A 119,719-nucleotide genomic window follows, 5' to 3' on the forward strand; every position below is an offset into this window, starting at 1 on the left:
TTGGCAGTGTGCGCATGCAGCAAGTCCTGTCCAAAAATGAATTCAGCTTCCCCATAAGCCTATAAAATTTTGTGCTATAGACAGCTGCACTGATTTTGGACTTAAAAAAAACCGGTGGACCAACATCTGCTCAACATGGCACTTCAAATCATCACTAAATCTGGACTACTGTGCAAAACACTGTCTATTTCAATAGTTGAAGACTGTCCATGCTGTGTGATGACTCCTGAAATAGCCAAATCTTCTGAATCTACCTTTTCAAATTAGCTTTGGTTTACAACTGTTTGAATGCCGTTCTGATTTTTTTTTTTTGAGTAAAATGTTTAAAAACAAGTTCTTCTCATGTATGACAGTGATAGCTGACAGTCTCTGTCAAATCAGCCGTTTTCATCATGATTGTTGAATGGTTTAAACAGTAGTTCTTTATTAGAAATCATTTTATTGGCTCTATGTGATATTTTACTTCCCAGAGAAACAGAATTTTTAATGGATTTCAAAAAAGCCTTCTAATTTACTTCTTGACATATGTTGACTACTAAACATTTTAACATGCATGCTAAAGGCAACTTCTCCCTGCAGAGTTTGCACCATGTTTCACGGTGAGACAGAGCCAGTTCAAGATGTTTAAGGTCCACAGGCAAAATTTTGTAAATGTGTTCACTTCTGTTTAAGTCTGTTGTCCACCTGCCACCACTGCCCCTCTAGCATCGCTTTCGCATTATCCACGCTTGATCGTTTTTGCATTTTCTTTTCACAACAGCTCATTTTAAAGATAACTGATAAGCCAGAAATTAATTCCAAAAGAGATTAAAATTAAAATTAGGTTCTGTTAAAAGGTCATTAGCAGTAGTTATCTTATCTGCAGTTTATTACTTGATTTTATTTTGTATCGACGGATTTGCTTTTTCTTGGAGGCTGAGGCTGGCTGCGAATTATAGCTGAGTAAAATGGACTTCTACCAACAAATGTGGTCTCAAACAATGTGTTGCATTTTCACAACCAACACATTTTCTAACATATCTAATAAAATTTCAAGTACTGCTTGGTCCCACTGGCAATTTGAGGCCCCAAATATCCTCACTTACTGCACTTGTCCTGTTTGAATATTTTCTAAAGCCTTCTATGCACTCACAGAAAATCCATTTTCTTTTGTGCTGAAGTATACGAGAATAAAGAAAGATTGTTTAATACTGTCCATTTGACATTTTAGGTCAGATCATCTTCTGTTTAGCCTGACAAATTCAGATGGAGTCGACTACAATTGACTGCAAGTTTTATGAAGTGAAGCAAAAGTGTAAGAAAGAAATGTTCTCAAGGTGATTAACACTCAACACACATAATGTCTTTATGGTTTAACAATGCATTCATAAAAAACAAGCACAATAAATTTCTAGCATCATAATCCTGTTGTGGGAGACAAAAGAAGCATCAGTGGTTTCCAAAGCTGTTTTGCCTATTAATATAGGCATTAAACATTGATTGGAAGCTATCTTTTTTTTTGTGAGTAATTCTCATTGATACCAAGCAATCTAATTAATTGTTTTCTAAAGTGTGTTTCTCACATTCTTTTCCGGTTGAGGATTCACTATACATCTTCCATATTGGATTTTAAAACTAACTGGTCTAAATTGGGATTTTAAAGGTTTTTTTAATGTTTTCTCCCATTGCTTGCATTTAACACACCCTTTTTTTTGGCACACTTGACCTTGTGGATTTCACCCATCAAAGGGAGACAAAGATTGATGTTTTCTATTTTCTGTAAACTTAAACAATCTGACCTTGTGCAGCTTCCATATCAAGGTTCCACACTTTGGTTTCAGAATGGTCCCTGTGGTACAACAGTGAGATAATTGTACAAGCAGTGTGTCCTTTTTTCAACACTTGCTGTCCACAGAAGCATCATTTGTTCATTTTCTTGTTTATGTTAGTTCATAGTGGACAGTGATAGTAGTATTACAGCAGTTTTCACTACATGGCAAGCATGAAGCTGTACCAGGTGCAGAATGGGGGATGTAGTTGCTTTAAAGACCTGGCTGGATGGATATTCATAGTTGGAAGGTGTCAAAGGTTGGGCGGAGAAGGACTCCCGCTGCATCTTAATTGGAGTTAGTTCAATGGAGCAGTAGTCACTGAGGAGTAGGTACAGAAGGTGAAGAGTGAAGGAATACATGGGAGCAGGTAGGAGACATAAAAGTCATAACTACATAAAAGCCAGGCTTGAAGACACTTAAAAATGGTAAATATAGGAACATATATTTGCTCAAGTTATTCATGAGACTGTTCAAAGTTTATCCTGGTAGCCTTCTTATATACAGCCTACTGTATATGCCATGATACAACATGTCATTCCACTAGTTCACTGACACAAATTTCCATGTAAATTTTCATGCTGGCCAAAACATGACTAAATTCACCCATCACAATTGATGCGCTTCAAATTAAACAATTTCAGCTGCTGTCTTGTTGCATTATGATCTGCATCCTGCTGCTTTCATTTGTCCCCATGGAGGATTTCATGTGCTGAACACAGGTCTCACAAGTGAGAGCCACAGCTTCCTGAATCATTTTTGAAAGGCCAACTGTGGTCATCCTCAGACCTAATGTTGCATTAAAATGACCTCTCTGTGTGCAATTGTTACATTGTTATACAGTATGTGAAGATTTCCAGGATAGCAGGGGCACAAAGGTTCCTGGTGCAATATTGAAAAGTGTGAGTGTGTTTGTGTTCATCCTTTGTCTAGAGAGACTCCAGGAGGTGATTCATGATTTTGAAAAAGAATATGAAAAACAAGAAATCCTTTCACACTAAGAAGTTTTGGAAGTGTGTCAGTGTGTGAAAACAAACACAGACCCACATACTTTCTTAGAGAGCCCAGGTTGGATGAGAACAGAGAAAACACAGTTGCTGTTTTGTTTTTTACTTTATACTACATTTTTATTTCTAAGCTTTTAATTGGTATTATAAGTCAAAAATAATGTGGTACCTGATAATGTATTACTCTGTTAAGGGAATTACAAATCGACAAATTCCATCCATCCATCCATATACTATTTAGTTTTTGTTAGACTTCATTAATAATAGATTTTCTGCTTTGTTTCCTGTTATGTTTTTTCCAGTGTTATTTCATTTCCTACTTCAACAGAAAGCCGTCTTAAATTTGCAGTTCAGATATTTTTAAGTGTGGTACTGTGGAGTTGTAACAACAACTCCACAGATGCTTTAAAAAAAATTGTTAAAAACATACAAGTTGGGAAGGCAGACTGGTTAGCTACTAGCTTCACAAGTCTGGTCTGGTCAGTTTCCTTGAATTAAGCTCTTCCCTCTCTTATACGCTGTGCAGTTACAGCAAAGTTTGTGACTGACAGCCTTAATTTATCACTGACAATCTTGTTCTCTTTCAGACTGTCCATGTTTGGTGTTCAAGAAAAAGCCTCCTCCTGCTGCTCACCACTAACTTTGGAGACCTTTATCTCTCAATGTCGCTCGACGTTGGGTATCACCTATTATTTTAGAAAATGTATTCATTGGCATGGACCACTATCTCTGGAATAAAGGTAAATATTGATAATAATGTATGACATGAATCAACACAGAACTGTTAACTGCTTGCAAAAAGAATAAGAAAAGAAATGTAACTATATATATTTCTTTTCAATGCTCTATTGGATTGTGAATTTCTCAGCAGCTTGTGAATTAAGATGGAGGAAACTCCAGATATAACACAAGGAGAGGCACATGTTTTGCATGTGTGAACAGTGTGAGAATAATGCTTCCTGCTTCACATGAATGAATTTTTGAAAGTTTAATTATACCTGATTAAAAGACATCCCCTACTCATTACTGACTTGTTTGCTTATTTTGTTTTTCTTTATTTTGTTTTTCTTTCTTGTCCTTTGCAAGTCTTGTTCCAAACACATGCAACTACTTGAAGGCTCATTAACGCTCTTTGTCAATCTTTGTCTCTTTTAACAGATAACAGTTTGCTCCAGAGCATCCTGTGTTTCTCAGACTCTTATTAATATTTTCTCATTATCATTCCCAGTGGTGGCTAGCAATATCACAATGGCTTGTCTAGGCTTGATGATTAAGAAATAACTAATTTATTGTTGAGAGGCTTTGTGGTGATGTGTGTTAACAGACTTAATTTATGTGTTCCAGTGAAAGCAAAACTGAACTCAGAGGCAAAAAACTAAGAAAACAAAACAATCCATTGATGATAGAAAACTATCATCAATGGATGATAGGATTTTTTGACCAAATGTGATTGTTACGATATGCAAGCTAAAAATTAAAGTCATATCTTTGAATTTCCTTTAGCAAATTTCCAAGACTGCATTTAACAGCTAAATCATTAGACAAGAAAAAACACCAAACTGTGGAGTGATGGAGGAGGACCGGAGGGGAAGAATGTGTTTCCTGATTCAACTTCCTTTTAACCTATTAAAGACCTTCTTTCACATAACTTTACCTCTATCTAATTAAAGTCAGCAATTTAATTAAATCTGTCCTGTGACAACCAGCTTTTTTTCTTCAGTTTTTTGTTCAAGAATCTCACATAAAAATTCTTAATAACGGTATCCAGATGCACGTTTTAAACGTTTTATATAAAAACTGTGTTGCAAGCCAATAAAAAATAAAAAAAAGGAAAATATCATCACTTGGGCTTTTGACATCTTTGATTTTAATATCTTGTCTTAAAAGCTGTTCACTTTTAAGGCCTTAATTCAACCCCAGATAAACAGAAGAGGATGGATAGATGGATGGATGGATGGATGGATGGATGGACGGACGGACGGACAGATGGATTGATGGATGGATGGATGGATGGATGGATGGATGGATGGATGGATGGATGGATGGATGGATGGATGGATGGATGGATGGATGGATGGATGGATGGATGGAAATAAAGATCCCTAAGAGAAATTAACAGTAAACAAACAATATATGATGCCAGAAATATTAAAGAACATTGTGAAAAACATAATAAATATACATTTACCAAACTGTCAGTCCAAGAGGGTCATCTAGCATTAAGTATGAAAAGGTTGTATTTCAAAGAATATTTGTACTTTTCAAATCTCAGCTGCTACCATTTACTGTAACCAAAAAAAGTCAGATTACCAAGAATAAGTCTTAGTTTTGTTAAAAAGTAAGATACTTTGGATTACTTTACATGATACATAGATTTAAAAAAATGGCATGAATGTTCTATTAAAATATGTTTTTCTTGGTTTAAAGTAACTTCCCCCACGTGGTCAAATATTTCTTTGCTAATTTAAACACATTGAAAAAAGAGATCAGGTGGCACAACTGGGAAAAAACAGAGTTAATAAGTAACAAGTAATCAAAATATGTTTATCCAAGTAAATATGAGGTTTATGAATGTTAATCAAATATAAATAAATGAAGTTTGATTAACTTCATTTGATTACATGTAACTAATTAACTCAGTCTTTAAGTTGGAGCTCCATTCTCTTTTTATCAGTGCAGAAAATAAGTCCACCTTCTTCACTGTGTCAGCCACACACAGCTGAATGAATCGTCTTCAGTGCCAAATGGGAACATATGCATAACGTTGTACTGAATGATAATCTTATTAGGTCATTTCTCTGACACCGCCACAAGAAATCCAGACAAATACGCAACAGTATTACAGAAGTATGTCATCTGTTGAGGTACTGAAACACCCTAGTGCAACATTGTTGCTTTGATTACACCGCTTTGAATTTCATCACATTATTAGAGTAACTCACAATACAGGTGAGAGGCAGGGACTGAAGAAAGAAAGAAAGAAAGAAAGAAACACAGATCTACCGGGCGCGCTCTAAAAATTATTCTTACATTTAGTGTGTGCTTCAGACTGCAGAGAAGATTTACTGGAATAATTATAGCAAGACAGGACGGTTTCCTGTCAGAGGCAGAGGACAACAACTGTCACTGTGCACAGAGTGAGGAATAATCACTCAGACTTGCAACTGACCAGATTGGTTTCATAAAACTCTGTCAAGCTTCTAACATCGGTGGACACAGAGCCAAGCCGTCTGCCATAACTTTTGGGACGAGCTGAGCAAAAATTTCATGTAGATGGAAGGAGGATGTTTTCTAACTGTTTGTCTCTCCTGTCCTGTTGTTATGTAATAAAATAATATTTGCACATTTATTAACAACTACCTGAAACGAACAAAAAAGTTATCTTTTATACGTATGACTATAGCATTATATGTTGCAGCTGCTGTCAGTGGCCTGTGTCAGTTTGTCACTCATAAGCCGGTGTAATAATAAAACAAGCCCAAAGTTTCAGGCTTTCACGTCAGCGATCTCGACTTCACCTCTGGTCCAGCCACCTTCCCGACGCTCCTGACCTTTGGCTGATGTCTATGTGATCCGAAACAAACAAACTCTGACATGCAGCCAACGTTTTCCCCCTCAGATTGCAGGATTGTTTACCAGACGAGGTATCGCAGCTGACTGGCCTCACGACTCGAGCGCTCCGAGTGTGTTTCCAAGGCAACCGCGTATAGTATGGAGAAGAGGTGCAAAGAGTGTGAGAGGGGCGAGAGACAATGAAGCTTTAGCTCTGTAATGTCTTGTTATTTAGCTCCGTGCTCCCATTATCTGCTCTACAGGTAGCTGCAGCTTAACTATTACATTAAAGTAACAGAAGCCTGTTTTTTGGAATAGACTTTAAAAGTTGTCTTGGTGTTAATACTACCACTATGGCTACATTCTCAGTTCATTAAAATAATCACCTTTTACAAACTCAGCTTGACAAAAGTGTCTACATTACTTACATTGCTCTCCTGCTGAAAGGTTACCTGCTGCCTCAGTTTCAAGTCTTTTAAAGCCTCAGATAAATTGTCTTCAGTGATAGCCCTGATTTAGCAACAGTCATTTCACTATTAACACTGACCAGTGTTAAGACCTGGCTCAATGACCGTGACAAAACCACCCCACTGCGACGTTGATGATTTATTTGGTATACTGAGTCCTTCACATTGCACCAGCACAAAATCTACTTGTACTTTATGTTTATGTCTATCACAGGGTTGACCACTGAGAGGTGGAAGAGGACCTCATTTTTCTTTATATAAATCAATGATTATTTTCTATTTTTTAAGTCTTTTTAAGTTTTTTTTTTTCTCACATCAGAAACAATGGGAGATGGGTCAGTTGTTTTAATGAAAACTCCTGCTCTATTGAACCAAATTTAAAGAGTAGATGCACTCAAATCTACCACTGAGTTTGGATATTTGTTCTCCTATTTAGGTTAAATTAACATGAATGCAAAACAGTGGTTCATACGAGACAAATAGTTTTGTCTCTGTGACACATTTTTTCCTTATGAAAAAAAATAGTTTGTCAATCTTCATTAACAATCTGTGCTGGTATGCAAGACTTGCACATGCTTGGAAGACTACTCTTTTTATACCCCTAGCAAATCCTCCTAACATAATACAATTAAGTCAAGTTGCTCCATAAAAACCAATATAGAGTTCAAAGAGTACGAATAATTTGTAAGGCACTGTATACGTCTGCAAACTGAAGCTTTGTTCTTCAACTTTTCCTTTTTAAACTACAGGAATCTTTGCAAATAAAAAAAATAAAACATTTCTGAGTTCAGGATGCTTTTGGAAATGCATCACAAATAAACCAGTTTGACTCAGCGCTTGAGAGACAAACATGATTATGGAAGAAGGTAGCAAGTGAGAATTTGAGTGGACAACATGAGACCACTGTTTGCTCAGTGTCATTAAATTCAGTTCTGATGCAGTCGGCACCCAGGCAGCTGGAACACTGAGTTCTCATCAGTCCTCGAAGCTGCACGGCATTAAACATGAATTAGAAACAGCAAATCAAATGCATTAGCTTTTTGTCACACACTCACATTTGCATGCATAAGTAACATTGACTAGATGTTTTTAATTAATAACAGGCAACCTAGATTAAAATCTGCTTCTCTAAATACAGACTACCATTTAAATAAATGTGCAAATACATAATCTCATGTGTACATTTTATTCAGATTGCTTACATGATAAATACACATGAGCATGTAAAAAAAACCCAATGAACTATGAGAAATAAAAAAAAGATTAATTTGTCAATAAACTCCATAAGCTCACATAAATTGCAACAAAATCGGTGATGTGACTTTATTTACTGTGTAAGACGTACTACATGGTGACCATTTGCACTGTATACTGGTTCTTTTTGGCAATAAATTAGCTTGAAACCAGCAAGTACATATGTGCATCATGGCCAATTTTTTTTTTTCTAAAGCTTAATTGCCATTCTGAGCAAGACTGCAATTATACTACGCGGTCTTTGGACTGTCAGCAACATCTTGTGGCAGATAAGGGAAACTACAAAACATCAAGAGGCACTTTTTATGATAACATCGATGGATAATAATGGAAATACTGCCCTTCTGCAAAGATTAAATTATGTTTAAAAGAATTTTAATTATTCAATCTGAAGTTCAGATGTCTCAAAGTTCAGCTATGAGATCTGTGTGACAAATATCAGTAATTCTGGTGTTTTTTTTTTGTTTGTTTTTTTATAAATGCTTAGTTTTCTTTTGCCTTAAAAATTCTATACAAGTCGTGACAATTTTAAAAGTATTCATGCCATATAAAATTCTTTAGATTTTGTCACAATAACAACATAGTCTTCAATAAATGTTATTAGCGTTTACATCAACACTTTAATTGTGAAATGAAAGGAAGTTATTACGTCTTAAACAAATTATCATGAAATGTTTGTGCATTTGTTCTGACCCCCTCTGAGTCAATACTTTGCAGAATTAAAATTTTCTGCAATTACAGCTGCAGTTTTTGGGGAGCTTGTAGTCACTCTGAGTCTAAACCTTAAAATTTGCCATGTTCTTGGATTTAGGTCTGGACTATAACAGGGCCATTGTAACATGCGGGAATGCTATAATCAGAACCATCCCATCCTCGGGTGCGCACCCGCTGCACCAACAGATTTTCACCCTGGTTAAGAGAGGACGTTTTAGAAGCGATAAATTTGGTGAAGTTAATCTTCAGTTTATTGAGCAAATTGGTAAAAAGATTCCTGTCAATATAATTCCTGACATTTTCGTCGAATGACTGATTTAAAAGCACAAAATATTATTATATTATTATATAATATTAAATATTGACTTTTGGTTAACTTTGCAGCACTTACTGTCGACGCCGTGACGGGGTTTTACTTCGGAACCATTTGTGGCTAGTTGTTTCTAGTCGTCCTCATAAACGGAACACAATACACCTAGTTGATCGGCACAGTGTTGTACCACTTATCAACATGTTCAATTTAATGTCCTAAAGCTCTGTGTAACTCGAGTTATCTTTTGTTACAGGTATAGGTGAGTGAGTTGGAACCAAACTGATACTAATTACGGCAAAGTTAAGGGCAGTACGCAGCAAATAGCATCACAGTTTTGGTTAACCAGCAAGTGCTAATTGTGTTAGCATCTGTTGCTAACGGTGAAGCCTTTTTATTTTTTGCAGGGTCAGGGCTTATAGTATTTCATACTATTATTCATTTCTGCTGTATTGTTAAGTTTGATTTAATGTGGATTATAAAATTTGATAACATGCTAGTCATATAATAATTTTGCTTCTTTCGTAGCTTTAGAAACATTAAGCTTCAATTGGTATTTTTATACCAAATCATTTGGGTCAAGAAAAAGTTAGAGTAGTATTGAGACTCTTGTCTTATTTTCGTCTAGAAGTAACTATTCCATGCTCATATCACTGTTTTAAATTTTGCTTTTGTTATTTAGTGTATTGCATTGGACTGGATCAGCTCTTCATAAACCCAGCAGGAGATCACTGGCCATGACGTCACTGGTAAGTAGTGACTTTTCTTAGAAAACGCAAATTTACATTTCTTTTTCTTTGTAGGCACTTTGACATATGCAGTTCATTCTAAGAACATGTCACAACTCTTAAAGTCTAAATGAAAAACACTTGAACATATTTCGGCTTGCACAGCTCCTGAGTTACAGTATGGGCAATGACATGGTTTTAGATACATCCCTCCGTTTATTTTACAGGGTGGAAGCAGTTCCTCAACCACAGAGTACACTGTGAGAGTCCCCAAGTAAGTAACAAACACATGTAGTGAAAGCATGTATCTGTATAACTTGAGTTATCTTTTGGGGATAACTCGAGTAAGATTTACCTTAATCTAATAATGATTTTCTCTGACCCAGAGAAAAATGGAACTGACTATTGTTTTGTTTTCATCTCTATTTTTCCTATAGAAACACCACCAAAAAGTACAATATAATGGCTTTTAACGCAGGGGATAGAGTCAACTGCTCAAGCTGGACACAGGTGAGCTTTCATATCTCTGTAATTGAGTCATTTAAAAAAAAATCAAGAAACCAGAATATTAGAATGATGAGAAATTACAATATACCTCCAATGTGAGTTTGTAATGTTATGCTTCCCTTTCTGTTTCTTCCCAGGCACGTATGGAAAGAGACATGAGTGCTCGGCGAATATATGGGGAGGAGGAGACACCGGAGAGTGGCGCAGGTAGCGAGTTTGGCAAAAAACAGCGAGAGGAAGCTCGGCGAAAAAAGTTTGGAATTGTTACCCGAGAGTTCAAAGTGGAGGATCAGCCATGGATCTTGAAGGTCAATGGCAAAGCTGGCAAGAGGTTAGAAAACAGGTTACTCTTCTTTAAGATTTAAGAAGTTAAAATGCTTAGCAATTTTTTAAAGCGTCTTTTTTGTTCATCTTGATCTTGTCACAATGTATTTTTTCTAAAACATGTGAGATGCATTTCTGAACCAATTATGTATCCCTAGTGGAATTTTTCTAACATTTTATAGTTTTCAACCTGTTTTTTGTTTTACTTTTGTTTTTTAATTTTTTTTTTTTCAGGTTTAAGGGTATAAAGAAAGGTGGAGTTACAGAAAATGCATCCTACTACATTTTTACCCAGTGTCCAGATGGAGCTTTTGAAGCCTTTCCTGTTCATGGGTGGTATAACTTTACGCAGCAGGCAAAGCATCGAACGTTAACCGCTGAAGAAGCCGAAGAAGAGTGGGGCAGGTACGTGAATGAATGAATTGAAATCAAAAGTTAAAAGCATTTTTAAAAAGTACATAAATAAATGTATACTTGCATGAAAAACCATGTAAGTTGCATGTTTCTCTCCTTTTACAGGCGGAACAAGGTCGTAAACCACTTCAGCATTATGCTTCAGAGACGGCTTCGGGAGCAGGAGCGTGGTGATGACGATGAAGACGAGACAGAAAAGGGTGGGAAGAAGAAAAAGAAGGGGGGCCGTAAGGGTGGCGACCTTCTCATACACGACCTAGATGATGACCTTGAGATGAGCAGTGATGACAGTGACAGCAGCATGGGAGAAGGTAAGGAACACATTGTAAACCTTGATATTTATCCATATTCTGTTTGTTTAATCAGATTGTTGAACATGTTTTCTATTTTTTGGGCCCTCTCATGTAACAGATGGAGAAAGCAAGGCAAAGACGAAAAAAGCTACAGGGAAAGGGAAATCGAAGAAGAAGAAGCAAAAGAGCAACGATAAGGAAGCCCTTGAAGACAGCGATGATGGAGATTATGAGGGTCTGGAAGTGGATTATATGTCAGAGGAAAGCAGGTCAGATCACTAAGATTCCCTTTATTTACCATCCCAGCAGCAGTAGTCACAAACAAGACTCTCATGTCAGATGACACATTTCTGAGATCGCCTCCTGGTGGCTGAAAAAAGCACCAAGCCACTTTTAAATGTTTATTTGGCAAGATGACACATGGCACAACTACAGAACAGACAAGAAACCACCATTCTAGACTTCATGATAGCAAAATCTAAATAAAACTAGAAAATGTATACACAATACATCACGGATCTATTCTTATAGCAAAATCACAGCGATATACAATATGCATATCACAAAACACTGTCTAAACTCAAATTAATGTTAGTTATTGAATGAAGTGCCATGCATTTAGACTATTTATATCTCTAATATATTTGATGATAATGTAACAGAAAAAAATAGAAGGTAAGGGAAGTTATTCAGCAGCTGAAAAGCAGCTTTGTCAATATATTGTTGAGTTAGAAATTCCCAGTAGCTGGATGGACTAATTATTATCTGTGGTCTGTTTGCTTTAAATCTAAAGCAAAAAGAAGTTAATATTTTTTTTATTTGATTATTTCATGTCCTATATTACTTTCCAACTGGGATACTTGCATTTGCTTTCACTGCATCTTTGACTGTCTGTAAACTTACTGAGAGGAATCAGTCTCAAAATAAAAACTGCTCCCTAGTATTTTTTATTGAAAACACAGACAGGTTGGTCTCTTATTTTTAATTTAATTTCTGTTAGGTTTTTTTAATGTCCAAACAGAAATATAATTGCTCCCAGTTTATTTACGTTGCCATCACTAATTTTACATCAGCATATTAATACTGATAGGAGCCTTTTCCTTATTCTGAAGCACCACTGTCACAACCATCATTGGCTGTTGGGATGAAGTATTTTGAGTTTATTTTTTTAATAATTGTGTTAATGTGTTCTTTTTTCACCCCATCAGCTCAGACGAAGAGCCAACAAATGAAAAGCCAACCAAAGCAGAAGAGCACCCTAAAGGTAACAACTAATGATGGCGACAAAGTCACAAAAAGCCTCAGATAATGGATACAATTAATGCATTTGATAATTAAAACTGTGAATGGGAATTACATTTTTTTTTTTTACTAAAATAATTAAACATGTAGGAATCGATGAGGCATCTGAGAGTGAGGAAGATAGTGAAGAAGAGAAACAAAATGAAGAAGAGGCTAAAGAGGAGGAAGAAGAAGAGGAAGGGAAGAAAACCCCGGTCCAGATGGAAAAGAAGAAGAAAAAAGGTGAAATCCTGCAAGGATTTTTCTTCAAGGTTTTTGTAAGAGACGTAATGTTGAGTGACATTGTGTTGTTTGTGTTATAGACAGCAGTGGCGAATCAGACAGCTCTGACGACAGCGACATTGAAGGAGAGACCGCTTCTGCTTTGTTCATGGTAGCTAAAGTGTGTGTGGCAGAAAAACTGGTTATTAGTTTCCAAATCATTATCTACTGTTTGACTCATATACTTATATTGAATATTGACAGTAGTTCATTGACAGTGTGTAAGTGTTGCTGGAAGTATTTGGAGCTATTTTAAGTTTACAGATGTGAATGTGTGAATTGTTTTATATTTATACTATTGTTGCATGTTTACTTTTATTCTTATGAAATGTCTCTGTAACCTTTCTCCTCGCAGAAGAAGCGCACGCCTCCCAAGCGGCCTGGTGGACGCGGCTCTGCAGGCAGCTCCAGGACGGGTAGTCGTCCTGGGACCCCATCCATAGATTCCGCCTCCACCTCCAGTACACTGCGTGCTGCTGCCAGCAAACTAGAGCAAGGTGTGCACTTGTAAATCAGCAAAAATGTCCAATGTCCAAACAATATCTGCATTGAAATGAGACATATGACAGATATATGGATGTCTGTGTTAGTTTGCCAATGATGAATACTGATTGATTTGTCATCAGGGAAGAGACAAATTCAGACTGGAAGTACTGACTCACCAGCAGCCAAAAGGCTCAAGATGGAGCCCAGCAGTCAGAGCCCTGTCCCCTCTGGGAAGAGCACACCTCAACCCCCATCTGGCAAATCCACTCCAAGCTCAAGGTATGACCTACTTTTAACACACACAAAAAATTTATTTTTATGCCTGAAACAATGTCTAAAAATCACTGACCTAATGCTAAATATTAGGTACTAATGAATGAACTATTAATATTTAATCTTGGATACATTGAAACCGATCACAATTTACAAAAATTCTCCTCACAGTGACGTGCAGCTGACGGAGGAAGCTGTGCGCCGCTACCTGATCCGTAAGCCGATGACCACCAAAGACTTGCTGAAGAAGTTCCAGACAAAGCGCACAGGTCTGAGCAGCGAGCAGACGGTCAACGTGCTCGCTCAGATCCTGAAGCGTCTCAATCCAGAGCGCAAGATGGTCAATGACAAAATGCACTTCTACCTCACAGAGTAAGCAGCCAAACAGCGATAGGAATAACAAGAAAACAATAGTATAGAAGTGTTTTTTCCTGATCCCTGGGCAGAACGTGTAACAAATCTTGTTCTCGCTTACACATGCTGCACCAGCTCTTATCATCAGCTGTGTGAGGAGTAGATTTGCTAAAATATTTTTGTTGAACTTTGTTCATGTAGATGAGCCTGACCTCACAGTAATGTTTTAGTAAAAACGTTTTCAATTGCAAGAATTTGAAATTAGTCTATCCTTTTCTTTTTCTAAGTCAAGACTTTTATAATAAAATGTAAACTTGACTGGTTTGTCACTGTGATTTGTCCATACACGTTTTCATTTGATTGTGTTATATAACGTCAAATATTTCTACAATACTATATAAAAGAATTAAATGGATAGGAATGTATAAAATTAACAGTGATAAAAGTCTACAGCTAGCATTTAAGCATATCAGATGAATGTGGTGTTTTTACAGCTGCAAAATATCAGGAATGTTTGTAATTAAATGAGTATTTCTGGAAATTGTGATATTAGTTGTGTAAAATTTTATACAACTATGCTACAATAAAGATGGTTAGATGTACATAACAGAGCCTAAAACATCCCACGTAAATTCCTGAAGATGTTCACAGCAGTCCTGCGTGTTTTAGTTCACTTAAAGAGTCCACATATTGCAGGACAATAAAAACACAATTTGCATTTAATATACAAAATAAGGAAATTATGAGTGGCAACATGCTTTAATATTGTTCCTATTTGTAGAGGTCAAGTGTCTCTGCTCTGTACTGTGGTTACATTTTAACTTTAAATATTAGATTACAGTTTGTGTTATAGTAAAATTATTATAACATTTGATGTTATAGTAATTTTATTTTTGAAATATTGTCAAGCACTGGTGGCATTGTTCAGTTCTCAGCTTATAGTGCCCATATCATTCATATATATATATATATATATATATGTATATATATATTAGCTTCATATATATATGAAGCTAATTTATTCACCGTTCAACCAAGTTATTTAAAAAAATAATACACCTGGATTGAGGTCTTTCAACATTTATTGTTTTAAAACAATTAAATTTTGGAAGTCAATACTGAAACATTTTTAAACATTACTTTTAGATGGAGATTTGTTTCAATACTTCCAAAAGAGTGTCTGTATTATACAGAAAGAGAAAAACGCATCAGAATGATGGCATTATATAAATACAATCCAAAACCTTTCCATCAGTTTCATATCAACTTAATCAAAGCAGGTTCTTTTGGTTTTGATATCCCAATATAATCTGGTAAGAAGATTTTCTTTAAGCACTCTACATTATGCTCTTATTCTAACAGAGAGCGCGTTAGCCTGGAAGGTTACGACAGATAACGGAGATCCGGCGCTGCCGCGGCACCCTATGTCCGTTGAACACCGAGTCTTCATCTTTAAGGATCTCATGAGTGAAGTCATATCTGGCCTGTTCTCTGTGCAAATAGGACAAAAATAAATGAAAAACTGTCCTTTAAACTTGGTATGTTGATACACAGGCAATTTCTAATACAAAAGCCCATTGGACCTCAGTATGTAGAGGGAGCGACGAGTCAGCAGCAGATCCAGCCATTCATTTGGCTCATTCTCCTTTACTAAACGCATGATGCTGTCAGATAAAAGACTCAAACCAGCAATGGTGCTGCCACAAAACTGAAGACAAGAAGAGAAATAACTATTAAGATACCAGCTCATAACAAAACATCACAACAATGTGATCATAGAGGTACCTTGACGCTGTCGACGTGGGGTTTGATGTAGCCAGCTTTGTCCAAATCCAGAACGTGCACGGGCCCCAGAAGAGGAGCACCCTGAGGAAACGCTACAGACCGGACACGGTTCAGGATCTCTTCACACGGCGGAGCCCACCTCAGACGCTCCGTCTCTCTGTAGCCATGAATTGCCTGAACGTGTACAAGGTAGCACAGTGCAAATGAATTTACAGTAAGTATCGAATAAATACTTGCTCTTAAGTCATTTTAATACTTGATGCTATCCAACTGTATTGTTATATATTTCACTAGCAAATGGGCAGCAACAATAACAGCTGAGTAAAAATATATGGAGGATGCATGCAAGATTTCACAGAATATATTTTGAAAAAGTTGGGATATATATATACATATATATATGATTTTGCATAATATATTTTGAAAAAAGCACTGGAAAAATAGCTGACTCAGAACTGTATAAGCTTCTTCTAATGTAATGGATTGATGACATTAGAAGAAGCACTTATTTAGCCTATCAATTTCAACATTAATTTTGACCCACCAAAGACTTGTCTGCTTGCCACTTGGTTTTTGAGGGGATCAATTCAGTCTACTTGAATAAATAACTAAAAACATTTGATCAGCAACTTTAGAAAGTTCTAACCGCTGTATGAAGTTTTAAATTATGGAGTAATCAAATACAACCTCTGTATAAACTAAATGCCCACCCTGCAAACTAATTTAATTACATCCTGTACTATGGAAGAATCCTCCAGACTCACCAAGTTGCACAGTAAAATCCTGCATTAAAAAAATGCATGTGACTTGGTGATGGAGTGCCACTGAAGGGGCTAGTAAATAGGGGCGGCCATAGGTTTTGTTTCGCAATCCTTGCAAAGCTGTGTTACTCTCATCTGTGTTACTTGTGGAAGACCCTTTTCCTTCCACTCAATTTTTCAATAATATTGTCACTCTATGAACATTCAGCTTCTTTGACGATGAGCTTTTATGGCCAACCCTCAACGAAGTCTGCTTTTCAGTATCTGTAAGCCATAACTAAAATAAATGATTGAAACTCTGTGATTGATAAATCCATATATGTTTTGTTGTTTGTAGTAAATTACTGTCATGTCCCTGCAATCCCTGTAAGCACGTCTTACGTCGTCCCAGTGGTCGAACTCGTAGCGTTTCTTCCTGAGACCTGGCTCCAGCTCTTGCAGCAGGACAGCCTCCTCCTCCTCTGTGATGAAGCCCGGCCTCACCTCCACCTGAGAGCCCACAGTCCGCACCAGCTCCAGGCTTGACCCCACCATCACCTCATCTTGGAGAGATGACAGTCCACCGCTGCTTCTGGGGCTCGAACAGCACCGTCGGCAGAGGTAAACCGCTGGGTTTCGTGTGCGTTTCAGTGTCGTCAGCAACAATTTCATCCTCCCGCACTTGCTAAGTTAGCTAGTTTACCGCGAAGAACAGAACTGTTTACCTTCAGCTTAGTGTCGCTTGTCAGGCGGTCATGTGGGGCGCCATGATGGAGTCGCAATGTATTGTGGGGGATGTGGTCTTGCAGTAGAAAACCTACAATAACTGAAGGGCTGCTACATTTTGCCAAATAGAGGAAGCTGCTTCGAGGTTTTCAACGTGGATTTTATGCTCAAAATAAAAAAGGGGGGATGTGTAGTCAGCGCTATTTTTCAGCAGACAAATAGCTCTGCAATTCTGCGAGTTTGTATTTTATCGCCATGTTTTTTGATTTTAGGTGAGTATGCTCTGCTAAACCACACTCAAAACTTTTCAGTATTTGCTTCTCTTGTTTTGAGGCGTTCAAGAAATTGTACCAAATGTGAAAAGTGAACAGCGTTATAAAACCATTACGTCTTCCCCCACTTATGCTGTAGTTCTTCTCTATGAACACTGGAGGGCGACGAATACCGGTGACTAATTCATTTGGTTCTGTTTGAAAATAATGATTAGCTTCTTCAATAGAACTGAAAAAGCAGCAAGTCTACTTTGGAGGAAAATGTAAATTGACTACGAAAAAAGCCTGAATAATATGGTTACGTAAATGTGCTCATATTTTAATGTGGTTTCAAGATTCAGTCTTCAAGAGTTCACTTTTGTCATAATGTAATGAATCTGGAAACCTTAAAATAGTTTACCTATTTTTGTATAGTTTTCCTGAGATTTGCTCATAAATGTAACTATTGCAACAGTTTGTAGAGAGTTTACAAAGGATCAAAGTAATAATAATAAATAGTGTCCCAGTATTCACTTTCTTGGATGCTTAAAGCTTTTTCTTGCTTTCACAAATCAATCATAATCAATCAAATTAAGCTTATTGGCAAGACAATTTACAAAAAACAAAAAAGAGCCAAAACCAGCGTTAATGTTATATTGAAAACTGATTTGTACTAATTAATATTTAAATAATAATTTAAAAAATAAATTAAAAAAATTAAATTAAACACCAATGAGAGAGGTCACCAGGTCAGGATGACTACGCTGAAGAAGTTACAAGCTTCAGCAGCTGAGATGGGAGAGACATTGCATACAACTGTTGCCTGGGTTTTTCATCAGACAACAATTGAAGAAAACTAATATCAAGGCATGTGGGAGACTCCAAACTCCAGTGAAGAAAAAGCTATCTGTTCTGACAAGACTAAAATTAAGCTTTTGGGCCGTGAAACTAGCAGACATCAAACATTGCACATCCCACAAACACACCATGCCACTAGCAGCTTCACAGCATGATGCTGCTGGTGGTAGCAGTGTCATGCTGTGGGGGATGCTTTTTGGCAGCAGGCCCTGGAAGGCATGTGTAGATTACATACTTTTAATTAGTCGTCATAATTTTGTGTAATTATGTTTTTAGTAATTTTTTTGTCAAAAAAATTGGTGATCATGACTGATTTGTAACAGCAATAAAAGGTTAAAATCTCCAAGAGGTTAAATACTTTTTATATTGTATTTCATATGAGTGGAACAAGAATGCAAGCATTAAAAAGGAGACTGTTTTGACTAGACATATTAACATACTTAACACAAATAATGAACACAAATGACATAATACTACTCTATCCCTAATCTTCAAATTTTTGGTTTGAAGACAGTGATCTATCCCATAAATCTTATTAAGCGATAATTTTTTATTTTTTTTTCTCTTAAAAGCAGTATGGATGATGATAGTCGAAACAGATAATGGATCTCATTATGGAGGTCCAGTTGCCTTACTTACTCACCATAATAAAATACAATAACATATTTAGAATACATATATTGCTCTTTCATAATTGGACCAGATCTTGAAATATCCAAATGCTCCACAGCTTACAAGGATCATTAGTTACCCAACTGATCTTCTAGATTTCCACCAGTTGGCAAACCCTTCTCTTCCAACACAAACAGCCCCTTCCCAAGTAAAGGTAAAAGGTAAAGGTAATTTTACTTATATAGCACATTTTCAGCAACAAGACAATACAAAGTGCTCTACGGGATTTAAAAGGAAATACAAACAAAATAAAAAACCAAAGGAAAGAGCAAAAGAAGAAAAAGCTAATAATGTTGATCCAAAGTAAATAAATTAAATACTCCTATTCGGGGTTGGTAGATAAGTATAAGTAAATATCCTCTGGTCTAATTCCTTTTCTGGGTTGGAAGAATAGGAGTCTAAAAAGTAGTTGCCAAGGTAGTTTTTCTGGGTTCCAAGTTCTAATCCCTGTTCTGTGTTGCTAAATCAGTGTGAGTAAGTAAGTAAGTATCTTCTGGACTTCTGGGATGTTAGATGAGTATAAGTATTCTCTGGACTTTCTAAGTGTGCTCTATATTTGTAAAAGTAATGAGCACTCCACAGTTTCTAAGTAATAAAAACTAAATGTTCCTGTTCTGGAGGAATTTTTTCTGGAGACTAACTTTGTGCTAATTCCTTTTCCGGGTTGCAATAATATGAGTCTCCCTGCATCTAAATAGTGAGTACTCATCAGTTTCTAAAATATAATCTAAAAAGTGACTAATAAACTAGAGTCTCTTTATTCCAAATTTGTTCTAATTCCTTTTCTGGGTTAAAGAAGTATTACTTTTATTCAGCCGTGATGAATAATTTGGGTTCATGTGCCCAGTCTGTATTTAGAGCTGCTGTCCTACAGCTTCTCATCCAACACACCTCAATCAAATGACTGTCTCATCACCAGGCCTCTACAGAGCTGAATGTCTTGTCGATGAAAGAATTCAGTCATTTGGTTCAGGTGTGTTGGAGCGATATTTAGAAAAGCACTTTTGGCCCGCGCAGTAGCCATGGCGTTAATTTGCCTGTCCATCTGTTGTTTATGTGGTGTGGACCAAGCTTGCAGAGGTTTGCTTGGAAACCTGCCACTGGGTTGTGGAAGAGCGGGTTCAGCAGGGGCGGAGTGCTCTACATACATACAGCCATTGAATTATTCAGCTTTATGAATCATTGAGTCATGCCACTCCTTTCTAGGCCCTCGACTCAGAGCTGCAGCCTCTCATCCTCAGATTAGGTGAACGTCTGACAGGCAAAAAACAACAACAGAGAATTATGCAGATGGGTTTTACTTCCAGACTCAATGAATGGGTTGAAACCATTATATTCAGTGACATGACATTTTATGTTCTCAAATAAAGCCATTGAAAGTTGGTTCTCCTTTTTTTTTTAAAGAAAGTTATTAAAGGTTAATTAGGTTTTACATCAGGCCGAGCAGAAATGGCCCATTACTTTTTAACATTTGAATGCAGTCTGCTTCTTCTCAGTTTCAAGATTTCAAAGAGGAGTTAAAACATCACCTGAAGCTATCCCTACATCATTTTGGAAATATGCCATCAGTAGATACATTGTATTACTGAAAGGACTGGGTGCATTGTAATAAAGTAATTTACAATGCCATTATATAAGGATGAGGGCACTACCAGGAAAAGTGGAGTGAAGTGCAGTGTAGAGAAATGAAACCCATTTATTCCAGAGCCATAAAGAGGTATGGATACTGAGACAATAAACATCTCATCCACCCTACCTTTTTTCTGTATTCCAGTACGCACTGCCCAGGTATTAGTAAAATGCTTATCTTTTTTCTAAACAGCAACAGGGATTTTGGTGACAGTCTGCATTCTTTTTACACTCCAGTTATAACCCTTCATGTCACATTCGTTTTTCTCATCTACAAACACCTTAAATGAAACACACCCAGTTTACTATCAGCTATATTTTATTCCCTGTAACCTCGGATGCTCGTCAAAGGTTCTATAGCCTTAAAGTGAAAAAAAAAACACATCAGCATTGTGCGGCAAAACCTCACATCTCAATTTTTTGTTTAATTTATGTGAAAATCATTACTATTGATCACCCATCACATGTTTTGCTAACACATTTCTAATGGAAAGTTATCAAAAAAATGACGTTAAATTGTCCAAACAGTAAGAATTTACATTTAGAAACAATTTGCTGGTGCAACTTTTGAGATGCACGGTTTCTGTGTTAACAGTTATGATTTTTATGTATATAGAGGTATTAAAATCACATTTAAAAAGTTAAAATAAATTTTAAAAGATGAGATTATTGACCTCTTTAAATGATACATAAAGAATGCAGTACGTCTCTGTTAAACTAGCTTCTTTTATTCTTGTATTTTATTTGCGTTTTGTTCAAGGTACATGGATAGAATTTGAGTTTTACTGACCACTCAAAGCGCTTCACACTAGACATTCACCCATTCACTCTCACAAACACGCTCACATTTATACACCAGTACAGAGATCGGTATGCAACTTAGGCAAAATCCCTTGCTGAGGGGCACATGACAATTACGGATTGACTGTTAAATTGTTGAGGCATATATTTTTGTGTTTTGATATTGTTTGTGTGTTTTATACGGCGCCCGTCTGGTAACATGGGAGGAAAAAAGAAACTTGTGGCCACAATTTGTTATAATTAAGTCATTCCAATGAAATAAATAAGTTGTGCCCATAAAATATTAAGTCGTGCCCACAAATTGAACAAGTTGTTCCCACAAGTTATTAAGTCGTGGCTATAATTTTTGTCTCCCATATCACCAGACAGGCTCCATAGTTTTAAGGTCTTATTTGTAAAGACATCACAAATTATGTAGAAACTCATGGGGACTTATTATAAACAAATAACCAAATAGACGTGTGACAAGAAGAGGCTGGAATTGCACCTTCAACCTGAAAAACAACTACCATTGAGCGGCTGTGGCTTTATGGTTGTTGATACTTTTTTCATAATGTCACAATTTGTTTTTGTTGTTTTTTTTAATCTGTCCTCAGTTCATTACAGCTTTTTGCCTTTGACTTCAGTCAATAGGATCTATTCATCCATTATCTATACCCTCTTATCCTTGCAGGGTCACATGGGGGCTGGTGCCTGTCTCATTGGGTAAGAGGCAATGTACATCCTGGACAAGTCCCCAATCCATCGCAGGTCAGTTTCTGGTTATTCCTTTCATCCATTTCAGCATCCTTTGCATTGGTCATTTGTTATTTTAACCGTTTTTGGAGGTTGAAAACATAAACAATTATGCTTGGTCAAACTCAAAACCCAAAAAATTGATGTACTAAAACATCACAGAGCTGGATCAGTCTATTTAATTGGGTTGGCAAAGTAACCCAAATTTATAGTTATTTGTTTGACGGTTATGATGTTGCAGAGTCCAGACACTTAACTCCAACATGTCCACGAGTCTGTATCTGCATTTATATTCCATATTGCTGGATGCATATGTGACAGCAGTGGGATGAAGGATTGTGGGTTAAATTGGTTTGAGTGGTTGGCTTTGACTAGAGCACTTTCATTTATCATTCAGATAGGACAAAACACCAGAGGATAACAGAGGATTGATGATAACAAGAACATACCAGGAGGAACTGACAACAAAGTGGAAAAGCTGGTAGAGGTATCAGCATATAGGAGTGTAATTACTGGTATGGAAAACGGGTGATTCTAATTAACTAACAGGTTGCTGCTGTGGGAGAACTTAGAGGGTGGCACCAGAGGAGGGAGACAGAGAAAATGGCAGAATAACCACAAAAGGAAAACACTGGGATTTGGGAAAGTAAAGTAATAAAATGAACCTAGTAAATAGAAAACTCAAAACCAAAGACTACAAATCACAAGAGAAATGTTGGATTACGATTAAAGGACTGAACTGAACAAAACGACAAAACAAAACACTAGCATCTACGAGAATACAAAACAAATAAAAAATCACATGGAACTCAAAACTTTCTTATTGTCACAAATATTGAATGTTTTGTACCCAGAGGTTTTAAGAAGCTAGAGTGGTTTTGCAGTGATCCATTTCTGAAATGGAGGAATTTGCATATAAAGTGATGAACATTGTGTGCCTTATGGTAGGACTGGTGTTTAATTTGAATGGTTTTGAAAGTCATGCCATCAACTTTACATTACACTTGTACTTACATAACTAGGTCAAAGCTAGACTGATTTTGAAATGTATTTTCAGAAAAAGAGTTTCATACTTTTTATTTAGTTTCACTTCAACCACATAAAATAAACCAGTCTAGTTAGTACTGACTTTTTGCTGCTGTCCTTGGTGCTGAAATATATTGATTGGGTCTGAGTTGTTCTATCTATCTGTCTGTCTGTCTGTCTGTCTGTCTGTCTGTCTGTCTGTCTGTCTGTCTGTCTGTCTGTCTGTCTGTCTGTCTGTCTGTCTATCTATCTATCTATCTATCTATCTATCTATCTTGTCTTTTTCTGTCCTTGCGGTGGGGTCAGCCTCCCCTCACAATCAAAAGCCTCTCTAAGTGGACACGAGGCAAAACGATCCTTTTCCTGACATATCGAATGGCCGTTTAAGGTCGCGCTATTATCGATTGGTACTCGCGCTTGCAAGCTATTCCCTCCCCCAGGTGAATCTGTCCAATAGGTGAGAAGAGCTGATTCTCCGGGTCACCCTTAAATCTGGATATGCAACATCACTTCCCATTCACACAGGCAACCATGCGCGCGCGCAAACACACACGCGGCTATTTGTGGAGTCAATCAATTAGGTCTCGTAATACATTTTTGCCCTGTAATGAAGAAGAAGAAAAAGAAGAAGGATTATGATGATGATGATGATGATGATGATGATGATGATGATGTGAGGTCCAGCCTTTCTCTCCGCTGACGCTTCACGTAACGTGGCAACAGCCCTTTAAAGAAGGTGTACAATGAGACAAGTGACATCACTCTTTATATCCAATTCTTTATCCAGAAGATTGATGCCAAAAAGAAAAAAAGTCAGCTTTAACAAAAAGTTAGATTTTTTAAAAAGATGTTAGTGTTATTATCCATTTCACGCTCCCCTGAGTTACATCTGAAAACATTTGCAGAGTACTGCGGCTTTAGCGCAGAGCATGTGCTTGCTGGTCACACCTTGGAACGAGCACCAATGTTTTGGTGGTGGGATGAAAAAAAGTAGCCTCGAGCAGAGGAGAGAGTGAGGGAAGAAGATCCTCGATTCACTTTCAGGGAGGGAGGGGAGAGAAGTGAGCTCTCTTCGTCCATTAATTTCTAAACGTCTGTTGCTAAGAATAGCCTCTCCCCTCCACCTTCCCTAACAAACACATGCAGACTTGCGCGCTCGCACTGTGACGCGCAGCTTTTTTTCCCCTTCTTCTTCTTCGTCTTCTTTCTGTTAGACGCTCCCGTGTGCGCGCAGTCATTGTCAGCTCGGGTTGCAGCTGTGTCTTTTGCAGGAACTGCATGATGCCAACGTCAGTCACACACACACACACACACACACACACACACACACACACACACACACACACACACACACACACACACACACACACACACACACACACACACACACACACACACACACACATCCCTACACGCGCATCTGGCTTATAATAAACGCTTACCCTAATATGGACATTATGAAATGTACAACACCTCATTTCTTTCTTTCTTTTTTTCCCCCCTTCTTCAAATCAATTGAATATTTTACGCATAACTGGGGTGACTCAAGTGGAATGGGCGCGTCTATACTGCAGCCAGAAGCACCTGGGGAGAAACAGGCTATGAACGAAGAACGAAGCGTCCACCCGTGGCATACGTGTGCAAGTTGGCGTGCGTCATGCGCCGTACCCGCAGAACACAGTTTAGACAAACTGGTTTTGCTGGCGGTTTCATTTAATCGACTTGATATTTACAGAGGAGGAAAAAAAACACACGATTCCCTCCCCTTTCTGTTTCCTTTCTGTCCATACACCAATCGATCTGTCTCAATATCCATCCATACGTTTGTCCGTTTGTCCATCTCCCTCTCCCTCTCCCCTTGAGGGCTGCTGGATAAGGAGGCCCTCTCCAGTGAAAGAGAGAATGAGAGAGAGAGAGCGAGTGAGAAAAAGCTAGAGACAAAGCGAGAGAGAGAGAGAGAGAGAGAGATCTCTTCCAGGACATTTGGGCTCATCGGTGCGGATCCAAGACTGTTCGGGGTGGGGATGGTGAGGGATATTTTTCTCGGCACCTCCTCGATCGGCCGAACCTAGATCATGAGAGGTTGTGAGGCGGCGAAGAACAGCCTTGTCTTTGACGACGCCGTCCCTTTCCCTCCGCTTCTGGATGGATGCTCGCTGCAGGTGAGGGATTGAAGAAGAGGACAGTGTGGTTGCAACGAAGAGGATAGGGGGATGCTTCTGAATTCGTTTGATGAAGAAGAAAATACTTTTATGTACAACAATGACAGCGAGGCTCCAAAGGAAAACGGTATTTTTTCCTACATCTTATCTCTGAATGGGATTATGCGATCAGATTTGAGATTGACAAATGCCACATTTTTTCCTGGTGTCAAGGCTAGTCGGAGCGCACTTGTAAAGCAGCTGTAGGGCGACGGGAGCCACGTTAGTGCCACACGCTGTATCAAACATTGCGGATGTTCCAAAAATAAATAAATAAATAATCCTGGCTCTCCCTCCTTTTTTTTTTTGCCAATGCCTTTTTTATTATTTGGAACACATTGAGAGAACGTCCGTAAATATATTTTAAAAATCTCTTTGTAAATTCTGGCCTATTTTTACGGGTTTTTATCACAAATTCTAACATGAAGAGTGAAGAAATGAAGCGTCCAGAAAGGTGCGGGAACATCTGGTGCGCTTTGATCCAAGCATGAACCATACAGAAGAACATGAAACATTCATGTTTAACTCGATAGTCTCCTCATGAGCTCATGTTTGGAGGAAAATCTTACTTTTTATGGACATAAAATCGGTCTAAGACTGAGACGCCCAACAGCACTACCCTACAGTGCAACCAGTCAGCCAACCGACCACACATTTAATTTCCTCACACCCACAGTTGGCCGTTGGCAGAGGCACACAGAGGAAGGAGACGCCGTAGGCTTACATGGGCGTCCTCGTCTGCTGAAGCCGGGAGGTACAGGTGTTGATCGGCAAGCTCGCAAGGCAACCCCCGTTGTGCATATGAGACGTTCGGATCCAGATGAGATGTAATGTGGTGTGGCCACACAGCTGTGCATTGGTCTCCTTTTCCGCTGTTTCGTGAAGATTGGCGTCCAAGATCGGTGTCCGCTGAATGGCGCGGTTCGGAGACGAGATGCCGGGCAGGTATGGAGGGGGCCCCGGTGGTGGAGGGGGCCCCGGGGGCCGCGGCGGCAGCAGGCAAGGCGGACCACACGGACATGGCCACGGTCATGGGCACGGCCACGGCCATGGACCACCAGGAGGACCGGGGGCCCAGAGAATGTATAAGCAGTCTATGGCGCAGAGAGCCCGCACAATGGCCCTCTATAACCCTATCCCGGTACGCCAGAACTGCTTCACTGTCAATCGCTCGCTGTTTATTTTCAGCGAGGATAACTTCGTGAGAAAATACGCCAAAAAGATCACCGAATGGCCATATCCTTTTTCAGGCGTTGTGCAGTGAGTAAAGATTCATGATACAAGTCTTGCCAGTAGGTAAGTTTTTAAATATAGTAAGCTAGTAAGTAAGCTGTAATATATATATATATATATATATATATATATATGTGTGTGTGTAACAAGCCGGACTATATGTGAGGTGGCAGAGGAAATGCTGACTATGCAATTTTCAGGTAATTAAGTGGAGGGGTGGGTGGGGGTGGGAGGGGGCTGTTGATCCCCATCAGTCACTTTTTCCTTTTAATTTCATGTCAAAGTATCACAGGATTTGCTTGATATACCTGTCCGTGAGAGGTGTGTGTAGTGTGAGCGTGTGATAAGGGTGGGAGGTTTGGGGGGTGTCTAGGGGACGCCGCTGGTTGCTGATGTCAGCATGTACAGCAGGCCCGATGCCTAGTACAGAGAAAGTGGCAAAAGGAAGTGGAGTTGGGGGGAGGCGAGGGGGAGACCAAAAAAGCACAATATTGGTGTGAACGCGTGTTGGGGTGAGTGTGTCCTTGCTGTACACACACTCCTATCAGCGTGATGCAGGTGTCTTTATAGATAGGATGTGCAGGAGACATAGCAGGTAGCAGTATGTATGGTATATTAACCCGAGCATTAAATCGTGACTGGAATTTTAACCCCCCCCCCACACATTTTGAGGATTTCTGCTCTTAATCGGGAAAGATGCAGGCATCACTGAAGTAATGCCATCATTTCTAAACTGCCTGCATGACTCTGTTTTGCAAGTGGTGGGGAATTCTTTCCATCAATTTCCTACATTTGAGTTTTCATACATAATTCATGGTAAAGGCAGCAAGTAAAGTGAAGGTTTTAATGTTGATATTATCAGTGTGCACCTTTTGAGTTTTTTCCCCACATTGGTTAATGGCAAGAAAGGAAATTGTAGTAATGATTGTGCTGATGCCTAAGCCATGGCATAACCATACGTAGTAATTGGTCTCTTCTGGTGAAATGCAGAACTTAAAGAGCCTTCGAACCAACATTGAGTGACAGAAGATGTTATTCAAAAAACTCCAGCATAAAATGGTCATTGTACAGTTCACTTATTCACTTGGGCAGATTAAACATAGTCTCTGTTGATTTCATACAACGTATGATGCTCTATCTTCAAACAGTGTAATCTAACAAAACATTTTAAACTCTGTCACCAGAGTTTTGAAAGCTTTTATCAGTTTTAACTTTGTTGTACCTAGACCAAAAGGATACAAAAGTAGATAAGTTTGTGTTCACTTTAAACAATAATCTCTGTTGGATTTCGTGTGATTGTTGGACACACAAGCAATGAAATGTCAGGTACTGCATTTATTTGTTGTAATTTTGATTATCTTTATAATTATATTTATTTTATGGGGTAAATTTTGGGGGGATAAGTATGGCTTCTTATTCTTTTTCCCTCCAGTATTTTCAGTGATTGTGTGTATTGTGTTCTTAATATTCAATACACAAGAGTGGCTTCAGAAAAATGAGACTGTAAAACAATGAGTTTTGTAGAACTCTATGTTTTCCCTTTTAATGTGTTTCAAAGAATATCTCAATCTAGGTTCGATTGGTCTCCAGTGGCTTTTGTGCTTGTTGCAATGGGAAGTTGCTTTGATGGCATAAAAAGCATTTAAATGTAGAGTTAAGCTTTGCTGAATCTTCAACTGAGTTTAGCAGATCATTATTTCAATTATTTAGATTAGATTTGACAAGTATTGGTGTTTTAGATTTTGAAGTAGAGATGACAATTTTTTTTCTCTGTCTTTATTAACTAGCTGGGCATAGCCATATTTTCTTACAATGTTTACACTTTAAATACGACTGGGGGATGTCAACTCTCTATAGGCTGGAATTGACAACAACCAATAGAAAACGTGGTCAGGTCACAAAAAAAAAAAAAAAAATATATATATATATATATATTGTTTTCATGTGCTTGCAACGTCCCCTTACACAGAGATGCCCTGGGCAAAAGGCCATTTAACTGGTATCTAAAAAATCCTGTGTCATCCATTGTAGTTTTTTATTTGTTTTGATTTAATTTTTGAACTTTTTAAATGAGAAATGCTTGATCTTGTCAGCTTCAAGGTTCTGTCTCAAATTGATTGTGTGGCTTTCACATTTAGGTGTTTGTATGATCTGTTTTGCAAAATATGTCAGCAGTACACCAATAGATGACCTAATCATGTAAAACATGAGCAAAACTTCAGATTGTTAAAGACATATTCTTGATTTAAAGGTGTTTAAAAAATATGTCTACTAAAATATTTTCCGTGAAACAGTGGATAATGGAGTTCGCTATTTTAATTCCTATTTGATAATCTCCCAAATACACAAATGGTTTGTTTCTTTAAATTCAAAATCTCCAGTTTAATGATGTGCTGTACAAGTTTGTAATAGTAGTAGTCACAGTCTGGTGATCAACATGACTGAATAAGTGCCCCCATTAAAATAGCTAAAAGAACCCTTTGAATATGGGGAAACAATCATGGTGAAATTTGACGAAAAATATAGATTTTACTATTGCAAGCCATTTTAGATATTTTGTAATGCATCTTGGTCAATTTCATCTCCTCGTTAGTACAGTGGTGAGTATCCCCACCTGTCACGCGGGAGACCGGGGTTCGATTCCCCGACGGGGAGTGAAGTTTGTTTCAGGTCCCTCTTGAAAATGAGATCTAGATCTCAATGGGGTTTACCTGATTAAATAAAGGAATATTAAATTATTAATACCATAAAGACAAGTTTTATTGCAGCTTCAAAGAATCTTTACAGTAGAGTTCACATTATGTTAAATCAACCAATTATCCAATAAGATAAAGCCAAATGCAACTCTACTGTATAAGTTTTCTATACCACAAGATTTGCAAGTGCTTAATTCGATGATGTTATAATCCCCCAGCCCCCAAGACAACGGCACTGGGTGTAACATAAAAACAGTAATTACTAAGCAGTTGATGTCAGTAGCAAAAACGAATTTTACAACTTAGGAAAATCTCAATCACAAGAGAAGAAAGACTCACGGAAGATTTAAGCTTCAGGGTCTCCAAGGCCAAAACAACAAACAAAACACCCCCTTATAAGTAAAAAAACTAAAACACTTACTCGAGGTGCACTGAAAAAAGGTACAAATTCTGAACTCCCTGGCTACCCACAAAAGAAGGAGAAAAACATTTTACAACAAAAATGTCAGAGAACTCCTACCAGCTTCCACTGTGAATATAAATGCACTGTTTTAGTTAGACACTTAATTCCTCACAATATTGCTCACAGCAGCATCACATAAGTCCCCACAGACAGCAGTCAGCAGACAGACAAGAACACTGCAGATTAAGGCCCAGGGGGAAAAAAAGGGGCCTGACATATTTGGCATGGAGCTCTTTATGGAGTAGCTGACGAACTCCAACCCATTTCACCTGTGGCAGCCAGGTAGAACTGAAACACAAAGAGAGAGAGAGAGCATGAAGAGAGCCCCTAGAGGTCAGTGACTGTAACAAATGATGACCATTTCTAAGCTAATCCAACCAAAAATGAATTGGGAAGTACAGTATGGTCACATGGTCACTATTCATGTTTTAGAGCTGTCAATTGGCAATATTGCAGAGAAAACGTTAGCATACATTTATCAATACAATACAGCACTTATCTTGTAGATTTCAAGATTTTCTCATTAAAATGTCTTTCTCATTGCATGATGCAACAAAACCGTCTAGAAAAAGTAAATTGGAACATTTCTCTCTAACTGGGTTAAGATTAGGACTGTGAGAATTTAAACCTCTGCTTTTTTAATGCCGCAATAAAATCTTTTCTTCCCAGTTTGTCTCTATCATACCATTTTTCAGACCATTTATTTATTTATTATTTGGTAAAAAGGTTTACTCAAGTACTGAGGAACTGATCAAATGCCTATAATTTAATATTTAAAAATTACATAATCAGATGGACCAAAATATAAAGTTAAGTGGAAATGTTAGTGTTATAAGGACCAAAATGACAATATTTCATATGAATAACAAAAGACAAAATCAGCCAAAAGACAACTTTCCAAATCAGTTTCTTACAATATAAAACTTATAAAACATTAACAAAAACTGCAGGTGTGTCTTTGTCTGGTGAATTGTTGATTAAAACATGTTTGTTTTTCACTGAGTGGGAAGAGAATCCAAAAATGTTACTCAAAAATTGTGATACTTCACAATAAAATTACTCAAGTAAAAGTAAAAAGTACAGCGTATTAAAAGTAAATTTTACTCAAGTAAATGTAATTGAGTATATGTAACTAGTTACTGCCCAACTCTGTTGGCAACGACCAAAGCTGAGCAACTCTGTCACAAAATACACTGACGCTACAAAAGGTGAATATTTCATTATTTAAAATCAAAATTTTGAATTCAGATGCATTATTCTGCAATCTTAAGATGCTAAAATAAGTAATGCCATATTACTTTGGAGTCTGAAACGTGACATTTTGTCTGTTACATCTTGTAAAAAATATTTGAAAATAGCAATCTGTGTAGAGTGTAGGTAATTTAACAACATTTTGCATTGAAATGGCTTAACTTAAATCTGTTCATTTTAAATATTCATTGTTTCTAATTTACATTTTTGCAATAGAAACAAAATTATACACGTGACAGACATTTTCTTAATTTTTACTTACTTTTTTTATTGCATCACACCACTGTTCTGTGATGCACAGTTCCTGAATAGTCACCAAACATAATCAGAGTCAAATATGTTGTTGACTGCTGTATTGATACACAAATCTACTGTACAATGAAATGCTCATCTGCTCAAGAATCATGCCACACTATGAAGATTTGAAGTTAAAACCAAATAGTCTGATGTGTAATATAAAATATTGGATATTTTGCTCATTGGTGCTGAGGGGGGGAAAAAAAGCTTTTTTCTCACTGTAAATAACTATTAAGTTTCCCAAAAGTTCAAAATTGGTATTTAGTTACACCTGGTGTCATATGCACGTTAGCATGCGGTCACACTGCATTCTGACCATATGGTGTCTGCGTCATCCGCATGCTCTTAAGTGCTTTTTCCTCCTGATGCTGTAAATGGAGAGGAAGTCAATATATGTTCTATCTATAGCAACAATGAGTTCCGCTTGAAATACAGTACTGAGCAAAATGTCTTGAACTAACCTCACATCTTTATATTACTGTCTTAATACTTCAAATTATCTTTGCAAGTGATCTTGAGTAATATTTTACAGGCTTTTGAAGGTCTGTCAGAGGTTTTCTTTAGATTACAGATCCATTCAATAAATTTGAATATTACTGAAAAAGTCAATTTATTTCAGGAACCTTATCACTAATTGAAACACATTATATAGATTAATTACTTGCAGATTGATGTTTGAAAGCCTTTTTTTCTGTTAGTTATGATGATTTTCTGCTTACCTTTAATGACAACGTGACATTTAATTTTTGAAAATTATATCTGGTGTATAAAAAACTATTTCACTACTGAAATGTAGCCTTAATAAAAAAAAAATGTTTGAAACCTTCTTGAAGGTTGTCAATTTTCAAAATGTTCTTTTACTTTTTAATATTTATTAAAAATATTTAATAAATTAAATATTTTTAATTTATTGAGTATGACTGGATACATATTTTCAGCTGAGTATGTTTATCTCATCATATTCAAAACTATTTGTTTTCATTGCTTTTGTCTTTCTGCTGCTTATCTCTGACCTGACCTACGACTCATTCAGAAAATCAAAGGTCACAGCATCATGCAGTAAACTAGTGTTGCACATTTACAAAACAAACAAATCTGAAACAAAAAGATACAAAAATATTGCATCCTTCTTCTTTTTTCCATGTTAGTTTTTTTTAATAATACCAAATATAAGTCTAATGCAATACAATTGTCTTGTACCAATATACTTATTTCCAAAGAAGGATCAAGCAGAGCCAGTGAACTTAACATATTTATTCAACTTGAATTTTATCACATTTTGTCATGTAAGAACCACAAAGTTAACGTACTAACAGGTTATGTTTGAGATAGATGTGGTAGATAAAATATGATGGATTTGTATTCAGCCTCATTTCTCCTTAAATAAAATCCAGTGTTACTAAACCTATTTTAGGAGTCACACAATTACTAAATAAAAGTAGCAAGAAAAAGTCATGGGTAAAAGTAAGCTATCAGAATTTCTAATTACAATTTGCCAAAAGCAAAGTAGGAGACACAACGGGAATGTGTAAGAAGATCCTCTATAAATGAGACCACAGTTGAGCTTTTTGGCCCATGTGCCATATGCAATGTTTGGGGACGAAAACTAACAAGACCTACTGCACATCACAGTAATCACACCACACACTCAGTGAAGCAAGGTGGTGGCAGTATCTTGCAGTGAGATGCTTTTTTTCAGCATGAACAGAAAAGCAGGTCATGGTTAATGGAAAGATGAAAAGAGCTAAATTCTCACAATAACTGGAAGAAAGTTTCTTGGAGATTGGAGCAGACTTGAGACTAGGCCATAAATTCAATGGAATTGTTTGGATTTAAGATATTTTTTTATGTGAGTCAAATTTCAGACCTAATCCAACTCACAACGCAAGACTTGAAAATAAGAGTTCACAGATTCACTCCATCCAATTTGACTGAGCTTGATCAATGTTCAAAAGAGAAAGGACAATGTTTCAAGGCCCCAGAGGTGGGAAACTGCTGGTAGAGACAACCTGAAATACTTGTAGCTGTGTGGGTGTGTGTGTGCGTGTGTGTTTCTTTCTGTAGCCTGATTGCCTTCCTCCAGGCAGCGTTTTGGTTACTTGCATAAAAATTATGAAAGGTATGTTGCTTATCTGCTTACTAGCTTTTAATTTGTATCGACATTCTCATTAGGCCAACAACGTAATATAAAACAAACATATATATTGTTAATGAGCAATCTCTGTTTTCTAATCTCTCGTTAGCAATATGAACAATTGGACAATACTTGCTAAAGAGCATAGTTAGGCTATTATAATTCTACGTCTGTCATTAGGAATACATATTCTATTTTTATAAAACTCATAACTTACTCTGGCCAATGTTAGAAGAAGGTAATATTCTGAAATATTGGCATTGCCCTTTTATCAGCCACAGACATTGTGTCAGTCATAATTTAATTAAAGTCATAAGGACAAGCCGAGTGACAAAAGGGGAAAGAGAGATGCACAAATGAGTCAAGAAGCAGGATAAGAGAAAGGGACCAGGGTAGTTTTAGGTGGTGATCTACATTCACTGCAGGATCTAAATTATTAATTTGCTGTTCTCTAACTTGCTTTTGTCAGCTGATAATGTAGGATACTTGACTTCTGTTTGTAGAAGTTGTCTTGTATTCATCTGTGTTCTTTCATGCAGTCTTTTCTTGTCTTTTTCCTTGCTCGTTTTTCGCCGGACAGCTCACATGATGTTTTCTCGTCAGTCTAAATATGTCCAAGTGCTGCTGCTTGTCTTTGGACCGGCGTGAAAGTAACAAGTGTGGCTTGAAACAAGTTCTGTTGACAGAGAAAAAAAGTGACATCTTCACCTTCTCATTCCAATTCTTTTACATTTTTCAGTGTAAACAAGTGTTTGAGAGCAGCATTTCACAGGATACTGGTGTTTAGACAAGAGCTGAAGAAAAAAGTTATAACATGTAATAGCTTTTAATGAAAAGAAAAAAAAATCAACAATTATTACTACGGCAGATGAAATAACAAAACATTGATTAAATTAAAATTGCTTTATCAATCTTGTTTACTTGGCAACTTGATTTTAATATTAAGCCATGACTTTAAAAGGTCAATAAAAAACCCAAATATTACGTTATGAAAGCACTCATGGAATAAGACCTTAATTTTTGGAAACATGTCTTGTTGTTTGATTAAACTAAAGTTGAAGTGTTTGGCCATTTTGGCAACAATTATTCATGTCTGTTTGCAACTTTAAAATCAGATTTTTTCCAAACCTTGGTAAGTGGTCCACGCCTAGTTGTTTGTTTTATGTATTTTATTTTTCGTGGCAGAAATTCAATAGTGATTGGAGAAGAAAAATGGCAGAGAGAAGGGGAAGAAATGCAGTAAATGGACCAGGGCTGGGAATCGAACTGGTGACCACTCTGGTGAGGACTTTAGCCTCATCTTGTGGTGTGCTTGCTCTACCACTGAGCCAAGTGGTGGCCCCTCACTGTTTTTCAATAATTAAAACAATTTAAATTACATTTCAGCTTAGTTTTCATGCCTTACTATGATCCCATCATAAGTGAACAGTGATACAAGTGTGCAAAAGTCTAATGTAGCTTAGACTTTAGTTGTAGAATACTTAAACATGTTAAAATTACACTATACAGTTTTATTTTATTTTTTATTGTTTTATAAAGTTTGTAATCAACAAATCTGACTAAACCAGAATAGAAACCATCAAATCAATTGGTTAAAAGTTACATAAAATGTCAAAGTGTTAGGGTTTCAAATAACAGCCGGCAAACATGAATGTAACCTTAATATGTGGTTCATATTTAAGCAGTGATGTGCTGAGATTTGATCATTGAGATAGTATTTATTGGTAGTCTGGGTCATGTATGGGCAAATAGTTCTAGTGCCAAGCCCAACTAGATCCTGGCTGCACAAAAGAACAGGTAACTCAATTGACATCCATCCTTCTGATGGAAAACACCAAAACGTTTTGGCACAGTCCGAGACTGCATTGGCTAGCAGCAGCTATTCTTAGTCTTCTGTTTTGCATGAGGCTCTTGGCCAAATGTTGTAAAATAAAAGTTTGGCATTTGAATGAGTCAGTCTCACATGAAGGTGAAGGATTTGAATTGGGTGCAACAAGGTGACTACTGCCTTTGGAAACTTTGGTCCATAAAGCAAGGGGCCATTTCAGAACAGAAACAGACAAGAACAGTTTGGAAGACAAACATTATTGAGAGGGCAGAAAATTAGCATTGACCATTTGTGTATAAATTAAACTAAGTTGTGAAAGTTGTACTTAGGATGTTATTTTATTATTATTTTTTTACTTAAGAGGACATTCTGGGATGTTTAACCTGCATTGCATTACCACAAATTAAATCCTGACCTTTAATGGAATATGTGTTGATTTTTTTCCCAAAATTTCCATTAGCTCAGACTAATATAAATGATATACAATCAAACTGTAAAGGCTAACTTTAGAAAACTTCCACCCTTTTGTTTGCCTTTCTTTTCTCTCTTTTGCTGACATTGTTTTTGATGGATATGAACTGAGGTTTTGTCATTTCTCATGTTTCACAGCCACATCTTTTTTTTCCCCCTTTCACTCAAATATGACTTATCCTTCTCTTCCAGCTCTCCAAGATGACACTTCTGTTACTATATAGAATTGAGTCTATTTGACTTCTATGATGTTAATTTAAAACATTAGTCTCGATGTTTTGGGGAATATTTTGCAGAACAGTCTGACAGTTGCAAGTGTAGTTTAGCATTTTTTAATTGGTTTTCAGAAAAGTTGCTAGGTGCATGAGTCTGTTGGCACACATGCAACACCTCTTGTTCTCTATGTGTGTGTGTGTGTGCGCGCGTGTCTGTGTATCCTTTGGGCACAATCTGCCTACATTGTAACTTTGGCTGTCTGGTAATAAATGTGTGAGTTGATCCATATCCTTAGCCCCTAGGCACACTCTCAGTTGCACACAAAAACAATAAATTCTAATCTTTCAGAATACTCATTTCTTTGTTACATAATATTTGTAAAAGCTTTCATCCTCAGTATCTTAAAACATATTTTGAAAATTATTAGATTATGGGGGTTTAAACAAAAACCTCATTCCTATTACATGCTTGTATATACAGCGCCTTGCAAAGGCAATCACACCTCTGGAACATTTCCACATATTATTGCATTACAACCACAAGTCAACACAAAGTAGCTCATAATTGCAAAGTGAAAGAAAAACAATCAAACTATTTTACAAAAAAAAGAAAAGAAAAGCAAGATGTGCATTTGTATTCAGTGTAGAATATCCAAGAGCTTTTTTCACAATATGTCTCTACCAGGTGTGGAGAGGTAGAGACAAAAATTTGAAGCTCTGTCAAATTAGGTGGAGAGAGGTTGTAGAAATTAATGTTCAAGTATTCCCAAAGATTGTCAGTACAATACCAGTCTGTACTTTAACTACTCCATTCCAGCCCCCAAATTTGCTATTACCTAAACCATACAATGGTTTCCCTGGTTGTATGTTAAGGCTTTGTGAAAAGGTTCTACTTCACTTTAAGTCTGCGGAAGATTGTAGCTGTTTTTTTTCCCTAGTAATACTTTGTATTTTGCCCTATCCACCTTCCCAACCAGCATCCCTGTTTCTAATAAACAAAGCATTCCCACTGCATATTACATAGATGATGGTGTGTTCAGGGTTATGTGTGTCTTACCACACAATGTTTTGCATAGCTGTAAAAGCTTGATGTAGGTGTTATGGGAAACAGCCAGGTTCTTCCACATATTCACTGAGTCCCCTACATGAGTTGAAGCAAACTGAAAAGAGGACGTCTCTCTGCTTTTATTTTAACACCCGGTGTCTTCGTGCCACTCTTCTACAATTAATACTTGTCTCATCAACAGATCCTCCCACTTGAGGGGTGGCTCGCTACAGCTTCTCCATAGTTACTGTGGGCCTCTTGGCAGCATCTTGTGATTTATGCTCTGCTTGCCCGGTCTATCTGTTTTGGTGCATGGCCAAGTCTTGTTGAGGTTGCAGTAAGAACATATTGTTTCCATTTCCCCGATATTGGACTGGGCACTGCTGCTCAAGATTGTCCAAAGCTTGGGATATTGGTTTATTACCTGCCCTCCCTGCTGGGTGTGTACCTTGGTAATCACGATGCTGTTTATTTACTCAGAAGCCTTTAAGGTCTTCTCAGGTCTGCTGAGATAAAATGACACTCAACTGGACACAATGGGTTGCTCTTCATTGTATTTAGGGTTTTCTGTGCAAAGGGGTCTGAATACATAAAGCCATACCTTTCAAACTTGTCATTTTCTATTCTCTGGATAATCTCTTGCTACCTTGTGTTGTTCTTTCATATTAAAATACTGTAAAATACTTTGAAGCTTGTGGTTGTAATCAGACATAATGCAAAATACTTTTCCAGTGCACAGAGGAGCTGTTCATAAGAAGCAAAGCTCTACAGTTTTTGAGCATCAGTAGAGCATCTAATTTGCTTTTTTACTTAGCCAATCAGATGAGATTTTACTGCCTTCAATGGTCATAACTTATTTAGATAATAGTTTCTGAGGGAGAGCTGAAGGCATTGTGGTAACATAAGTGTTTCTTAAAATCTCATTTAGTTTAGTTTCAGAGGTTTTTAAATATTAGATTGCTATTCTGCTTATCAGGATGGTTGCAATTGGTGACAGTAAATGTTCCTCATGATAGTTACTGTAAACTTTACGTTCGTGGTTTAGGAAATTCATCCAGTATGTTTTTCATTGTGGCTTTGACACATCACCGTGCACATGATTCGCACCACCTGGCCGTTCATGTGAACAAATTTGACCACAGCAAACGTATAAACATGACCAGCTGTGTCACCGGTCATGGCTGCTCAAGCTGAAAACCGTCGCAAATCTGGTCACGGTCTTAGCATTTGCTGCATGCAAATCTAAAATGTGATGATTACAGTGTGAGCCTTTCTCCTTTCTAGAATCATTGTGGATGAGTGTTTGTGTTAGACATAATATGTGAAAAAAAAAAAAATCAGTAAGGCAAATATTAAATTGGAGTTAAAATTAGGTATGCATCGTGATAGCATTCTTGGTGTCAGTTCCTATCCGCTGCGGTCAGATCTCATGTGTGCAGATGTTTTACACAACATTTAGTTTATTTGATCCACTTGATTTGATCAGTCTCTGTATCGATGCATCATTTCAGGCATATATTTGAAATGCTGCACTGAGAGGAAATACCAAATGCGGTCAGCGAAATTAGAAACTTTTACCTGTAGAGTATATACTGTATATACTACTATCTTTGTTCTAGTCATTCATTTTCATTTTAAACTAAACACTTTATTGTAAATGTTTATTTTTTCCAAGTCCAGATCTTCTTCCTTTCATGATTCTTCTCTGTCTCTTTTCTCTGAGCTCTGTGCTCTAACTCTGCTCAATTATTCAGTTCCAGTCGAGTTCGGACCAATGTGTGTGTGTCTGCGAATGTGCGCGCTTCTGTGTGAGAGAGGGGCGCAGTGACGCTCAAGAGATCTATTTTTGGGATTCGGATACGTGGAGAGGGAGAAAATAGAGGGAGAGCGTCTGTGATGGATTGATTTTTTTTCTTTTATTTATGCTCATGTTTTTTGTTTTTTTTTTCCCCTCTTGGTCACGTGTTGCAGCTGTTAGTAGACATACCCTGTTGGAGGCCTCCACTCTACCTGCAGGGTGTGCTGGCATGCTCTCAAATTCAACTCTGCTCACTCAACATACAAATACACGTTGGCAGTGAAAAGAAAGGGAGTAAGCGGCGTTTAAATAAGCCTGTACTGTCAAGTATACAAGCACAGTTCACATTAACGCAGCGCCTACGTTTCCTGAACATACAGCTTATGTGAAAAAATGTCACGTGCTGTCCGGGCACACACACTCCCTCCTGCACACGCCACTGTCAGCATCTTGTAGAAAGTGACAGCTCGGCTATATGTGGGTGATGAGGGAGGGCTGGTGGCAGGGTGACGGAGAGACAATAGCCTTTGTGTAGGAAGTAGAGAGAGCCACCATGATAGTTTATGAGCTACCATTTTGAAATCATAATTTTGTCAGCATAAGGGTTTTTTAAAGGGCAAAAGTGACTGTTCAGTCTATAAGTTTGAAAGCTTATTGGACCAAATTAGCCCTGCTTGTGGCCTTGCAGAAAGTATTTGTACACTTTTTACATTTTCTCTTGTTGTTATATGTGATATGCAAATGCAAGATAGTGTATAATTGGATAGCATGAAGGAAAAGTCTACTTGTTATGTATATATATGATAGGTATTTTCCTTTCGAACCTAAATAAAAGAAAGAACCACAGACAACGTATATGAATTTTACGTGGAGCTTTATATATATATATATATATATATATATATATATATATATATATATATATATATATATATATATATATATATATATATATATATATATCCCAGTTAGTGGTTTTTATCTTATAGAACAGATTTTATCTTTGGCTTTAAGCAAGACCCAAATCGGTGCAGAACACAATATTTTTAAGAAAACATAAACAGAGGAAAGATCCAATATGCTACAAAGGCAATCAGGGAGAATAACAGAGGATTAACAGGGAGATAATAAGGGTAACAGTAGCTGGTGATTTCATGGAAGGTGTCAGTGGAAAACAACGAAGAAAGGGAGCTATATATATATATATATATACACAGAGGAAGGACTGGAGCGTGACATAGGAACCAGAGGGACTAATCAGGAAGCAATAGTGTGCAGCTGAGAGAGAATGCAGGCAAAAGGAAGTGAGGAGATGAACAACAGCTGTGCAGGGAGTCGGGCTGAGGGAAGGAAAAAGCTAGAAAAGGGAGAAAGGAGATGAAGAAATATAAAAGGCCTGAAAGTAACGTAAATGAATGGAAAGAGAACACTAATCGAAGGAAGTATGTCTAAAGCACAAATGATAAGAATAAATGAACACACATTGAAGTAAATATTGAATAAATGAAAACCAAGGTTGTAACACCTTACTTGAAGTCTTTTGGGTTATGTCTCTACCAATTTAGAGATTGACATTATTCTAAGCTTTTCTACTGAAGCTCTAACTGCATGTTTAGGGTCTTTGTCGTACAAGAAGGTGAAGTTTTTTGCTGCCTCAAGCAACTGTCCATCCTCCCGTCAATACTTCCCAATTTCCTTGTGTCTGGTGAAAAAAAGTTTTCTACTCAACTTGATTCTGCCACTTATACATTTCTAGGCTGTGATTGTACTGTATGTTTGTGTATATTGTTAGTTTTCTTCTACCCAAAGCCTTTTGTGTGAAGCCCAGCCCAAATAGGTCAAATTTGGTTCTTTCTGACCATCAGTGAATTATTCCACATATTTAATGTGTCCCTACTAAGACTTTTGACAATCTGCAAACAAGGCCTTTTTATCATGTCCTTTCAACAATGGCTCTGTTCTTTATAGCCAAGAAATACCAGATTTGTAGAGTACATGACTAATAGTAGTCCTTTCAACCGATTCTCCCACCTGAACCATTGATATATGCAGCTTCTCCAGAGTTATCATGGTCCTCTTGTTTGCTAATTTATAATGCATATAATATATATATATATATATATATATATATATATATATATATATATAGTGATTTTAGAAAATCGTGTATTTTTTGCATCTCTCTGTGTTGGTCTCCTACCAAATTAATCACTTTTACTTGCAGACAAAAATGTTCCATGAGAAAAGCACAACCTTTTTTAATATCTATTGCAACCAGATGTTTAAAAAACATTTAAAAAAAACCCAGCACCTAACAACCATGAACAGTGCTGCACTACAGGGTAATCGGAAATCTGAAACCAGGCTTTGAGTGAAGCCATGAAAATCTATTCAAACTTTGTCTTACAAGAGCAAAACGAAGCACTTCCACCACTTCGCCTCTTATCTCTGCAGCTTCAGATTATCAAAATAATTAGCTGGGTTTCAGCCACACTGCTTAATCCCATTCATCTGATCAAATCTGAGCTTCTTAGGCAGAAGTGACAAGAACGTAGAGTAATTATTTGAGCTGTTCTGCTACTGCTCCATAATGTAACAGGGCACAGAGGAGGGAGTGGGAAGAACGGAGAGGAAAGGAATTAGAGATTTAAATTAAGTCTTGTAAATGAAAGAAGGGAGGGGGCGTACATTTATAAGATCTGCATTTTTTCTACCTCTGTGTCCTGAAAACATCACAAAACCTTTGAAGATGAGTATTTTTTTCTAGGATTTTTCTAGTTTTTTATTGTTTTTATTTTCATGGATCCTTTAATTTAAAGCAGTTTTGGTAAAAAATGTTTTTCTTAATTTAATGGATGTCTATTCAGCCTTAAGAAATGGTGTCACGATTTATTTCAGAGGGGACCTATGAAATGTTCAAAATTATGTTTGATGCTGGAGCATCTTTGTTTGTTTACAATTTATTGCTAACTATCATGAACAAAGCATGTAGTCAGATTTCATAAGATAAGATAAGATAAGATAAATCTTTATTGTCATTGTCACAAGAACAACAAAATTCAAAAGGTGCCATCAGTCAGTGCACATGCCCAAAAACAAAAAATAACTGTCTCACAATTCACACACATTCAAGAATCAATAAACAACTGGCAAAAAAAACAACAAAAAAAAACAAGTGAGTGAAAAAATGATTTTGGAAATGAAGACTGGAATGAACTCAGATGGACACATTTTTAGTTGAGGTGAATTTGTGTCTTCCCAGCAGACTGTTTTGAATTTTGAATTTTTTATTCTTTGAGTTTCTTCACAAGGCTTACACATTATGCAAATATGGCAAAATCCAGTTAATAGATTTTGCTATGTTCATTTCAAGTGGATCACAATTTCATAAATAGTTATGTGAAATGAATACCTTTAAACCACTCTGCTTCTCCAAACCCCATGTTTAGATTTGACTCCACCTTCAGTATATAAATTTACACAGTGTGTGTATGTGTGTGCATAACCTACTTATGGCAGAGTATACACACGGCTCAGCAGAAGAAAATACTGCAATCTTATCACACCCCTGTGTAATTCTCTTGCTTTATTCCTCATTCAGCTCTAGTGTGCTCTTCATCTCTTCCCTTCTCTAGGTCCGCCCTTCTTTCTCTCTCTTTTATTCCTCATCACTCATTCTTTTCAACCATGTCTGTGCCCACAGGACAATTTCTTTATCCTTCTCCTTTTTTTCCTCCTTCTTCTTCTTCTTTTTCACTCTCTCTCTCATTTTTTACCATCCGTTTTCCTCTCCTCTTCCAGTTTTTTTTCCCCCTTACTCCTCATATGGTTGTGGTGTTTGTGTTCTTGTGCATTTGCTGACGCGGCACCATTCCATTTTCCTTTCTCTGTCTCATTCGATATTAAACAGAGATGGCGAAATGATTGATGGGCGGGTTGGATGAAAGAAAGTAGGGAGATGATGGAGAAATGCACAAATGTAAGAGAGAGTCGGGCGGGGGGGAGAGGGAGAGGTGGAAGAAAGAAATGAAGGAGACTGTAGAAAATAAGCAGAGGTGTGGCAGTAAGTGGTGGAGGTTTAGGAGGGTAGATAGTGGGAGAAATATATCAGAGGAAGGCACTGGCTGCAAAGAAGTGAACATTAGAGATTCCACGTAGAGTACTGAGGGACCAGGTTAATAAAAGCCATTAGAAGTGTGTCTTGATGTATGTCAGATGCTTTCATCTGCGTGCTTTTTCCTTTGCAAGTACATCGTTCTGCAACCGAACATCGTGCTCATTTTCAAGTATATGCATGCATGGATTGAAAACAGTGATAATTCAAGGCACATAATATCTAAAACAAGAGAGAGAGAGACAATATGAAATGGGTTTTGGAGAACATAGTGTTGTCATCTCTTTAACTCTCAGTTTTGTGCTTGATTGTGTGTGGCTTTTTAAGAAGGGAGGAAAGATTCATTATTGACGGTTTATAGCAGGCTATGCGTCATCATCAAAACTCTTCTGAGTTTTGCATGCGTCTGTCTGCTAATGCATTAGCACTTGTCCCAGTAAATATTTTAAACCTCAAAGTCTGAAATTCAAGAATTTGTTCACCGCATGTGAGTAAAAGATGAAGCAATCAGAAATAAAGCAACAACAACAAAAAATATTAAATATGCATTCATTTTTAAGGCCTTGTCAGTGTCTGTTGAAATCATATTTTTTTAGCTTAGGCTTGGTTTGTCCTTTAGAAATTAATCTGGTCAAAATACCACCAGCCAATGCAGCAATATTCTTCTTAAAATATGAATTCTTCTGCTTTTTTACGCCCATGTTTTTTGCATTTTGCATTCAGCCTTAGCCCTTTTAAAACAAATAGTACGAACTGCAATAAGTTAAAATACTCTGCTGGATTTTAATATTAGAACATCTGTCCAACCAGGCTGCACATTATATTTAACATTATACGTAACCTAATTTTTCTGGTGCCAAACTGTTAAAAAATAACAGGCCTTGAAAATAAAAAAGACTAAACCTGCAAAATAATTTTCATCTGACAAAAAAAAGACAAAGATGTCATAGCTAAACAACATTTACAACAGCTGTTTTTCTCACTAATAATAAGGACATGATCCAGTAATTTAATATGTCATCTGAAATCATTTTGTTGCTGTTCTCTTTTACCTTCAAACAGAGTAATTATTTTTTAACAGCAATTTTTCTCCTCAACACCTAAAAAGGTGCCCTAAAATCAGCTCCTTATGATCAGATGATCAAAAGAAACAGACCTTTTTGTCACAAAACTGTTTAAAAAGCCTTGACAGCACTTTAAGTATCAACATTGAACTACATTGTGAAGTGGAAACTAAATATTTTAGCTCATTGACTCCTTTGTCCTAGATAGACAGTCCACAAACAGACAGGACATGCAAGATTGAAGGTATAAAGTTAAAAAAAAATGAATAAATGAATCAACAAAGGTTCGGATGTGGTGTGTGGCTGCTAGCACTTTTACCTAAGAGAAAAAAAGAGGTGGACTCTAATCCCATCTTTGACCTTTAGGCACGTAATTTCCTCCCAAACATGCTACGACTAAATTAGCCTTAGCATGTGAAAAATAAAAAAGTGAAGTGTTTGATGAAATTTTTAGCCTTTCTCTTAACTATATTAAATCAACCACCCAGTTTCTTTTGCTCTTTATATATTTCACACACTTATATGATCATATGTGCTGCTGGGTTAACAGCTATTCCTCACATGGTTCATGCACAGCTTATATATTTGTCCTTTTGTCCTCTTGTTACTATATCAGTCTCTCTCCTTCTCTATTGTCCTTTTCTCCATTGTTCCTCTCCTTTTCAGTCTGATACACCCTACCCCATGCCATCTCTTCGAGTACATGAACATGAAGAGGCTTTTATAAACACATATAGCTGAAAGAATGTTGGGAGGCGGGACTCAGATTTGCAGTTGCGTACACAGTTTTTGGTTCAGACTTATGATTGAATAAATCGGAAATAGACAAGGTGATAATGTGGACCAGCACCTAGCTAAGCTCTTATTCTTGTTAGCAGCCGTTTTACGCATCCAAATGTTGAATGTGCTTCGCTATAGATTGCTTCCTCTTGCTTTTTACTCCTTAACATTCAGTTGCCAACTCCTGTTACTAAGGAAATAGCTTCTGCTAATGGAACCCAAAAAAAATGGGGAAAAGATGAAGAGGGCGAGAAAAGGAAGGGAGCACAAACGGGAACCGTGATAATTAGGTTGGCTTAAAAATGTCAGATTTTTCTGTAAGTGAAACTTTGTATGATCACACCTGTTTTTTCTCTTCTGTTCTCTTTTAATTGATCCCTTATTTGTCTCCATCGCAGTGGCAATCCATGCAGGAAAATGCTGCTGTGGGGAAGGCCTCCCTCTGCATGTGATGTACAAAAGTTTCCAGAATCTGGGGGACAAAATATTTTTTTAAAGAATCTGAAATCAAAATAGAATGATTCAGTCTATATTGTATAATGACATTCCCATTCCCTTCTCAACATAAAGTTATCCTTATTATTAGAAGTGCTCTTTTTTTGTTGTCACAAAGAGATTAAAGGTTTCAGTAATTTCAAAGTCGTTTTAATTATCTACTTTAGGAGTCGAATGACCCCACTAAGGTTTAACCAGTCTAAATATATATAAAAAAAGATAAAATATCTTCCTAATTCCTTGAAAACACATTGAAATAGTTCTTTAATTTAGCACCAAATGTAAAATTAAAACATCGCCACCATTAGCTAGACACAGCGCAGTGCCGTATTTTATTATAGTACTTGAGTACAAAATGCAGTTAAGCAATAAAAACCTTAATTAGAAAGGTGCACTGATTTAAATCAACACTGTTTGTTTGACAGAAACAATCTATGATGAAGACATTAAGATATGAACAATCTTGTAGATGCTGTAAGCCTGTACATGGAGCTGAATGGAATAAACCTCTCTTGTCCAGGCTCTCTACCACTTTGGTAAAGCCTATGTCTGTGTTTGTTTTGTTTGTCTGCGTGGGAGACGTGTTACCAGAAAATACACTTAGCAGAGCATATTTAACTGACTCATAACGATGAGCTTGTGGGTGTATGTGTGTCCTTTTGTGTGTGTAAACAGGCAGCAGAGGCAAAAAGAGAGGCGAGACAGAGGTCCATTCGAGCTTTGGACCTGCTGTCTCTTTGACTCACTTACAGTCAAGGGAATCAGATAGTTCTTCTTTCTGTTAAGCATTGGAAGTTAGAGTAGGGAATGAATCTTAATTGTTACTTCATGTACCGCACATTTGTCTACGCATCATTGCAGAAGTGTACTTTTTAGAAATTAACAAAGTGTGCTCTTATTTTCAATGCTCAAAAATTATCATATCTAGGCATAGGCTTATGTGAGAGTGTCACAACTTTAAAATATGTAAATAAGAAATAATCACTGCTTTTTATTTAAATTAGAAACCTAAAGTTTCTAAAATAATGCAGCATATTAACTATTACCACCATAGTAAAGTTATCTAAATCACTGATCAGCAGCTACATTTTAAAGAAATGATTTTACTTAGTATTGCTTTTTACTCTTGCTCTGCTGTTTATAGATATTTATTTTTCTATTTCTGTGTGAATGTAACCCATTTGCATATTGTAAGCACGATATGCTGTGTTTGTTGATCAGTTTTTAGTTTTTCCTGGATTTCTTTCTTGCGTGGAGGAACTGAGAGAAGATGATCTTTGCCAGTTATGTGCCAGTTTTATCAGTCACTTTGTGTAATGCAATGCATATTGTGTTATGGATAAAGTGCTGTTTTGAATAGGTGGAATTATGCCATGGTTATGTATGAAAACATTTTACACTGAAAAACTGATCCAATTATTCCTTAACTGACTCTCCTTACTCCATTTGAGTGGATGATTCTAGCTACCATCATTGCCAATTGCATTGTCCTAGCTCTTGAACAACATTTGCCTGATGGGGACAAGACACCACTGTCTGAACGGCTGGTGAGTCAAACTTCCATTAGACTAAAACGTGTCCAAAGTTAATAATGTGATTGTTTTGTTCTACATTTTTATTGTCCTACTTAATTGTAGCTCAGAAATTAGATGCATATTTTTGAAAATGCTTTCTCAGAAAGCAAGCTCTACTCTTCTGTGACAAAGCTCCTCATTCTCATTTTTATTCTTTTGCTGTCATTTTGTCTTCTTCCACAGGACGATACAGAGCCGTACTTTATAGGAATCTTCTGCTTTGAGTCCGGAATAAAGATCCTGGCGCTTGGTTTTGCCTTCCACAAGAACTCCTACCTGAGAAATGGATGGAATGTCATGGACTTTGTGGTGGTGCTAACAGGGTAGGTAACTTTAGACAAATAACATGCATGCACACTAAAATGCGTCCTTTAAATGCTGAGTCTCTTCATAAGTCTTTTCTTTCAGTGTCATTTGGGTCCACTTTTTGTTAGTTTTAATGTCCCAGGATTTACTACACACACACACACACACACGCACACACACACGCACACACACACACACACACACACACACACACACCCACACGTGTTTGAGTGTCCTTTACCAGCTCGTCTGCTTTAATGAATGGGCCCCATTCTGCGCAAGGTAGAAGTCAGATCACAGAGCTGAGCCGCAGGCAGCCAGTCGCCTGGGTGGTGAACAAATGTCACCTCAGTATATACTGAGACAAGAACGGGTTGGGGGGACAGATGGAGCAGACATTGGTGAGGAGGCAAGATGGGAGGTTTAAGAAAAATGGACACATGTTGGTAGTCAAGTAGAAACATGGGAAACGGTTGGATGAAGAAAGAAACAGAAAAATAAGTGTGTGAAGGACAAAATAAAAGCAAAGTTGAATGTGTAAGTTGTCATAAACTTTGAGTACGTCTAGATACAGTAAGGCGCAATAATTTTGTTGAAGGCAACAACAAAAGTGGATTAGAAAAACCGGGGGCTGCCCTTCAGAGCAGCACGCAACGATCTAAGTTCTCAGGTGACTTTTTTTCAGGAGTGAATTGTTAAAACAGTATAAAACTTAAATGTTTCAAAACAAAATTAGCTGCACAAGTTTTATTTTCTTTAATCCACAGTGGGCCAAAGTTGTTCATAAATTATTCTACCGTTTATTCACACCAGTATAAATGTCTGTTAGAAAGCTATAGACAAAACCACATAATTATGTTGCCCTCACCAAGCTTCTGGCATAACTCAGACTAATTGTTCGACTGCTTTTCTTGGCAGAATTAACAGTTCATTATATTTTTACATTGTGGACCTAACTTTTAGGTATAACCCACAAATTGTCAAGCCTATGTTGAAGTCTATAAAAAGCAAAAAGCAGAGGTGACATTGTTAGTTGGGATATGCGTGCGCTTAACCTCTATGAATAACTTACATTGTATATGGACTAGAGATAAAAAACACAGTTATTCCAAACCTTTTCCCATTTTAAAAACATTGAAGTCACAAGTTACATTTTCAGTCTGCCCAGGGAAGAGGAACATATTTAATGCACTGCAAAAAAAAAAAAAAATCAAACATATTTGTGCATATGAGGTGTGATATAAAATTCTGTTCTGAACAATATAAAACAATCGTGCCATTTTTTTTGCAGACAAAGTGTCAGGAGAAACAGTGATTGCCATCTGTTGCTCACCTGTTTTCTCTCTCACACTTTGTCACAACCACACAAATACTGTACAGGCACAAATGTTCTTCCCCGTCTGGCAGTATGGTCGTAAGCTTTAACAAGAGCAACCATGACACCAAGCTCCTCTCAGTGTGGCACAACAGAGTCACTGTGAGAGAGGTGAGAAGACAAGTGTCAGTGAGACAGCAAGATGCAGCAAGGAAGACAAGGAGGGGATGTAATGAGCAGGAAGAGGATAATTTCTATTAATTTAAAGTTAACATGAAAAATTACACCTCAGGATTAATTAGAAGAAATAATTGGAATTTGAAGTTATTTCATTTCATCATCGTGTTTAATTGTTCTCAAGTCAGTGAGATATTTTAGATTTTACATTACAGTGATCCTAGAGTGCTCTTTAAGCTCTTATGTCCCAAGTATAAACACCTAAAATAAAGCTGTGCTTGCTACGATTACTGGATGGGCAGAAAAGAACAAAAACTGATAAAATATAGTCCAATTATTACAATAGTGACCAGCAGTGAAAATGATAACTGGCACTTCAGGTAGTATTTTTTTGTTAGTTCAGGTGTGAAAAAGGGAACGTGACAAAAGAATTAAAGGACTAAAAATGAAGTGAAGAAGAGGCGTTATTTTTGAAGAGATAGTTAATTACAAAGAAAATAGGCATAGTGGGGACATTCAAAATGGAAATTAAAATATGCTCTGAGTATGTACAGCAATAATACTCATAGTATTATGAGTATTATGCTAATATACCAATATATTAGTATATTAGTATACTAATTATACTAATATAATTAGTATAGTATTACTATACTAATTAATAGTATAGTGATACTAATTATAGTATTACTATACTAATTATATTAGTAGAGGTTAGTATAGTTATATTTATTGGACTATTAATTATTAGCACAATTGAATGACAATAAACTCTGTCTATGTCTATAATGTATCACCAATTTAAAGAACAAAAAAGGATTTGGTGTGTGGTGGACTCAGAGCATCCTCCTCTCTGTACTGATGTCACTTCCTTTTTTATGATAAAGGTGAATGGTGTAAAGATTTACACACAATGCTGCAGCCATTGTGGGGATGTTTCTGTGATGCATTACGTATCGTCCACTCTCTCTCTCTCACACACACACACACATGTTCTTTGTTGTGCTTTCTTTGAATGGCGGTTCACAGCTCTTTGAAGATAAAAGACTACTTGGCCTTTCTTTCTACCTTTGGTTGGAAACCTTTGATAACATACTGACCAGTGTCCATGCACACACACACACTTGGAACCACACATATATTTCCATTTCAAACATTACTTTTCATTTTTTACTCACTATATTAGCTCTTTGAGTTGCTCTTTTTAAAACTCTCAAAAATGTCACTTATGCTGGATACAATGACTAGAAAAGTTACACTCTGTAGCCTTTTGACATGCCATTTAATTTGTGTTTTGTATTATTGATCGATATGTTGTAAATATGCAGAGTGGTTTAAGTCTGGAAATAGGCTAGTTGTTTTTTTAATATTTCTAATATTGATTATTAGTCCAATTACTCTTGGTTTATAGCCATTCTTACCATGAATAGCTCCCTCTGCTGTACTTCTGCCTTGAGCGGTTGCTATATAGTTTCTCTTTTTTAGAGCATATCTTGGCAAATATCTAAATACATGTTTTATGTCGATCTAATTGTAAAGAAATAAAATTTATTCTATCAAACTTAAAGTCCTGTCACTCCTATGAGGTATAGATTCTATTATGCCCCTTCATTTTGTACAAAATGTTTTTGTATAATTTTCTTGACTACAGTAAAGACAGTCATAATTTGGCCTAAATTACATGTTTTGACAATTTGTTCAACTAAAAATCAAAATTACTTCTTTTTTTTTTTGCTTCATGGCAACTGTGTCACCCATTGCACCTACTGTACGTATGTGTTGCCCTTAAGGAGTATCTCTCCCAGTTTAAAATGTGTCTGCAGGTTAATGTGAAAAATTGCTGTAATTCCCCATAGCATTAGTATTCGGATAATTAAATACTGTGCAGGCTGTTCTACAGGCATTTGCTGCTGTCATTTAACAGATTTCAGCACACTGTACTTTGGATGTTCAAGCATTCTTTCTTTTACACTGTTTCTATTTTTTTTTTAAAGGGATTTTATTAAAAGATTCTAACTTCTTATCAATGTAGTGTGTATCATTCGCCTAAAAGAATATTTACTCTCACACTAAATCCAAAATACTTTAGAATATTATATAAAAAGCACAGGAAAAGATATTTTGAAAATTTGGAGAAAATAAGAATTAATATTGCTTTTGCTGAAAGCGAACATAAACGATTTGCTGCATTAAGATGAGCTCAGCTGAAGGATACATGAATATATATCAGACAATATTATTGTAGGAATTATGTATATGAATTCTCAATTTTCATTACTTTAGTCTACCTTTGCCTAAAGTGCAGACATAGATTTTGTGTTTATTTGTGTTTTGTTTTTTTAAGTTCAACATTAGACAGCCTTTCTGTCTCTCAGGAGCAAAAAATTGTTTTTCGAAGGTTTATCCAAACAACCCCATCTTCTGCATTTGTACTTATTTTTACCCAGTATGTTTTACCTCGTGCCCATTTGCCTTGTTGATCTATTTTGTGCATGTGCTCATATGTTTGTGTCTGTCTGTGTTATTTCACAAATGTGCATATTTAAACACAGGAGATAATAGGGGAAAAAAGAAAAACAGAAATCAATCTGGCTCCTCCCTTGGCCCTGTTTCCAAGGTGATACAAAGATTCTATCAATGAGCCGATGTACCTGTTGCCATGGAAACATTTATGAATGAGATAGGGTCCTGTAACCGTGGAGACGGTGTGAATTAGGAACTGCTTCATCGGTGTGACACTGTCAGTGACAATGATGCTGTTTGGAAGCTGAATTTACATCAGTGTTGTTTTCATCATATTTTCCAGCTATTATCACATGTATTGTTTTCGTTTAAGTGTGTTTTCATTGAACATACTATTGTGATGCCATAGATGTTCTTGTAGTCGTATATTTTATTGGGTTTTTTTTCTTCTTCAAAATTTTAGCCTCTGTAATGGAAACACAATAGCCTTGTCATTGCCTTCCTATGCAATTTTGTTGATTCTCATCTGATCTTCCTTCAGTGTTCCGTATTTTTCTCATTCGGCTCGATTTCTTCGGTTGAATTTCAACCGTGCCAATCAGCAAACCGAAGGACGAGTTGTGAATGACTGACATTGTAGTCTGCCTTTATAGGGCCGTAGTCTAGCTATGGGAGCGGAGCAAGTGAAGGAAGCCATTCAGTCCATGTTAGCAATGCTTGAGCAATTAAAGTCTGAGCAAGATATTTTATTGCTGCCAAAAATGTTGTGGCTTTATTCCCGGCTGGGTTGTTTACAGTGCACACAATTTCTGATAAGCATCAAGCTGGCGTGTTACATTCATCACAACCAAACGTTAGCAGTTGGGTAAAATAATATCCAATTATTTAAAACTTCAACAGAGTATACGCTTCCAGCAAGCAATCGTTTCTAGTCTAGAGTCCAGACCCTGTGTACGAAAAAGCATAGAAAAAAGGGTTTGCTTTATTCCACACTAAAAAGGGTCTAGCATGTTGTCTGCTGTCAGTGCACCTTATGTTTGTATTTTTGCATTTCTTTCTCCCAGTGTAATCCTGACTAAGAACTCTTCTTTTTTAGCTACATTAAATTTATTTCCCATTTTATTGTTATTTATTGCATGTAAAAGTATTTTAATAGCTAGTTATGCTAACCTTGGCTGGAACACTTTCCATCAAAGGTGAGACATTGGCTGGATGTTCATCTGTTACATTGATGTGAAGAACTTTCGACTAATTCTCGTTTACAGAATTATTTTCAATTCAGCCCCACTGAAGGGTTTAAAACCATTAAACCTGCAATATATAACTTTAAAAATCAAGTTCCTCTGCCTCCTACTGTCCTTTGTAGCCAATCAGACCCAGGAGTAGAGTCTTAGTGCTGTCAATCACACCCTCCCCCTGACTCTCTGCTGTGCTATAGCTCATTCCCCACACGAGAGCCTGAACCCTCAGGCTAGTGAGCGTGGTCACCGATAAACAGTCGGTGATGGATAAACAGTCTTTCTTCAACCATAAACTATTAGCACATTGGACAGCACATGGTTGACAACACTAAGGCCTTCCTACTTATCAACAACAGTGTATCTAAAGTAAATAGTAAATTTTGACTGCGCAGCTAAGCTGAAATATTTCTTCAGAATCGTGTCAATGATGTCTTATGCCATTTGTTGTTTAATACTCCCTTCATATTATCCTGCATCTTCCTTCCCTTTTAATTATATGAAACTAATTAAGGGATTATGTAAATAACGTTCCACTGCTGACTTTTTTACACATGTAAAAAAGACAATGGAATAAAAGAAGACTTTCTCAGTTTGCTCTAAAATAACTACTCTTGATTTAATTCAGGCGATCCATTCTGTCTTGACCCAAGGTAGCTTGAACCATCCAAAAAAATATGGCTGCATTCCATGAAGGTCATCTTTGTTTTTGTTTTGTTTTTCCAGAAATCAGTGAACCAGTTGGCTGCACAGAATGTCTGTCATTGCTTCATAAGTTGGCTGTTTCAGATCTGTTACTACCTCCTTACAATGCAGATTCATTGTTAAAGAGGTTGTTGTTTCAATGATAATTAAAGAATCAACTTGTCATTCTTTAATTACCCTTGAAGAATTGCCATTCTTCAATGGTAGAATTACCATTTTTGGTAAAAATAAAAATATCTGGTGATTTTTATTTATTTTTTTTAACCAAACCATTCTTGGATCTCTACCAGTGCAGACCATTATACCAGTGCTGTCCCATATTTAAAACCACAACTAGCATTTTTGTTCACTGACTGACTCTTGCTTTTCTTTTGAAAGACAGTTGCCTTTCTTTCTAAATGTGATGTATACTAATCAGATCATAGTGGGCAGAGTTCAGAATCATGATTAACTTTCTGCTGAGTCACTTCACATCTCTTTGGAACAGAGAAAAGAAGGCATGTGTTACAGCAATAGGATGAATGAAAGAGAGACAGAAAGTGATCTAGAGAGAGAGAGAGAGAGACAGAAGTGGGAAGTACGGATGATTCACAGAATGGGTCAGACAGCATGACTGACTGGAAGTCTATCAGCACCCAGGAACATCTTAACCTCCTCAAGCTGTTAACTTTGATGATCGGTGTTGATAAAGGTGCTATAGCTCACACTACAATGTGCTTACTGTGTAGCATGAAAAGCTAAATGTATCTCAAACAGACAAAATAAGAAAAATAGTCATTCAGACTATCTGGTAGTGCTTCCCTTTGTGTCTGTTTCCATCCTTCTTTTTCATCTTACCGCCATCTTTTCAGCATCTCATTATCTTTTCTTTTCTTTAGTAGTCCCTCTAAAATCTGGATACACAGCAGTATCTCTTCAGTGGGCCCCTCCCGCATCCTGATACACTTCTCTGTCTTACTTTACTTGTCAGCTCTATTGATTGGTTTGGCTCTTACAGGATTTACATACAGTGCTCATCCAGTTGTTTGTAATGGCCTTGCAGGGGTTGTGTGTGGATGAAAGGGAATGTGAGAAACACAGAGTTTGACTGACAGTGACAAGCCTGACTGGCTCGAATATTGATTTGCCATGAACACATCTGAGCATTTATCTTTTTGCTTTCAGGATTCTGTCCACTGTGGGCTCAGATTTCGACTTGCGGACCCTTCGGGCTGTGAGGGTATTGAGGCCTCTCAAGCTGGTGTCCGGTATACCTAGTAAGTCAATACCTATTATTGGAACTATACAAACTTTTTCAAGTCTCCAACTTTATCTTGAAATTACTTGTTTGATGAATTTTGAAGGCTATGAACTGTTCTTTTTTTTAAATTCATTGTTGTTTTAGTTGGTTTTGAGGATTAACAGGCCTTAAAGTCATTGTTTTATGCTGGTTCTGTTTTTTATTTTATTTTTTGTACAATTCACCAACAAAATATTGGTCTTTTGTGCACAATGTGCTTATTGGAATGTAAAGTATAATTTAGAGAGACCAATAACCTAACAGTCATATTTCTAGACTGTGGGAGGAAGCCAGTGTTTTGAGAAAATATTGTTCTTGAGATGATTATTGTTAGAATTGATTATGACATTAAAATTGCTATAATATATGAAAAACATTCTATTTTGAATTAAAATTAAAAGTTTTACTTAGTTTTTCAGAGGAATGAGGGTCTACAGTACTTGGATCCTCACTATTTCACGACCCAATTTATGTCAAAAGACGATAACATAATAAAGAAGCATTGGTTCAGGGCACAGCAGTTAGCCAAAAGGCTTAGTGCAAAAGCAAAAAAATAAATAAATAAAAATTTCAGCTTAGAAGTACAACACAAAGAAGAAGCAGATACTTTCAGTTGTCTGAAACTCCAGATGTATTCATAGATTTTTCTCAGTCACAGTTCTACGACCTTTTGTTTTATTCTCTTCTGGACTGATTCTTATATCAGATTCATAGATTTATGAAAGTGAAGCATTCATTATACACGTTGAATGCAGCGAACCAAAATGTTAGTTTTAGGAGAATGACAATGAGCAATTTGGTTGCCTTGTGTTGTTCTTTATGGAAAGGATCTTTATTGTGTCCTCTTAACTGTCACGAGTAGTCATCCGCAGTGAAAGTCATTGATTAGATCAGATTTCGAGCCTTGTGGAGAGGATATAAAATAGTTATTTTGGCTGGTGCTTCAGATCAGTTGTGAAGCAGCTTTTGTTAAATATAGACTACAGGAACATATTTAGAGGTGTAGCGGTGCCTCTAGATACATCTGAAACTCTGCTGCTGCATATCTAGAAGACTGACGAGTGCTGTCTTGATGGATCAGATCAAAAGCACAAAAGTGATATATCTGGACCTGATAGTAATTTTCAGGTAGGAAATAAAAATCATGTTGCACAAAAATAAGTGTTTCTGTTGTGTTCTTCAGGCTTACAGGTGGTGCTCAAATCCATCATGAAGGCCATGATCCCCCTTCTACAAATTGGCCTGTTGCTTTTCTTTGCCATCCTCATGTTTGCCATCATTGGTCTGGAGTTCTACATAGGCAAATTCCACAAAACCTGCTTTGACAACCACACAGGTGAAACTGTCCTTGTGATGAATAAATATTATAGTTTATTCAGGTCTATAGGAAATAAAAGTAATACCATTGTATGTATGACATAATGACTTGTGACTATTTTTGTTCTTTTATGAATTCTCACTTCCACCCAAAAACAGGTGAGATCCGGGAAGAGTTCCCATGTGGAGAAGAACCTCCGTCCCGGGAGTGTCCAAATGGCACCGTTTGTAGAGGGGGCTGGTTGGGGCCAAACTTTGGCATTACCCAGTTTGACAACATCCTGTTTGCTATTCTCACCGTCTTCCAGTGCATCACCATGGAGGGCTGGACAGACCTTCTCTACTATGTGCGTACAACCAAGCAGAATGTTTCTGGGGTTTTTTTTTTGTTTGTTTGTTTTTTACTGTGTTGCCATATGGCTTCATGTTGTACAGGTCAATCCACTTTATACAACATGGCCGTACCATTGGCAGTGTTTATGACCGTGACATGAGGCTACCACCATGCTCGATTGTTGAGTCATTCTTCCTAAGTTTGAAAGGACACAATGACTGCTCAGACATATCTATCTTTATTTTGCCAAATTTGCTCAGTCTTTGACTCATCTGACTATTACACCTGACTCCAGTTGGACTTGACTTATCTACACGGCTAACTTTAGATTTCAGTTGAACTTCTTGTCAATTTTGAAGTGGGTGCTTCTTTCTTAGCCAGTGTCGTCTCATTATATAGTAATGTAACACTGTCTTCTGGAGAAGAATACTTTCCAGTACAGGTAAATCTAAGAAAAAATGATATTATGAAAAAGTTTTTGGTCACTCATTTTAAAAAGTGAAATGAAAATATTATATGGATGCATTACATATAGCGTAAAACATTTCAAGCTTCTCTTTCTTGTCATTTTGGTGAGTATGACTTATAGAGAGTGATTACCCAAAAGTCAGTCTCGCTGAAATTTTGATATTTTCTAAAGTAAGTAAAAAGATATATGTTACACAGGAATATCACTCTTGTTAAAAGTATGTTTTTTTTCCTAAATACTTAATTCTTGATCTGGGGTTCTTTTGCACAAATTACTGCATCAATGCGGTGTGGCGTGGAGACAGTCATCCTGGGTAATTGCTGAGGTGTATTGAAAGCCCTGGTCACTTTCATAGCAGCCTTCAGGTCATCAGTATTGTTCAGTACGGTGGCTCTCCTTTTCCTTTTGACAGCACCCAATAAATCCCTGCAATGTGCTCAGGTGCCAAGAACTGCTGGGAAATAAAATCAGCATCTCCACACAGCCGGTCAGCAGAAGCACGAAGTGCTCTAAAATTTCCTGATAAATGGCTGTGTTGACTGTAGACTTCAGTGAACACAATGAAGCAACACCAGAGGGTGACATAGCGGCCTCTAACCTCACTGTCAAATGTCCATGCTGGACTTTAAGCAATGAAGAATCTGAACCGCTTTAATTTTACTCCAGACTCTGGGGCCATGAACTCCAAATGAAATGCAAAATTTCACTGGAGAAGAGAGGACTTTGGATCACTGAGAAAGAGTCCAGTTCTTTTTCTCCTTAGTTCAGCTAAGACGCTTCTGCAACTTGTTTCCGGTACAGGAGTTTCTTGAGACCAAAATTGCGACATCTGTAGCCCACGAAAAGGCTTTGTGTCAGGGGATGTGGTTTTAAGGTAGGACCCCAATGCAAGAGCGGAGAGTTGATGAATGTTTAATAAAATAAGGTGGCTGAAACTTTAAAAAAAAACAAACAATGGAGCCAAGACAGAACAAAAACCATAAATCCAGAGAAACAACCAGCAAGGAGAACATGGAGAGAGTCCCTATTTCTGCTGCACACACGTTTTTTTCTTCCACTGACCTGTCTATGAATATTCTTGGATAAGGCACTCTGTGAACAACTGGCCTCTTTAGTAATGGCCTTTTGAGGCTTATCCTCCTTGTGGAGGGTGTCTGTGACTGTCTTCTGGACATCTGTCAAGTCAGCAGTCTTCCCCCATGATTGTGTTGCCCAGAGAAACCAGACATCTTCGTTTTTTCACAATATTATCATTTTCTGAATATTTTTAACATTTTAAATTTTTTTTAGCTGACCTGTTTATAATTTGCTGAGTGTTTCCTCTTTCCTCAACTTTCGATAAGATTTCCTTTCATGAGGTAGAAATTGTTTGGGTCAGATGGCTGATATTTAGGCACAAATAGGTGTTCCAACAGAAAATTTATATCAAATACACATCATAACTAGACTTGGAACAAATAAAGTATGTTAACATCAGTCTGCTCTTCCTAAAACCCTGTCTCCAGCCCTGTTCAAAATTTGTGAACAATGCTTAAAGTTGAGTCTATACTAGAAAACCAGGATATTTAAATTAAATCTGCCAAAATAATGTCAAATATCTAGACCCAATTTTGCTCTAAACTTCTTTTTGTGTGAAAACGACAACTCTGTCTTCCCCTAATTGCTATTTGGTGTTTGTTATCTTTGTTTGTTCTAATCTTTCTCCCCTCCATCCCTCTGCTGCTCTCTCCTGACTGTTGCACTCTCTCGTCGTGCCTCTCCTTCCCGATGCTGCTCCATATTTAAAACAGCCTGTTCAGTCCAAGTTATTCTTGCAACTGCTGAGGAAGAGGAGCAATAAAACTTTAATGGCAGAAAAAAATGGTCTGCAGTTCTCTGAGTACACAGCAGTAGCAGCGGCTTGCATGCAGGTGGTAGGAATGAGGGGGGAGATGGGTGACTTGAGACAGGGAGACAATACAGTCCAAGGCAGAAAGAGTAAACGACGTCATTTTTGGAAAGGCCAATCAGTAATAATGAGGAGATGGGAATGGATAAAGAATGGGAAGTGTGCAAACATAAAAATACAAAATAAACAATCCCCTAAATTTTGACTGAATAGATATGGTTTAAAACATTATGGATACAAGAAACAAAGGCTCTAATGAAAATAAGGAAAACAGTTCCCTAAACAGGAAAATTTCGGAAGCAGAGATGGAACAAGAAAAGCATTTCTTATGCATTATTTACTTTGACAGTGCAGCTAAATAGAGTGGCAGAGATGCATTTACTTATTAAGATGATTTCAAGCATATTCATGTCATTCCTGTTTTGCTGGTGTTTCTGCTTCTACAGTATGTAGCATTAAATTTGGAAGCCTACTCTTAGCAGGTTAATTTTCAGGTAGTAATAGTAACTTAAGTTTATAATATCAAAAGTATAAATGTATCACATAAAAATCCTTGGAACAACCTATTATTTCAGAATGCCACTTTCAAGCTGAATTGGGATTCCAGTAAAGACATCATCAACATCAATTCCCAGGGCTGCTGTTTTAGTTCACTTATATCTTTTTCTCTGCTTTACCACTTAAACTCTACTTTGAAATATTTCACATATGTCTCATTTCTTTAATTATCTAACTGTTCATAATTGAGTATGTTGGTAATCAGCCTGATTCGTAATATATCTATTGGCATAAAGCAATAAAAGGAGCAGAGAGCCAAACTACTCTGCATATTGTCTGGGTGTGTGTTTCCAGAGCAACGACGCCTCAGGGAGCGCATGGAACTGGATGTATTTCATCCCGCTTATCATCATCGGCTCCTTCTTCATGCTCAACCTGGTGCTTGGTGTGTTGTCAGGGTAAGCATGGACGTTTATGTCATGCATGTGCATTGTTACAATTATATATCATAACTAATGTAAAATGTAATTTGTTCATTTTCTAAATTTGATTAATGTTGTACACAGTAAAGTTGTCATTTTCTTGTGTGTTTCTCTCTTTAGGGAGTTTGCCAAAGAAAGGGAGCGTGTGGAGAACAGGAGAGAGTTCCTGAAGCTTAGACGACAGCAGCAGATTGAAAGGGAACTCAATGGATACCTGGAGTGGATCTGCAAGGCCGGTATGGAAAGTTCATTGCATGTGCTTCACATGTTGTGTAGATAAATGACTCCATCCGAAAACCTACCTTCACCTAAAATTTTTCCATCAAAGAACGTTTGGTTTCATTCTTTGGCAAACAACAAATTTTACACTAGCTTTGTATGATTTCAATAAATTCATCACAGAATAATATTCAACGATAACTCTACATAGCAAGGTATAATTTATTTTTGTGCTTTTAGACTGCCAAAAATTAAGCCCTTTTAATAGATTCTATATTTGTTAATCTAAAAGAAGACTGTATTTTATTATTTCATAATAGGTAAAAGCTATATTTTATTTGATCAAAAAAATAAATACATAATAGTTTAATTGAAGTATGGAGTCAATTGAAAAAATTATTTGTATGATTCTTCTGATTCCTGATTACATTACACTCAATGTGTAGCAGATGTTAATGGGAAAGAGGGATGGAATGGAAGGCTTATCATCAGAAAGAGGAAAGAGAAAAATAAATAAAAATGGAAACAGACATTTGAGTTTCTTAAAAAGACAACCTACATGAAGACTGAAAAACTGAGGTACAGATAAATAACCCAAGGCACACAGTTGTCGTTTTTGTTTGTTGTTAAGTGAAATCACTCATATCTGACAGCATTGATCCTTTGTGAGTTATCACATATGTCTTTTGAGTTAAGTCAGAGTAGTAGGTAGCTGCTCTGACTTAACACGTGTCTGCACACACACAGACACATGATTTTACTTTCATATTCAAGATCCACGGGTTCAAATGTTTGTTATATGTACAATATACAATACAAACAAGTTTCTCTCTTATTTACTTTTTGATATTTAGTCTTCTTCTTAGTATTAAACTGATGCTCACCTTGATTTTGCTGCTGTTACAGCAAAACATGAAGATGTATTTAATAATAACATTTTCTCTCTTTGTTTTGTAGAGGAGGTCATCTTGGCAGATGATGAGAATGAAAATGATTATGACGGTATGAAATAATGCTGTGCACATATTAATGAGCTTTTCCAATCTGTTGCAAACAACTAAACACCACACATTTCAGCATGAATCTTATTGCCGTAAAAAAAGTATTATCTTGCCACAGGTTCTCGTAGAAGAGCTACAAAAAACCATAAGAACAAAGCGGAGCTCCTCAATCCAGAGGAAGGAGAGGGAGATCTGGCATTGGGTAAGATATGTCCTGTCTCACTTAGTCTGTCTCAAGCACACAAACCTCAGGTACATAGAGATGGTATCTTATCTTGCATTTCAGCATTATCTGACCGCCGTCTCTTCCCTTCTTCTGCCCTTTGCTTTTCTGTCTTCTTCTATACGGCTGTGTTCTTCCTGGTATTACATTTCTCCCTCCATGTCTTCTTTTTTTCCCTGTCTTTAACAAGACGTTATTGTTTCAGTTCAAGCTTTACGCCTTCGGATGTTCTTTCACCACATCTTTAATTGCAAAAGAGAGTGACCTTAAGTTTCTGTTAGTGCCTTAGTTGCAATTTTACATTTCCGACCATGCACTACTAGCAACTTTTGGATCTTTTCTCCCGGTAGAAAACTCATAGGAAGGTTTACCTTCCAGCAGAACAGCAACCCTTATTGTACAGCCAGATTTACAGTGGAAGGGTTTAGATCAATGCCTGTTCAAGCATGGTAACACTTTTTAGTCTAAGTCCAGATTTAAATCCAATCCTATATTATTGAAAACTTTAAATTAGATGATCAAAGATAATCTCTGTCCATTCTGACTTGGTTTTACTAATTATAGACTGTTTGTGTGCAACACTGATACAGATATTCTCCAAAAGGCTTGCAACTGTAAGTGTAAGTAAATTTGCACAAAAGGTAAATAAAAAAGGTAGTTCTGCAACGAGTTGACTTCAGAAGGCTGAATAGAAACACATGCCATACTTTTTAAATTTCTAAACTAACACATCCTTCTACTCTCACTTCACAATAAACTTTCAGGGGCAGTTTATTGTAATCGGACCTAATGTCAAAAAGTTCAACAGGTATGTACCACAAAACAGTGTAATCAACGCTAAACAGTAATGTTAAAAATATATATATTGTTTAGAAAGTGCCACCCAACAAAACAACCTTTTTATCAAAGAATCATTAAAGCATAAGGTTAATGTTTAGTCCTGTGGTCATAAAGGATTTTACTATGACCTTATATTGGTTTCATTACTACCTTAGAGGTTAAACATTTATTATTAATGTACCCAGAAATAAGTGCTACCTATGAAGTATGTTGCCCTTTTACTTCTCAGAGTTGCACGTTCAAGTGAAGCAATATGTGTACTGGTTAAATTGTTTAAGTGTCAAGTTATTTCTATTTGTTTTTGATTAATATTTTCCAGGTTCACCATTTGCTCGTGCCAGTCTGAAAAGCTCAAAACTCGAAGGTTCAACTTTCAAGCGGCGGGAGCGGCGGTTTCGGTTCTTTGTACGACGCGTCGTCAAGTCCCAGGCATTTTACTGGACCGTGTTGTGTTTGGTGGGCCTCAACACACTGTGTGTGGCTGTAGTGCACTACGACCAGCCCGAACGACTTTCAGATTTTCTATGTGAGTAGGAGGGAACACACGCTCTCTTTATGTACAGATTATCCCTGCAAACACACAAATGCTGCCATCACAGCTTTACAGAAAGGAAGTGGGTTAGCACATTTTTTTTTCTGTAATTTGGCTAAATCCATGAAAAAGCTGACATAGACATCAACAAACAAGTACATCCAGAAGTAACCAGGAGCTGCATATCTGAATGTTTGAAATAGAATGAGAAGTATATCATATTAGTATACATGCAGATGTAAATTGCTGACCATCTTTTTAACTAGGCTCTACTTTTAACACTTTCCTTCCCACTTAATGTACCTGAGATAAATCCACTATGCAGACAAATTTGTTGGCTGACATAATCGCTCTCAATTTTTTTTGTTTTCACCAAAGCTTTTAAATAAGATCAAAACTTTGCCATTTTAAAATGTAAAAATGTATTTTTTTGACTGTTTCCTTCCATCTGCAGTTTATGCTGAGTTCATCTTCCTGGGGATTTTCCTGACTGAGATGTGTGTTAAAATGTACGGCCTCGGAAAACAGGCCTACCTCAACTCCTCCTTCAACTGTTTCGACTGCATTGTGAGATCCTGCATTGCACTTAAAAATTGTGAAAAATTGTTTGCTCAAACGTTTAAGTGAAAAAGGAACTTACATTTGTAAATGCAAATGTGTGTAGAACCTATTGATTTTTTTTTTGTATATTGGCATTAGGTGATTTGTGGCAGCATATTTGAAGTGTTGTGGTCAATCATCCAACCGGGCACATCGTTTGGCATCAGTGTGCTACGGGCTCTCAGGTTATTAAGAATCTTCAAAGTCACCAAGTGAGTCAGAGAAATATGATCCCTTACCATCTAAAATGAACGACTTCCTGTTGCCATCACCATTAAACATAATCTATTACACACTTCCTCTCTCTTTTCTTCAGGTACTGGGCATCGTTGCGTAACCTTGTCGTCTCTCTTCTCAATTCCATGAAGTCCATCATTAGCTTGCTCTTCCTGCTCTTCCTCTTCATAGTTGTCTTTGCCCTTCTGGGCATGCAGCTCTTCGGAGGACAGTCAGTGCTGTTTTCTTGTCTCTCTCTCTCTTTTTTTTCTTTCTCTCATAATTGACCTAATTTGCAGCAGTTTTCCGCCAAGAGACAGCTTTCTGTTAATTGCTGGTTTCTGAGTAATTTTTTTAAAATTGTTTTTGCAACATAATGAGCTTTACTTGTGAGACAAATCTGTTTTTACTGCTATTTGTTGTGTTTTTTATATTTTCCTTTTTCTTTTTTTTTTTTACCTCCTACTAGGTTTAATTTTGAAAATGGCACCCCTCCGACCAATTTCGATACCTTCCCTGCAGCAATAATGACGGTGTTTCAGGTGAGCGGAGGCAATATTCTGAAACAGGAAAGACAGGAGGGAGGGAAAATGATCCGAAAAACTAGTTTTTATGGGGCTTAACAATTTGCTCATAAACATACAGTATAAAAGCTAGAAACTACACATCCCTACGTTACAGAAAATACTTTTTCTGGTACCATTCCCAGGCAACCAATGGGTGTGTAGATAGCATCTGGTGGTTGATTAAAATAATGCAGTGACCACAAGGAGAGTGTTTTTGAAGACAAATCTGTATCCCTATCCAGTCTATTGGCCAGTTACTAAAATAACTGGCCAAATGTTTTATTTGCCAGATTATTATATATTATAAATATGACACCAGGGAGTCATAGATTACAAATTAGTCGTTCTCAGAAGCTCTGATCAACATGACAAGAAAACTACAACATTTGAAAATGCTTTGGTTCCTATCATTTTATACCACTTGCCAACAGTGACTTATTGTCTCTCTTTAAAAGCTGTTTCTTAAAATTGGCTTTTTTGCCCCCACTAAATAAATCTGCTAGAATGAAAAGCTATATTTAAAAAAAATATAAAAGATCTAAAATATTCTTCAAATAAAGGGTGAATTTTTGTTCTGGTCATTTTTCACATCTTTACAAGGGTTGCCAATAAATGTGTCTGAGCTTTGTATGTCATATCCATGAGTCTTGGAGTAACTTTGTTGGATTTTGTGTGTGTTACAGATCCTCACTGGTGAGGACTGGAACGTGGTGATGTATGATGGCATTCAGTCTCAGGGTGGAGTTCAAAAAGGGATGGCCTTCTCTGTCTTCTTTATTGTTCTCACTCTTTTTGGCAACTGTATCCTTTGACGGGAATGGTGTGAGGAAACACATAAGCACCTCAATCCCTAAGCTAAATACTGACAGTTATACTTAATACATACTTAATAAATTATACTTAATATAACCTGTCTCTTCATTATAAATATGTGGTTTGCTGTTTGTTTATGGGTACACTGTATTGTACTCTTTTACAATGCCAGAGGAATTGTATTTTTTTTTAACTCTGTGCTTAGACACATTGCTAAATGTGTTCTTGGCCATCGCTGTGGACAATTTAGCCAATGCTCAAGAACTGACCAAGGTAAAGTACTTCACAGTTTTTTTTTGACACTTTATAGGAGTTTCTTACTTTTAAAACCAGAGATTATTTTTTTTATGAAGAGGGTTGTTCTGTTCCACTTATTTGCACTTTCAGTTCTCTTTGTTTCACTTACGTTGTGCTTGATTTTCATCTATAATCCTTTTTCTGCAGGATGAGCAGGAAGAAGAGGAAGCTGCCAGTCAGAAGATTGCCCTGCAGAAAGCAAAGGAGGTGGCTGAAGTCAGCCCGTTGTCAGCCGCCAACCTCTCCATTGCAGCGTGAGTTTTAGTTATTGCCACTATTATGTCTTTTCTTTTAGCTTCTCCATCTGAATGTCAAGAATTTTTACAGGAGAATTCCTTTATTAGTATTTTCCCATTTGAGTTGAGAGGGATACACTGGGTTGAAAAATTTAATTTTGTGCTGAGGCGTGCATATAATTACTGCCTTGTCTTTATGTCATTTCATTTGTCTGTTTTGGTTGTGTCCCTTTACATCTGTTTTTTACTTCTCTTAGTACTTTGACTAGGGCAACTAAAATTATCCGCTGGAACTGTGTGCTTGGCTTGGAGTCTTCCTGTAGTATTTGATTGAATTTTCTTCTTTTTCTTTTTGCAAAGTGCCTTTAGATGACATGTATTCTGAATTAGAATTATGTAAATGCAATGAATTGAATTGAGCATATATAATAAGTCTGTCATACATAATACAATAGGTTTTTCTTTGTTGATCAATGTCTTGTACAAACTAACTGGTCTCATGCAGATAGTGTAGAAAATTAACCAATGCATTCATGGGCCAATATTCTTCACCAAGGAGGAGTTAAAGTGAAAGAAAATGCATTGGTCTCGATGTAAGGCAGCTTCCCAGAACCATACCCAGTATGCCACATTACCCGATTACCTGATAAAACACAAATGCACACACACACACACACGCACACACCCACACACACACACACCCCGCTCTGTGCCAGTACTCCTCGAGCCAGACAAGTCTTTGATCTCTTCTCTCTGGATACACAGGGGTCTTTCCTTTTGTTACTGATAAAGTTCACGCCGTCCTACTTGCACACACTCTGTCACTCACACCACAATATGGTCAGCACAACAGGGAGACACCACACATGACAGGTAGACACTGACCTTATTCCTCTGATACATTAGCCTCTGTAAACAGTATCTGACAGTAATCTGACTGTTGATTGGTCCGTTATTTCATAAATTATGGTTATTTCCTTAGTTTCCATAGATCTGCACTTTTTCTGTAAGCATATGTGTATTTGTCTTAGTCATAGGCAATAAAGTATTTTGCCTTTGTTTCAATTGCATGCAGAAGCTCCATCCTATCATTCACCTTCTAGGAATGTTTCCCAATATACATAGTTAGAAAGATAAAAACTTCCACCTATGACACCTGATTGGGCCATATGTTGCAGAATATGACTGAATTTGTAATTGAGAGGATGTTTATGTCTTATTTTAAATTTTAGAACAGGAGGTTGCTTTGAGTTTTCAATTCTTCTTGAAATCCCAAACTTGTGAAAGGATTTAGGAAATTTATTGAAATTCCTTCTCGAAACAGTCCTTCCTTTTCCAAGCAGGGATTTTCAACATGGGGTCACCACTGATGCATAAAGAATCTTTTAAGAAGATATTCTATGGTTGTCTCAGAAAGAAGGCTACTGTGAAATCTACATAAAACCCTGCAAAACAATAGCATGACGACAGAGTCAATTTTTATGTTCAAGATCAAACCATCATAGTGGAATGCACAAACATAGGCAATAGCCATAATTTTCATGTTCATCATCTGGGAGCTTAATCATATTCTACTTAGCATGAAAGCATATTAAATTACACACTGTAATAAAGTCACAGTGACAAATGTGTTTTGCTGTGTATGAGTTTTTAATATTATTTGAATATAAAAATAATTTATTTTACATCGCATATAAATGGAAAATGAAAGCGTGCTTCAATAGTGATTTTAAAAAAAAATCCTTGTGTCATGGACACATTGAATGATGGTGGGAGGCATGCCGCATAAGGACATTGTGAATATCACAAAAAGCCCAGCGTTGCATAAATGGCACAGATTTTGATGGAGCAGACTGCTGACTCAGTGGTTTGGGTGACTGTTTAATGTGCATTTTGTATTGTGTCTCTATGTAAAGGATTGAATTCCAAAATGCCAAAATTTATTTTTTTAAAAAAGTGCAAAGCAAATTAGCATTTATGAAAATGAAACACTTTTCTGAATTAATATCTGCAGTGCAATTATTCTAAGTTGGCCCGCTCTTTGCTATGGTGGACACATTACCAATTTTGGAATAAAATCCTTCTGTTATTTTGTGCCATTTCACTCACCAGCTGTTTCCCTCCTCAGCAACAAAGTACACAGTGAGTGTCACAACGCATCCGACCCCTTTCTGGACTGGTATTTATTTATTTGTTAATTCATTTCTGAATTCCTTCTGTTTGACTTTACAACCATTCCTTGTTTTCTTTTTTTTGTTTGTTTGAGAACAGTTTCCTTTCCTTTCTTACCTTTGTTGTTTAACTTTCCTTTAAAACTGACATTTCAGGCTTTCGTTAGCTGTTTTTATGTTGGCTTATTTGTGTTACAGGTTCCTTTTTTGTTGTTGTTGCCTGCTCCACGCAGCACTGCTATTGCTTTACTGTGGTTGACTGCTGGCCCTAAGAGACAATGGAGTAAACGTTTGTAGTTTTGGAGGGTAAGAAAGGAGGTGGTCACTAATAGCTCATTTGGTCAACTCAGTGGCGATTCTGGGGGCGTAGCTTTAATGATCTTGCTTTGATTGATTGCTATTTTAAGCCTTTTGTATTCTGTGGAGTTATTAACAGTAGTCAGTCTATTACCTGCAGCAGACAACATTCAGAGTTCTCCCATTGTGGAAAATCATGAAAATATGGAACAGTGAGTTGAGGTAATCAGAAACAGTCAACCAAATTTGGGTGATTGGACGAATTTAATCAAACATCGGTGATAGGCTGAGCCCACCGGTTGTTTGTTTAAGAGCCATTTTTGAGGGGGGACAATGAGTGACATCTTAGTTAATAAGAATGCTTTGTTTAAGCCAAAAGATGCAGGCCACAAAAAAAATTTTTATGTCGTTTATAAGGATGCGCACAAGCTCTTTGCAGTGGCAAACAATTTTTCCCGAGAGTGCCTCCAAGTGCTTCGGTGATTTATTTACTCAAACTTATAACAGAAAAGCAGAATGACAGCATAGTATGTTCAGAAAATACATTTATTTAAATAATAACCACCATAATGGGGAGGAAAACAATTTAATCGTGTGTGTGGGTTGTTCCACCATTTATCCGTCTTACAGACTCAGCTAAGTATGAAACAACAAATACAAAATTTAACAAAAATAAAAAAGGTATCTTCTGGACAGTTGGTTAACAATATCACCTGAAGTGCTGAAGATACATTCTGATGGTGTTCTTGTGGCTGGGATGCACAGATTTTTTTTTTTTTTTGCCATTTGTGATATCAATGGGAAATACTGTATGTTCAGTGCATTTTCTATTTTGTATTTATTGGTTTTGGTAAAAAGCACTTGGAATCTTCTGCTGGTGAAAAGCTTTTGCGTTTTCCAGAGTGAGCTGAAGCACCTGGTGATAGCCTAGCACAAACCAGAGTACCCTGAGAGAACCAGCATGCATCAGGAGAATATGCAAACTCTGTGCAGTAAGATCCCAGACCAGGATTTGAACCTAGAACTTTGCTACTGCCCCACTGTACAGCAGCACTGAAAATATGTGGTATAAAAATAATTAATATTTAAAATGCAATATATTAAATTGGTATTTCTTTCTCATAAAAATTTCATGCGAAGCAACATGACTGTCTGGTTAAATAACTAAACATTTCTTGATTAATAACCACTTTATGGAAAATGAATGATTTATCAAGATTCATCAAGTAGCCTTTGAAAAAACAGCTGAGATATGGCAACTACTTTGGTCTTGGGCCTGCTATCGCTAGATGTTAGCTAGTGTCTTAGTACCAAACTTATTTATATTTTTCCAAATTGTAGTTTTCTACAACTAGGGTAATACTGACTACTGTCAACTACACATTTTTTAAATTTATTTTATTTTATTTCTTTACAAATTGCGTGTAAGCAGGTTGTGTCAATTGTGTCAATGATTTCAGACCTTGCCTCAGATTTATCCTCCACTTGTGTCCACACATGGTTCAGTAAGTAAGGCCAAACTGGCTTTCACTTTGGCAACCTGTGTAGACAACAGTAGCTATGTTTTGTTGGAACCTGCCCTGTTTTATAGACCTATCCAAAATGTCCCATAAATGTCTGTGGGCCCCACTGTGTCTTTATGCCCTTGCTACTTTATGTACTTACATTTTTGGTGTTAATTTCCATGTCATCACCTTCATATATTTAAGTGTATGTTTTCACAAGGTGCAGCCCAATAAAGGCTGTCAATGCTAACAACGTTCTTTTCTCCTCCTTTGTTTATCTACAGTAAGGAACAGCAGAAGAACCACAAAGGTATCAATAAATCAGTGTGGGAACAGCGAACCAAAGAGCTGAGGAAGCAGACGCTGGCATCCAGTCGTGAGGCCCTCTATAATGAGCTGGACCCTGATGATCGCTGGAAGGCAAGGACAGGGAGGGAAGAACACAACAATGTAAAGGACCAGGCGTAAACTAGCCCTTAGACTTGTGCTATCAGTGTACACAAGCTGGCTGGCATTTTTTTTATACAATTTGCACTTCAAATCTGATTAGAAAATGAAATGTGTTGTTCTTTAACTCTTCTTTGCTCCCTGTGTTTATTCCTTTCCATCATCTGTCTTTTTTTTTTGTATCCTCATATCTTCTTGTAGGTCAACTTCGCCCGTCACGTCCGCCCTGACATGAAAACTCACCTGGATCGACCGTTAGTCGTTGATCCCCGTGAGAACCGAAACAACAACACCAACAAGACCACTGCCAACAATTCGGACCTCTGTATTACCCAGCACCATTCTTCCGACGAGCTCCACAAGCAAACGCAGCTGCAAGACCAACATGGTCAAGTAGGAGTAGGAGGTGGAGGCGGTTCAGGCCAACCCAGGGCTCTCCTGGATCGAGGGGAGTCCACTGAGAGTAGGCGGAGTCGCAAAGGTGAGCATCACCACAAATCTCACGTCCGGTTGGACGCTACAGTCATTCCAGGTCCAGGCTCAGAAGAGAGGCCACCCAGACGCCATCACCACAACCGCAGTGGCAGTCGAGGGGGAGGACAGTCAGAGCACAGGAGGACAAGGTCACATCGAAAAACTGCAGAGGACGGAGAGGAGGGTGGAGGAGGAGCTGGAAAATCAGGGAGGCATAAGAGTAAGGGGATGAACAAACCTGGAGCTGGAGGAGACCATCAGGGAGCCAGTGAAGGTGGTGAGAGGAGGCCAAAAAGAAGTCGACATGGCAATCAATCAGAGGGAGAGGGGAGGAGGATGTGCCAGCACAGAAGGAGGTAAGTATGTCTTTAGTTTAGAGTTACCACTGTGCTGTGATGTTCTCAGACCACAAACAAATGCCCTCCTTATTTACTTACTTCTCAACTTTGGTAATATTTTCATCAGTCCACCACCTTTTTAATTATTCAATGACTTTTTCCTAGGGATTGCAGTGTCCCAAACCTTTCTACCACTCGACCCATCCAAAAGAGCCTCTCCAGGCAGAATAGCCAGTACAGTGAAGATATGGACAACCTAATGAACACCAAACTGGTCTCTGGCTCTTCTCCACCTGGCCAAAGTCATTCTAATCCAGTTGCCAATTACGCATTAGCCCCTGGCTTCGGATCTGCTCTCCATCTTGCTAACAGTGGCACTCATGGAAGTTTAGTAACATTGGATAGCTACGGCAACATCGGCCATCATCGAGCGCACAGTGTGATCAGGCTGCCTCACCCTGACTACACAGCAGTGGACATGCCAATTTTCCCGTCTATTAACGCTATTCTCCAAGGTAGGCCAGGAAAAAAAAAATTAAAACTGCCTAATTTAAAATGAAAAAAAAAAAAAAACTACAGACCAATCCCCACCAAAAACTTTTTTTCTTGACTTATGATTCAGTCAATAAAAATGCGAACACTGAGCCTCTACCGGCAAAGGAGGACAAGGATGATGATGATGATAAAGGAGGTGAAGGAGGGCCCAGACCCATGCCTCCATACAGTTCCATGTTCATCTTGTCCACTACTAACCCGTAAGAGAAGCTTTAAGCACATATTAATCAAAACTTTACATAAACAGGATGATACAAATGATGCATTTATTGGATTCTTAAAGTTAGTCCTTTGTTTCAGAAGTAGAAAATATAGCATTTAATATAGCAACATAGCATTTATACAATAACCAATGTTGTGTTCTTCTAGCTTTCGGCGGGCATGCCACTACATTTGTACTCTACGCTACTTTGAGATGTGTATCCTGTTGGTCATTGCTATGAGCAGTATCGCTTTGGCTGCTGAAGATCCTGTCTGGCCTGAATCACCTCGAAACAATGTAAGAAAGTTAACATACATTTTTATACCAATTCTGTGTAAGATATTATGTATTTCACTTTCTTTTTTATATTTCATTTTGTCCCTGGTTTTCCCTCTACATGTTTTCTGGCTGAGTAATTTAGTTTTTAGAGAGGACAGTTCAGATGAGTCATCTTTTTTTATGATACAATCATAATAATTTTTGGGGGGTTATGCAAAGCTTTTGAGTTTCTTTTATCTTAAAGATTTTGTGGATATATTTTTCTTTTTTTTGTTTGCCTTGGCACAACTATTGTCCTTCCTTAGATCTTTATTTTTCATTCCACAGGTACTTCGCTATTTCGACTATGTTTTTACTGGAGTTTTCACATTTGAGATGCTGATAAAGGTAAAAGAAACTGTCTAACTAGCATTTTTGAAATTCCATTAATAGTTTCAAATACAAACCAGTACCAATCTGGTTATGAATTGTGTCTCTCTTCTAGATGGTGGATCTGGGCTTGGTCTTGCACCAGGGCTCTTATTTTCGGGACTTGTGGAACATCCTTGACTTTATAGTGGTTAGTGGTGCTCTGGTGGCCTTCGCCTTCACGTAAGTCTCCCTCCTCTCCCTCTCCTTTCCTTGTTCCTGCACCTCATCATGTCCCATTTCTTAAATACAATTGTACCTCGGAGTACAGCCTCTCGTACTCCCCTTTAGCTTTCCATGGTTCCTTTTTCTCTCCATTCCTTCCTGGTGTTCTGTTTTGCTTTTTCTTCTATCCCTACCATCGAGTCATGTACATTTTCTTGTACCCTTTCCTCAGTTAACCATTTTTTGCCAATTTGTTGCCAGTCTGTGACATTTGCCTATTTTCCACTTCCTCTCTCCAGTCCATCTTATATTTTTGAAACCCTTTTTATTTTCAAGCAACTCTTCCTTCAAAGCCCTCCTCCACCTGCTTTACACTCAAGCATTCAGTAGAAAATAGTGCCCCTGCATCCTTCCTAACCAACCCGATATTTACCCTGTGAGAGGGGAGGACCACCCTTTGCACCTGTAACCCTTTAGTGCCCAGGGCGTTCTAAACTTAAAGTGGGCCCAATGCAAAGCCAGGCCAGGTCATGCTGAACTTGGCTTCCATGCCCTTCTCCTCAACAAAGCAGGTATTTTCAATTCTACCTAATCTGCATGGCTGGGATGAAGCAAAGTAGTTTGTAAGTGAGTAACTTAGAGTTTAAGTGCTACTCTGGGTATAAACAAAGAACCAGTGGAATTAGACATATTTGTGTTATTTCATACGTTCACTCAAGTTGTACAGCACTAATCCAATCATTGTGAAATGTCTTAGTTGATTTTGTCTCTTAGCTGTGGCAAATGGTAGCAACATAAGCACATTTCCTATAGATTGTACTTGTTGCCTGTTACATCTGTGGTATACCAGATTATTAAAAATACGGTAGTTATATTCACACATTTCAGTAAGGGAACTGGAACATATTATATTAGTTGGACCAGTTAGTGACGTAAAGTACCTTGAGATTGTTTTTGTTGTAAATTGGCTGTTTATATAAAAGAAAAACATAATTGAATTGGACTGACTAGTTGTGAAATAAAGATAATATTAAGTTAATATCATTAAAAAACAGCTTTGAAATGTAGTAACAGTTAACAATTCAGACAGTCTTCTAAGGCAGTTTATTAGAGTTATTGTATTAAATTACTCAACTCTTCTGGGATATTTTTACCCCTTTTAGCTGATATTTCACACCCTCAATTTAACTTACTTATTTCAACTGAGGAAAATAAAATACAGATATTTTCTACCACTATTTATTTATGTATTTATTTTGGTAAATGCCATTAATTTGGGTGCCCCATGACCAAACCTTATTTTTCAAAGCTTTAACTGTTCAAAAATCAAAATATGAACAATACAGGGGCTTCAGTGGTGGTGCTCCATTTAGAAGACTGGCTTTTTTCCTGGGTCATTCTCTCTGATTCATTTTTATGTGTGTTATCTTTTTACCTACACCCTGTCCTGCTCTGTGTTTCAGTGTAATTGATTTGTCTTTCTATATGTGTATAAAATAGATCAATGCATATCATTAACGGGATAATTTAAGCTTTTTGCATATCACGTGAGTTAGGTTTTGTGTTTGCATTTTTTTGTCTCCCAAAGTTGCTTTCAATGCAAATGTATGAATTACTGTCGGGCAGTCATACAGGGTTTTAGTTGAGAAGTGAATTATGCAATTAATCAGGCTAAACCACAATTGTGGTTTACAACGCTAATGAGTATTAGGTAGATGGAACCAGTCAGACCAGACTTCTACCCATCAAGATAACGCCTTAATTTGATTTCTGGGAATTGAGCAGCACTCCAGAACGGATCGGTAGTCTTGTTTGAGATGTTTATCGCTCCTTTAATCCAATCAGTCAGGTCTGAGAGCTGCCGTGTCGTTTGTCGCAATTGTGGCTGTCCTGGTTTTTTCCAATGTCAACCCGAGGTTCTTGTCAAGACTGAAGTCAGAGCTCAAAGCAATATAAAAGAAACGCATTTGATTTTATTTCATAACATGTTAATATTAAGTGTCTATAAATAGAGATTAAAATTTGTTTTCAGTTTTTAGCAACAATTTAGTCAGGCATGCCTTATTAGTGAACTTGAGTGATGACCTTTAAAGGAAATTTTAATTACCATATTTAATCATTTGTTTAGAAATATGCTTGTGAAATGTTTATGTGCATGTTCGTTTTTGCAGCAGGGGTATGTTACTTTGAAAGTTTACCGAATGAAGAGCAATCCTTATGTCCTCGTACTTTTTTCTAACTCTGTCTCTCATATGGATGTATTACCTCCTTTCTCTGTGTCCCATCCGGTGTCTCTCTCCCACCCTTTGTCTTTTGTCGTCTCTTCCCCTTATTCTTACTGTCTTTCACTTCTCACTCATCTCTTCCTTCGGATCACCAACAGCGGCGGCGGGTAAAGTTCTCTGTCTTGCTCAGTCTTTCTCCTCTGCCTTTCCTTCTGCACTCTCAGTATTTGTTCTTCAGATCACACTCAGTTTTTCTATTCATTCATCCCTCATCACTGCTGAAACGTGTACCTTTCACCATGAAATAACTCCGCTCCAAACACATATAAACCTCATTTTAACCTACATCATGTGTCGGCTGGATCACAGTGCTGCAACGCGACATTAGGTGCTCATGGAAGGTTTAACACAAGACAAAATCAATGAAGAAAAGACAGACAAACAACAAATGTCTTCAATTTGCATTTATTGTCGTTTTTTTATTATTAAAAGGGTGAGAATGTTGCAAAAAAAAAAAAAAAATCTAAATTCATTGTGAAGAAACTGAGTGCTACACTAAAAAGCTCAGCGCAGCATGCCCACTTGTGCAGTCTTGCACACCAAGTCAGAAATTTGTATATAACTACCAGCAGACTGCCATCTGGCCTGACAGCTGGAAGAAGTTGGCAGTTGTGTACACAGCTGCTATCGCTTTGGTAACCTTTAAACTTCATCTTTTCACCCTAATTGTCAAGTGTGGTGAAAAAACACATTTGCCTAGAACTAAAAGAGCTTTTAAACTACTGTAAAGTTTCCCAGCTCATAATCAGCTCACATTAGGATTTTCCTAATGCATAATTGCAACGGTGTAATCTAATGTATGTAATATATAATATTGTTACTTATTTGTAGTTCTTAAATTTGATATTGTGTGACCATATATTGAGTAGAAGAGCATGACTTGGATTTAGTTTTAGGTTTTCACCAAGGTTTCTCTTGGTACTCATGAAGATCAAGGCTGAGAGCCTTTGAATATAATAGTCTATGTTGTTTGAACATCAATAAGCAGCTAGACTTATTTATGTCTAGCAAAGTCCACACCGCACAAAATTCTCCAGAAATAATTCTCCAAAATATACCCTTCTCCATCACTCTGGCTGCTGCTGAAAAGATAAAAAATCTTTCAGCATGGAAGCAAGGTTTCAATGCAGCATGAATAGATTTTACCATTGGCTGGGCATGTGCAAGCCAAGGCTATAGCCACATGTGTAAAGCATTGAAATACATTGCAAAGTGTTTAGCAAGTAGAGTAAAACAACAGTATTAAGACAGGATCGATAGCATGTACTATAGTTTTGAAAAGACACCTAACTCTAGCATGTAGCTACAATGCCAAAGCCACACTTAGAAGTAAAGATGTAGTGTAATATTATAGCAATGCTGCATGTGTTGCTATATATTTAACCCTGACGCAGTTACTCTTTGCGAGCTAACTCGAATCAGTGCCGAACAAAAAAATGGCTGCACACGGCCATTTTGGTATGCAGAAGGCTAAGGCTGTTGTATTGTTCTTAAACTCTTTAATTTATGTGTGTTTGTCTACATGTTCATATGTAGGGGTAGCAGTAAAGGAAAAGACATCAGCACTATCAAATCTTTGAGGGTTCTGCGAGTTTTGCGTCCTCTGAAGACCATTAAACGGCTTCCAAAGCTCAAGGTATGTCCACCTTACTCATCAAACTCAAAAATACCTTCTGCAAAGTTGAAGCCATACTGTTATATTTGGCAAGAGAAAAATACATGTTATAGATTTATGTGTTTTGACAAATGTAAACAACATCCCTACTTCTTTCTGTTTCTCTGTGATCAGGCTGTGTTTGACTGTGTGGTGAACTCACTAAAGAACGTCCTGAACATCCTGATTGTCTACCTACTCTTCATGTTCATCTTTGCTGTGGTAGCTGTGCAGCTCTTCAAGGGACGTTTCTTTTACTGCACTGATGAATCCAAAGAGTTTGAGCGCGACTGCAGGTCAGGAAGTACCAGTGCTTTATGACAGCCTAATATCGTTTGTCTGTGAAGTCATTTTGTTTCTTTCCAATGTCTTTAGGACATGCACCGAAGTCCAAAGATGTATGCATATGAGAACAAACCTAAGTAATTTTTTTGTCATACTGAGGATGCAATATGTGTCTTTCAGAGGCGAATATCTGGTGTATGAACGTGATAACGAAGTGAGGGCGCAGAAGCGGGAGTGGAAGAAATACGATTTCCACTATGACAATGTGGCTTGGGCCCTTCTCACCCTCTTCACCGTTTCCACTGGAGAGGGGTGGCCGCAGTAAGCTATTATACTTATGTAAAATTGAGTAGAGAATTTACATTTTTTTCTTTAATTTGATAACCTGTTTTTTCCCCCCACAGGGTGCTGAAACATTCAGTGGATGCGACCTATGAGAATCAGGGCCCGAGCCCAGGGTATCGGATGGAGATGTCCATCTTTTACGTGGTGTACTTCGTGGTCTTCCCCTTCTTCTTCGTCAACATTTTCGTTGCTCTCATTATCATCACCTTCCAAGAACAAGGAGACAAAATGATGGAAGAATATAGTCTGGAAAAGAATGAGGTAAGAAGCTAACACAATATCGCAAATTAGCATTATGTTAATTGAATTCTAACTGTGAGTTCAGAGAACTTAGTTGGAACTAGAATGTAACTTTTCTCTTGTCTTGGACAGAGAGCATGTATAGATTTTGCCATCAACGCCAGGCCTCTGACACGCCACATGCCTCAGAATAAATTGAGCTTTCAGTACAAAATGTGGGAGTTTGTGGTGTCACCGCCATTTGAATATACCATTATGGCTATGATCGCGCTCAACACCGTGGTGCTAATGATGAAGGTAAGTCACAATGAGCTAAACATACACGCAATAACATAGCTCCATAGTTGTTATCAGTGTTACAAGTACCACTAACAGAACTTGGGCTCCCTTTGTTATGTAAAGCAGATTTTGCCATTTGTTTTGTCTGCAATGCAGACCATGGATCTAGGAATAACATCAATCAACATCAATAATGTATTGTTGTGTGCAATTCATGCAAAAAAAAGAAGAACTTGGTGTTTATTAAGTGGTGCTTATTATTATTAGTTTTAGAATCACTAACATAGACTTTAAGCTAACTGTATCTTCTGGTAACCGCAAGAAGTTTTGCCAAAGTGTAAAATTCAAATATTTGATGTGAAACATTTAGTCAATACAGAATAAGTTAGACTGATTCTGATGTGTGTCTATTGCATTTAATTTATTCCTAATTGAGTGTACTGTGTGTCTTTGTGTTTAGTATGATGGAGCTTCTGTCACCTACGAAGCAGTTTTAGCCAACCTCAACATAGTGTTTACTTCCCTCTTCTCCTTGGAGTGTGTCCTTAAGATCATTGCCTTTGGGGCTCTGGTGAGTGTATATGTGTGTGGGCTTTTGTGTTGTAAAAATACACTGCTCTCATGTATTTTTGTGGAGTTCCTGGAAGATAACTCAGTTATTAGTGTAATTAACATTTTCTTCATATGGATGTAAATACATTGTAAAAGTGACGCATTTGGAATGCCTCATGTAAAATCAGATGAAACCCAAACAAGTATGATAAGAAGTAAAGAACAGGAACAGCAACATAGTACTTAGAAACCTGTAAAAACATAAAACCACTTGTATTTCTTAGCACATGTTGGAAATGCATTAACATCCTAATGGGAACAGGTTACAAACCTAAACCTTAACTTTAACTGGGCAATTTAAAGTCGATTAGATTGAAAATTACAATGGACTAATATAACTAAAGCACAAAGCTTTTAAAATTTATTCAGATCTGTTGTACGAACAGTGGAAATGGACCTAAACTGATTCCTGAAGAAAGATTTCTGGAGTAGAAACACACATATTGATTGTTCCGCATTATTGTTTTCATTTTGTGGAGAAAACTGAGTTCAAGTTGTGGTTTACTTTTTTGTACACTAACAAAATATAAAACTATATATATAAAACTAACAAAAATCAAAGGGTTAATTGGGAAGTTGCTGAAACTGTGGAACAAAAAGGCAAGGAAAGAGCAACATATATTTTGAGGCTGAATGGTCGGTGGAGATAAAGGACAGTGTGGGAACAGCGGCGTAATAATTAGTTGAAATCGTGTGAATGACATATTGGTGACGAAAATAGAAGCAAAGATTACTCTGAGGGCGGTGATGAGACAAAAGAGGATTTGAATCTTAGTGAGAAGGCCAGAACACAGTCAACATGGGCATCTTAAACCTAAATAATGCCAGTCCTCAGACATGTCCTTTATCAGCACATGTGTGTGTTTGTAAGTGTGTATCAAGGTGGTTTATTTTGATAGCTGCCACTATGTCTAATGCACAGTTTAGCTACAGGCAACCACTATAAAAAAGGAGTGCTCAGAATATCAACTCTTTGTCTTGACCAGCGCTCTGTGATTCCTTTCATACACATTAAAACCAGATATTTTTTCAGACTTTAATTTTAACTATGTATGTTGTAAGTCATATATACTCTATATGTAAAGTTATGATGTTTGATGGCCGCTTTCGTTGTGTGCTGCAGCAGAATTTGTCCTTAACTTGACTGCATGGCATCCATCCAGTAGACTGTCAGTGATGGTCCATTTGTCCAATCTAATTTTTATCTGTTCTTGTCTGAGTCTGACATGTCTGTCTCCCACTTTCTCATTCTGCTTCTCTCTCTCTGCTGCTTTTTCTGTGCTACTCACTCTTCATCTTGAGTTATTTAAACAACCTTTTTCTCCATCTTAATTTATTTCCTTTATTCATACTTGCCTTCCTTTCTAAATTCATGGGGTTTTTTTCTGTGTTTTATTCCACCTTGATAAATTTCTTCACATCATTTTCCGCATTATTCCGCGGATATTTTATACCCCTATCTTTTTCCTCCCTTGCGCTCCCTCTCTTCTTTGATTTGTTCAGAACTATTTCAAAGATGCCTGGAATATTTTTGACTGTGTGACAGTTCTGGGCAGCATTACAGACATCCTGGTCACAGAGCTTGGGGTAAGTACCAATTTTGCCATTCATGTTCTAAAGTCGTTTCTTCTAAAAGGCCAGTATTAAATTTGAAAAAACCTCTGGAAGTGCAGTATAAGTTAGGTGGGCTGCAGCATGTGTCAATGAAGTTTTAAATCTGACTGTCTCTCAAAAACTTATACAAGTCAAGAGAATAAGGGAAGAGCGTGAGGTAGATATCATCGTTGAGTCTGGCATTGCTCAGTCATGCGTGACCGTCTCTTGAAAGTCTTATATAATTGTCCCAGTTGGTGAGATGGGGATCCAGCCAGCCAACTCCGATGTCACCATCAGCAAGGCAGGGAGCATGCTGATGCTCTACATAGACCCAGTTAACAGCTTGTCCAAGCAGCCAATCATGTTATTTGCTTGTTTCAGATGTCTGATAGTCACTACAGTCAGTGCTTCAAAGTTCCAGTAATGATCTCACTCTTAGTGTTGGCAAAGAGAGACCTAAGACTATTATTATAATAAAATCAGTTTTATATTTCTTTTTACAAATAATATATAAACAAAAGTATTCACTCATGTTCTTTCACACACGTGTAAACTTCAGGGACATCCCGTTCTTGTAGACCTAATAGTAAAGCGGACACTACCAGGAGTGTATTTATCATGTCAGACACTGACGCCGCTGAAAAACATCACAAGCTTGTTCAGTCAGGTAGATGTCAGCAGGACATTAAAGTTCTTTCACACCAAACTTGCCCAACCATGTCTTTGTGGCATTTACTTTGTACAACAGAAAGGGGCCATCCCCAAACTGTTCCTACAAAGTTGGGGGCATTAAATTGCCCAAAATGTCTTAGTATCCTGAAGTATTACAAATTTAATTTCCTAGAACTAAGAGGGTAAACCCAACTCTTGAAAAATACCACCAAACTTTACCTTTGCCACAATGCAGACAGGTATGTGCTAATCTCCTGGAACCCATCAAATCCATACTTGTTTATTGGATTAGCATAGTGCTTCACCCATCCGATTGTGTGTAACACACTTGGATGCTGCTGCTCAGCCAATGTCCTGAAGGTCTCTCCTCACTGTTCTGTTCTTGAGCTTAGCTAAAGGCCACATGAAGTTTGGAGATGTGTAGCTATTGACTCTGAAAATAGTTGGTGACTGAACTCCATGAATGTCTTATCTCTTACCTAACCTACCACTTCATGGGTAGGTTAGGTACCTTGAGATTTTAACAGTGAAAGTGCATTTCAATGTAAGAGGCCTAAGAAAATTACTTCTATTAAGATTCATTTTAACCATGTGGGTATTTTCTTTATAGTTTTAAAACTATGATTTTTTTTTCTTTTCTTCTAATTTGAGGTGATGTACCTTGAATCCCAAAACAACCAAATTCCTGTGAATAATTTATGACTAGTTGGAAATCTTTTTTTAAATGTTGTTATTGTTTTTTTGTTTTTGTTTTATCAGTTTTATAAAGTTGTGCAAAATCTGTAATCTAACACCTACTATTCTGCTGATTTTTGGATGTTATGACCATTGATTTTTTGTCTTGTTTTTTTTTTTCTTTTCACATGCTTTCTTTAAATCGTCTACACACTTTACGACGACCTTCTGTAATCTACTTTGCCCTGTTCCCCTTCTCTCCCCCTCGACTTCTTCCTGTGATTTCTCCCAATCAAAATGCACTATGAATCCTCTGTGTTCCACCCATGACAACCGGCTTGGTCAATCTGTCTGGTTGTTCTTGGAATCAACCAAAAATCCCAAAAATGTGCTGCTATAAACCATATGTCTGCAACATCCACATGTAGATGGTTTGTAATTTTTTTGGAGATCTTATTTTGCTGCATGTATTTTATCGGCATCCCAGCCAGTGTTATGTTTGTGAATTGTGCATGCTGTGATTGACTCACTCACAAAACTCTCTGTATATCCTTTACTGAGAACTTGAGCAGAGTTTGTAAAGGATTAAGACACTATAAAGACTGCTACATTCAAATATGTGAGCTTACAATATTCACATATTCACCCACACATTTGAAAGTGACTGGCAGATTTTTATTTTTTTTTCTGCCAAGACAGTGACTCCAAAGGTTTGCTCCTGGCAGAGAGAATAAGTAATGCATGATGACCCTTGCATGCCTTTGGCAGCAGCTCTTTATTTTTACAACACACACAAACAAGCACACCCCTACACACTCATAGAGCGATGCACTAAATGGCGTACAGTAACCTGCATGTGCTGCTGCCAGGTCCTTTTCAGCGCTCAGTTTCAAACAGCGGTCTTTTGTTCTCTTATCTGATAAACAGTGGAAGGACACATTCTGTAACATGTTATATAATCAAGAAAATCAAATAAAAGCAACAAAATCCAACATAACTCTTTTTAGTTCAAATGTGAAAACTTAAGAAATTATTTTAGTAAGTTGTGGTTCTGTTGCTCTTATTTGATTGTGACATCAGAACAATGATTATTTGACTTCGTCAGCCTGTTCAAGTGATGCATGAGCTGCTGTAAAATCTGTGGTTTGCTTTGTTTCCTTCTGCATGCTGTGTGCTTGTCATGCTTTACAATTTGCATTTTTGCCTTGAGAGAATTAGTGCATTTGGTTGTCTTTGAAAGAAAATGTCCTAACAGTCCTGCACTCAAACTGTTCACCTTCTCTGCCACAACTACTAATAACATACCCCTGATTGGATGAAGCTAGTTAGATTTGAATGTTTTTGTTTTTTTTTCCCCCTGGTGTGTTGCATTGTTTTGTTTGCCCGATCTACTGGATATGAAGAGCTTGTTGGAGCCTTGCTGACTTGAGTTTGGTTTGCTTTGACTTGTATGACTCTTTATTATTTTATTTCTATTGACTTTAAATCTGCATTAATTTGAGTTTTGTTTTTGTTTCTTCCCCCCGTTTTATGTTTTTTGTCATTCTAGATATGCCACAACTTGCTGCAAAACTAACCAGTGTTTCATTTTATTCTCACCCCAATTCCTCTTTTCCGTCCCTCTTTTGTGTTCCTCTTTAACTTCCCTGTCCTTGTCACTTCCTATCTTCAACCTTCCTGTCTATCTTTATCTCTGGTCATGATGTGGCTGTACTATAGGATAATTTCATCAACTTAAGTTTCCTAAGGCTGTTCAGAGCAGCTCGTCTCATCAAGCTGCTGAGGCAGGGAGAAACCATTCGCATCCTGCTCTGGACCTTTGTTCAGTCGTTCAAGGTTTGCTTCAAATTACCCTAAGACTCTGTGTGTACATTTTTGAGAACATAAACATTGTCATATATACAGCATAGCTTTTAAAAGCTAGGCGTAGCATTAAAATGTTCTATGGCAAGCATATTTTTTAATAGTCACTTATTTAAAAATATATATATATTTTTGCATTATTTGGTGTTTTGAGTCCTGCTATCGATGAATCTCACTCAATGACTAAAGAAAATCAAATAAATAAAACTGCATCCCATCAGCGTGTTTCAGTCATCCCCAACCCCTTAAATAAGATGCCCCCAAATTCATACTTTCATAATAAACATGTGTGAATGCCATTTTTCATGTGCACACTTAACATTGTAGATTTCTTAAAGATAATTCTTCTCAAGACAAATTAGAGCATTTTTAGGTGTCAGTTCCAGATACCTATTAAATTTGTCCTGTTAATTGTAGCAGAATTTTGATGCGGAATATCTCCTAGATGTTAGAACGAGATAAATTAATCCTAACTTTGCAAATGTATTTTAAGGATATCTAAAACGTGAAAAAAGGAAACCTGTGGCAGGTATTCCAAATATTTTTCAGGTGTTGTTTAATATAGTTTTAAATTTTCAATTAAATGAAATAATTAACAGGTAGAGAATGTATCAATACTCATACTGTAAACGAGTTGTTCACTGTTTTCTTAACACAAGACTCTGTCGTTGAGACTTCTGTATGTATCATATTCACACTGTGGATGGCAAGCAGGAAATAAATCTTTATCTGAAGCTGAATTTAGCTTCATAAAAAGGAAAGAAAAATGATTTATCCAAAGGTTAGAATGTTTGAAAATCACAAATCATTAATTATGCATAAGATGGGATTTCTTCTTGATTTCTAACAATGGTAAAGTATGCATATCTGCTGTTATTTCTGTCCTTAAATGTTCAAATCTTCACACTGGTGAAAATCTTAATTTAGTTTTAACTAATTATTTCATATTAAGAGATTCCCAATTTTTTAGTATTCTATAAGCGATGGTAGTCTGTATATTTTACATGTTATAATTTCTTGTCATGTGTGTTCCTCCTTAGGCACTCCCTTATGTCTGCCTTCTCATTGCTATGCTGTTTTTCATCTACGCCATAATCGGGATGCAGGTGGGTGACGTCCTTCACCTTACTTTACCTACAGTGCTTTGAAGATGCATTTAATATATTTTACTCTTGTGAATTTATATCATGGGGCAATGTAGAGACAAATGAGATTTGAGGCAAGCTCCAAAGGGGAATAGCATAACAGTCATAGTTTCAACATCATGTGTTTTTCAGATTTACTCTACTTCTGCCTAAAATTTATTTTAATGTTAAAAATAATATGACTTTGTTTGGCAGCTATTTGGGAATATTGCTATTGAAGAAGATGGAGAGAGTGCCATCAACCAACACAACAACTTCAGGACCTTTGTGCAGGCTTTGATGCTTCTCTTTAGGTGATTATTTGCATGTTTTTTTGGATCCCCAGAAAGAGTGGATGTCCTTATATACAGTAATGATCGTAATGCTTGCACTTTGTGCAAATGTTCAGTTTCCTTCCATACGCCTTCTTTTCTAAAGATCTAATTTTTGTGCATTTGAAGGAGCGCAACGGGAGAGGCGTGGCATGAGATTATGCTGGCTTGTCTGGGGGGTAAGGAGTGCGACATCAATTCAGGAAACACAGGGCCGGAGTGTGGGAGCCAGGTGGCCTACCTCTACTTTGTCTCCTTCATCTTCTTCTGCTCGTTCTTGGTGAGTTCACACTGTGAGGTTTAACAGTCACATCCTACCAGTAGAGGAAAATCACAATGTTTTACAGAATCATTTACATCTCTTCACAACCATAAACATGTACTAATTTACTCAATGATGTATGTACATGACGCAACAATATGTAGAAGAGAATATACGGCTATGTTTGGTAGAAAAATACAACTCCATCTTAAAACATATGGTGGTGGCAGGATCATGCTTTGGATACTCATTTCTTTAGTTGGGTCGCTAATTTTTCTCACTTGATCAAGACTGGTCAATTAAATTTCACAAACACTCCCTATTCAGTCTGGTTGTACTTATGCTATTTTGCCAAAAACGAATAGGCAGAAATTTAGATTTTTAGATGTGCAAAGGTGATAGAGAGAAACCTTAAAGGTCTGGCAGCTAATTGCTACAAAATACGGTTCAAGAAAGTATTGAATCGGAGGGGAAAAGCATGAAAAAAGTAGTCCAGCTGCAGAACTTATTTGACTGATTATAAGATACCTCTTGTCAAATTGAATGGTTAACTTTTCTTTCTTCTCTGTGTGTGTTCATATGTGCAGATGCTGAATCTGTTTGTAGCCGTCATCATGGACAACTTTGAGTACCTGACAAGAGATTCATCTATTCTGGGACCTCACCATCTTGATGAGTATGTAAGGATATGGGCCGAGTATGATCCTGCTGCCTGGTGAGTGCTAACATGCCTACCCCCCATCTACAATGAAACACAAAGCTTATAGGATCGCACACATCAAGTTACCATATCACATTCTGATCTGTTAAATTGTTGCCTTTATGTTCTAACAAGTTTGCTCACACAGGGATTGTCACCAGGGTCTGTGGTCACCGCAGAGTAACTCTGTGACCGTTTTTCTCTCTAGTAAAAAGAAATTCTGATTCGCAAATGTCTTTATAAGGAATTATGTTGTTAAAGCTGCAGTAGGGAGTTCTGAGAGAAATGTGGACTTGATGTCAAAAGTCTGAACAAGCACTCCTTACAGCCCCTCTGCCTCCAGTTGCTCTATGTTGCGCCACAGCTATCCCTGTATAGCAGAGCCTGTCAATAAATTGACAAATTGTTAGTTTTCCTGTAACGTTAGGTTGTTTCATCACCAGCTGTAACACACTGCTAATCTTGAGCTTCAAGGTATGAGCAGCACATACACGAGCACGATTGATAATACTAAGACATTCCTCCTGGGTCAGATTGGTTGTTTCTGACTGGAAGAAGTGTGTTTCTGCAAACTGCACTAGGACCACTGAGAGAAACCAGAGGAGTTGAATATTGTTTCACAGATTATCTGTCTCATATTCTACTGTTAGGACATAGTGACCGTTTTCCCTACTGCAGCTTTAAGATCCAAGTGTTCAGCTTGTCACAACAAAATGAAGCTCTTGCCAAATAGTTCCATATGTGTATAACCACATGGGACCCCTGGTTATCTCCATCACACAGAGCATCCCTTAATTTCTCCTCTCCTGCCCTCCTCCTTCCCGAGATATATCTTATACCTGTTTCTAAATCTTCTCCCTCTACTGGAAACGGCATACTGGCAAAAACTTAATGTGGCAGTGTCTATACTCCACACCAACCTTCCCTTTAATGTAAATATCTGCTGTAGACATGCTAAGTTTCAAGGTATCTGTATTCCAGATTTTGTGTGTTCCCTTATGCTGTCCTGCAAACTGTTTAACCGTTAAGAAGTAAAAAGACTTGAGGAGCTAAAACCAAAAATGTTTGAGAGTAGCCTAGAGATCTTTTATATAGTCAGTTTTACTAAAACATCAATAATAATAATAAATGAGTTACGTATGGATACATTTGGATACATTTGTGGATACAATAAATGGATACATGGATACAATAAATAACTAGCCAATGATTGAAAAGACTTGCTTTTTCTGAAAATATGTAGAGAGACAAATTCCAGGAAGCAACAACAAGTAGCTAACACTAAACATGTATTTAAGAGGGAGGGACTCCTCACATCAAAAGCAGCTATTAAGCAATTATCAAGCGCATACTTTTCTAGTCTGTGGGCTGTTTCTTGAATTGTATTGTTTATTCGCTGCAACTCTTTAGCCAGATATCAAGGGCTTGTTTTATAAAAGCTACACAATCATTACATAAAAGATGCCTTGCACTGAAGTGATGTTTTTGTAATTTATCTTATCTCAAGGATCATTTTTACAACACTGTAAAGTCTTTTCTTGTTCTTGTCAATCTTGTGTTCTTGCTCCCAATGTCCTCTCTTCTCTCTGGATGTTTTTTTCCCCCTGTTTGTGTCCATGTTTAACTCCCCTGTATTCTTCTTGCAGCGGGCGCATACATTATAAGGACATGTACAGTTTATTACGAGTTATCGACCCGCCTCTTGGCTTAGGAAAGAAATGCCCCCATAGGGTGGCCTGCAAGGTTTGACTCTCATTCAAATGAAACCTTCTCAACCACACTTGCTAGCCACGGCATCCAGGAATGGATTGAATGCTGCTTTTGTTTTTGATTTGTTTTTGTTTTTTTGTTCTCTTAGTTTGTTTTCTTTAGTTTTTCATTTCAACTTCTTTTCCACCATTATCAACTTGCATTCTGAACTGCTGAGAGAATGTGCAGGACAATGCAGACACCTAGAGAAGCATGTTAAATGCACAAAATGAAAACTTTAAGATGTTTTGCCATGATAAACTGGATCTTTTTTTTGTTTTGTTTTTGTATTTCTTTTGTCTATCTTTGATTTTTTATTTTTTATTTTTTTTTTGCTTGCTGTGGAGCCATGGCTTTAATGTAGCAAGCTACGGTTGTCCACTGTAGTGTTGCATTGTTCTTGGTTTTGGGGGTTTTAGGGGAACAACAGAAACTGCATTGACATCCCTTCCTCTTCCTCCCTTCTCTGATCAGAGCAGACACAGCTTGTTGCCTTCTGTCAAGCTTTGCTCTGCCTTTCTTTGGAATCGCGCACAAACACATGCCGACAAACATACTGAACACACACCGACATACGGAAGCAAGATTCAGTGTTTACTGAACATGATTCTGCTTTTTATGTTTTTTGAAGGGTGATTTTGATATTTAGCACATATAACCAATGTTAAATATCAATTATAGATAGTAAAAAATATATCAATTCATCAATATTTAGCCACCAAAAACAGTAGATTAAACATTTTAAAGAGAGAGATAAAGTATCATTGCTTAATTCATTTTTCCAAAATTCATCAACCAGGATTTCTCTAAAACACTTCTAAGACAAGTAGAACATTAAAATAAATGTTTAGCAAAAGAAATTTTAAAAACCTGGCTAAAGAAAGCATATTCTTTTTGGGGTTTTTTTTGAGATTGTAGACCTGCACAGTATATTGAAAACTTGTCACCATTCCAACATCAGTGTTAGCAAAATTGTCATTGCAAAAGGCTGCCTGAACTACTATTTAATTCAGTGTAAGGTTGAAAAACACTTATATTGTTAAAGAAAACCCAGAAGGACTATGAAACAGCTTTGCAAGCCATGGACAAGAAAAGACGCAATGATCTTGAAAATAACTGAGCACAAAGTTGCCGGCTCACGGCTTGCTTGGGGTGCAGCTTACGTAAAATCACAGCAAGTACAACAATGATGAGTATCAGGAGTTGAAAACATTAAGGTAGTCCACGACTATAAATTCAAAATGACTTGATTGAACGGTTTGAGAAGACTTCAAGATACACCTTTTGAAACATTGTACTATTGGATTAAATAAACCTGCTCAGTTGAGTGATGCTTAATTTTCCTCGGCAAAATATAGATGGAGACAGTACATCATCTTTAAGGTAGAGATAATAAACACATCACAAGCTGTTTTGTCTAAACACAGTTTAGAATTTTGACCTCTTCTTTGACCCAAACATCGGTGCAAATAGGAGATTTATTTATGTTTGACAATTCTTGTGTTCCCTTTAAGCATTCACTTAATTTTGAGTCTTAGAAACGAAACCTTTTTAAATCTTTTGCATAGAAAAACCTGTATATATGCTCAACCTAGCAGAAACGTGACTAAATTCCATCCTTCAGCTTTTATTTGTTGCCTCCTTTGGTTTCTGAGTCTCATGTTCGAGTTGAGAAATATTTTACCTCAAAAAACCCACACTCCCACAGACTCTCTAAGTCAAAAGCGTGTCCTCCTCGCTGTCTATTTCTATTTGTTTTGGTGAATTTCCTCCCACCTTCTCTTGTATCTTTCTAATATCCTATTTTCTATTTTCAAATCTATACTTTAACTTCATCTACTTTCTGCCTGTCTCTCTCCCTCTCCTGATTTGGTAACGGGGTGGTGGCACTGGCTGATGATGCAGTGGCAGGATCAGTTGCAGGGAAATGTATGACATGCTGAGACACATGAGTCCTCCGCTGGGCCTAGGGAAGAGGTGTCCAGCACGGGTGGCCTACAAGGTCAGAAAGGCCCACCCCCCACATCTCTATCAAAGCCTTTCTTATGGGTGTCGTGGGGATTCGGGGGTGGTCTGTAAGGGAGGGATCAGGGATTTAAACGCTCAACGTGGTGTAAACTTTAGTGTCATTGTTTCTTTGGTTTTGTTTCTGTTCCTTTTCGTGGAAAACTTTGGGTCGGCTGGTCGGTGTTGTGGCCTTTGTGTGGTGGTGTGGAACTGGTGGGCGCAGGTAGCAGGAAAGATAATTCGAAGGGTTCCAGCCGGGGGGAGGGTATGTGGCATATCCGCAGGAGGGGACGAGAAAGAGGGACCCTCTCAGCTCGTTTGCACTAGACAGGAAAGCTCACAAACGCATACATTCAGAAACTATACAGAAACAGATCGATGTCATCTTTATTTTTTTTCTCCTTTTTTCCAGATATTGAGATGATGATATTATGTGTAGAGGTTAATAACCCAAACTTTTTATGGAAGGGGACCCCAATAAAGAATCGCACTCGTATCCGACAGTATGCGTGTGCAACAGGGCTTGGAAGGTCCATCAGACTTAACGTCCTCTGACTCGCTCCCTCCTGTGGATGAGGGCCATTCTCGAAACATACACACTCACATACACAGAAACACAGGGAATTAGGTCACATCAACCTACACATAGATATTTTCTGCTATGTCTCATGGTAGAGAGAGCAGGAGGGCTTGTGTCAGTGATGTGTTTTCCTCAGGGAGCCCTTGGTTGCCATTCAGAAGCCGTTCTTTTTTCTGTCACCCTTCATGTAGCAGCAGCTCCAAGCCCCCGAGCAGCCTTTTTTTCTATCTGCAAGTCCGATCTCCTCTTTGTCCTTTGGTTCTGTCGTCAATGCAGTTCTATTCTGTTTCCAGCCCCCTTTCATCTCTGAATATTGCTGCTCCCCTCCCCACACATACGCTCACCTGCCTTCTGCACGGCCGATGACCACCCACTGCCACTGTAGTTTTCTTGTTGTTTTTTTTCCTCTGCACACACCCTTTTGTCAAATACCACAGACACAAAGAGTCACTCGTGAAATATTTCCAAAATAGAAGAGTACAGAATGGTAATCACATCCGTGTGAGCATATGTTCCCCTAACTCCTCCCGTGATCGGCTCCCATGAGAAATCACTGGCAGATCACTGTAAGCCTCCGGGGGGGGCAGCTAGCCAAACAGCCTGTAGGCACAGGAGACCATTTCCATTCCCTGCCATCGCTCCTTCATCAGCAGACTTCGGGCAAATAGTGATGACATTTTACTGTTATTTACCATTCCACATTGAATGGGACTTAGACACAGTTGCAATATTAATAATGTGTCATTCTATGCCCACTTTATTTCCAGAGGTTAATTAACTTTCACATCGAGATTATTGTCTTATTGGGCCATTTCCTTGAGTAAAAACCTAACCTTACAAATAAAAGTAGAGATCAATACTATTTGACCCATACAGTTTAAGCTCTGTTGGTCTCTTTCTCAGTTATTTTCCATTGTTTCATCTGATGCACTATCACCATCTCCCTTTCTGTCTGTTTGCGTTTTGCTCTCAAACTACATTTCTTTGCAAATGTATTGATACCACTTGAACTCTTTCACATTTGTTGGTACTACAGTCACTACCTTCGTTGTATTTTACTATGTTTGTATTGTACACTACAAAAACAAAGTAGTGTACAGTAGCAAATGGAAGGTAGATAAGTAGTCTTCCACATACTTTGTAAATCCAAATCTGAAAAATGTGGCATGCATATGTTGGTTCCACCTGAGTCTTTGTTCTTCATTGAACAATAGGCCAAACGAAGCCCGAAAGGATAGATGGAGAACATACAGTATATGAACTGCAAATTTAAAGTCTTGCCAGAGACTATCAGGTAGATTTAGTTTTGGACTTTGATTGTGCTGCTCTGCCAATGAATACAGTACAATTCAGTTCCTGAGCATTCTATTGTAGTACTTGCTCCAGTGTTGTTGGGCCCCTAAAAAGTGAACCTCCGAACTACAGCATCTTAGGCTTCTGCAAGCTTCAGCTATATTAATGTTCAGATCAACTCTGTCCAACTTCCTTGAATCTCAACAGCTCAATGCTGTCACCTCACCACTATCTTCGATGACTTGGGGTATGCCGAGTCCCCTATATGACTTGTGATGAACTTACAAAACAGACTTCATTTATTTATTTATTTATTTTCAACAAGGGATTTCTTATTGCTCATCCACCAAAACCGGCAGATTTGCAGAATTCACAACTCACCCAAAGTTATCATGGCTACTTCTCTGATCAAAATTCTCCCTGCCTGGCTTGTCAGTTTAGGTGAAATGCCAAAGATGCACATGCACTCTGTAAAAGGTTTAGCTAGAATATGAGTAAAAAGAAAAAAATCTTAAATGAAGAGTCAAGTGCTCAAAAAGTCATGTTGGTGTGCGACAGGGTGCTACATAAAAGAGCTAAGAATCACGTCTTGCATTATGCAAGTTTCTCTGTTCCTTCAAGACTTTTGTTGCAGCTATGTCATACTATTTTCATTTCATATAATGGGCTGAACAGTATTTCATGTCCAAAACCTGCTACGCTCAGGTGGATTAAAAGCAAATGGTTGCTCTGGAATTTCTCTTTAGTGGGTAGTAGTAAAGGGAGAAATATAAAAGTGCATGCCATATCATCCAGATCATTTTTTTTATGAAATAACCTTTGCTTCCATTTCTATTATGCACTGCTTTGTGTTGCTCTTACACATACAAACCGGATGAAATTCCTTGGAAGTTTGTGGTTGAAATATGGCAAAATGTGAAAGAGTTTTCAAGGCATTATCCCTCCTGATAGAAAGGAAATGCGTAACCCTTCTGTTCTCCTGCCTAACAACACAACATGTGCTTTCTGCATGGTCTAATCCGATAATCTGTCCTTTGAACATTATCATGTGACCATTTCCATACATGTGTTTTCAATCCAAGCTTCACTTGAAAATTTCAACCCAATTCACAAACAATGATAACAATAGTTAGCTCTTTTGCTTTTCACTGTTGACTGTCTCTCTCTCTGGAGGAAGGACATCAGAACCTTCAGGCAGGACTACTTTTTACACATACAGCCAACCAATAATGGCTTCTGTTTTTCTGCCTATTTTTAAATGCATTCTTTTTTGTTATTTTGTTTTTGGTCACTTCTTTTTTTTATATTCACCTCTTCAGCACCAAATGATTTTTCTAATTCTGTCGCCTCTCTTTCCTGAACTTTACTTTTCATTTACAAACTCTCTGCCATTTCATGTTTCACTTTATATTCTCTACATGTGTTTAGTTTATTTTTACCCAAAAAGTTACATATTTATGGACAAAAATAACTCCTCCATGGTGAGCTTTTCTTGATTTTTCCTCTTCCCAATTTTCAAAACAAAAAAACACTGCTCTCTCTCACCTATTAACCTTCTTAACCTTAATCCATTTTTCACACACTAGATCTCAACGTCTAAACCAGACATGCAGCAAATTACTCATCTGTGTTAATACAATTACATTGTCTTTTCTCGTTTATTATACCAACAACCACATTGAAACAACTCAAGATCATTCCAATGTCACCAGCAGTGACTTTCTGTTCACAGCTACTCAGCTGCTTGTCCTGTGAGACATTTTGTGTGTGCGCTGCATGCTTGCATGGGGACTGTATGTGCAAGAAGGACTTGGGGAAAGATGGAAAAATGTAGATGTACTTAAAATGGAATGTGCGCCGGGAATGCATGATGCAATGCATGTAAGGGTTTTTCACCCTTTCGTTGTCTTTTTCCACCAAAACACACACGAGCATCGTGCAGTGAGTTGGTGTCTGTCTTTGTGTTGTCCTCTTCTAATACTAGTCAATGAGACCCATAGAAGATCAAACCAATAAATAGAAAACAATGTGATTTATTCCTGTAATTTCTCCTATAGTTTGTTTTTGGCTTATTGGTTTATCAGCTGGTCTCAGTTGCTTTTACTGTGAACCTCCAAACCTTGAGGGGGAGCTCTAGGTAACACTAGGCACTGCTCAGCCTGTAATGCTCATTTGTTAAACGAACCTGTGATTACTTTTGAATGTCAGTGTTAACATGATCAAAGTGATCCTTACGAAACAAATCAGTGACTCTTTGGAATTCTTTAATGCAACAAAAGTAACTAAAATATGTTTACTGGGATTTCTAATGGAAAAGTAATTCTAATCTGAGCCATTACAGGTAGAGTTAGTTCCTACTATATAAGCTGTGCAAAGCTCCTTCAATCTGAGGACCCTTGCCCTTCCCCCTTTCCCAGCTCCCCTTCCAACCACAAACCTTGTGGTCCTGTCACCTGGAGGTTCCACAAACACTTCCTTTACTTCCCAAATTTTCTCACTGCTCACCTTAATTGGCTTCCTCACAGAGACTACTTCGTATGGATCTACCTGTGGGTGACGACAACTCGGTCCACTTCAACTCCACACTCATGGCTTTGATCCGCACAGCTCTGGATATCAAGATTGCGAAGGGTATGAAATGTTTGAAATTGCTTTGTCACTAGGTTACATCTAGTAGCTTATGAGATAAGACGATGCACAATATCCGGTTCCACAGAAGGTCAAGAGATTTTTGCAATGATTTAAAACCAAAATTTTCAAAATGCTTGCATTTTCCGTTTTTATAAATAAGAGTTTGAAAAATTTCAAACTATGAATTTTATTATACATACAGCAACTTTGCTTGTATTTTAAGTTTTAATGGTGTTTGGGCAATTTCCCTGAGAGCTAGAGCACAAAAGGCAGTCAGAAATGGGAAAATAACCCCAAACATATCTCTAACCCTTTGGTTCCAGAACTCCAGCTGCATGCTCGGCGGATCAACATGTAGTGTGACAGATTGTGATTGATTGATTGGGGAGGGCCTCTCGAGTTTATTGTGTATGTTTGTGATCTGAGTGGATCAAATGCAGTCCATACTCAATGAAAAATAACCTGTGAAATAATAGCTCTGAAGCCTACTTTTATGTTGTTAGCGGCTTACGCTTAAGCAATTGCAGCATTCTCACTGCGTAAATGTCGTCTGCCACACTGTCACCGTTTCTTTTTTTACTACAGAGTTCTCAAAATGGACCCAGATAAATGATTTAAACATGGTTAGGGATTCCTCTGTCCTTTTATGACCTGTTGTCAGTGATTTTGTGAACAGACTCTGTCAATACAGCCTGCCTTGCTTTAAAATAAGAGTCACAAAAGTAGATCAAACAAGGTGCTAAGCTTAAATTACACACGTTCCAATCTGAACTTCATAATGACAGCTTGCACTTAGTTTAGAAGACAAAGTTCCATTCTGCACATTGTCTAAAATATTTCCTAGTCTTTCATTAGGAAATATTAAGCATTTTATTATTGTAACATATCTTTCCAGCTCCTTACGTCTTTGTCTTACCTCAGATGGCCTGGTCTCTAGATTATACGACGTATTTAGGATGTCACGACTTAAAATTGAAAGAGTACCAGACGGAGTCACAAACTGAACTGATCCTAACTACTGTCTTACTAATTAACACCTTCTTTCTTTTTGTCTGTCTCCTTGTTTGTATGTGGTGTGTGTTCCTTTTTTATATAAATTTTTTCTTTGGACGAATAATGCGTTCTTGTGTGGTAAACATTTTAAACAACATTATTGGTTTGTACTCGCATGTTGGATGCATGCATTGGTCTTGCTACGAATATGTCTAGGTGGCATTGACAAGCATCAGATGGACGCGGAGCTGAGGAAAGAGATGATGGCGATATGGCCCAACCTCTCCCAGAAAACCTTGGATTTGCTGGTCACACCACACAAGGGTAAGTCTCAGAGTGCTGGTGCGGACACAGATTTGTGGCTTGGTCCAGCCACCTTATGGCACCCAGTGCTCCAACGATGATTCACTTCACACCACCTGAGGTCCGCTTTTCTCAGTCAGTCTCTCTCTCTTTCTGTCTCTGTCACGGCTGCACCCTCTGAATCAGCTGGCAGATCCCCAAACACATATTAACGTACCTTCATCAAATAAGCAACCACATAAAAACACAACTCTGCACACAAAACAAACACATACAAAAGACACCATATCTCCTATTTCTTGCTGTATCTGTGCCTGAAATCAGAGGGTGTCATACTATAGATAAACTCTCTATAGATGTCTTTTCACTCCAGGCAGCCACAGCTCAAGTCTAAATGTTAAGTTCTATACACTGAGAAGACATTTCTATACATCCTTAACTATCAACAGTAAACCCGTTTTGGCTCTTGTATTTTTTGCACCAAATAATACAAGTCTACACTGTACACTGTATTCAATTCCAATTTTGCAGTATCTGTGGTATTACAGAAATGCAGATCACCGTTAGGTTATACCTGCATCTTTTTTAAGGGATAATTTGACAAACAATGTGATCTATGTTATTAACTTCTATGCTACTCAACTGAAGTGGTTTTCTAAACTTGATTCTTCAGCCTTCATCCAGGATGCTTTTAGCTCCCTCCCTTGTCCACTGTCCCTTTCACAAAGGTCTCTATTACCTTAACAGCTCTTCATCAAGTGGTATGAAGGTCTTTCACAGTACGTGAACTAATTACATTTATAAGATATTGGAAGATGAGGACCAAGAAACACCGATCAACAAAAATGTAGAGTCTAGAAAGGGATTTAAAAGCATAAACTACAGGCATTTGATGTCTTATATTGTAGTTACATTGTTTTTTGGGGTTCTTTTGCATTTTGTAAAGAAGTACATCAGTACAGGAGATAGCTCTGAAACAGCTGTAGTGGAAAACCTAAATCAGTGGTAAATGTTCCCATGTTGGAATGTGTGCTCCTTCTATTGGTACCCAGAATAAAGTTTGATAAACCTTGTATTTCTGTGCACTTTTTCCTGAGAAGTTTATCTCAGTGTAAATATGTAAACATAATTTATGTCACACACGCTTAACCATAAAGCGGAAAAAATTATTTGGATGACTTAAATGCTGGAGATAAACTGGTAAATGCTTGTACTGCATGCACTGACAAAGACTTTGATTTGGAACTGTGCTAGTTACAATGACAGCACCCCCAGAGTAAATACATTTCTAAAGCTGTTTGTGGTTCAAAAGATTGAGAAATGTCATGAGTGCATGAGTCTTGCTCTTAAAAACTTGTAAAAAGATAGAATGCATCAATACTGGCAATGAGGGACTGCATGGCATTTTGTTTAAAATAGCAAGCACAACTTACAGTGGATACAAAAAGTCTGCACCCCCCTGTTAAAATGGCATGTTTTTGTGATGTAAAAAAATGAGACAAGATCAATCATTTCTGATTTTTTTTTTTAATATTTAATGTTTCATACCTACGCTGTAAAATTCAACAGAAAAACGAACAAAGCTGTTGGAAACTGTTTTTTAAAAGCACTAAAGGCCTTTTTGCAAGAATATTTGGGATCAATGAAAAGGGGCAATTCAAAGGGTAACAAGATTATCACAACTTTTTTATTTCTGTTTTTTTTTCTTCATATTTTTCTTTAACAGATTTGTTTAATTTGTATTTGAATTGTACAAAATAAATGTTGCATTAATTTTGAAAAAAAAATCGAAATGATTTGAGTAATTGAAAAGATCATGTTTTAATTTCTTTTGCATCACAAAAATCAGAAATTCTAATACTTTTGAGAGCCATTCTATTTGAGGAAACTTTTTTTTAAAATTCTATCCATCTGTCAGTGAAAAGACTTATTGCTCCATCTGTGTATGTTTCTGTGTGGTAAAGCGCAGGTTGCACACTCTGTGCATGCCTCCCTCTTCTTTACCATCCTCCATGCTCAGGGCCCATACCAAAGTGTCTAATCCTGCAGGGTAACTTGTCATTCTCTCAGCAGCTACAGACTTGACGGTTGGGAAAATCTACGCGGCCATGATGATCATGGAGTACTATCGCCAGAGCAAGATCAAACGATCCCAGGCACTTCGTGATGAACAGGTACTGCAGTCTCTAGTAAAGTAACGCCCCGCCTGCCTCTGAGCCCCTGAATTAAAAGGCAGACTGACGCGCTGAAATAAAGACCACAGGTGTGTAGATTCATTTCTACAAATGCGGGCTGTGACAGCCTCTGTTCCAATCGGGACTTCCCAATAAGTAAAAAATAAATAAATAAAAATCACGAGAAGGACTTTGTAAATGCTCCTACGATGGGAAACGCTTTCTGTAAACACGTTGCTGCCATCTTGTGGCCAAAGTCTATAACAGCAATTTCGGTGTTGACATTTTGGTGTGGACATTTAAAACTTTAGCAAAGTTCAAAGCTCAGAATGTGACATTCGGGTCACATATTTTTGTCCTCCAGTGTTGTCACAGCCCCAAAGGTGCCCATACCTAAAACAAATCCCTATTATCTTTCCCATATTGACTGCCTGCAAAGGTATTGCATCTGCTTGCCTAACCTTGGACTGTTTTGCACTGCATAAAAGCATTCTCCTTTACCCTTAAACTCAGCACCCAAACACTTGTCAAGGAAGTGGAGTGACCACTCTCTACATGATGGCTATTGTATTTAATAATTGTTCCTCTGAAGGTGTTTGGAAACATTAGAGGGCCTATTTTCTGAGTGGAAATGTTTTACTTCTTGACAGGATTATGCTACTGTATTAGCAATATTTGCCTGCTTCACATATTAACTGCATGTAGTAATATGACCATTAGGTGCATTTGTTACCTCATTTTTATCCCTTTGACTCCAACCCCTCACAATTCCCCTCATTCATTCATTGACTTTAATATTTATTCTTCTCACCAAAATGACACACTATCATACTGTCTCCACCTCATGTGACCCATGCAACATGGTGTCAGGAGCACCAGCTCTACCTCTTGATCTCCTACTGGTCCTTAATAGAACTACATTGCATTATTAAAGTGGAGAGTGAAACTTATAACAATATAAAATGCTGAAATAAAAGAAAAATTGTTGTCGCTTAAGACACATTGAAGTTTAATAATAAAAATGTGGAATCATTCTGATCATAGTTGCCCATGCCATTAACTTTTTAACTACAGACATATTTTAATTTGTTTACTTAAGAATTTTTCAAGAATTATAAATAATCAATAGCACTATGACAATGACATTCGCTACGTTCATTACGTCAACTCCAAGCCGAAGTTTGTACTCACCATTTCTCCCTCTTGAACTGCACAGATGAAGAGGTAGTAGCCGTCAAGTTAAAGTATGTTGTGATGGGAGACATAAAAAGGTTGATGCTAATTGGTAAAATGCGTTACATAATACCTAGACAGTAACTACTGTATAAGTCAAGGTTGCTATAGTTGTAAACTTGGATCCTAGTAATTCATTTTTAAAGGACATTTTGTACATAATTATTGTCATTATCATTACATTTGGTTTAATATTGGATAAACAAGACAGCTTGGATGTTTCAAAATAATATTTTAGCTTCTTATGGATTATATATTTTTTTTCATAAATTTACACAGAAATATGAAACAAGGTGAAATATGTTTTGTCAATCATCTTACAACTTTAGAAGATTACTAATAAATAAATTCCAAAGGAGGTAGCACTTCATATTTGACTTTTTTCTTTATCATCTCCCCTAATTTATCAATCCCTTTCCTATAGTCTTACATTCATTAATCCAGAAGCATGTTGCATCTTGTTTAGCCTCTTCTGTCCATGTTCATCATTACCTGATTCTCAGAAGAAACCCAAAATCCTTTTGAAGAGTTCGAGGGCTGGCTTTCTGCAATTTTTAGGTGTGTCTCTGCTTCAAACCTGACCTGATGTGAACTGGTGGGTCATTAACAGGGGCTTTAAAACTTGTTGGCATGCTGAGGAAGAGATACAACATTTAAATCCGGGCTGTCGAAGCAGAGACAAATTTAAAACTTGCTTCAAACTATGACACCGGCCCTTATCAACTGGAAATGGACATGACTGCCCTAGAGGGTCCCTGATTATTTTCTTTAGTCAATCTCTGGTTTCAGTAGTGAATTCCTCTTTCTTCTATACCTTTACAGAGCACTCTGTTGCTTAACTTCCTCGATGTTCTCTCTTTTCTTTCTTGATCTAGCTGTGGGGCATCACTTGTTCCAGAGTTACTCTTTTTTACTTTGATCCCATGGTTTTGTTTGCCTGGCCTTGCTTTAGGCAACTGCCTCCTTTATATTCCTGCTCTGCACCTTTTCCCTGCATTTCCCTGTCAGTCTGCCTGATAGCTGGCGATGGCCATGTTGTATATCTCAAACAGAACCGAACGCCATTACTGTTTCAGCGCGTGGAGCCACCAACCCCCTCCCAGGATGGGGGTCCGGGACTCAACAACGCCTTGCCTCCGCCTGAGACAACAGATACTGGCAACAGCTTGTGAGTTAATAAGTCCTTTTGACGCACTGTTATTTTTTTAAAGAAAATCAAAGCAGGAAGATGTGTTTCTGTGGGTGTCACAGGCCGGTGGAGGGCGGGATCCCAGAGAGCCAGTCATGGGTGACAGCTCGTGCCAAGGAGATGTCCCAGAAGGTTGGCAGCTGGAGCCCTGAAGGGCACTCTGAGGATGGCCTTGGAAGCATGACCAACTCACAGGTAGACGGTTTTAAAAGACATACCCTAGAAAACCTTTAGTGCAATGCACAACACTACATAGTTATTATGCGTCCTCATCAGGTGCAAGTTTGAGTCAGTGAGTATGTAACATTTTGATGAACTCTCAGTTAGAAGTCGCCATGGACATGAATGTCATATTGATGTTTGGTTTCTAATGAGGTTTGAACCATTTTCCCAGAAATAAAAACTCAGTGCATGAGTTTGAAATTATTGACACTTCTTTTTTAACAAGTTTAAATCTATTCATACACTCACCAGTCATTTTAGTAGATAACAATTGTCAGAATGGGGAAGGAAAGGGATTTACGTAATTGACTTGAAATCATGATTGCTGACGATAGATTGTCTGGTCTGAAAAATCTGCTGATCTCACAGTATTTCAAAGCACAATCATTTCATAGTCCAGGAAATAAATAATAACCAGCTAACGGCAGTTGTGTCTAAAACAAAATACCTTGTTGTCAGAAGAAAATGGGTCGAAGTAGAACCTTGAAGCAGATGAGTTACAGCAGCAGAAACCCATAGCAAATGGTGCTACTGCTCAGAACAAGAAGCTGGGGCTACAATTTTCGCTGCCTCAACAAACATGGACAATAACAGACTGTAGAAATTGGTCAAATAGGTCTGAAACGTGATTAATTGATTATTTAAATAATCTCCAACTAATGTAGTTTAATCATTAACTGATGTATGCAGACTTAATATCTGCTACAAAAACAACACACGTAGAGCAGGTATTAGGCCAAAACTGTGCAAAACATATATACATTTTGCATTAATATAACGAAACACCAGACTGTAAATATGTTCTGCCCAGAACTCCTCCATTGGCAAAGTTTCTCCCGTTGAGCACCTTTTGCAATGCAATTATTTATCGGTTAATCCAAAAAGTCATAAACAGCTCAACCCTTTTTTAGCTGCAGATGCATCCTTTGCTACACAGCTATAGGAAGTGTCACTGTTTCAAGTTTCTGCACACTGTACCTGCAGTTAGGGCTTTTTTCGGTACTGGTGGTATTGTACAATGTACAGAGTGAAATAATGCAAACAGAGCATCACCTCAAAATTGACACAGAGATCCCAAACAAAAATCTAAAGTTGTTTTGAAATTGATGAAGTAGACTAATATAAATCTTCTGAAATAGCCTCAACCTCAAGGAAATTTTAGTTAAGGTATAGTGCAGGTGCATCTCAGTAAATTGAAATATGCACTTCGATTAGGCATGTTAGTCCTTTTGTAAATAATATTTAAAATGTTTTTTTATGTAATTTTCTATTCTTAAATGGATTGATTTCATTAACTGTTGCTGTATTTATTTAAATCTGAAACTAAACCAAACCTATAATTGAGGTAATATGAAATATCCTTTGTTCCATGCGTGAATGTTAGTTTCCCTTAGTTTCCTATTTCTGTTGTTATTTTCTACTGTATAAAACAAAGCTACCTTGGTACAGAGGGGTTGACAGTTCTTGCTAGACCATTCTTACTTGTTTTTTGTCCTTGCTAAATCATTTCCAACTATGATCTTATTTGCACCAAACTTAATTTTTTTTTAACTGTCTCATCCTCAAAGTCTTTCTCGTCAGTTGTATTGTTTTTCAAAATCTTTCTGTATCTTCCCGGAAGCACACAACTACATGCATCGATCTTGTGTTTGTCTTCAAAGTGACTCATGTTCATGTTTGTTGTGCTCCTAGATCTAATCAGTGGCGTCTGCATCAGATTTAGCAATCCCTCCATACTGACTGACAAAGGTCTGAAACGGTTTCAACTGACACATGTATAGTTCAACCGTTCCTGCAAGTCAGATTTTGATATATATTTTTTTAAAAACTAGAATATCACATCAACCCACATCAACATTGTTGACAAATTTGCCTTGTGACAACAAAAAACAAGACGCTTGATTGGGCATTAACTGCTTTGTGTGCAAACTAACCTTTAACAGCGGTTGTCATTTTCTTCACAACTTTCTTTGCTGCCTGCAGTGTGTCACTATTGCATCTGGATAACTTTATTGTTGTTTGTCTCATAAGTCCCTTGGGCTGCACATGCCTTTCTCCCCAAATCCATTCCTGCTATTTGTCATTAAAGCTTTTCAACAAGGAAAAAATCTCCTCCCATTGTCCACTCAGTTGAGTTGATGGCAGCTTTTGTTTGGAGTGTACTTCCTGTCATTCCGTGTTTAAATTTCAATCGCTGTGGCAGTCGGCGCCAATACATACGCTTTCCAAATTCTCCCACCCTTAAGCTCTCTACTGTACCAGACATTTTCCAACTGTTCCCCTACTCCCTGTTAGCTATCATGGCAGCCAGTCACACCATCTCCTGCTCTCCTGCTCTGTTTACAGACGGTAGAGATGAGAGAGATGGGGCAGGATGGTATCTCGGATACTGAGCAATTTCCGCCAATGGAAGGCCACGGCAGGGCCGCTTCCATGCCCCGCCTCCCAGGCGACAACCAAGTGAGCAGCATCCCCACCTCTCCACTGTCTTTGTATTTTCTCCCCCATCATGTGCGTGCCTCATCTGCTTTTATTTAGCACCATTACATCTTACAAGGTCTGAGTACAAAATTGCTCCTGACGTTCCAGTCTGAAGAAATTCTGGGGACATGTTAAGACAGCGTTGGACAAATTGCTGCAACTGCTGGTTTCTGTTTTACATTCACGTTTAATCAGAAACAATCAGTGTGTCTAACTGTCATGAAAATCCCTGTCCATTAAGATATTTGTCTGGCTAAAACATGGATATGCTAAAACATAGAAATGTTTTACCAGATGCTGCCTACTTGCTAGAATTCTGCTTAGCAAGTCTAAATCAGACCTCTTACTGTCAGTTTATACTTTCACCGGCATGATGGTATTTAATCATGATTTACTTGTTTTTTTATCTCACACTATCATCCGTTTTGTCATCATTCATGTATCAGTGAGTGCTCTGGTTGTCATCCACACAAAAAACCTTTTTGAACACGTACACGGTCCCCTAGCCCAACTTTTTATTTAGTCCTTCTATGCCTAATTGTTAGGCCCCCTACCTAAAGAATTACTTATTTTTTTAGTTGTGTTTTATTAAATTGTTTCTTCCCTACAGGCAATGGTTTATTACTCACTGTTTGGAATAGAAGCATAATGCTGTGTGGTTAAACATGTGTGTGTGTGTGTGTGTGGGGGGGGGGGTGCAGGTGTGTGTTGTGCATGTGTGTGCTTTGCAGGTTTTCTGTGATCTCACTGTTCTGTGTGCCCTCGGAGTCACGTCGGTCCTGCTGCTTTGCTTTGTGCTGCTATTTGAAATTAAAGTGTACATATTTGTGAAGGCAGATTCATACTTGTGGGTGTTTTGCCCCCTGTCATCGCTGTGGTCGCCAATGTGCGGTTGTTTTTGTTCCTTCAGGCACTCAAGAACCAAAACTGAAGTGCATATTTGATTGCTTATGCAGAAATATGGTGCTTTGCAAAATATCCATAGCACTTTCTTTCATTTTTTAACATTTTCTCACATTAGAACCACAACTTAGTGTTTATGTTGGGATTTTATGTGAAAGATGAAGTGAAAAAACTCTCCATAGTTAAAATTATTACCTGAAAAATGTGGAAATTGCATTAAGTTCAACTTCAGTTAGATATGTCTAAATGAAATCCATTGGTTCTAATCTGTCGTCTGCAGAGGTTTACAGCTGAAGTGAGAGAAAGTGTTAATAAAGACCTCTATTGTGAAACCTGACAAAAGTAAAGCTATTGCTGAAACAAAGCTAAACTCCTGCATAGTGGTGTCAGCATCATGCTTTGGGGACGTGATTCTCCAGCAGGGACACGGAATCTGGTCAGAACTGTTGGGAAACCTGTCTGCTGTTCCCAGACATGTTCCTTGGGGTCTGACTGAGTTTAAGATTCTTCCAAAGAAGTTTTTGCAAACACTCTAGCTTCTAGGTCTGTAAAGCTGGTAAATATTTGCAGTAGAAGATGATTCTACAAGGTGTTTACTCACAGAAGCCGAATAAGCCCATAATTCTGGACATGACATGAGACAAGATTTCATGTCCAGAAATCTAGCCTCAAACTATGTGAATGTTTTACCATTTACATTGATAAAACAATGTAATTGGATTTAATTCAAAAGAAATAATGTGCATGTTTTTATTTACATTTCATTAAAAAGTGGCACATTAGCTCCCCGGCTTTGAGGTCGGCAGGCCTCCTTGTCATCACCCTAATCCTTAGCTCAGTTTCCACTCAGTTGACTGGATGGTTGATTCCAAAACATTACGTACAAGATTTTCACACTCGTCACAGATTTTGAAAAAATTACGAGTTCACCCTAACAGGACTGGTTTTTGTTTCCTCGACTGAAAAACTGAGGATCTCATGCTTAACAAGTTTTCCTGCTGAGGAATCACTCACTGCAGGATTTTGAAAAAGAACTAAAGCCAACTGAACGTATCGAGCTCTCATGGAAATTCTTGTGTGTGACTCTTTCAAGAAACAGACATGCTGGTAGGTCGTGGTAATAAAAGATATATTCAGACTTCAGACAGACTCTTTTGTTTTTGTCTTGGTTATTCGAATATCTGTATTTTTGGAGGTAAAATTGGGCCATAAATCATATAGCTTGTCCTTGGCTTAAATTAAAATGTATGGAACTTTATGGAAATGATACTTCAGATCCTTTCCTGTCCACTTCACAATTTGGTAGCCTCTTTGTGTTGGTCTGTCACATAATATTCCAATAAAACATTGTCACGTTTGTGATTATTAGGGGAAAAAATTGTGCCAATATTTTTGCAAAGTACTCTATATTTGCCTGACATGATAAATTGAGATTAGGTTTTCCAACAAACTTAAAGGAAGTTAGGCAAACAAATTCTATTTAGCCAATCAAAACTGCACCTTAGTGACAATTTGAGTGTCGCTGAGGCACTGTTGTGGTGGATACCACTCCCAGTGTTTGTTTTAAGTGTTGTTTCTTTCACCATCTCTGCTGCTTTGGTGTCTAATCTTTCCCTCCTTCTCTTTCTGTCTCTGTCTCTTTTCTTCATGGTGGCACTCCATCTTTGTCTGTGCTGAATCTTTCCCACTAACATCCCTTTGCTTTTACTTGTTTTTTGGTGTATCCTGTCTCGTGTTTCCAACTGTCCTTCTTTCCTTTAATCGTCTCTTTGCCCCTCTCTTGGTTTTATGGGTTTGCTCCGTGTGTGACCATACCTCTGGTGTATTTGTGGCTCTGTGTGTGTGTGTGCGCGTGTTTTCTTTGTGCTCATCCAGCAGCGGAGGAAAGGGAAGCACCGTGGCAGTAACCTCAGTGTATGTACCCTGTCTTCTGTTGTTCGTTCCTCTCAATCATTCTCAGTCTCTTCGTTGATTCCCCCCCCTCCCCTCCCTTATATGTGATGTCTTCATGTTGTGTCTATCATGCATTATTATAAGGGAAGGTTATCTGAGAGGGAGTTATAAAAGCATGAAATATTACGCCAGCCCAGTTTCCAAACTGGTAGAAGTAGGTTCAGACTTTACAGTTTGAAGTTTGGAATTGGGCAGAAGTTTGCCTGATCCCTCTCTTTAGCTATTTTGCAAACTACTTTCTCTGGATCTTATGACTCTGTCTCTCTTTGCTCAGCTGCTGCCACTGCTTTGTTGCTGTGTGTCCTCAAACCTGTCTGCTTAACTGTAACGATGTTGATGGTTCCCCCGTTTGTACCCTAGTCTGCACTCAGCATTGCTCAACCTGCATGCAAGAAATTTGAAGAAAAGAAATGTCTCAAACAAAAATGTGTATGCATGTTTGCTTGAGAGGGATGGAGTATGAAATTTAAGGACAATTAGAACAAAGGAATTTAAGTTGTTAAAAGTACTATATTCTTCTGACATATTTTGCTGTCTAGAACTCAAATTTAGGTCAGCTTTGCTGCCAAAAAGATTTAGTTCCAAGGTAAGATGATCATAGTTTTCAGCCAAATGCGCTGCTTAGGCACTCCTTCTTCAAACTTAAACGTCCATCAGATGAACTGAAACAACTCCAGTGTAGGCATGACTTTGGGAAAGCACATGTGACATAGAAACAGAAAATTTATTTGCCACCTGGAATGTGCCATGCTCAGGGCAATTCTGAGTGAAGTTGGGGAAGTATTGCGAGTTGTAATGAGTCTTCAATTTGTATTTTTTTATTTTTTTTTAAGCAAATCAAAGAAGCATGAAAGGCATGGCTGTTTGCCAAATCTCCTCTTATTGTAATTCTTGTGTTATTTGTTGCTTGTTTTTTATGAAATAGGGGACTGCAATTTATAGTAAGTAACCATTTATTTCCACCCAATGCCCCTTCTTCAGACTTTTCTGAATCTGCAGAAAAGACAAAAATCCTAATTGAACTGAGTCCTTTCCCTTGTAAAGGACGTATCTGTCGCACACTGTAGCTATATATGAAGAACATAGCTTCAGTGCCTGACAGTTTTTTTTTGTCTGGAATATCTTCCTGTAAAATGAACCAGAAACCTGATGCTGTCCGTGACACTATTTTTAAAGAAACTACTTTCTCAACAATGCAGTGAAGATGATAGAAATATTGTAGTGCTGCTAGCAGAAACATGTTATTATTAATAGATGCTCACAATTTTATCAGGTTTCTCTTTTCAGTATTTAATATTGTCTTAGGTATTTTTCTAGATAGCAGGAATCAAAACATCTCAGGGTTTAGATCAAACCTGCCCAATAGGCTGCTTTGCAGATCCCTGCCCTATGAATTTCATTTGCCATAAAGTGGATTTTGAGAGAGCATGCTTGTGGCACTAGCAGTTGCAATAGTCTTTAAGGTTAGATGAGTTTTCAAGAAATTCTAAAGGGATTGCATAAAAATTTAGCATACAAACAAAAACGCCATCTTGACGGTTACAAGAAACGTTCTCTTCATTTCTTGGTGGGCTCTCTTTCTTTCTTAGACCATCAGTGACAACAGTCCAATGAAGCGGTCCGCCTCGTCTCTGGGCCACAGCAGGTCTGGGCGAGGACACAGAGACAAAGGAGATGATTACCACATGGAGTGTTCAATACCCGAGGAGGGGAGAGCTTCCAGACACGGACACCGGCGAAAGGATCGCAGTCATCGAGCGTCTGAGAGGTCCCTCTGTCGATACAGTGAAATTGACACAGGTCAGAGAAAATAAAACAAGTACATTTACATCTGTTGCTTTTAGGTGATACAAAGATTCGATTTGTAAACTAAATCATGTGTTTTTAACACACATTGATAATAAATCCAACATGTTGCCCGGGCACAGACCTGAGCACGACCACACAGTCTGGTGACCTCACATCGAAAGAGAAGGACCGCGACCGAGACCGGGGTCGATCCAAAGACCGTAAGCACCACCACCATCATCACCACCACCACGGCTCCGTGGACAAGGAACGCTACGTGCCAGAACGCGGTGGCGAATATGGACACAGACACTCCCGGGACAGGGAGCATGACCGGGAGAGGGATAGAGACCGGGAACGGCGCTGGTCGCGATCACCCAGCGAGGGCCGTGAGAACGTTCCGCACAGACAGGTGGGCTCCAGGGTCATTTAGTTCCTGCATGTAAAGCCACTGATTTGATATTTGTGTGCTATGAATTTCAGTGTTTCTAATTTGATGGCAGCTACCTTATATATTATCAAATGATAAAAAGACCCAAGATACATAGATGTCCTGTAAATCATATCCTTTCCAGAAGGATACTACCTACTTGATAAAAGATTGACTGAGACCAAAAAAAAGTTTGTCAGTTTTGCTGCTATTAAATCAGAGGCCATTTTGTCTTGAAAATGTCACAAAAAAAAGTTTGTAATGTTTTTATGTACTACTACATTCACATAAACTGATGCATTATTGTGACAATAATAATGCAAAATATATTATTGAGGCATGTATGTTTGATGAAGTCAGTATGTCTCCAACAATCCAGCAAATACTCATTAAAATTAGAGATGTATCTATCTAATAAGTTTTGTCTTCCCAAAATTGGGATGTCCTATTTTACCAACAATGTTATCTATCTGCAAGCTGAATGAAAACTGTGCAAAGCAGAGTTGTCTTTAAATTGTTGTCCTACTGAAATGCACAGGAAACCATTTTAGATTAAGCATGGTGCCTATCAAGCTTAAAATGATTGGATTCTCAACTAATTTCTCAGTGCTTCTCTAATGAAAATGTATATTTGACTACCTTGATGCTGTGACCAGCTGCCTAATATTCTTATCTTGCTAGTGTTTTATCACATCCCACCACTAAATGTTGCTTTTCTTGAAAAATGGCCTTGTAGGTCTTTATACACTGGATAAATACAACAAAGTTAATTCTAGTGAACAAAATATGTTTTCTGTTTTTATTCTCAATACTTACACTCTGCTGTGTTTGCTGGTCTGCAAATCAACCCTTTAACTTTTTTTTCTTCTGTCGTCTTTTTTTTTCTTTCCTCTGCATGACATCTTTGCTTCTCTTTGTATGGTGCTGTTTGGAATCTCATCTCTTATATTCACATCTTCTACTCCTGTTTATCCACTGCTCTGCTGCTCTTTGATGCCTTTATTATTATTTTTTTCTTCCACAAACATCATGATCGGGGCTTTTCTTCTTGTTGTTGCTCTTAAATCTTGTTCTTGTCTTCCCTTGCTTCTCTATTTGGCTTCCTCTGTCTTTCTTGCATCCCTCTTACTCCTTCTCTGTTTGTTTTATCCTCTGTCTTCATCTTCTGCTTTGTTCTACATGTTGTGTCTTTGAATTTGTGGTTCGTTTTTTTTATTTGCTTTATTTCACTTTTTGTGTAGGGCAGTAGTTCAGTCAGCGGAAGTCCAGTTCCATCGACCTCGGGAACCAGTACACCACGGAGAGGTCGCCGACAGTTGCCTCAGACCCCTGCCACACCCCGACCCCATGTCACGTACTCCCCTGTAGTCCGTAAGTCCATGCCCACTCCTCCTGGGGGACCGCAGGGCAGACCCCCAGCCCCAGGTCCCCGCCACTTTTCTCCAGAGCCTCTTCAAGGGCAGGGTCCACCCCCAGCTGGAGTCCCAATGGCCCACCATGGCACACCCCGCCAGAGTCATCATCCCCCACTACGCTGGGGTGACTCAGGTGGAGGAGGCGGTTCCATGGAAGGGGAAGGCTGCTTCTACAATCAGGAGTACCAGGACTATGATCCGCACCATGAACCACCCGCCTACGAGCCAAGTGCCATGCAGAGTGGAAACCCTCACCCCCACGCTAACCACCCTCTGCCTCCTCCCACACAACCACAGCCTCACAACCCCCACCCCCTTCCTCCTTCACAGCCTCATCCGGTGAACAACCCCCACCCGCAGCCCACTCGCACCTCACCCAGAACTGTCAGCCACGCGATTCCTCCCACCACTGCCCTGACTGGGCCTGTGCAGAACCAGGTTCAGCCTGCTGCCCAGCGCCGCCTACCAAATGGCTACCGATCGTCATCCCCTTCCACACACCTCCATGGACCTCCACACACTGGGCCTCACAAGGTTCCTCCTCCGGCTGGGCATCCGAGGGGTCCCCGCAAGGGACTGCACGAACCCTATGGTGACAGGGAGGAAGACGATTGGTGCTAGCCCCTGGGGACGGGGGAGGGATGTATAATCAATAGACTCGAAAAAAAAAGAGAGCTCCTAGCCAGAGCAGTGACTGCCAAGGGAAACCACAACCTTTCTTTTTCATCTGGTTATTAGTTTTAGTCACCCCAACTTCTCGGGTGCCACGTGGACGCTTCACGGGATGAAAAGATTATCAGCGTAAAATAGACATAGGGAGAAGGCAAAGGTTGAGTCTGGAGAAACAAGAAGCAACAACTTTTGTGTTCTGCTTGCATTGTTGATCATCTCTTGATGCCAAAAGAGACCAAGCTCAGATTTAAGTTCTTTTTAAGATGGGAGGAGAAATGATAGACACTACTCTTTGTGTCTTAATTTATGCCTCTGGCAATGAGCTATAGCCACTTACAAGATGTCAAGAGTTGCGACTCGATAAAAGACACTTTAAAGTCAGAGCAAAAGGAACAACCTTTTATTTTCCTTTTATAATGTTTTCTTGAGGCTAACTATTGAGTTAGTTGCAAAAATAGTCTAATCCAACACTCCCAGCCACCAATGAAATATTGATGAGTTTTATCATCTGTGTTTTTAAATCTGACAACAAGCCCTCTGCCTGTAAATGGTAAGAAGGCTAAGTGGGTGGGAGAGTTGGGAAGTGTTGCAGGGGTGGTGAAACGTCTCTCTGTCAAAAAAGCCAGAGGACCGGATGGGTGTGTTGGGAATATTTAACACACTCCTCTCAGAGACAGAAAAAAAAAAAACTTTATCCAACCTCATCCCATGACCAAGAAAAAAACATGAGGAAGGATTTCACCAACAAAAAACAAATAACTGTTTTCTGCAGTATTTCTTGTTCTACTCCTGCGGCTGCTTCTTATTCTTCCTCCTCCTCCTCTTCTTCTTCTTCTTCAGAACATCGAAGCTTGAATCTTCTGTTGCACCCCACACAGCTTCGTTTTTTTAAGACTTGTGGAGTTGTAACACTTTATGGAATCCTGCATGAATGCTACAAAAGAATACTAATGATACAAACAATGAGAATCTACTGTCTGTTTGGAAGGACGGGGGTCTCTCCTCCTTTCCGTTGTGGTCTGTAGGGTTTCTCTCTTTTTTACTGAAAAATACTTTCTGTTTCTCTCTTTGTGCTCTGAATGACATTCCTCTTGCCGTACCTTCATTTTCAATAAAAATCAAACGACAGAGGGCTACAAGGGAAATCGGATAGTTAGTGTATGTTTATCTGCGGGTGGGTGTGGTGGGAGGGGTGGGAGTTTTGCTTGCTTGTCAACTGTCCGTTCTGTGCCAAATGCCTGCCACTGATACAGCTGGAATTGCACATATTTTTAGTGAAAGTAACTTTTTTGTAACAAACGTCATCATGCTATTATGATATAATGGGTAGCAGGGTAAACTTAACATGGATTGATTTTTTTTTTTTTTTTAGGTTATTTGTAACGTGGGTTCAGTGGTGGTGAAAAGTCAGACAAATCAGTAACTCAAATCTTAAAGTCTTCCAGGGTTTGGGGTTCAAACAGAGGTATCAGAGAGAAAGAGACCAATAGAAAGGCACAGAAAGGAGAGAAACTCTTCATCTTTGTTTTTCTTCGTCTCCGAGGGAAATGTTGGATAAACTGCTAATATAATTGCTTGTATTTGATTAGTGATTGTGAGAATGAGATGGATGCTCTGTGTTTTGTTTATTTATTTATTTTTTTGGAGCTCAGGTAATCATTTTTCCAACCCTTTGGTGGACCTCTAACACTCAGACATACTGTGGGACAAGGATGTTTGCTTGGCCCCTCTTTCGAGATGGCTCTAGTGACAGACACAGAATCTCACGGAGCTCTGGGGGAATGCAGATTCATTGGTAGTCGGACGGATAATATCTAGAGTGGGAACATGCCGAATAATCTAATCCACACCTTTGCATGAGGTGAGCCTAATTTAAAACAAGGGATGAGGCTGTGTAAATTGTTAAGCACCATTAAACATTTTACTAAAAAGAAAAAAAAGCAAGATTGGGGAAAATGGATAATGTAATGTTTTCATTTTAAGGGGGATTTTTATAGATTTTCAACATTACTGTTTTATTCATCCATTTATTTATGTATGTATTTTATTTACTGAAAAGACAAAAATAATGGGTACCTCAAAAAGTTCTCAAAAGGCTACTAACATCATTGTATGCCACCTTTAGAGGCAAAATCTGAAGGTTGTTTCTATTAGAAACTGTTATTCTGAACAGGAGATCTAAAGTGTGGTCTTAGAACAAGGAAGGTAATATAGTTTTGTAATTCTGTCCCCTTTATTCTTCAGCAAGCTTAAACATTTTCAAATGGCAAATCGCTCCAAGATGTGCACAAAATGAATGCAAACTTTCAGTTTTATGTCTAATAAAGATTCACAAATACACAACAGAGGTGTCTTTGCAGGACTGATATTAGAAATGTATCAATTTATTATGACAGTATTTTGAAAGATTACTGCCAGTATTTTTGGACATAGTTATATGTTAATTATCCATTAATCCTGTCTTACCACTCAACTGTCTGCAGCAGTGATAATAACAACTCTTGAGATTAATATAAAAACCCAACAAAATGCAAATTATTGCTTAATCACATCTCCTCTGATTAGTAATCTATTATATTTATGTTAAATATATAAATACATCAGCTTTGCCTTACAATGTACAAAGACAACCTAGTCTTTTGGACAATTCGTAAAAATGTATAAATGTAAATGATTATGAGGTTGTGTTGTCTAAAAAGGTATGCAGTTAAAGAATATTAAAATGTGTGACGCTTATAAAGCATTCAAATTACAAAATTTATTGATGCCACTCCCTTTACAAATTTATGTTTTCAAAAAGAGTTGCTTTGTTAAGGACCACACTAACTGTCCAGACTTGAAAACCAGTTTCCAATGCATGGCAAAATAAGGGTGGGGCGGTTGTAATAAATAAGATAAAGAAAATAATAAGTTTCTGTTTTATATGTCTGAAATCTTTATAAAACCATGTTTTTATCTTGAAGCTGATCCCACCCGTCAGCAGAACTCTGCCAGTTTCTGTGTCTGCAGTCAGGTGTTGTTAGCTCTCTCAGGCAGGTGATAAATCCAAAATGTTTGACACCGCTGGCGACCTCCAGGGGGTGCCATAAGACAGTAAAACTCAATTACGTTTGAGGGAGCGTTGTGCTTGTAGCATTTTCTCTCACCTCCAGGCCACCTCACCAGCGCTCACCTTGTCAGCAGGTGAGCGAACTACACTGTTGCACAGTTCAGACGGGTTGGAGAAATGACGTTTTGGGCTTTTGCTGATATTCTGGGAATCACCTGGGTTCTGAGTGTTATGCTCCCGTGTGGCTTCCGATTCCTTGTCGGCGTGTTTCTCTGTGTGCCTCAAAACAACCCCGGTCACCAACGCACACCACTGTCAGCCCCAGAGCACTGTTGTTTTCCCGTTTATTGTTTTTAAGTTGACCAACGTTTTTAACCTGGAGGCCTATCACACGTTGACCAGAGAATGCATCAAAAACAAAAACAGAAATGAAAAATAAAAACTGCCTATTAGTGTCTTTCCAGCCTTAGTGGGATGTCACGAACAAGTACTTTTCACATCACTACACTGAAGACAAAAAAAAATAATAAAAATCAGAAAGCAACTAGGTATGTAGCTCCTGGTTGTGGTGTGTGGAAGTGAGCTTTTTGCTAGTATGTATGTACACGGGTGAATGTGTTTGGGATCACTGACGTTTTATTTCTTGTGCTTGCTTTTGTTTTCTATGCTTTGTCAGCAGAAATCCTTTTTTTCCAAGTTCTGAACATGTCTGTCATATCATTGTGACAGTTTGCGATTATCCTTGTGTGTGAGCGTGTGTGCTGTCAGTCAAACCTTTGAATGAGACGTGCAAAACCTGAGCATTCACTTTTCCATCTTTGTGTATATGCTGCAGTAAAATCCACTAACACGCTGATTAACCACACGAGTTCTTCAAAAAGCAATGTAAAGTCGCAAGGGGGAGGAAAAACGTATTTTTTGTTCGTTTGATTGATTTTTTTTTTTAAGTATAAAAGATATCAAAAAAGAAAAAAAAAATCTAGTTCCAGAAATGCATGTGCTATGTGCATGCCACACCGTGGGTTAAAAGTCATCTTCAGGACAGAAAAGAAAAAGCACATTAATTAATTCAGAGAAATAAGAAAAAAAAGATATATAAATAGATAGATGTTTTTAAAAAAAAAAAACAATGTTTCTTTTTTTCTTCTATTTTTGAAAACAAAAAAGACAAAAAGTAAAAAAAAAAATGAAAACACTGAAGAGACTTTGGTAAGAGTCAAAGTCTTGTTTCTTTTCTTCATTTATGGGGTTGAGACACAACACATCCAAGTTCAGGACACCGCAAAAATAAAAATAAAAAATAACTGTTTTTAACGAAAAAGAGAGAATAAATAACACAGTTCTGAAGACGGTGTATTCTCCTATCTACTCATGTGAGGATCAAGGGGTGCAGGAGCTAGCCAAATCTGTTGATGTGCTTGTTCTAACTGGCTGTTGGACCTTTGATCCTTCACTAACGTACTCTGTTTTTTCCCCCCCTCCCTCTCTAACTCTTATCTCTCACACTCTCTAACCTTTCTCACTCTCGGCCAGTCTCACCGCTATTTCTACCAGTGCATTTTGTAATTCCAAACAGATCTCTTCCTAAAGAATAAAATCCAGAGAGAATGCACCTGCCTTTGCCTTTTTTTTCCCCCTATTGTCTTATTTTACTCAGTGTTTTTATGCGTCGATGTGAGTAAATGCATGCTTAGTACTTCACTGAAGTTACCGAAATCATTTTGACAGTGATGGCTCTTATCATGCTATGTTACGTTTAAGATGAACACTGGTCTATTTTTATGTAGACTGACAAATCGGAACGTCATCAATATTCCAGCTGTAGAATATTGAATATCAAAATCAAACATTTCACTTCAGATGTTCCCATTTATAAATAACATGAAACAGACTGCCTCTGCAAACCTATGCTAGGTATACTGTTTATACTCTTTTTGAAAACTATTATGTTGGGTAAAAAAATAATAATAATTACAGAATTTATTGAAATTGTTCAATTGTGATATGGCTATTCTAGAAGTACTGGTGTTTTAAAAAGGGAACTGATGGGTATGAATAAGCAGCCATGTTAAAAACGAGATTAAGAAATGTTTGTCATACCCATGAATGTAATGTAGTTGCTTTTCTACTGTCTGTGTCTGAAAAGAGACAGGCGAAATGGTCTGAGTGGGTGGGAACCATTTGTCATCCAGTGAGGAAATCAATGCATCAGCTGAGGCATGCGCCATATGCCCTGCTTTTTTATCCACAGCTGAGTGGATGCCCACTTTATCTTTAACAATTATTAAATTCAATAAATTGGTTTAATGTGATACATTGCAGACTGTGCATCATTCAGAAAACTGATAACAGCAATTTTTGTATATTTTTGCATATAGTCACCTAACTAGAATAATGGCTGAAGTCATTTTTTTTTAAAAAAAAAACACCACCTCCTTTTTATTGCAAAAAATGATGTAGACACAAAATGACTTGAGCCATTGTTTTATAGGCAGGTGACTATATTTACATTGTGAGTGGTTAATGATGAATTCAGGTCACTCTGGCAGCTCAGCTTTGAGCTTATCCTGCTTTTCCCACATTGCCTCTTCATAATTTCTACCTGGGCGATACGCCGGCCTTAGTGTTATGGACGGTGCACAGGCTTTAATATTTTTGAACATATGCAAATACAAATGACTCCCAGGTCTTAATAAACAAAATAAATCAGAACTAGGTTACATTTCCCATGGCTGATATTCACAATGTAGTAAAATTCAGCAATTCCTCTTTACAGATGAGTTGGTGAGAGAAACCAGTCTGTGTGTAATGTGTATGACGCTTGCACTTTCACAGCCATGACCAGTCTCATCTAGATCTCCGTACACAGACGGCATTCCGGTTTCAGCCGGAAGAATAAGCTCTCAGTTGAGGCCTCACACAGCCCTACACCCCCTACTGAATTCCTCTCCCCCCCCTTTCTGGGCTATTACCCCTTCCCCCAAAACAAACACAGCTACTGGTGAATCCCTGCACGACAGTTACATGAAACTTTTAATTATTCATGTCATAACTGCCTATATTTACTTAATTAAACAATGCTGGTTTTTTGCATTTTATTAATGACGCAACAATAATTGAATGCTCTTAAGGTGAAAAAATGTGTACTCCAACTCACTATCATAGTAATACTTGAGGAGCAACAAACCCTCCATTGTTTTTAGTGTTTGGCCAGTCAATGGCTTTATGGCATTCCCCCCCCTCACCCCCATCATTCTTTAGGACCACAGTCTCCTGAATGCTCCCTGGTTTTATTGTGCTAATCAGCATGGGGGGATGTGAAACTGTGGGGGAAGGAAAATAACTTCTAAGCACCCAAACAAAGTTCCAAAGGCACGACTTTCACACGGACAGTTTTCCCAAATGCAAATGCCTTTTGTGGATCTCTCTGAATTACGTGTTTCCAAAGGGAGAAAAAAAAAACTTTAGACTGTTTTCAAGTACAAAATGTTTTTTAATAAATACTGAGGTAGTTGCAGTCAATGAGAATTTTACACTTTATCACATCTTCTATGTTAAGTCAGGATGTAGACAATAACAAGCTCATATTAAGTTTGCTATGTGAAGCAGCAACAGAGTTCACGTTTATGTGAAGTAAGTCGATGAAAGGCAGAAATTGTCCCAATCCTTGAGAAGTTCCGCCTGTGTTCAGATGAAGTTATTATGAGGCATGGAGTCACGTGAACTGCAGCGATCCAACTGGTACGAGCCCAAGCTGTCCCTTCAGGGCCTTCGCTGTCCCTCGCGTGTACCCCAGCCCAGACACTGGAACAGGCGCACCGTAGTGGGGCGTTCGTGGCTCCCACGGGGCCGAGTAGAAAACTTTCATAAGTCCTCTCTCAGGGTGTTCAACACGCTGCTATAACTGTCTGGAGGGGGATGGGGCTCGGGGAAGGTCCCAGCTCACTACAACAGTTTGCGTAATCCACCAAAACTGAGCTGACAATGAGCTGTTGAGCAGTCCCATACTCCAGTTTTGCCTTCTTACACGGCAGGAAGTCCGGCTCGGCGGTAGCTTTGCCCCGTCTTTTCCGCGTGTGGTGCGGCGGCCCGCTCAGACAACTACTATCCTGGTTTTGCGCGTCGCCCTGCGCGTCCGCGTCGGCAGCCAGGTGAGGAAGAGAAGCGGGACCCTGGAGCTCTTGAGTGCCGCTCGCCTCTGTGGTCATCTTAACCTCAGAGGGCTGCTCTTCCTCCATACTTTCAGCCGTAGTCTGTGCCGCATGGTAAATGTCCCGAGCGGATTTCATCACCAGCGTCAAGAGGAGGCTCCGGTGCAGCCGCAGACCCCCACGCTGCGTCCGGGAGCTGTACAGTTTGCCCAATGCCACCACCATGATCCGCTTGGCCTCGGCGCTGACCTCCATCTCGCAGCTTGTTTTGAAACTAGTCCCAGGAAGGAAAACAATCACTTCAATGACCCCGTCGCTCTACTACAACTTCACTCGTAGACACAATACAGATTCCACGCGGGACAGATACTTATAACCTCGCTGACGTCACACACGCCAAGCGTCATCAGTCACAGGGCAAAGTCCCGCCCATCGGCCGTGGAGCAGCTGTGTGGGTCAACTGGGAACTATTTTTAATAAGCTTATAAATTTGGCTTGAAAGCAAGTCCTAAGATTGTAAATAAAAGTTGTTGTAAACAGCTTTAAAATGAAATGCACACATATATGGCTATAAATGTCTTGCACAATGATGGCTCGTGGAATTAATAATGAACACGTTCTGAGATATTTTAGTAATAATTGTTAATTTCAATAGAAAACGTAATAAGTAAGGGAAAACAAATAAAACAGTTAGAAAACAGCTATTGATACAATTTTAGAATATTTATTAAAATGACTAGACACATCTTTAATAAATACTATCAGGGAGAGTTGTTGCCAAACTTTGGAAATGTTCAACATGATTGCAAGAATGTATGGTAAGTTTGTCTTTTACAGTCTCAATTGTACGATTTAAAGTCAACATTTTGATTTTCAAAGTTTTGACACAGAAAGCAACAATTACGACTTGGAAAACTAATAGACACTAGTTATAGAATACAGCTATAATTGTGATGTGACTGTCAGAAAAATAAAGGTAATTGAAACAGAAAATATTACTTTGAAAGTCAAAATGATGACTATTTTTCTCATAATTATTTTAGATGGCAGCTTTCTTTTAAGTGGTGGAAATAGCAGTCAGTTGGAAGACATTAAAAATTAAGACAGATTAGAAGAAATCTGCCAGCCTTTGCTGGGAATTAACATTTCAGAATATTCTGAATTCTTAAAATCCTTTCGGGTTAGCCTATTGAAGAGCGGGATTTTTATGTCTACAAACATTTTTTATGTCTGCACATACACGTTTTACAATGCAAGAGTGGGAAACAGTCAAAGCAGTGGAAGGGATTCCTGTCTATTATTAGCCACCTTCACTTCAAGAATGAATGCCATTCCACTCCTGCAGCTATCTGGAGCAGTCAAGAAGAGAGGCTGTATTATTAGTTCAAGCTTCCTTCTGGTCTCACCCATCCCCCAGTGTGCTGCTTCCTTTTGCAGGAAACACAAAAAGGAAGGGGAGGGCGGAGGGAAGGGGGGTTGGGGTTTACAGACAGATGCCCATATTAGGTACATCCTGCTCTTCTGGGGCCTTGCTGAGGAAAACCCATGACGTGTGTGTGGGAGCCCTTGTTTCCTGAAGCCATTTAAAGTAACAGTAGCGCAGATTGCGTCAGCATGCTACTTCCCTGAGACCATATATGGGCAAAAACATGTTTTTCCCCCAACTTTGCATGAAGTTCAGCTACTTCACATTTGATTTGGAGAAATGCCTTGAATGTCCTAGAACGACGTGCATATTGCTAATATGAAATTTGGATGTTTCAAAATATTCTGTTGCAGTACATTCTTGTGGAAGGTTGTTTTTCATCCAGACTGCTTTGTATTTTCAAGGAATACCTGATATGTGTTTGACAACCTTTCTATTGAGAAAAATTGGTACATGCTTGCATATTTAAACAACATATAAACAGGTGGTCTTTCAAATAGATGCATAAGTTAATGTGCAACAAGCTGCTTATGTTATGTTTTGTCAATAGTTTTTTGAAGCAGCTTCATTTAAGCAATGATCCAGAAACTATTTGAAATAATATTCATGTGCATTAGATGTAAGACATGTTATTAGTGGTTAAACTGCTCGTGATGAGCATATAAAGTAGGATGATTTAAAAAAAAAAAGTTTTAATCATCTTAAGTCTAATGCATTTTTTCTGGGTCACTTTGCTGTAATCAGGCTTAATATTAGAGAACAAATGTTACAGGATTCATGCTAGAGGTGCTGCAAACCCTAAACACTCAGGAAAGGTGAAACGTGTGACTCAGTCAAAAGTCTAAGAATTTCTGCTCCAAATGCGCCATCTGCCGTTCACCATAGGTTAAAACAACCTGTACTATCTTCTACACACAGCCATTGCTTTGTTGAGCAACTGTCTAACTACCCAGCTGATCTGGCATTCATCTTGTCTTTACAACGACTTTCTTGTTGTATGAGGTATTGTTCTAAGATGGTTTTCATTTATTCTTGATAGTAAAGACTAGGACCACAGAGAAATGAATGATGAATGCAAAAGCATCCAAAAACCAAAAAACAGGAAAAAAAAACAAATCATGGAAAGACTTTTTAAAAAGCTTGGAAAACAAATAATCAAGACCACTTTAAATATTATAGCATAATCTTGCCCGAAAGCATAAATATAAGAAAATTATGGACTTTTTAATGTTGCGTGCTTACAGCCCACCCAGTAATGATGTAGCTCAAATTGTTGCTTTTCACTGTGCATTCACAAGCTTGTTGATGAGGAACTAAAATACAAAATAAATGCAGGAGACAGACAGAAGGCCTCGTCTATGGTTGTGGGTAATTAATCCTTAGAATAAGTGGTACTTTGTGTTGCTATAGAATTATTAAAAAGTTGAAATCTTAAGTAGGGGCTGCACAGTGGCACAGTTGGTAGCACTGTTGCCTTGCAGCAAGAAGGTCCTAGGTTCGATTCCCGGCCGGGGTCTTTCTGCATGGAGTTTGCATGTTCTCCCTGTGCATGCGTGGGTTCTCTCCGGGTACTCCGGCTTCCTCCAACAGTCCAAAAACATGACTGTTAGGTTAATTGGTCTATCTAAATTCTCCCTAAATCCTCTCTAAATTGTGAATGGTTGTTTGTCCTGTATGTCTTTGTGTTGCCCTGCGACAGACTGGCGACCTGTCCAGGGTTTACCCCGCCTCCCGCCTGGAACGTAGCTGGAGATAGGCACCAGCAACCCTCCCGACCCCATTAGGGACAAAGGGTGAACAGAAAATGGATGGATGGATGAAATCTTAAGCATGTGCTACACAAATAGTCCACGAGAGGGAGAAAGAGCTGCATATGTAATTTTTTTTCTCAACTATTAATACTTATTTATTGGGATACTACCCATGAACCACCATGTTCGTGGACTTGGAGAAAGTTTCTCATGTGGGTCAGTAGATACTGACCTCTTTCAAATCACAGGTGATCCAGATCACTTCTTCAAATATTTTATTGTGTTTTGTTTTACTGCCTTCCTGGTCCTGCTGGTGCTTTTCTCTCTGTGTTGACAGACTCTTTATCTTCCATTATTAAACGTGAGAAAATTTTATTGATCATAAATTTTAACATGCATGTGGATGAAGCTAACTGCCACATCCAAAAAGATTGTTTATCTATTACTGATTCTTTTCATATCATTTAACAGGTCTCTGGTCCCACAATAGGTCACACGTTGAACTGTGTTTTCGCTCTTGGCCTAAGTATCATAATTTGTGTGTTATTGATGTTCATGTGACTAATCATTGCAGTGTATCTTTTAACCTTTCCACCAGCTTAGTTCAGAAT

General features: G+C 38.0%; 4 protein-coding genes across 23 annotated transcripts; 2 read left to right on the top strand and 2 right to left on the bottom strand.

Annotated features, from left to right (window-relative positions):
* The first annotated feature begins 9,262 nt into the window (after positions 1-9,262).
* Positions 9,263-14,661, top strand: gtf2f1 (general transcription factor IIF subunit 1). Of its 2 annotated transcripts, none has more exons than XM_023349607.1 (14): positions 9,263-9,374; positions 9,795-9,861; positions 10,068-10,114; positions 10,278-10,350; positions 10,485-10,678; positions 10,906-11,076; positions 11,191-11,396; positions 11,497-11,647; positions 12,587-12,642; positions 12,771-12,902; positions 12,983-13,062; positions 13,297-13,438; positions 13,568-13,706; positions 13,872-14,661. In XM_023349607.1, exons 2-14 carry the CDS (start codon positions 9,850-9,852, stop codon positions 14,074-14,076), a joined length of 1,608 nt encoding a protein of 535 aa, XP_023205375.1. In that variant the 5' UTR covers positions 9,263-9,374; positions 9,795-9,849; the 3' UTR covers positions 14,077-14,661. The 2 variants fall into 2 exon arrangements, with proteins under 2 accessions (XP_023205375.1, XP_023205376.1); XM_023349608.1 differs by having other exon boundaries at positions 12,983-13,053.
* Positions 14,662-15,103: 442 nt separating this feature from the next.
* Positions 15,104-17,354, bottom strand: alkbh7 (alkB homolog 7). The gene is made up of 4 exons (XM_005806337.2): positions 16,982-17,354; positions 15,840-16,013; positions 15,638-15,762; positions 15,104-15,545 (listed from the first exon to the last, which is right to left on the bottom strand). The coding sequence occupies exons 1-4, from the start codon at positions 17,249-17,251 to the stop codon at positions 15,425-15,427; spliced, it is 690 nt and encodes a 229-aa protein (XP_005806394.1). The 5' UTR covers positions 17,252-17,354; the 3' UTR covers positions 15,104-15,424.
* Positions 17,355-24,710: 7,356 nt separating this feature from the next.
* LOC102225112 (voltage-dependent P/Q-type calcium channel subunit alpha-1A-like) lies at positions 24,711-110,662 on the top strand. 19 transcript variants are annotated; one of them, XM_023349196.1, is made up of 50 exons: positions 24,711-26,714; positions 46,804-46,909; positions 47,120-47,259; positions 54,305-54,396; positions 55,603-55,755; positions 55,896-56,083; positions 59,280-59,383; positions 59,528-59,643; positions 60,584-60,628; positions 60,746-60,829; positions 62,010-62,216; positions 62,677-62,789; positions 62,922-63,034; positions 63,139-63,270; positions 63,508-63,580; positions 64,288-64,405; positions 64,623-64,690; positions 64,862-64,968; positions 67,079-67,129; positions 69,208-69,373; positions 69,572-70,200; positions 70,348-70,697; positions 70,805-70,937; positions 71,107-71,236; positions 71,546-71,605; positions 71,703-71,809; positions 74,175-74,183; positions 75,613-75,712; positions 75,866-76,026; positions 76,196-76,336; positions 76,420-76,621; positions 76,733-76,897; positions 77,340-77,450; positions 78,995-79,078; positions 80,863-80,865; positions 82,154-82,270; positions 83,338-83,403; positions 83,638-83,735; positions 83,883-84,033; positions 84,603-84,730; positions 86,362-86,458; positions 92,870-92,975; positions 94,185-94,292; positions 96,342-96,445; positions 98,731-98,846; positions 98,930-99,062; positions 101,436-101,549; positions 106,016-106,226; positions 106,355-106,626; positions 107,891-107,977. In XM_023349196.1, the coding sequence occupies exons 1-50, from the start codon at positions 26,392-26,394 to the stop codon at positions 107,891-107,893; spliced, it is 6,708 nt and encodes a 2,235-aa protein (XP_023204964.1). In that variant the 5' UTR covers positions 24,711-26,391; the 3' UTR covers positions 107,894-107,977. The 19 variants fall into 19 exon arrangements, with proteins under 19 accessions (XP_023204964.1, XP_023204960.1, XP_023204962.1 ...); XM_023349192.1 differs by having other exon boundaries at positions 24,714-26,714; positions 69,208-69,343; positions 107,886-110,662; XM_023349191.1 differs by having other exon boundaries at positions 24,715-26,714; positions 98,755-98,846; positions 107,886-110,662.
* A 4,590-nt stretch (positions 110,663-115,252) lies between these two features.
* LOC102237280 (immediate early response gene 2 protein-like) lies at positions 115,253-116,300 on the bottom strand. Its single transcript, XM_005806336.3, has one exon. The coding sequence runs from the start codon at positions 116,184-116,186 to the stop codon at positions 115,668-115,670; it is 519 nt and encodes a 172-aa protein (XP_005806393.1). The 5' UTR covers positions 116,187-116,300; the 3' UTR covers positions 115,253-115,667.
* Positions 116,301-119,719: the final 3,419 nt, after the last annotated feature.

Source organism: Xiphophorus maculatus, chromosome 16, assembly GCF_002775205.1.
Source record: "Xiphophorus maculatus strain JP 163 A chromosome 16, X_maculatus-5.0-male, whole genome shotgun sequence".
NCBI classification, from domain to species: Eukaryota; Metazoa; Chordata; class Actinopteri; order Cyprinodontiformes; family Poeciliidae; genus Xiphophorus; species Xiphophorus maculatus.

Coding starts and splice junctions, on each gene's coding strand:
- gtf2f1 (XM_023349607.1), top strand. Junction 10,351..10,484: donor ACTGCTCAAGCTGGACACAG/GTGAGCTTTCAT, acceptor GTTTCTTCCCAG/GCACGTATGGAAAGAGACAT. Junction 11,397..11,496: donor TGACAGCAGCATGGGAGAAG/GTAAGGAACACA, acceptor CTCATGTAACAG/ATGGAGAAAGCAAGGCAAAG.
- alkbh7 (XM_005806337.2), bottom strand. CDS start 17,251: ATGAAATTGTTGCTGACGACACTGAAACGCACACGAAACCCAGCGGTT. Junction 16,014..16,981: donor AGTTCGACCACTGGGACGAC/GTAAGACGTGCT, acceptor GTACACGTTCAG/GCAATTCATGGCTACAGAGA. Junction 15,763..15,839: donor CCCACGTCGACAGCGTCAAG/GTACCTCTATGA, acceptor TCTTGTCTTCAG/TTTTGTGGCAGCACCATTGC.
- LOC102225112 (XM_023349182.1), top strand. CDS start 26,392: ATGGCGCGGTTCGGAGACGAGATGCCGGGCAGGTATGGAGGGGGCCCC. Junction 59,644..60,583: donor GGAGTGGATCTGCAAGGCCG/GTATGGAAAGTT, acceptor TTTGTTTTGTAG/AGGAGGTCATCTTGGCAGAT. Junction 84,731..88,369: donor GAGTATGATCCTGCTGCCTG/GTGAGTGCTAAC, acceptor CTGATGATGCAG/TGGCAGGATCAGTTGCAGGG.
- LOC102237280 (XM_005806336.3), bottom strand. CDS start 116,186: ATGGAGGTCAGCGCCGAGGCCAAGCGGATCATGGTGGTGGCATTGGGC.